Below are 107,051 nucleotides of genomic sequence, written 5' to 3' on the forward strand. Positions count from 1 at the left end.
AATCTGTGGGGGTACCCATGTGAAACAAGCGTGGAAGGTGGAGAGGGAAAATCTTTTATTTTGCGTAATTACCTCATAATTGTGTCTCTGACTGTCGGTGATTGCTTTGTTTATTAGAGGGAGAGGGGTAAATGAACTCCTGGTGGTTTGACTCATACTGTCTATATTTGTCATTAGGCATGTGTGCGCCTCATGCTCCTGTTTATTAAGGTACAGTAGACAACTGGTACATTAGCAAAGTGGTTAGAAAATGTACGTGCTCACAGCCTGACAGTGAGAGGTGACATTTGATCATCTGTTGTGCTGTCATTGTCTCATATCAACTCCAATCATGTCACACCTCCAGTTATTGTGTGAACTGAGATGATGCATTAAAAACAAAAAAAGAAAAAGTTTTTTGTTGTATTAAATCCACATTCACTTAGTGTGCAGCTATACTAATATTTTCATTTTTAAACGCCTACAATTTGACATTTGAGCCTATAGCTTCTACACTGTGACACTGTCTGTCAATGTCTGTCAAATCCTGTGAGATGTCACTCATTGACATCCTGGTTTGAAGCTCAATACAGTGACTCCCTCCATTTCACATCATATCTCCACATAGTGTTTTGGAAACTCTGAGGTTATGTTTTAATTTATGCAGGCGGAATCTTGGTCACATTTGGAGGGAAATTACAGGCTTTAATAAGCACTGTTATGCAGGTAAATTCTGCACTTTATTCTGCAACTATGCTGCCTATATCACTATTATCAGTTATACAGTGGTATAATATTCTGAGAGCTCATGTCACTGCACACAGTGAAAGCCAGTTACACTGAAAAGGACCTGGCATGTTGCACACTCTGCTGCTATGTATAGCAGTGCTGGTTTTTATTAGTTTTATTCTTATGGCTAAAGAAATAAAACATTTTCTTTTGCTGCACTGCATCAGAGCGTCACATGTTATGCAGCACATGCAGTGCTTTTATCACCCCACATATGTAGATTTCTACTTCTCTGTCTGGGCCCACAGGTTTGGTTAATTTGTTTTTTTTTTAGGAATGATTCATTGTGTCCCAGCAACATTCAACAATCAAAAATAATGGATGCACAGTGCAAGTGGAATAATAATAAAAAATAAGTCTTAGGATCCTTGTGAATTTCCAGCATTTTCACAACCTCTGGAAATTATCTGCTTGCAATTTAGTTTCCAGGTAACTACACCTACAATGGAGTTCTGTTGGGCTGCTCAGGCAATTTAACAAAGCATTACAAGGAGATGTGTGCTTTCAGTATGGATGGCTTACCTGGGAATGAGCCCTGGTATCAGTGCTCTGTCTGGGGAGGCTATAGGGTCTATAGCAAGCTCTCAAAAGGCTTGGCTCAGTTGCAAGCAGTGTTTTGTCTTGATATCTACATGTGCGCTGTGTCACCGCTCTGTTTCACACATTCTGATATGCTGAAAGTGAAAGTACCGAATGACCTTCAGCTGTCTTTCTCCCTGTCCGCTTCTTTTTCTGTTGTCTAAAAATAGAGCCGTACCCCCCCAATCATCAGCAGAGTTCTGCGACTGGCCCTGTGGGCACAGGCTTTGGCAAAAGGGTGCCAGAGATGAGCCTAATTAACTCATTGAGAGGGAGAGAGCAAAGGATGGTGGTGGTGGTGAGAAAAGGAGAGATAGAAACAGAGGTATGGGGGTGGGTGAATAATGACAGAGATGGAGAGGGTGAAAGATGGAGTGGTGCAAAAAAAGGAAGACGAGGAAGAAAAGGAGAGAAAGAGGAGTAGATAATGAGAAGGAGGGGTCAGAGGCAGAGAGAGAAGAGGCGATGCAAGGTCTCTGGGGCAAGGATATATAGTCATGAACAAGGCAGAAGGAGTGATGGAGAGGAGCACTAATTAGACACAAGTCCAAAGCTCCTTCTTACTTTACATGGTGGCAGAGGAGGAATGGAAGTGAGGAGGACTGTATATAGATGGGTCCAGCGGCTGCAGCACTAAGATATGAAAAGAAAATATGTAATCTCCAATATGGAGAGAGCAGGGCGAATGACGGCAATCTACCCAACTCAATTAGCCAGTGTCTATAAAACAAACTGCTCTTAATCGGCTCTGTCAGGCACTCGTAGGCAAATGAACTGGCTGATTCCTGCAGAAGGGGGGGGGGGTAGTGTGGGGTAAGAGATAACCGCAAAGATGAAGACACCCCAGCACTATTCCACCTCTCCTAGCACTTATCTGACGTCCTCTCAAGGTGCTCAAAAACAAGCTTTCTTCAATTTTTTGTCTCAGCATGTACAGTGTATTCCATTTCCGATACACCAATCTTATTTTACCTCATATATTATCCCTCTGTCACCCATTTTATTGCCCTGTCTACCTCCTTCATGCAGAGGCAAGCGGATACAGTGAATTACAATTTAGCCTTTTTATCTGCAACAATTTTGTATAATGATTTTTTTTCGTGCTTTAATAAAAATCACATATTCTATCAATCATTTACTGTAAGTGTAAGAATATGAATTGTTAATAGTATGTGTTTATACTCCCTTTTTATGAATAAGTACTCACTGTCACCACCCAGTTCACTTACTGTAAACACTATGGAAATTTGATGCATTTTGTCTTCCGGCTGTAAATGATATAAAAATTTACAAAACCATTTACAAAAAATAATTTTTGGTGAAATCCATAGACATATGTGGCTTTCTGAAAACTGCTCCAGGTGAATGATCTGATAACTTATTATTGCCCTGTGATAACCTTTTAGTTTGACTTAATTTTATCCTGAGCTGTGAAACACTTTGTAAAGTATGTTTCAAATGGGTGTTAGGCTAATCATTGCTAATCTGTCTAACCTTTAAAAACAATGATTAAAGTACCTTCTTAGTGTGTTCAATGTTAACGGTGCTTGCGTTAAGGTGGCAATCTAAGATTTTCATTTAAATGAAAGCCTGTAAAGTCACCTTTTATTGCCAAATGAGGTAATACAATGATGATTAAGCCAATGATCCAGTTGAAACTTAAAAATCCTCCCATTTAGAGTATTACACTGGACATTGTGCACGGATAGTTGTGGCTGAATGTTTTATTTTAAGACAATACAGCAGACTAAATGTTAGCATCAGCTGTAGGTTGACAAGTGACAGAAGCAATGCATCATAATAAAGTGTGGATGCTACAGACTTCAGCATCTCATTTAAAAATTGTTGGAGCAACCTTTGCTTTCTAGGGCCAGGCCTTCATAGAGTTTGTCCGTTGAAGGTGCAGTTTATGAACCAAGACACGGTAAGTGTCTTGGTAAGTGGAAGCAAAGCAAATTAACCTTAAATTAAATACATCACAACTTCGTTTTCTCTGAACGGTGAGAAGTTTTGACCACAAAGACACTCAAATCTGCATTTCTCATACTCGTATTAAATCTATCATGCATTGCTGATACTGTGCTTTAACTGTGTTACCACACAATGATATTATAACACTGGCCAACAAATTTGTGCTACCAGTTGTGCAGACTGAAGGCCAAATAGCTGTTTAAGGCTTTTCTGTAGAACAAATACAGTTAAGAACCTCATGCATTTGACAGGAAGGTCACAGTTCAATCCCCAGACCAGCAGGATAAATCTTTCTTGAGGGAGTAAAAGAGTAGTGCTTGCCCCTCCTTTATTACCACCCCGAGCTGCCCTTGAGCAAGGCTTTTGACCTTCAAAGGCTCCAGTACAAACTGTAAGCACACTGAATGTGCTTACAGAATGTAACCTTCATAAGTGAGAAAACATATTTGATTGCCAATTATTTTAAATCAACTTTTGTCTCATCTTGTTGTTTTATATTTGTTCATTCTTTGGTGAATACACGCGCCACATACCACCTCTGCCATATGTCCCCACACTCATCCTGACTGCCCCTGATGAGTGGCCTGGCCCGGGACGACTGTAATTACCAAACAGAGGGAGCAAGTGGTCTAATTAACACATTAACAAGCAGCAGCCAGCCGACAAGGGCCTACAGCACCACAAGCGAGGGTCTGACAACTTCATCCCCCCCATCTGTCACTTTGCGCACACAAAAGACATGCACTGTGTTCACCCCCTTCTGTGCAGAGGGGGTGAACACGAAGATGTTGATGGAGAGCAGGGAAGTTAAGGGTCTTTTCTTCATGAGGGCTGGTCGTACCCTCCTGATGATCCCCTGTCACTGTGCAGGGGCCCCTGCCAAGGCAGCACTATACATCACAGCTGGCACCAGCCAGGTGGTCTAACTTCCCGTGCCACGTCCACCCATGGTGTACTGTAACACAGGAAAGGCTGTGGTTGGGTTTTGATGAACACAGGCAAATTAATGTTTTTCCATTGAATTTTAATAACAGCTTGTGTCAAATGTTCATTCACACCCCAATGAGCAATGATCTAAGAAAGGAATTCTCCAACAAAGCTGTTGGCATTTAACAAGCTTTGGCACTTTTTATGTTAAATTGCTTAGCATGGCCTAGCATTTCTATCTGTAGTAGAAAATAGCCAAAAAAATCCTTCCAGGTGTTCAAGCACTCAACATCAATAAAGGATCAGAGCATTCAGATTATGTTAAGAGTCAATACCAGACAATGTAATGGAAGCGGCAGGCTGATCGAGGAGTCTGTAGCTGATGAGGACTGATTTTTTTTTTTGTCATCAAATATTGACCCAAATGGATCATCTGTGTGACAGTCAAAGGAACTTTGGACAATGACCAGAAAGATCTTATAACATTTTAATGAAGGGGCAGCACATTTTCTTAATGTAGATCCTAACTTTCACAATATGAGGAGTCAGTTGATGGGGTTTTTTTCTATGTAACATCTTTTGAGACATGAAACCCCAGGATAGACCCAATTCACAGGATGCTTATATCAAACCATCCCCACAAGTAGCTGGAGGAAGTTATTGAAGCACAGATAGACTAAACAGCTTCCAAAATTGATGAATAATAGTGCCAATAGCTGTAATCTGAAATGCATTTGCCTCTTTCAGCCTCTGTAAGCCCAGCATCTCCTACCATGCCTTGCCAGCTGTGTCACATCACAGCCTACTATGGGTTAACCAGCATTAACTAATGTTGTTGGCAGCAGATCCAGACAGCTCACTACCAAAGTCTCATTGCTGGCACGCTGCTACAAAGAGATGAATGCACTGAGACATGTTCAATTGGACACACATGCTCTGGATTTATACCAACAAGCGGCGCTCTGCACAGTAACTCAAGGCGGCTCCTTGGGATCTGTTTTTGGACTGCAGCTCAGACTTTAGGTCAGGGTTCATGTTGGTAGTCTAATGAGCAGGACATTACAGCAATCACAGATAATGGGCAACTTTCAGTGCATTTCTAATAACGCTTTTCTCTGAATGGCAGCTGGGGTGAAATCAGTGCAGATAACACAACTGACTGTGTGAACAGTTCTTGATTAAAATAGCCAAACTCCATTGCTTCCAATTGCCACAAGGTCCTGCCCCAAAGGAAAGAAAAAAGTAGTGCATCTTCCACAAAGGTTGGTGCTCTCGCACTGAATGCTTCATGTGTTTAATGGGATTTTCTGTCTACCCCTTCTCATGTCGCATTCTCCATCCACACTCCAGGGTGCTGCTCTTCTTCTGTTGTCAAGACAACCGCACATGGTTGCTCTGGTCTGTGTGTCCATTTGTCTGTCTGCTTACACCCGCCTGTCTATTTTTATTTCTATGGTACTTTTCAGACATCCGAGTACTTTGTCGACTGAGAGCTGCATTTGGTAGCAGCATCAGTGTGACTGATCACAGAAAGGCTGTGTGTTACTGATAAATTAGGGTGCTTTATGCTGATGCTTATATAAACAGAATCTATGAGCTTCTTTTGTTGCAAACGTAAACTCAAAGAGCATTCTTCCTGACCCTGTTGTTGTCTAATCAGCGACTTATTGTGTCTGTGCCTGAGTTCTCTGCAGCATCACACTGTCTCAGCAAACAGCACGCTCCCCTCCAGGCGGCACAGCAACGCTTCATATCAAATTGGTTTGATTTAGTCTCCGAAGGAATAGAAGGCGCCTCTTCCTCTGCCTTCAGCCTTCTGAAGTGTAGTGGATAGTCTTTTCACGCAGTACAGACCCAGCACTCTCCTCATTCATCAGCTGGTGTATTTGCATTTTCAATTAATTGCCAGCGTCACGCACGGCGACTCCGAAAGCAGCCACAGCTTTGTGTGTGACCCTTAATTGCAATCATTACGCAATGCAAGTAACCCGCCTTTGAGTGTTCAATTGTACACTGGGTTTAATTATGGGAACAGAGTTAAAAGCATTACTCAACAGTCTAATAGACCAGATATTGAAGCTGTTTTCTGTGAAATAGAATGAAATGATGGTCGGGCGCTGAACTGGTAATTACTCCTAGTTGTTGTTGCAGATTTGCATAGCTGCATCTTTTCAAAGAGGAAAGGAGCACATATAAAAACACTTTCTATACACTTAAAAGCAATTTTTTAACAATGTGGTAAAATAAATAAATGTTGATGGCTAAACTAATTCTTAGTTAGACAGCAAATAAATACTAAAAAAGTTGGAATCTTTAAATACAAATGTAATCTGGGCTTCATATCCATTCAGATGCACACACTCAGTCACATTTATTTATTTATATGCATGTGGACACATTCTCCCTCACAAATAGAGTTCACTTCTTGCATGCGAGCGGTTAGGAACAAAGAGGCAACGTGATGCAGAGGGATGAAAAAAAGCAATTATACTGCGCTGGGCTCTGTACCTGGGGTTAGAGCCTCGCCTCTGGAGTAAATAAGTCACTGTGAGTGTGTGTGCTCACGTCGCAGATCTAAGGAAGGCACACATACATGTACACATACACACATGTGTGCATATACTCCCAGGACACAAATTCAATCTTGCATCTTGCTACAAAATGTAGATCACACACATATATGCTTTCTCCTAGACACACACACATCCCCATCCTTCTTCCTGTCACACAGATAGCCCTTGCGCTCCAGTAATGAAGCTCTGTGTGTTGCATTCACACTTGGCCACTGAGCCAATAACACAAAGACTGCAGCAGAAACCCCCCCCCTGCTCTCTGAATCCTTATTTTTTTCTCTCTCCCACTCACTCTTTCCTTTTTTACTTACATTTTTTTTTTCCTCCCTCACTCCCACTTTCTAGAAGAACTGATAAGCAATCGTCCTGTCAGTGCCCCATAAGAAGCAAAGGGACAATTTGACTTGAAGAGGAGACAAAGAAAAAAGAAGATGGAATGACTGTGTTTGGAGGAAAAGAAAGACAGGGGGAATAGGCAGCGATTGTGTATTTGACAGTGTACAACTGGAGTCTCTGATATAAATCTTAATATCCTATTTAAGGCTTTTCTTCATCATGGACCCTGATTTATCAGTGGGGCTTCTCCTTCGATTTATCAAAATAAACTATGAGCTCACAGCCTCGGCCAGCAGGGCAAATTAAAGCAAACAGCAGACTGAGAAGGAGCTTGGTAGGGGGGGCACATTTTTTTTCAGCAAACAGCACCTCTCTCCATCTCCATCAGTGGCTCAATGAGGGCAGCTAGTGTGTATAAATGAGAAAGAGAGAGAGAGAGATGGGCAGGGGACATAGATCTAAGACGCCAGGGAGAGATTTGTGTAAAAGCTGGATAAATTTGTTTAGGGATCTCCAGTGTATCCGTTGTGAGGGAGTGAAACCTGAAATCCACTCAATTAGTTGTGTGTGATTGCAGATGAGTGTGTGTGTGTGTAGATAATACGTGTCTATTTTTCTCTTCTTGAGGCTACAGTGTACTATGTATCTCCTGCGTCTGGCATTCTTGGTCATGCACGGAGCTCCTGTCAGTACAGTATGTGTTGACGACACCTGAGTGTGCATATGATGATGTTTATTTACACATATTACACTAATATTGCACTAAACACCATGCATTGATTTCTGCTAACAGTCCCTTAGCAGAGATGTTATTTGTAGTTGATTTTGGTGAGATCATTTTTTTTTTTTTGCAGTCAATAAATTTGGTTGCATTTCTGTTTTGGATAATTAGAAAATTGCATGTAGGCACTGTTTAAGAAAATAATGAGGATGTCAAGTCCTCTAACACCTGCCCTGTTTATGCAATTAAAGGCACCATCAGAATGTTACCTCTTCCCAGAAGGAAGACAGTGATAATCATGGTATTGACCTCCTTCTGGAGGTTCATGCCGACTTCTACAAATTCTCCATGACCGCTGGACTGTCTGTAAATGTAGGAGGAGACTATGTTGATGAAAATAATGGCCAGGTTTTCCACATTTCATGCTGTCTGCTTTAGAAAAAAGTGTATTCATTACCCCTCATTGTAACATATGGTCATATTGTATGAAAATCACTTTTTTTAGGAAATTCTTTTTTGCCTGTTTTTTTTTCTTCAATTCTGGGTCCCTCAACTACATCAAAGACACACAACAATAATTTAAAAGCTTGTGTTTCCCTTGATTTCCCAATCAAGGACACTAGGTCAGAAGACATTAATAGTGTCTGATAATTTTGTGCAAAAGGTTTTAGGTTTATTTGCAAAAAAAAAAAAATGCAGGTTTTAGCTGTAAAATGTTGAAAAGTTGCTTGAGTTAAAAAACGTGCTGGAGGTTAAGGAAAGCTCACCCTCCTTACATCTACAAAAAACTAAACAACACACCTTTTAAGGTCAGTCAATACACTGTACCGCCAGGTATTTCCCCATGGGACCCTAGCTGTGTGTGTGCCTGTGTTTAGCAGGCGCATCATACAAACCCACCAACCCGGAAAGATTAAAAAAAGAGAGATCTTAGTTGAGATCATGCTTCTCTTCAGACAGAGAGAAGGCAGGTTCCATTTCAAATATTTAGAAAGTCTTTTATCATGTTGCTAATGTTATTCTTGTAGGATCAATCATCTGTAATTTCCCTCCTTTTGGGACAGTTGTGATTTTTATCAGCCATGATTTCCCTGCGGGTGACGCACAGCATCGACTTAACCCACCGGTCAATCAGCCGTGAGGTAACTGATCACCATCCAAAAGTGAAAGGGCTTGATGAGGTCGCCAACCTTGTCACCCTTCACCTTGCCCATGTGACCTTTTAGTCTGAACTGGCTGGACTCTGGCGTAAGGACGCCGGGTTAATCAATAGCAAAGGCAGCCTGCAATAAAACAAGGGCTCCCCAGGGACAAGTCCAAAACAAGCTATCAGTGTCCTGAATGTCCAGGCTGCCTGTCAGTCTCATGTTTTTTGTTCATGTACAGCATTTTTTTTTTGTTACAAGATTGTGTGTAGCATCTGGTGTACTTATGTATAGGAAATGATCATTGTTTGGGTTTAACAGAATCTTTCATAACATATAACACATGCAAAGTGTGTCCATCTGCAGCACAGTTCTTCTACTTCCTTCAGTTGGTGACCTTTGTTGTAGCATCTGCTTGCACTCTGCACTATCAGCTTATAAATGTGCGTATTGGAATTGGATACTGGAAAAGCTCTAACTTGAATGTTTAACTGTAAAACATTAAAAAACATAATTCCTTATACAGAGTAATGTTCTCAGGCAGCCCAAACAACATCAGCCAGAGAAGTTAGGGCAGCTGGTTTGATGGCTGAAAGGCACAATGAGGGCGAGCAAACCACTGACATTTACAGGAAAAGGCCAGCTGATACGTATTGGTGAGAAAAAGCTCCTAAACAATGTATATAAACCCAGAAGACCCCAAAATTGTCATTGTTGTCATTTGTAGCATGTAGTTAAAAAGACTCTGTTGAACATGTTATGGAAGCTTCTCTCATCTGCATCAAGCTTCTGGCATTTTTTTAAGGGTGACATGGATTTAATTGGACTTATTGACATGAGCGCCCAAATAAACCGCAGTTGTTTAATTGCCACTGTTTTCCTGAGGACTGTGACAGCTATAGGCACTGAGATGTCACTGTTCAGGGAGCAAACCGAGCTGGTAAAGTAAGTGGTAGATGTGCATGTGTGATTTGTGGTTTCTGTGGATTTGGGGATGCGCCACATGTTGTCTGCTCGTCTTTCCAGTGGCAAATCACACAAGACTATTTTACCTCCAGTCGCCCTTCTCCTATCAAATTACTGTTTCTAGGTAGATTTATTTTCAACCAGCCACTCTCTCCTTACATGTTTTGGTCACTGAGGAACCAGTTGAGCCCTTTTCATTTTTCTCCTCTCCTTCTGATCAAACCTGTGTCCATCTCATCCTTCTCCTACCATCTCTCCATTCATCTTTCTTTTATCTTTGTCTCATCGAGGTCTCCGGTGGGAGCAGAGAGGTGACAGGCGTGTGTCTGCCGGGCCCTGCTGTCTGCCTTTCTAATGAGGCTGAAACACAGGGGGTCAGCCTATTATGGAGATGAGCAGATCCAGGCAGGCCAAAAGGTGATGGACCTTGCTAATAGGGGCCCTCTCTCCGTTACTCCACCCAACCCTCCCACCTCTCGTGTCATCTTCCTTCCCTCTATCTATTTCTGAGTCTTTCACTCTGTCCTGCAACATCTAATGAAGGGCCCTGTATGCTAAACAGAAGCTGAGGCCTCCTGCTTGTGCTTCTCTTCCTCCTCATCCTTCCTCCTTCCCTCCCTTTATCTTTTCATCCTGAAAGTTGTTTGAAGTTTTTTTTTTCTTCCTCTGCTTGGTTCAATCATCCCTCTGAGCCCAGGGCCACCACTGTTTGTCTGCTCAGCCTCAGTGGGGTCTCTTTGTAGCCGGGCCCTGGACTGGAGCTTACTACTGCTTCCTCCAGTAGAGTTTGTGCCTCTGTATGTATGTGTGTACTGTATTTTTTAAATCATATGCAGCCCTCCTTTTGCCTCCTCCGTGGCCATGCCTTCTGTCAGCCAGGTAGGCTTTGAAATGCCGCCAGAACTTGGCTACAGAGGCATGACAAAAGACAGACACACTTTTTAAGATGGCAACACGCACACACACACACACACACACTCTCTCTCTCTCCTTTCCAGTTTTAAATTACCTCATACTCCTGCACCCCTCCTCTCCCCTCCTTTCGTTTTTTTTATTTTACTATGCAATCTCGTTTATTTCTCATGGGGGTGAGACAGTAAATTAACCCTGGGTAAATATGTATCTGTGACTGTTTAATATTGAGTTGTAGCCTTGATGAATTCATGGTGGTGTACTCAATAGTACCGGTGCAATGTGAAGCAGCAGGGTCACCCTCATTGGGTAGTGGCTCATTAAAAAATAAAACAGGGCTCAGAAACCTGCCTCGTTAGCGCTTTCCCTCAACATTTGATCTTCCCCAGGTCTTGGGAATCCATTCTATTTTACTGTTTGCCAGTCAAAATCTCAGTGGGTGCTTTCGGTTGCTAGGTCAAATGGAATGATTAAACAGGAAACGATTCATTGGTCAGATCAGGTGATATGCAGATTAGGGCTGCTGTGCTGTTCCAATGCCAGGCAAAGAGAAATACCACATGCTGGGAATATTCCAAAATGGTTGTTGCTAGGGGAACTTTGAGGAAGCTTTGATTTTTTTTAATGTAATACACCTGCATTACTTTTTAGCAGGCTTTGTGCATCACTTTGTGGTTGCCGGTGTGTGTGTTTTATTTTAAAACCTCAGATATTTCTGTAAAACATCATATTTACACATGCGTCTCATTAGACCAGGAACTATATGAGAATATCTGCTTCTAATAACAGTGACAAAAGGGGCGTTAGCACTTCTGAGGCCATTCAAGTGTCAAATGAAATCACACACACCTCAGCTAGTTCAAATATTTGAGACAACTTATTGAAATTTTATTAATAAAAAGCTCCAAGCTCCTGTAATTATCTGATTGCCAGTGCCTGAGGTTTCTGCCTCGAAGGGATATTTAGTGTCATAACTGAACTCACAGTGAGAGGTGGTCCCGATGATTAGCTCCTGTTAGAGTCAGGTCTCATCCACTTCTCTGTGTTATCCCTTAGCATTAGTCTAATGGCCCAGGAAACACAGATAATGACTCTCAGCACAGATTAGCATCTGTCACTGCTGCTGCTGGTGCAAGACGACGTACAAATACACACGCACACATCCCCATTGCAATGTGGACACTTGCTGATAGACTCTTTGCATTAGGCCATAATTCCACACACACATAGATGGACAAAAATGTTGAAAAGGAGGCTGCAAAGGAAATTACATGGTTTAGCAAAGAACCCTAGAGATGAACACAAATATTGTTTGTCTTGCTAATTTATAGTGAACCATATTCCCAATTTTTCTCATCTTCCGCTTTTGAACTTACACACATCCATCAACACTGAAACAGCCCTTCATCTCAACTCAAAGTAAATTTCCCAAGGATGCCAGCTGTATCTAAAGAGAAAAAAAGGGAAAACCAAAATACAGACTACAATCATTTGAACTGTGTGTGTCAAGCCCACTTATTTTATCACAAAAATTCTTAGCTGTGAATGTCAGCAGTTCAGTGAGTTGATATGCAGTAGTGAAAATGTAAAAAAAAGTAGTGTGTGGTTGTGTGTTTCGGTGCTTAGAGGAAGCCTAAGGCCTAGTCTGTGATGTGTTTGAAGAAGGAGCTGTGTGAGGGCTGTAATGCAAATGAGCCTGTGTGTGTGTCTAAACGTTCCTCTGCCACTGCATGCACTGAATGTTTACAACCATAGGGAATGTGCATGTATGCATGAATACCGGCCTCTGTGTGCAATCCCTCCTGCAGGGCAGTGGAGTGAGCTTGAGGGAGGAGGCCTTTCTGTGCTGTCTGAAGTCTCGCCGTCTATAAAGAGGCCTCTTCACGTGTGGAGCGCTGGTGATAGATAGTCCCTTATGCTGCAGCTGACATCCAATCTGGGATCAGCGATTATAAAGCCCTCACCTCTTGATGTGTCCCTCTGTAACCATTGGACCCCCTCTGCTCAAACACAGAAATCCCATTTTGTGTCACAGGGCAGTGAAATGAGGTTGTGTCTGGGTATGTCTGTATGTGTTCAGTCTGATGGAGTGTGTCTGCATGTGTGAGAGCCTACAGGCCAAATACATATCTGCCATTGTTAATAATTTAAAGGGTTATTCCTGTGTGTTTAAACCTGAGCCAAATTTTTACCATATTTTTACAAGGTTTGAAAGTCTGATATTGGTGCATTTGGGTGCTCTGTAAAGTGCTTTGTGCATGTCAGACAAAGCACGTGGCTCTGTAGAAATCCCATCGATGTCAGTCTGAGCCTGTCAAAGGTGGACAAAGGCCCCATGTACAATTTAGCTCTTAGTGTTCCCACTCAATGTTGGACCTATTCATTTAACCAAGGTGGATCCTAGTGCATTTAACCTAGCAACCCTCTAATAATTGGGTTGCTATTAGCTTCTAACGCTAATTTTTAGTCAATTTTAAAACATTTTCTAAACATTTGCATTTGGTGAAAGGCAAAGCAGTAACATTCAGCATATTAAGTATAAAAAGAGTAAGCTTGACAAACAGCAAAAGGGAAGATGGTGACTGCATTGCGTTAAACAAAACACATCAACTATCTAAGCTTAGTGTATTAAGCAAAACTCAGAAGCTATTGCTGAGCCATGCCAGCAGCAGGGTCAGTGTGTAAAGCACTCAACCACCTTTGTTGGATGAATTGTCCTGTTCTTCTCATTTCCCACCTCCAGCTTCTCAGTTACTAGCTGCAGGCTTATCATTGGCCACATCAGTAGCTGGCGTCAGTAATGATATATCCTGCGCTGACTTATCAGCAGACACAGTTTTTATTCATATTGTTCTGTTCCCTGCCCTCTCTGGCTTCACAGAAAGATATCTGCTGAGGTGAGAGGGTTTTTCCACACTGAACCTCTGCTCGGGTTTTACTCACTTCCTCTCTTTTCACTGCATCCCTCTGTCTCCATCTCTTTTTTTCTCCGCTCTTCTAACCTGACCTGTCCTGTAGCTTCTAGATACCTCATATGTATTTGATACCTCTGTGTGACAGAACCTGCTGCTGTGATCTAGACGTGATCAAGTCACATGCACACTTTGGGTTGGCATTCACCAGGGAACTGTCAGCCCAGCGTGGAACCTCCTTTGAGACAGCTACACAGAAACACATACTGGCAGCGTGATTAGACAGTGCCTGTGTGTCTGACTTTCCTGCTTCTTTTGTATGTGAGAATCAGAAGCCTGTATCAATTCATTTTTTCTTTTTTTCTTTTTTGCCTTGGCCTTGCAACACCAATCTCTGCAGATCCTGAGGGAGCCATGGCACACCTTTAATAAGCCTTCACTTACAAGGAACAAATACGGTAGCTACAGTATGAGCCAATATACAAGAACACCAGTTAAAACCTCACTCCTCTGTTTCTGCGCTGTCTCAGACCAGTCATTTATTACTCTCTATGTGCCAGTGTGTGCTGTGTGTCCACATCCAATGTTGTATTCCAGTGATGCACAGTAACAAAAATTTAAAATCTTCATACAAATATTTGTTCGGAACTGACAGTGGTATTATTTAAAGCTCTGTTTACAATTATAGGTGTGTTCCCACATTATCTTGACCATAGGTACTTGCTTGTTCTTAACATGTTTGGTCAATAACGTGACACATGGTTACCTTTGTGCTAACGGAACATATAGAGGTATTATGCAATTTCCCCATTGTGGGACTAATAAAGGTTTCTTAATCTTAATCTTATTGCCCACCATGCAACATTATGTTACATTTACATTAAGGGAACATATGATCATATTGGCCAATGTCATCTGAACACATTGGGACTTATACAGCTGCAAAAGTCTGAGTATGAAGACAGGTGGGGGACAGAGGATGGGTATCCTGCACGGTGGGCTTTCACTCAGGAGTCTGATGTTCAAGTCCCCTGACACAGAGAGCTGTTTTTTTTCCCGCTGTGGTTAACTTTTTGTTTTTGTTTTGCTTGAATATGGCAAAATGGCTAAGCTTAGACATCAAAAACAGGACAAGGAGTTAGGTTAAACACATTTTACGAAGAAAATCACTACTGTTGCCATTTTCAGCTGGCTCCGTGTCTGAATACAGCAATGAAGTAAAAATGAATGAAATTGGCCTCTTTAGATAGCTTGACAGTGTTGTTTTTTTAAATATGGTTTCACACACAAGAAACAGACTCAAGGATGCTAAAATTGTAAGGGAAGAACAAAAGGTGTGCCAGACAGAGAAAGAGAGAAGCATGGAGAGCCAGACTAAAAATGTTTCAAATCAGATATTACTTACTTTTAGTGTCTTTTTTTCGTTGTATCTTCAGCACAGCTTTTTGTGTATTCTGTGTTGCTCTGGAATGGTCTGATTGTGACTCCCTGAATTTCCAAGCTCCTTGTATCCTTCTATTTCATACTTGTCAAATGTGATTTTCCTTTGTGGGGCTCTGATTACCACATACCAGAAACAGACGTATCCGTGCTGCATAATACTCTACAAGCTCCAAAATATGTCCTGCCACAAAGCCGACATGATGGATAATGGGAGGACTTTATGTCATTTCAGCAGAGGCATAAAAATGGCTCTTAATACCACCGCCGCTTTTTCCATTAAAGAAACCTCTCCTTCCCCACTTTTCCTGTTTCATGTGGTATTTTGAAACTCACCTCAGAGGAAAATGCCAAGAAGACAAAAAAGTCAAAGGCAGGATATTGTATGCTTAAGCAGCTGGCGATAATGATGGTGCATTGAGTCACTAATGGATTTTCGAAATAGCTTTTGTCTGCGAAGAAACAGCTTGACCCCTCTTTCGTTGTGCCTTTTATCAGCAAAAGTGTGTGGCACATTCTTTCACATTTCCTCATGTGTGACTACACTATCTGTGTCATTACAGTGATTTCACCAAGAATCCAGAGGGAAAAAAATCATTTAAATTTTATTCTTTTGTACAGACCTGAAAGGAACATTTCTTTAATTAAAACATGCTTTTAAACAAAATACATGAATTGACAAATCCTCTGTGTTAAAAGAATCACCCCTCTCGTTATTTAAAATTGAACACACAAACATGGTGTAAACCGGATTGAAACGCAAATCTTGAAAACTAGATATAACCTCAGATTCTCCTCCTGTCTCTTCTTCCTGTCTTTATTTTTATTTTAATTTAAGCATCTTATCATCTCTTCACTGGGCTGCAGTAGCTTTGATGAACTGTTCATTTAGGAACAAAGACAAGTGCAGAAGTTGCGGGAGCTGTTCACCAAAAATCTGTAAAAAAGCACTGAGTCACTCACGCAAACATCCCATCCTTATGTTTTTTGATGAGACCCGGGACAATAGCATTGATTATTAAAATTGGACACTGACAGCGAAGAGCTCACAAGCATCTCACAGTCTGAATTAAATGCATTCTCTTCGTCTATCACTTATCAGTCCTATCCGCCTCATCACCGTCTCAAGAGCTGTGTTTACCCTTCTTTTATCCAATGATGATCAAAGACAAGAAGACCAGTTAGAACAAATGGGTAGTAGGCTGTACTGTGTAAATGTGTGTGTGTGAAGAAATGAAACATAGGTTGTGTAAAAAAGCATTTTACCTTTTTTTAACTATTAAACCACATAAACATAGGCAGTATTAGCAAATATTGTATTTGTTACAAACAACCAGACTTCACACAATGCCCTGTGCGCTGTCACATCATTACTTTGATGAGACACGCATGCTTTTAATGTCGGACGACCTGTTGGTTTTGTCCCCTGCGATGATTCCTGCCTTCTTTAATTAAAGCCTCACTTCTAATTGGTGTCACACACCCGGTGTTTATGTGAGTAATCAAAGTAAAGAGTTAAAATACAACCACTGTATGATTCTATGAATAATTTTGAACATTTTGTTTAAAGATCAAACATTTAAAACTGATTAACCTTTATGTCTTAATGGCTCCAATGAATATACATTTTACACAAATGTTTTTTTGTTTTGGTCGATATTTGTATGCAGAAGTTTCTCTAATGTTTTTTTAATGTATTTTCTTATTTAAGTACTGTAATATTACACATTTACACTAAAGCATATTGTTATGAAAGGCTGGGATTACTCTTCCTTGCAGATGAAGACACAGATATGCACTTATTCAGGTCTGTCTGGACACTGCCTAGAGAAGGGTTTCCATACCTGCAGAGTCAATAAACATTTGAAGAAACATATTCTTTTCTTCATTTCCTAAAGTCTGGAAAGCTTTCCTTGCACATTTGCTTGTCATTTATTCTTTAAAAGACAGATAGTACTCATGCACTTCTGCTTCTACATTTACACATCCATATACAGTCTAATTTACATTTTTGTAAATTGTAGATTTGTCTGTCAAATGTGAAACTTCTCTGCCACAAATTCCAGGAACAACCATGTGTCCGTACATCCACAGATTCATGTGTCAGTTTGCACAAGAGACTATAATTCCAGCCTTCAAAATCTCTTCAGTACACTCTAATGAATGCCATACTGTGGAGGGGCTCTAAAATATTGACAGCATATTATTTTTACATTTCTGTTTTTTTTTTGTATCTTCTTTGTCGCGCATAAAATTGGGCAGTTATTGACGTATGATTCATACATAAGGTGATTCATCACTAATGCTCTTTAACAAAGATTTAAGGACACATGATAATCTTGAAATTACTGTTGACGTGAAGCATTACAAATCCATTTAAATCAAAGATCAGAAAAAGTAAACTTTCTCCATGCCACTTGGTTTAAATTTAAAACTTAAAATTCATTTCTCTTCCGCACAGAGGCACCGAACAAACAACATCCTCCTTCACCCCAGTGTGGTTGTGAAAGACACATGGTAGCAGCTACTCTTCATTCAATCTAATAAAAAGGTAAATCAAGTGATTTTTACAGCACATATAATATCTGTTGCTTCTGATTGTCACAATAGTATGCAGTAATCCTAAATAACTGACTTTTGCCAACAGTGTGATGTTCAAACAGACCAGACCAGTGTGTGTGCATGTGTGTGTGTGAGTGATGATATGGGTTTACAGGCACCAAAGTCCTCTCAGGTCTATGGTCTGTGAAATTGGGCTTTTCCATAAGGACCTTATCATCACACCACCTCATCATCTGTGTAAACAATCACACACACAAATAAATGCCCATGTGCAGATGCACACACAATCTGCACAGAGAGGCGTCCTCCATATTGTCACCGTCTCTCCTGTAATCACGTACTAATTTTAAGGCCATCACTGCAGTGATAAAAAGACACCCGGCGCAGGAAGGGAGTCTCCCTAATACGCTTTTGCCACAGCTGGGTTTCGTCATCTTCCCACATACCTCCCCTACTGTACCTGCTGCCTGTCCTCACCCCCCCTCGGGCCCGGCTAGATACATCCACACTAATTGGATTAGCCATGACAGCAATGCACTACTGGGTCTCAGTAACACAAACACACAATAATAAATTGCGCGGGAGAGAATTAGAGCTTCCACTATCATTTACAAGATTAAAGGAGATTATGAGTGGCAGATTTAAGTAAGTGTGAGTGCCCCCTTGACGAGAGGAGGAGACGGTTTCTGACCTCAGAGCTGTGGACCGGCACCATGCCTGGACAGCAAGACGCAGTAATTAGCCTGCAGACTAAGTAGCACACCAGCAGACAGGCTAATAATAGTGTCATTGCTATTAATAATGAGAGTGATAACGGTGCTCGTAATTATGACAGTCATAATCATAATGATGTAAATCATGTTCCGCACTTTAATCGTGTGTGTTCGGAATAACATGAAGGTGATAGATTCATTTGAAAGTGTGTTTATGATTTAATGTCATTAGAGCCCTGTGTGTATCCATTGGATTATCATTTATGTAACACTGCTTTGTTGTGGGTGTTGGTGTCATCTGGCTGCCTATCTATAGCTCATTGTTACACATGTTTATATAAAAACACTTTCTTTCCTGTGCTGCACTCATTATTTTTTTTTCAAATACACACATGCATGAAGCCCCAGATTGATTTTCAGCCCAAAAATATAAAAGCAAAAAAAAATGAGTCCACATGTACATGGAAACCACATGACAGCTTCACACTAATTGCAACCCCTCGTCGAGTTCTCATCAACTCGATCCATCTCGATTCCATCAACCCTCCGTTCCACCATCCTTCCTCTGAGGTTAGTGAACATCATGTTCCCGGCTCCACCACATTATTTTGTTCACATCCAGCTAATTCTTTCTGGTGCCAGCCGACCTTTTCTGGGTGCCTCTCCTCCTCGCTTCCCCTTGACCTTTTTGCTGGTCGCTGTGTCTGCTTTGTCCTTTTGTTTCGCCCCTAGGTAATATCTCACATTCGTGCTGGGTGATTTATTTACTGCCTTCCTTGAGCACAACGCACACACACACATGCACATTCAAAAACCCATCACTAGCGCCTTTGCATCTTTTTTTTCCTTCTATTTCTCATGAAAAACCACACGCATGCTTTTTAAGGTGAGTGGAAAGAGGAAACTTTTTGTGTGTGTGGCAAAGAGAACAGCACAGGCTGATCATTGTGAGTGTAAAATCCACCACTTTCAGAATATTATTTCAACTTTCTCTGTACCCTAGAATGATTCTGCACCATACAATATGACTGAAATTGTCTGTTGTCTGATTTGTCACTAAATAAGTCACTCCACCAATTTCACCTCCTTCAACTCCATTTCCCCTATCTAATCTGGTGATTCGTGCCTCTGTTTTGACTGACTGTCAGTCAGCCTAAGTAGTGCATGACTGAGGTTTATTGTAGCAGATTTGGAAACCTCTATTCATATTTGCCGGAGGCATTTTCCTCTGCTGCTCTGTGTTGAGCTGAATTCATTACCAGGCACAGCCTTTAGTACATTTCTGCTGTAGGTGGCAGCATCTCTCATACCGTAGCTGCTGCTCTGCCAAAGTTGAAGTTTTGCCTTGGGGGTACAGTTCAGTGTAAGACTTTCTGTACTTTGATTTCTGAGAAGAGATTTTTGCTCTGCTGTTGACCTAGACCTTCAGTGCTCGATATCAGACATCTCACATTAAACACCAGCCCTCCATCAAGAGACCGGCTGCCAAAACAAATCTCTAAATCTCCTGATGATTTGAAAACATACACTTTATGTAAATTGGCCAAATGTTTTGTTAAAACCTTGGCTTTACCACTAGTTTTAGTGTCTGTTTAGTTTAGCATCTACTTAAGAAAACACATACGCCAGTGGTTTTTGAATGTTCTTCCATTCTTTTGTGATTCCTCGCCACAGGATATTGTTGTATGCATGATTTTTGTGTCAGCACTGAAGTCTCAAGGACTAATCACATTGTGATAACAGTAAGGGTGGAGGATTTTTTTTTTTTTCAGTTTTTGGGGACTTTTTTCCACCTCTTCCAACATGCAATCAAATACTGTAAACACTCAGAGTCTTGGGCCCACCATTCCCTATTGGGGACAGTGGGGATGTCATTATTAACTCATTATTGCATTATTCAGTGTAAAGGAAATAACCGATGAACCACCTACCTCCAGGTTGTTGAACCACTGATTTAAATTATTTGACCCCGCAAGACATTATTATTCATTGACAGGACAGACAGGATTGACTATTGGATTTCTTCTGTTACAGTCAGCAGAGAATCTCTTTAAAAAAGCAGCATATTCTTTTTTATTTATTTTGAGCTAAATGCTAATTTGCTCCATAATGGCTTATAATTTGCCTACTCACAAAACAGAAACAAGATTTTTTTTTAATAATTGTCTCAGGCACTGTGGCCAAGCAGAATGTCTGCATTATCAGTACTACAATACCCATAAGCCCTGGGGTTTACACTGTCAGCCAACCAATTAACTCCAAATGGGCCTGTCAGCCAATTATGCTGAAATAATGATACTTTGGAATCCCCCAGCCACTAGCACACACATGAGCATAAACACACACCTACACACACACACACACACAAACACACAAGTATACACACACACACAGAAATACTACTTTACTTCATCAACAAGCCACCTACTTCCATGTGTGTGTAGCATGTGCATGTGTGTGATGATGATGAAATAGCCATCTGCCACAGGCAGGCGTGTGTGAATCCCAAATGAAGATGAGTGGCTGGCTTCAAACAGCAGCAGCCTGTAAATTGTAAATGAACAGGGGGCATTTCTGCCTTTGGGCAAAACAATCTATACCTACTTACCAGCTCATCATACCTTTTGAATAAGAAACAGCAGGTCAATTACTCCATTTTCTTCTGTTTAATTTCACCCCGGTTCTACTTCTATTCCACATACCTCTTTCTCCCTTTTCTTTGAAGATGATACTATTGGAAATGGGTCAAGAGAGAGCAATGTCAGCTGTTTGCAGATATTTGTAGAGTATGTGCATAGTGTGTGTGTGTGTGTGTGTGGTAGAGACACAGCACGGCACTAAGAGAAAGAGATTTACATTGTCTTTGATGTGAGTGAGAGCAGTGCTGTGTTCATTAAGGTGCTCTCGGTTTTGAGCTCTCATGATCAAATGATAACAGTCCAACCTTAATAGCTGATGGCAATTTAAGCTCCTCCTGACAATTTGTGCCTATTAGGGGCACTGCATAAAACCGAAGAAACGCAACTGAAGCCAAATTGAACATTTTTCTCCATTACAAATGAAACATTAATATCAATAGTATCGTTCACTTGAAGATATTGGTTACTGCTTTCTTCTTATGTAAAAGGATTTAGTGGAAGAACCTAGTGTAATGCCGCTACCGTAATAAAAATAACTACAAATGATTAGTCAGTAATTGTTTTGGGTAAAATCCACATTAGAACTGATATTTGTAGACGATAGATAGCCTAAATACTGGATAGCATCCTTCTCATGCAGAAGGTTTGAAGTGAAACTTTAAAATTCATCCTTTTGCTCCTCAGGAAATCATTAGCACTGACAGCAGCTATGGATTTCAGTTAACAATGTAGGCAACAATCCATATGCATGCAGAATCCTTTCATCCAAAAGGAGTTCGGAAGAGAAGACACATATTAAAATGCAAAACATAACAGAGGATCAGAGAATGTTTATAGTCTACCACATGTATATGAGACTGCAGATGTTTGTGTGAGATTGTACAGCCAGAGTATGACAGCAAAGGTGGGATGTCTCCCTTCAGAGTTTATCAGTGTCAATCACAGTCAGGCTGCCCAAGAAGGTGTCGTAACTGCGTGCATTGTGCGTTTGTGTCCCTCTATACAGTATGTGACGGTTGCTATATGAGGGCTTGTGCACACAGTTTATTTGTGTGTGTATTCACAGCAGGCTGTGTATGCATCTCCGTGTTTATGTGTGTGGATGTTTGCTTGCACGTATGCATGGGTGTAGACATGTCCCACATGAGACCTCTCAGACACAAAGAGGATAATATATGTATAGAAGGGCCTCTGTGTCCCAGTCTTATGGAAATACAGTCTAGCTCACTGTCTCTATGCGTCCTGGTAATGCCTGCTGCTAAACCCCAAATGGACCATTATGTGTCTGCAGAGTGGGAGGTCAAGAGACCTCCGATGGAAATTGGAATGGGGGAAGGGACACATTAATTCCAACTAGGCTGCATGATGCTCGTTCAGATAGGATATGCCCGCTCTGCGAGGCACATAAAAACATGCATACACTTCAGATATGTGTACATCCACCTAAAAAGCTAAATATGCACACACACTCACACAGTGGACCAGCACCATGCAGGATATGTATGCATGATTTACATGTATAACTGTGTTATAAACACATCCTTATCTCGGGCTCCAAAGCTCATGATGGACCTAAGTTGGTCTCATAATCTGCACTGGCCACATGCTTGGGAGATCAATGCAGTGATTAGACCAGAATGGTTCTAACACCGCCCCACACCCCCGACATCTCTACTCTCTCTCCTGCGCGACCTTATCTCCCAGGCTTAATCAAATTGCCAGTTAGATGTAGAGGCTGGTGCTGAAGGTTGTGGATGGGAGACAGGCTTGGAGACAGGGAAAGAGATAGAGGGAGAGAGAGGAATAATGAACACAACCATGCAGCTCCACTCTGTCTCAGAAAAGGGAAAGGTGTTATAATAGATGTGGACAGACGTTCTCTGTCAGCAGCCAGCGCTGAATCCAGTCTCTCGTCTCCTGCATTAACACTCTCTTGCCATCCTTCCCCTCTCCTCCCCTCCTCTTTCGAGAGTCCTCTGTAACCTTTTGCTATCTCTGTCCATCAACCTCTCTCTCTCTCCCTCTCTCTCCTCGTCCTTTTCTCTCCATCTTTCACTGCCTTCCTTCTGAATTTGTTGTCTTCCCACCTATTTTTTTTTTCTTTTCCTCTTTCTGCATTCCTGCTCTTTCTTTTTACACCAGTCTCTCACTCAGATCTACATATCTTCAGCTGTAATTGACATTTTCTATTTGCCAGCCTCTTTTCCTGTCGGCTGCCAGCCAGCGTCACCAAGGCAACTGCGATAGGTCCCTGTGCCTGGTGAGAGAGAAAAATGAGGAAAGAGGGGGAGAGGTGGGGGGAGGTTAGGTGTGCCTCTGATCTGGCTCTCTCTCACTCTCTCTCTCTCTCACACACACACACATATACACACACAGCACTCCTTTGACCCGACAGGACCCTCAGCAGCCCACTTAGGGAATAGTTAATAAGCAAAAAATAATCATGAAGGTACTGTTCAATAAGGGCATTTAAGCTAATTTAAGGAATTAATGAGCATTTTATGATCCCCCAGGGCAGAAAGGGTTGGCTAGAACGGTCATGTGCTCTATGTACACACATATAATCCTTCAATATGTTACGTCCATATGGATTATAATACAGAGAGCTATTAAACATAATAGGCATTTCATTTTGGTAACACAAGAGCAATGTAGCTGATTGATGTATATGCTGCAGACAGATGGTGCATCATCCTGTTTATCTGTGATCTGTTTCATGCTGTGGTTTCTATTCTTCTTGTCACTCTGATGTTTCACTCTCGTATTCTCTCCGTGTGTGTATATATGTGTATGTATATGTGCCTGTAAAGTAGTCGATGTCCTCATTATGTTAATTTGTGACTTTAATTACTTCCAACTTTGTCAGCCAACTAACCAGGCAATGCTTCAGTCCCCTTGAGTTTCTCCACTCACGCTTCCAGCTCGTTCACTTTAAGAAGCGATTCTGCAGTTTGATTTCACAGTAGCGTAGATGAACAACTTTCACTTACAGTCATATTTTATGTATGTTGTTTTATTCATGAGATTCAGCTGTTGAGCCTGCTTTTCATTTTTCATGGTTTTAGCGTGATATTTTCACTATAAATGCCTAATATTATGGGTTGCTGGAGTGCAACGGAATTAAAAAGGAAGCTGTTGGTGACAAAGTGGTGAAAATGTCATTGTTTTGCCTTAGTGACAGAATTGTTCATTTACAGTACACCAAATTTCCTCCATTTCTTTTTCTTTTCCTAATGATCTGCTAGACATTAATGCATCCTGATTTCGAGGTTACTTTTGAATGTGAAGGCAGACAAAGAGATGAAAATCAATGTGATCAGTGTGCTACATTTGCTTTTCTTTCTTCTTGTGAGCTTTTATGTGTAACACTGATGCCTACCACCTCACGGTGTGACCAAATAATGAGAGGCATAACGATCACTGTCCTCCGTCAATCAATAGTTGTATTCTACTTATTATTTAGTTCTCTCTTTGTTCTGTGCTTACTGGACTCTTTCAGCCACCATGCGAAGCTTGTGACCTTGGTTGATGTTGGTTTGTAAATCAAAAGCTTTCCAGTTCAGGTCCCTTTTTACACTACAACAGGCCAGGACAATATTTGCATTTCTACTGATGCTGCACACATCTAAAGCTGTTTTCACACAGTTGCTTATCCATACATAAACAGGAAGCTGTATGCGAGAATACAAATGTCTGCATTAAACAGACATTAAATCAATTATCTACATTAAATAAGACCTGGCCCTTGCAGCTCACGACTCTGGTGCAAACTCATGTAATCTGATTGAGCCATGAGTGAATGAATTAGAATTTTCGCCACGGTAAATTGATGATGTTTGCGGCACAGTGAGAGACACTCTGTCAATTACAGCTGTGTTACAGTTTGGGGGGGATTCTCAGGCTATCCTCCTTCAGTATTACATGTTTTAAATATACAACCTCCACAATTCGCTGGTGTACATTTTACAGACGCTGCCAACCCTGTCTGTCAGGAGGGGCAAAATATAACTGAGACTAACTGAGAAACATTGTCATCTACATTTGTTGATAAAAGTCCTGTCTGCCACTAAGTGTCCTTCCCTGATGCATCATACCCTTGTTACATGAATTACCTGAATTTCCCCTGGGGGATCAATAAAGTATCTATCTATCTATCTATCTGACCTTAGCAGCTGCATTTTATCATGTAACTTCAGACTGTGTGTGGAGGAAAATTATTATTTAAACAATTTAACAAATTCCCAAGCCCAGTGGAGCACCATGGTTCTTGGAACAGTGCTAAAACATGTGCCCTTTTTCTTATGAAACGTCATACACTGTTACAGCCCCTTTGTGTTACAATGGAGAGGTGGGAGCTGAGACGTCAGATAATAATCAGAAGGACTTGAAGCATTGGTTGTAAACTGCAACGATGGCTATATTGAAGGCTGGAGCGATTTCCATCAGCAACAGGCTTTTATATGACAACCAGCAGCGATTCTAGCAATGATTATTGCAGAACATATAAGACATGACTGGACGCTCCTATAAAACAACGTGCAAAAGCATGTTCATACATACACAATCCGGTCTTGATCAGATATGTCTCACACATGTTCCGCCTGTTTTGTCATTAAAAATGCATCTATTTGGTAAGCATGCAAAGCAGTTTTATAAATAGGCTGTTGGCATGGCAAAGGCACAGCTGAGATCTTATCCTCAGATTTATGTAACAAGAGGCTCAGTCAACAGCTCTAGGGCTGTCATTTTTTTTTTAACTGTGGGGCATCATAAAAGGCTCCTGCAGGCAAATTGTTCCATAATGCCTTCTTTGACTGTAAACCTGTTTCTACACATGCTAACACTTACCGTCCTGGATTAGTCTTTGTCCCTTAATGAGCAGCTAAATCATTTCAATTAAAGTGTCACCTGTCAGTCAGACAGCTCCAGGTAATGCTTCTTAACGTTGAACCAATATCAGAGATCCCAAACCAAACTGCCAGTGGAATTCTTTTCAATCATCTCTGCAGTGCGTGGTTGAACCCTGGGACCCAGACAATCCCCTTAGCTTCCACACACACACACACACACACACACACACACACACACCTCCTGTACTGTTTTACCTCCACCACCTCCTCCTCCCCTCTCCTTCTCGCCTGTCTCCTCTCTTTAATTAGCTCCAGATTAAATTAAAAGCTATATGCTGGTGTTAATTGATTTATCTTGAGACAGGGTCTATAATTACAGGTTCTCAATGGAGAGATATGTGCTGCAGCATTAGAGGCTTTTACTCACTTCATTGTCAGGCTCCGTGTGTGTGTGTGTGTGTGTGTGTTTGTGTGTGTGTATGCGTTGCCTGTGTTTGTGCGTGATCACCACTGTAAGCATAATAAGCATTGTTTGAGCCAGTCAGAGGTTAGCGAGCAGGCACCACTCAATGAGCAAGGGAATAAAAGATGATGCAAATAGATGTCGTCTCACCATAATGAAACACAATTACAGCTTTATTAGAAGATGTAATTGCTTTGTTAGAGCATCTCAATTTGTCCTTGTTGTGCGCCGTTTACTCCTGCCATTATACAATGCACACGCTCATCCATACTTGACCTGCTATGTATTATGTGACACCCCCCCTTCAGTTATTATTCTGCAAGCATGGAGTGTTGTCTTTATTGTCTTTGTGGAGAGAAGTGAGCTTTCACTGGTAATGGGTGGTTTGCTGTGAAATTCATTGACTGAGCCTCAAGGCTTTTGGCTGTATTGGTATTCTGTGGCATAAACACATACAGACATACACACTCAAGCTCAAATATACAGATGCTTTACTCACAAAACCTTATAAATAATAATAATAATGCGCAGACTTTTTATACCGTACCACCTCTCACCCAGTTCAACTAAATGGGAGCGAAAATTAACCTGCCACATTTTCCCTCTGTTTTTCCTCCCAGTCTGCTGTATGCATCCCAATCAGGGCCAGTAGAGTGCCAAGAGCTGTCTGTCCGTCAGCTGTAACACCATAGGCTGGTCGACTGGCTGGCATCATGCCCGGAGGTGTGAAATGAGCCCACTGGGGGCTGTAGTCTGGCTTGAGCACTAGTCAAACTGCTCAGGACATCATAAGAGAAGGCAAGCGAGAGCGATGAGGTTGAGGTGGTGAGGCGGCGGTAAAAACGGATGAAGCAGATGAGGGGAAAGAGAACAAAGGGGTGTGGAAGAAAGAAAAAAATATGGAGAGGCAACTCATGTGGAGAGTAATAGTAAGGAAGAAAGATGGATAGAGTGTGTGAGAGAGAGAGAGAGAGGGATGGAGAGACATGGCTCATCTGCTTCTGCTTTCTGGCTGCTGCAAGATTGCAGGATTTCCTAGATCAGCCAACTGTGGAAGTGAATTTTTCCACTGCTTGTCTCCTCTCACTCCCTCTCTTCCTCCTCCTCCCCCCTCTCTTGGACCTTTCTCTCACTCCCTCATCTTCTTTATGCCTCTGTTCTCTTCCCTGTCACTGAGCGATGGATTAAATTCCTATTTCCTTTCTGATGCTGTTATGATATCAGATTATACTCCCTTATCCCCTGCCTGTGGTACCTGTCTGTCTTCTTATACCTACATGCTCTTTCATTTTGTCACTATTTTCCCAGTTTTTACAGCTAAAGCCTGTTGAAAATGAAAAGAAATTGTGTTTTGGAAAGGGTGGTGACCTTTTGTCTGATTTTGCAATCCCAGTTCTGACAAATAAACATATCGGAACAATGTCAGGTGTTTCAATACATGGCATATAGGTTATTTATAACACACAATCAACACAACAAGGCACTCAACTAACATCATTCAACAATGTTCCTACCAAAATAGAAGTGAATGCCCCATTTTTCATGACATTACTCTTGGCTATAACGTGTGAAGCATTTATTCAATTTTTGTAATAATAAGAAGTGGTGATCTTAAATGTCTGTTGCTTTGTTGCATGTGCAGCCTGGAGTGTCCTCACACTTTTTTACATTTAAAATAAGCATTATTTAGGTATTTTAGGAGGACAAGCTCTATGAAGCAAAGTAACTTTCATCGTCAGGTTTATCAATGACAGGAAAGGGTCTGTGGCCGGGTTAATAACATTTCCTATTATGTAGTACATTACACTCATGCCCCTGCCAAACAAGTTCGCACACTGCTGATTACTCCTTTCAGCTCCAGGTAAATGTGTTTGCAGTAAAACAGCGGTGTTAAGTCTGCTACCTGTGGTAAACCTTTCTGTGCTTCTACAGAAAGAACTGCATTTTATGTCAACCACCAAAGGCTGGTTTGCCAGAGCTAAAGAGATGAGGCGGGGAGCAGCTAATAAAAATAATAATAATAAAGTGGATTATGGTTAATGAAATAGGTGAAACTGTTGTAGATTCATTATCACGGTGCGAACCATGGCCTATATACCTAGGGGATATTTCAAGTCAATTAATGTATTTGCAATTATCACTCGGGCTATACACTGTCTGTCAACACTGCTGAACTGGATAGTAAAGGTTAATATCTGTCATAAACATAAATTCTCCTCAGAAGTCATTAAAATGTCTGATCATATTCTACTTTATTGTTCTAAACGCTCCCATAATGTGTGTGTGCAGCAGTCAATTTGAGTGTGTTCACACTAAAATCCACAAAATGAAGAAATTGAGATTGTTGTTGGTCATTTTAGTCTTTGAAAAAAGAGAAAGAGAAATCCATCTTAATATATTTAAAAATATTTAAAATGTGAAATATACATACACACACTGTATGCGACATTAAGTTACAACATCGTTGGGGAGTTCATGTCTGTTTGGGAAATACAGATCTTCTCAGTGGTTGGTAATTATAGGTTTTGCATTATTACTGTCCTCACTGCCATTCTGCTTGAAACCCATTAGTAAAGCTCCTTTGAAAGTGCAGCTTGGACAATAAAAGCATCTCAAAACTCGAGTTTTGCGAGTACTTCAGATATGACTGAGTGTTTTTCTGAAAGCTGAAGTAGCCTATACAAAGAATCATCAGTAAATAACAGTAAGTTCAATTTCTGCTGCCCACACATCTGAGGTCAGCAGCTCACTGTTCAGGACAGGAGGAGTATCAAAAAAGTGACGACTGGAGATGGGAGAAATTGCATCATTAAATTTGTTTAATGTTGTGAAAGGGTCTAGTTTATCACCCATGCAGCTTCCCAGGGAGATGTCTTGAACACAGTTAAAGCTACTAACCAACCCTCAACCTCCAATTGTGGACTTGAATGTCCAGTTTATATCATGTTAACAAAGCAGCACTATGTGTTGTTTTTGGAGAAGGTGAAAATCAGACATCCATATGTGAGGATTTGCTGGACATGCTATGTCCCCCCCCCCCCAGAGAGGCTGTTAACTGTATATGAGCAATAATGTGCTACATCTATCAATGAAAAAGCTCATTTCTACCTATAATAAGAGAGTGCTTATAAAATGAAGGGCTGGGTACATCACATATCTGGCAATTTGTCAAAAACCAAAGCCAGATCTTTATCAGTTTGCCAGCCTTCCTCCATCCATCCATCCATCCATCTCTCCTTCTGGTCGAATGGACAGCAGATTAGGCTCGCTTCCACTGCAGTATGCTATACCCCATCCTGCACTAAGTGACCTATGATTAATTGCACATTATTAACTTAACTAAGATTGTTCTCCAGATACATAAGGCGTCGATAATGTCTGATTCCTCTTTAATAGGCCACTTCTGACAGTATTCATAATGTGCCATTTGCCCTGATCTCTCCCTAATGTATTCTCGCTTTGTGAAAATTCCACTAATTTAGGGGTGGGGGAAATGGGCCAAAGGGAGCAGCAGATCAGGAATGGGATGATTCTCCCATCGGTTAGTTAGCACACAGGCACAGACTGCTGCCTTTTGGGATGGAGGAAAAAAGTAAAGTTTGTTCATGTGTGAAATCCTCATTCTGGTGTTTTTCTGAAAGGAAATAGAGAGAGATCAAGAACCTTTTGGATCTACTGGATACAGTCTCCACAAACAGTTAACTGCTGGTGCTGCATTTCTCTATTGTACTGTAGGGATTCTCTAAGTAACCACTTATCTTAATGTTGTAGTTTTATGACAATCATATAAGTTGTTGAGCAGATCTTCTACAGTTCTGTTGTAATTGCTTTATTTTGAAAACCCACACTTTCCACTCTTCCAACACACATACACACACACCGTATCTCCAAATTGATGTGTTTACTTCTGTCACACACACTCCAGTGAATAACTCATGGCCAACTTCTGCTTTTGTTAATCTTCCTCTCCCCAATCTGCTGTCTTCCCTAAATCCCTTCATTCTATATCTCCAAATGAGGTGTCCACACAAGACTGAGTTCACCTCAGTCCAGCAGCACAACCAGGCACATGCACCCAAACGAAACACACACTTTCCAGTCTATCCACCAGCAACTCTCTAATTCCCCTTGTCTGTCAGGTGTGTTTGAGTGTGTGTATGTGTGTCTGTGTGTGTTTCTGTTTGATTTTGTGTTGTGAAAAGCAGCAGGGTTTATCTTCTGTCTCTGTGTGATGTGGTGCAAACAAAAGCATGGTCCACATGGCCCCTGCCTGCACTGCAGCAGGACTGTAAACACTGTGCCACTACAAAGAGAAAAGCCTTGCCACCTCCCTGCCTGTGTAAATCCCACTGCTTTCACCAATTAACACCAGGAACGAAAACTCGCTGCCTGTGTGCTGTCTGCTGGTGTTTAGAAAAAGAGGGTAAGAGAGAGAGAGAGAGAGAAAACATATTACTTAGTGGTATAGACACTGTGGTACAATATGTGCGAGCTGATGTTTATGAGTGTTTAGATAGCTATAACCACAGCAGGAGGTGATGGTAATAATACCGTGTTGACATTAGCCCAGGTGGGAATATGTCAGTGTTACATCGCCACCACCTAATTGCCACTTCTATTGTTGTGTAATTAATGCTTAATTGGGAAGCTTGCTTCAATCAGCAGTGGGGTCGTTAAGAGGGGTGTCACATCGCTATAAACAAATGTTACCTCTACGAATGCAAATTGAGCTGTTTTTTTTCTCCTGTGCCCTCTTTCTGTCCTTGTGCCGCCAAGCATAAGGAGTGAGCACACTGTGGCATCCATCTTGAGGTGTATAAGATTGAGTGGGGACAAGGGTTCTCTGCTGCTGGGTTGTGATTTTGTCTCTTTGTCTCTTTTTTACTTCTTGGGTAGATCTGATGTGGTTTATTATGTTATTTAGGTTGTTATTTGAAAATGGATCCCCTGAGCTACTGTGCTGTCACAATCCAACCTATGGAAGGAGGGGCAAGGAGGGGATGGATAGGGATGGGGGGGTCTTTAGAGAAGGGGTTGTGTGTATGTTTATAGGAGAGGGGGAGGAGATGTAGAGTGAAGAAGAGAGCATGTACTGTGCAGCTGGAAGAGGCAGAGATGAGGGTAGGCGTGAAATTGGCACTGCACCGTCCAGCACCCACAACCCCCAACCCCCACCCCCCTGTCTCAAGCTACTGCTTGCTTGCCCCCTCCACTCTGTTCCAAAGAGGGCAGTCTCCAGGTCTCCAGGAGTATGTGTGCATGTGTGTAGATGTGTGTCTGTACTCTAGGAAGATACCTATTCCTCTGGACTGTATATATATATTGTGTATATATATTGTGTATATATATATATATATATATATATATATATATATATATATATATATATATATATATATATATATATAGAGAGAGAGAGAGAGAGAGAGAGAGAGAGAGAGAGAGAGAGAGAGAGAGATATCTACCGAATATTGTATATTAAATCTATGTATAATTTAGGACAAGACCATTTGAGGAAACGCCTAAAGCCATAGCAGCACCCTAGTTGTTGCCAATTTCTGCTCAATTTTGCCCATATTTTGAATAATCAGGAGTTATCCAGAGTTATGCACTGCCAACATGGTGACAGTCAGAACTTGTGACATCACAGGAGATTCAGTCAAAGCTTTAACGTCAGAAAGAGGACCAAAGCGACAATGCCATCATCATTGCTGTCAAAACGGCAGAGCTCCCTGCCTTACGGGGGAAAGGAGAGTTTATGCGTGCCAGATCAAGTTGCTGCCATCTTTGGTTACAAACCTAGAAAGCAGTCTTTCGGAATCTTTTTAAAGTTGTCCTTTAACATGTGTTGTCAAATCTGCTTACTATAAGACACTGGAGGACCCATTGAGCTGAGTCTGTTGTGAATTACTGCATCAACACATTCCAGGGAGATTCTTCTTCGACTGTTGTTTCATTCTGCTGTGATCTTGTCACCAATCCTGCCAGTGCTCTTCTGTGCGCTGGTGGCGACATCTTTGCAGGATGACGGTCATCTGCTAGGCTCTGTCTGCCATGTTTGAATTCATCAGCCCACTTCTTCACAGAGCATAAGAAGGTGTCCTTGGGTGAAAAGCCCTTGGGACTCGTATATCCGATGACTGCACAAAGCCAAGTGTTGTCTATTTTCTGAAAATGGCCTCACTTGCGATTTTTGAAGGTCTGAAACAGGAATACTACAATTTAGTGACTTTCTATATAATCTGAGTTGAACTGCATGTTCATGTATTGAGAGCTGTATAATTCGTTTTTGCTCTTACATCAGTCAACACATGCGCGTGTTAATCCTCCCTCCTTGCCCCTTCCTGTGGAGTGGCCATAACTCACCTAAATTGTATTAGGAAGCTAGTGCAGAGACGTAGAGTGCATGGTGAAATGTAGTTCAGACCATGAGAGAGCAGTAATGAGAGTGAGGTCTAGGTACTGGAAAGAGGAAAACGATCGACCTGTTGGCCCCTGAAAATGCACATTATGCATTTAAGGTTGACACACATACACATACACGTGCCCGCCAAGCACAACCATGGACATAGATTAATTCAGACAAGAGCGCATTAAAGGTGGCACTCAAAACAAAAGCACCTTGTCTCTCAAAGTCGAACACACGCCTGTCCATTTCACACACATTTTGAGTTGTTCTTGACTGCACATGTGCATGAAGGAGTTCTTCTCTTTTATTCAACCTTTCCTGGGCTGTTTGTTTACGCACAAGACCTTCAGACATCCCAGTCTGGTATATGGAACTGGAAGAGCATGATGAAAATGCTAATCATAATTCTTGCCCCTTACATGCATTTATACTGCCAATATGATTTCAGACATACACACAGCACAGCCCTACCTAACCGTATCTGCACACACCTCCACCTTTTCCCTCTTGGACAGCCTTGTTAATCAGTGTCAGTAAATCAGAGGTGTGGTGTGTGTGAAGGTGGGTGGTGGCGGGGGGCATAATAAGCTCATCTAGCCAGTGAGAAGATTTTCTCTGCTGCTGTGTTGACTGTCGTCTCAGGTAATTAAAGCAACGGCTACAACTGTGCTGTCCAGTCTCCTGTGAGTCTTCTATTGTCACTCCATTAGCAACTAACCTGGACAACCTGACATGCACCAAAGAAAGCCAGTATGAAGCTAATAAACTGTGGTGGGAGTCTATTTATCTAAGCAAGTCCAGTGGAGGAGGATAAAAAGGGATGAAATAGAGGAAACCCCTGGTGAAGAACTTTGATGAAAGTAGATTAAAAGAAAAAAGCACACTCTGCACACCATTAAAGATATCATTAGTGGACTATTTGGATAGTTTATAGGTTAACAATGAAGCTGTGTTAGTCAAGTTTAATATTATTATTGAATCAATTTAAGTAAAAGTTGCCACCTTCCACTTATACTAATAATATTATTGCAATCTACAGGAAATCAAAAAACTCAATTTTTCTTTATTTATTGTGGGTTTTCTGATGTTGCCCAATTGAAGAGGAAAATGTCCTTGTATATGAAAGGATTGTCTTCAAAATCACACTTGGAAACTCTGTCTCACCAGCCATGGTTTGGACCAATAGTAGTGCGCCGCAACACAGACCATTTAATTTTGATCATGTGTGTATCATGCATATATACTAAATGTCTGTATACACACAATTTAGTATGTTTGTGTGTTTGAAAAGAGGGCCATTATTATTCAGTTTTTCCCAACAGACTAAGGCACAGCAAATAATGATAGCATGACTCCATGTAGTTCGTCACATCATTTTCATTCTCTATCTGTTATTCTCTGCACTTTCTAACACGTGCAGGTGTCTTGGTGCAGTTTCGTTATAGGAAGACCAACTAACTTGGTTGACTTTTGAAGAAAACATGACCCCTGCAGCAAAGCAACACCAAAAACAAGAAGAGAAATGGTACTTGCCGTCTTGACACTCCACAGTCACTGGGTTTTAGGATATTTTTTTATATACTGTATTTGTTTTAGGCATTTGGAACCACCATTTGCTCCCAGTCACAGGCAGTGTTGTGAGCATCAGTTGGTTTCCACATCTCTCGGTTGCTAAAAGGAGTCCATGTTTGCTGATTGTCAGCAAGGTTAGGAGTCAGAAAATTAATCAAGCTCTGTCTTGTCATCTGCTGACAATTCCTAATGAATTTCTAATTGTTGATCTGCCTTACAAATCCAGTTGATTCAATTAAGGCCTGGCGACTTAATGAACTTTTAAGTGTTGCACATGGCAGAATAATTATAATGTGCAGTCCTTATAGTGCATATTTTCATATCTAATGTAAGGTGCATTAATGGTATTCTGAAGATCCTGGCTGTCTCATTTTGCACGCAACAATGCATATTGTGTATAGGTGTGTATGCACTTCATAAAGTGGATGCATGTCTGATGTAATGGAGGCAAGTTATAGGACATAATGTATATCTGCCCTCCAGTTTTTCAGTGTGCTTCCATCAGACGAAGACTAGTAAATGAGATGTTTTGACTTCTGCTGCCTTCAACAGCCTAAGAAAAGGAACAAACCTCTCCTTTGTTATCACTTCCTCCTCCTCTTTCATCCCTCCCTCAGTGGTCAAAAGATGGAAGGATATTCCAGCCAGGTCCTACTTAACATCTTCAATTTGTCTTTTGCGGCACTTCCCCGTCCTCCCTCCTCCCCTCCTTTCCTTTCCTTCTACTTCCACAACCACTACCCGGCTGTCTCCCTCCCATTGCATGTTTTCTTCATTCCATCTATCTTTCTATCCCTCCATGTCAATCGCCCCTTTTCCGCCTTCTCCCTGTCTCTCTCCCCCTCTCTCTCCCCCTCTCTCTCTCCCTCTCTCAAGGTGATGGAGGCGGGTGTGTGTGGGTCTCAGAGAGCACGCCTCAGGGATTATACAGCCCGCTCGCATGAAAGATTCATGATGCTCAGGAGTGTGTGTGTGTGTGTGTGTGTATGTATGTGTGGCACTCACGTTCAGGCACTGACTGGAAAAAAGACAGGGAAAAAAAGGAAGGGGGGGGTACAGAGTGTGAGACAAATTGATGGTGCACAGCAGGGCTAACTCTCCAGGCTGCGATTATACTACTGGCTTCTTTGCACACACTTTTAGACACCATCTTGGTCAGATGTACCTAACCGAAGTGACCAATGATAGCAAACAAAAACAAAAAAAGGATACTGTCAAGGGAGAAGCCATACTTGTAAATTGTCAATCAAGCAAAGTGAAAGCGAATGCTTTGGAGCTCTATAGGCTTTTATAGACGTGTGAACTGGAGGGTAAAACAAACTAAACCAACAAAGAGACAGAATTCTATGACTGATCTAAGAGTCTCATTCCTTGGTGGCAGCCATGTTGACAGTAGTCATTCAAGTCAGAAATGCTGCAAAACCTTTTCACTGAATAACTAAAACATTGAACTTCATTAAATAAGAGCTTTGTAACAAATTATGTTTTAGGGCACAAACTGTATCACCCCTTGTATAATTTGGATACAACCTTATTTTACTTCCTGGATTAGGTGTTGGATACTCAGAACCAAGCCATAGAGTCATGTAATGCATGTTTTATCAGACTGGTCAGTGACAATATGCAGCAGTCTTGCAGTGCACACACACACACACACACACACACAAATGCAAATAAAAATACCAATATAAATTCAATCTTTCTTTTCATAGCACTGTGTAGGCGTTCAGACTGAAAATAGCACTGTGGTATAAATCACAAGTGGTTTGTCTGTGTGGGCGTATTGCTACAGGTAATGCTGAGCTGCAGTCCAGAGGGTTATAATGCTATGAAACAATAACTGTCTACCTGGAAAATCCAGCTGCCAGAGCTCCTGTGCACCTTGCCAACCCATTGGTGTCACTGAAGTAAATGAGGAGGCTATTTTTTTGAATCAGTAATGTTGGTGTGGACACAGCACAGATCATTCAGACATTCATGGTCTGTGTTCTGTGCACTGTTCACTTTCCTTTTAGTGTAGTGACACTTGGCATAGAAAGAAGTACATGAGGTAGGCAAGTTAAATGTCAACACAACTGACCAGAGAGTACAACTATAGCAAATAATAATGTGTTGCCTGGAACGGTAACAAAAAACTGTACAGCTGATGGACCAAAGTATTACTTTGCTCCTGTCCTCATGTCCTCTCTCTCTCTCTCTTGCTCTCTCTGTATGTATGTGACTCCCTTCTTGTCAGGTTCATGCCAGGAAAGACCGTCTGGCACAATAAGTAGCATTTGCTATGAGGTTCTCTGCCAGAGGAAGTGTGTCATTGCCAAGTGTCTGCTGGTGTAGGACAACTCTATTCATGTGCCTTCACCTTGGCAGTGTGTCTGTGAACAGAGGGCGGGAGGAAGACTGGTTCTGTGTGTCTGAGATGTGTATGTGTTTATATAAACCTCATTCAGTGCCATAATGGCCCTTTGCAGGCCCGTTCTGCCTTTTTCCTCTGTCCAGGATCTTCAAACACATTGCATTATTGCTGCTTTTGATTGCATTTAAGATTAGAGAGAGCGCTGGTGTCGAGTGCAAAAACATCAGATAGAGAGAAAGAGAAATGGTGGCAGAGAGGAAGAGATGGATGAGGGTGAAAATGTGAGAAGAGAAGAAGGGCAGATCAAGGGGAGTGAAATGAAAAGATGGACAGACAGCAAGGGAGGATGAGAGAAAGCTTAACTGAGGGACAGAGAGAGAAAAGTAGAAACAGGAAAGAGCAGAGGGAACTCTGGAGAAGCATATTATAGGACCGTTACCCCCCTCCGGTGTAGCAGCGAATGGGAGAGGCTGAGTACCCACTATTCCAGTGACCTTGGAGGTCAGTTGGAGGAAAGCAGCATTAATCAAACTGACGCCCAGGCTCAGGCGGATGATAGCAGGCACGAATGCTCACAACAACCCCCTCCTTACACTCACACCCCAGCTTCCCCTCCAACCTCCCTCACATACACATCCACCTCCCTCCACATCTATTTGCATTCTCCCTCTTATTCGCTTCTTTATTTTCTTCTCTTTACATTGCTTTTCTCTTTCCCTTCCTTCCCCCCAACCATCATCCATCTCTCTCCTTTCTGCTCTTGTATGCCCTAAACTCCCTCTGGATCTTCAACCACACACAGTGAATTAACCCATCACCACCCTGTATTAATGGACTTCTAAATATCAGCTCTTTCCTGTAGATATGCCACCAACATTTACATGGGATCTGAGATTGAGTTAGTTGCCTTCTGGCTACTCGTAGACGTATAGATATCAATTTGCCTGTGCTGCTCACTGTGGCATTCATGTAAATGACGAATGGGGAATCAAACAAAGATATTTTCTTCTGTGTACATTTGAAAAATAGCATGCAATGCCACTACTTTTACTGGCCTATTCATGTGGCCTTTATTGTGACCTTTTTTTTCTAGAGGTAAATACACAGACAATCATTTGTGCAGCATTGACCTATAAGTACAGAAGCATTTGTTTTGTTTTTTTTTTCTCGCCAAGTGCATATCATTTTTAGTGTTATGCAGTCACTGCAGCCCATCATACAGCCATAGCAGGCCTGAATATATCATATTCCAGGCCAGCATTTCCAGCCAACCAGTAAAATGTGAAGTCAGCAAGCAAGTGGGTACATGTGTTGGTTCTGTGTGTCAATCAGTGCAAACCAATCGATACACCCAGGTGTGTTAGAGACTGCATGTGTCTGTGTGTCTGTGTATAGATTGAGTAGTTGTAGGGGGATGGTAATAGGAGGCTGGGTTAATCTGTGACCGCTTGTCTGTGCTGATGATAGTATTGATCTGATGAAGATCATCTGAAGGTCAGGATGTCTTTGTTTGGGGGGGCTCCTTGATAGTGATACACTGCCTGTCCTTTCACTGCTGCATCTATATACTCACACTATACTTATAACTATACTATACTATACACTTATAAGCGAGTACATAGAAAAATGACATGAAAGTCTGTATGAATATGAGTGTGACGAGATAAGTGGAAGAGTTCATATGCAGCATTATTATAATCAGTTGGGGAGGATTCAGGCTGAGAATCACACAATATGATGTTAGCGATTTTTGATTGACACTTGCACTAGCTTCCCCTTTCTCTGGGTCATTATCATCAATTCAGAACGATGACACAGAAACTAGGCTTGTTAGCACTTAATTATTCATTTGAATCCATAAAAGCAATCAATTAAGCTTAAGTGTGCAATAAATCTGATTAACCAGTCAGTTCCCAAAACACCATAAAATCCACGCAGGTCTTATACGCTGGTAATGAGTTTGCAAGGGAGGGGGAAGGGGCTAATAAGTAAAGGTTGCTCACCCACAAACACATGCACACACAGAGTACACAAATTGCTATTGCGGTTGATGCATTTTTTTTGGGGGGGGGGGGGGGTGATAATTTGACTTATTAGCTATTGGGGATAAAAGATAAGCAGGGCTTAATGTATGCTAATATGAAGGTCTGCAGCTTCTAACAAAATAAAGCAAGGTCATCAAAAAAGGTGCATGTGTAATTAAAAGATGAATTCATTACAAAAACAATGACTCAGTTCAGAATCACTCATTAACAAGATAAGGCTTTTGAAATGAAAATAGAAGCGTTAATGTGTTTACAATGAGTGCTACTAAATTCAACCTTGAGATGCTGCAAATGCAGTCTGTGTGCATTTGATTGGGCAAATCTGCCGGCCTCTTTTCCGCCACCACTGTATCATTCCTCATTATTCTCTGACATACTCGCTTGCTGACGCTCTCCCTCCCACTATCCCAGCCTTCTATCCCAGCCTTCATCTATCCCTCTCTGCCTCCCTCCTTCTTTTCGCTGGCCTTTACCTGCTCGCATGTCTCAGGGGAAATTACCACAGCCCAGAAACGCTGTCCTACTGCACTGCAATGCTCTGCTTTGCCTTCCTCCACCCATACAGAACACACATATATACACAGACATGAACTCACACACAAGCATGCAAGCACAGCCGTGCACACACAAACATTCCTGCATGCAACCCCTTTCCCCACCCCTAACATTCCCCCTGCACCAGCCCCTGTATACTCTTCTAACTATTGTGCTTCACCGGTAATATATTATGTGACACACAGGAAATACATTTCATGTTGTTGTCTGGACTACATTTATGTGCAGACATTGTGTGTTTTTGTGAATACGTGGCTATGTTTATACCTATTTTAGTGTAGGGGAGTGCGAGTGTGTGTATATTTTTTCCTACTTAATGACGTTTATGTGTCAGACCTCCGCTCAGGGTAATTCCCTCTTTAGTCTTAATGAAAGTTAATGAAAAGGATCCCTCCTCCTCCTCGTCTGGTCTAGCGTGCCTTTAGCTACTTGCAGTCTGCCTTATCTTTCATTCCAATGCTGCAGACCTTGGAGATGAGCAATGAGCAACTCAGCAGGGTTTTACCACTCTACACTGTTATTTAATGGGTTCAATCACATTCTTAATCAGAGTGAGAAAAACTCACAATGAATGTTTCAGCTCAGCCACACAGCTACTATTACTTTTTTTGCCTTGAAGTAGCAGAAGTAGGAGAGTCACAGTGGCACATTCTTCTTTTTATGTGCAGTTAGGAGATGGCTTCTTCCTCTGTCAGAATTATCATCATGACGGTCCTTTTTGCATATGTCAAGTCATGCCTTTGGAAATGTCACTTTGAGCGAAGCAGCAGTAGCTCGCTGTCTGCATTTTGATTACTCACATGCATAAAGTCCAGACTTTGGAGGAGGATTGTGTATTCATAATCAATACCAAAATACTGACACCCCCCCCAACTCATCCGTCATTCTGTATCACACAGCAAAGTATTAATGTCTTCTTCTAGAAGGCAGAGCCTAGGGAATAAGGATTTAAAGGCAGGCTCTGCTTTTGGACTCGGTGCTGTCATGAAATATTAAGTTTCCACTCACATCATGTTTCTTTGGTTAATTCCACAAGATTTAATGTTAAGATAATACATCTAGAAAGGTGTGTGTCTTTTAGAGTAAGACAAAAATATATTGTAAGCACTAAAGATTGATGTTATGATTTTGTAAATTTGCCTGCTCTGTCATAAACTATGAACCATCTTTTGACTTCAGAAGATAGCTAGATATAACTTGTTGGGATCCTGTTTATGTAATTTGTCTGACGTGTCTGCGTTTTATTTATGTGTATGGTTATTAATGCTTCAAGCAGGAGATACTTTTTCTTCATGGGAAACATATTTAAATGATAAAATATACCCACAGAGCACATGCACTGAAACTGCATGTAGTCATGTTACATGTTAGCGTATACGTGCATTTGCATTGTGAAGAATCAGACGTCTGGTGTGTGCACGTGCATACTTGTATGAATATGTGCACGTGTGTGTGGCTAGCTTGAAATTAAAACCTTATGCGGAACACAGCTCATGATTGGACTGGAATTAAAACAAAAGGCAGAGGAGCACGCAGAGGAGAGGAGGAAAAAGAGAGTGGCGAGAGCGAGAGGAAGGAGTGAGTGATTGCCTCCACTGCGGCCGTACAGCTTGTGTCTGGGCTGTTTCTTATCAGAATGTCAGGCGGACCTTTCCCCATTGACTCGCTTCTGTCAGCAGTCTGCCTAAATGTGAAAGCAATTAGGGAAATTGGTGGAGTCAAAGAAACATCTCAAAGACACCTATAAGAAAAGCCCTGATGAGCTTGGAGGGTGGATGTGTAAAGGCAAGGACGTGTACAGACACACACTCCCCTAAATGAATATATACACACACACCTGAGTAGTTCCCAGCTTTGATGACTAGCATCACTGCTGTTCAAGTCTCAGTTGTCCTTTGTGTTTCTACATCCCTCTTTGATAACTCTAAATGCGGTTTAAGCTATAAGTAATGTGTTTCAGTTTGCTTGATGCAATACTTCACTGAGCTGATGCTTCACAGTACACACATTCAATTAACTCAGACACAAAATGTTTATTGTGAACATAACTTACTTAGATGGCACACACAAACAGCAAATTCCTGCATTTTCAGTTTAATAGCCTAAGCTGCAGTGAGCTACACATCCCTTAAAGCATTTCTGAAGGCATTCCCCTCTGCTCTCACCTCTTTTAACCCTGAGTATGGAACATCTGCTTTCTCCATTCAGTTGGAGCTTGCTGTTTTAATAGCTCTGGGCATATTGCCTTGAAAACAGAAAAAAAAACTTTTGGCTCGGGCCCCTGGCTTTCTCATTAGTAGTCTCTCTTAGCAATGTATAGCAGCCTTCTCACTGGTCAGCCTTCCCCTTTGTGGAACAGAGTCTTAACCTGTTCCCACCGCACAGTGTGTGTGTGTGTGCATGTGTGGTTGTTTGTGCGGAAGCAGTCTATTTCCATGTGAAAGGAGTGCAGAGAATGGACAGGGGCCACGTTTTCTTTCTCTGAGACGGCTGCAGACGCGGTTCAGGGTGCACAAGGGCGACCTCATCCATCATGTCGTGAATAGCTTGGAATTATCGCCCCATGTTACTGGGCATCATGTGATCAAGAGATTGTTGACAAAGGTCATCTTGGGTAGAGAAATTTAGGGTTGGCCCTTTAAGAGGCATTTCACTCTGTTAAAAAAAGTTCATGATGCAAGTTCTAATTGCTTGAGGACTTTGAAGACTCCTATCTATGTGCTGTCGTGGGACAGGTCACATGACGTGTGGTATAATATTAACAGTATAGGCCTACCTTAGTGAGCAGTAAAGTGATGTGTATTTAAGTATGTTTAAATGTTCTGCTAATTTACTTCTACCATCAACTTCTAAACTACTATGGGTCTTATTTTGACGATGGGTGTTTGTGCACTTCACGTACAGTATGTAGATATTGTTAAGGATATTAACTCTTCTTTATGTTTTGGTTTTGTTTTGGTTTCCACTCACTGCCTTGTTAAACATAAGGTTATTTAGCTGCATCATTTATAAAGCTTTTCCACTGAAAATTCATCAAATCAATGAGAATGAATCAAAACAGTGAAGCTGCACCCTGAAACCACAACAGTTAGTTGAAAGGTGCTCAGCAATGAGGATGGAGACTTGAAAGTTTGTTGATTGTTTTTTAAGCATGTAGTACTGATTAGAGCATATTTAAGATGAAGTGGTTTTGCATTTATTTCACCACTGCTTAGAGCAAAAGGCCCAATTACAGAACATTAACAACGGACATGTTTTTCTTGCTATGCACAGCAAAATGCATTCAAAATTGCATCTTCACAACAGCGTCACGTTTGTTTCTGTTTCAAGCAATCGGTGTTTGCCACACGCGTCAGCAATTACCCTGGAAATATGAGCTGCCTGCATCCATCCTTTTTTTCCCCACCTCCGCCTGTTCAGCCTCTGTGGAGGTTTGTGGACTGGAGGAGGGCGGGCCAGAGGGCGGCGGGCGGAGCATGCGTCTGGTGTTTTGGTTGGTCGTGAGTGACGTATCCGGAGCCACTTCCTGGTCTGGCTGCTCGCTGGGAGGAGGAGAGGGAGACTGCGGTGTTGTTAGTTTGAACAAAATGGCTGCGAGACCACTGTCAACGAGAGCTCTCTGAACGTCTACCATGAGTGTCCGCTCCGCTGTCTGGATCAAAACAGAATGTATTTCCCCGGAGTCGTTACTCACTTTGCATTCGCGGTAGCCAGCCTGTCGCTAGTCGTCCAACCGGCGACCTAAACAAAAAAACAATTCTTTTGCACTTTAAACAAGTTGGCTGGCTGGCTGGCTGACGGCCGTCGGCTTGCTCCGCCAGAACTCATCGGCGATTTTTTTTAACGAAAGCTGCCTGATTTCTCTGGTTTGCAAAACCTCACATCGGTCGACGACTTACGACGCCAACCAGCTAACGTTAGCTTACATAATTTAGCTGCTTTTAAAAGTCATTTTATTTGTGTTCGCTTTTTTGTTTTGTTATTAGTGGTGCTTCGCCCCCTTCCCCGCCCCCATTTTTATCGTGACGTTTTAACAAACAGTTTTTTGGCATTTAATTTTTTTTTACAGCATTTTTATTTTTGCTCAAAGCATAAAATTACCGTTCTTGCTGTGTGTATATATTTGGCTGAGTAGCCGTTGTTTACCTCGGTAACTTGTCACCAAGCTGCTTCAGCAGCAGTCGGCTTATCGATACCAAGTCTGACTTTAATTGCGACTAAATCTCTGCTCCATCTCTTTACGGGTAACTTTTGAAAAGACATCTGAGAATGCTTTTCTGTGTATTTTTTTCTGCCATGCATCGACTCTTACCTGAAAGCTGCCAAAGCTGTGATTAAAGCAAGGTAAGTTATAACAGCTGCAATAAGTCTTTTTTTAATAGATTAATTGATGAATATAGTGTTGTTGGTCAGCATTTGAAAATCAATATGGGAACGTGATCACAAATGATATGTACATCGAAATAGATAAGGCCAAATATACACAGTTAGTGAAACAGAGCCGCATCTTTAAAACGTCTCTTTACATTTGTCTTATTTGTAAAGCTTTGATTCCTATAGATTGATGTAGATCTTTAGGAATACAACAGAAATGCTTATTTGATCAGTGGTGTTCTCCCATGTGCTGCTTTCCAATAGTCAGCATGAGGCAAACGACTAATTACAGTATGTTTATTTTTTTAAGGAGCTTGAAAATGTTGGGAACTTTTGTGTTATATCATAGCTCTTTCATGATTGGCTGAATTGACTGGAACACACTGTACATGTGAGTGTGTAATGTGGGGGTTTCTTGAATTGAGTGAATTGCCTTGGCTTCTTCACATTTTCTGTAGCTATTTGAAGGTAATGATGCATTCATTTTATGTTCATAGGTTGATTGGTGACAGTTTAGACTAATGGCAGCATACCTGTGTATTTTTGCTTGTTTTGTGCCTGCTCCATGTAGTTACTGTTCAAGGCATAGTCCTAGATTTAATCCCAGTTTTCTCTGCTCTTTAGTCTGCAGTTCACCCTGTAGCTGTATCATATCGCTTATCTTGTACACTATTGTACATTCCACTACACTAATTCCAAGTACATTATTAAACATAGCCATCCTGTCTCTCTCCCTCTCTCCCTCCACCCCCCCTCCGGCTCAATGAGAAAGCCCGGGATTCTGATTGAACTGTCGCCTTCCATTGCATCCCCCTTCCTGCATCCTGTCCCCAGGCACTGGAGTATAGCTTTTAATATCTCCTCCGCATGTCTTAATTGAAGTACATAATTTCCTGTTCAATTTCAAAACCCTTTCCCCCCCACTCTGACATCTCTGTCACCACTGTCTTATCGCTATCGTCACAGACCACTGAGGTGATGAAATGAAAAATGTGCACGACCAGCAGTGGCACACATTGGTAGTTGAATGGAAAGCATTTATTTGTGTGTGTATGGAGAATACAGATGTGCATTGATTCTTCATACTCATCATACTCATTTATGTGTATGTCTGTGCTGTGTCTTGGAATGTGGCATTGCAAATGTAAGTTTGTCTCAGCTGGTAACTACACACATGGAGCGCCTCTCAAGCTCTAAAACCTGACAGTTGGTTAATACCCTGCAGTTGTTAATAAGGTCTTGAGCTGACTCCTAGGTGCCCAGCTGACAAACACAAACATATATCTGTGCTCTTGGGGTCAGGAGGGTCCCTTCTTCCATACGTGTGTACATCTATCTGAGAAGTTAGCCAATATGCTGTAAGGAGTAGGAACTGGAACCACAGCAAGTGGCTTATCTGGACTGTAAGGGACGAAAACAAGCTTTAAATTTACTAAAATGTTCAGTTTAATAAGTCGTATAACATGATGTTCATTAAAGTTTTAATGGATGCATAAATCTTAATTATAGACTATCAGTATTATCAGCTGCACAAAACCTTCAATCTCAGTATTCGTAATTTTCCCTCCAATGCAGTATAACCCAAATTCAGAAATTTTGTGGCTTACAGTGGCCTAGGCTCAATCAATTATATTACTACTTTTGCCATTTTGGCAGCACGCTAACAGGAAACCCATAACCCATTTTGGCTCCGGATCTAACTAGGCTTTAGGCAGTTGGCATCCAGACATTGTTTTGATTAGGGTGAATGTAACAAAGCCATGAGGACAAACCCTGGCAGTAACTCCATCTACAGGCCCTTATCACTGAAGGAGAAGGATCATTTATTTACAAGGAAACCCAAGGCTTGCTTCCCCTTGTCTGACCCTTAACAGACAAAATGTGAATACTAGTGCAGTCCTCAGGTTGCTATCATTAGCCTAATTTCCACTACAGGATTGTATGTAACTAAAACAGACCTGTTTATCCTATATCACTGCATTCCCATTACACTTTAGCTTTTTCTAGTTTGATTGCTGTATGTATACTTGCTGTATAGTAGTTAGTCCATTTGGCCACAAAAAAGGCCATTTTAAATAAAGAAAAAGTTCTAGCTGTCTCTCTTCAGATATTCTGTGTTGGTAAATCCCTTTGAGGTCTTATGTGTGGCTTGTGTTGTGTATCTCTTTTCTCCGTCATTGACCTTAGCCCAAGCCTGACCGTGGTAGTCACTGAGCCTGTGATTATGAGGCTTTTCAAACAACTGGCACAGTCCTGATAGATAACGCGCTTAACATCGCCGCAGGGTGCTGCACCAGTAGGGGAGAGTTGACAGTAGAATCAGCTGGATTCAGTGGGAGACTGCCAAAACCCATTACCCTCTTCCTCTGCTCTATGTATTGCTATTTTGAAGTCAGGGGGGAGGCAGGATACATTTGCCAGGCACTTGTGTTTTGTTATGGCCATTGGAATAAATGAGGAGTATCTTGGATGGCTGCTTGTAGTAGAAATAGTTGTTGTATCCTTGCATGGATGACACCCAGAAAAAAGCATTTGACAGTTGTTTTTTTTTTTATTTCACTAGTAGTGATGTACCAGGTTGGTCAAATCTTGTACTATGCTGATTGAAGAAAGAAAAATGGTATACGATTAAATACATAACATATTGGAGAAGGTTTTAAATTACAGTTGAAGATTTGTATATTGGGCCAATATTAGATACCTGTATAGCCAGTAGTTTCATATACAAGGTCAAGGGGGGAGTTCAGTCTGTGTAACCCCCTCCTCTTTGTCCAACTTGTGTGCCAATGGAGGGGGCAGGGGCTTAGGGGGCCCACCAGGGGTAAGCCATGCTGTGATGAGGCAGGGGGATGGGGGAAGCAAGGCTGAACCCAGCAAGCTGCTGCCTGTGAGTCTTGGCAGGGGTCCAAGGGAATGTTCAATGTGCTAAGAATTGGTGGGGGCCTCCGTACCTCCCTCTGCTGCATGACGGCTAATTGGAGAGATGTGGAGAAGGAGATGAGAATCACATGGAAACTGACAGCAGGACTTCGAACTTACAATGTTCCCTTTTTCCTTCTGCAAATCAACATAAGACAGTCTTACTTATTATGTAACAGTACTTAGGCCCTGCAGCACTTTCAAAGCTCTCTGTTAAGGCTATGTAAATAGCACTGGTATGCACTGCCTGCTCCTACTCTGGGGCCATAGCTTAAGCTGGTAAGCTCCAGTCAATTGTTTATTGTGTGGACTTATCACTGTAATATAAACTTCAGTACAGTTGATAAAGTTCAAGTGTTTACTTTTCCTGTGTACTTTAATTGTTAGAATACCTTTTAAGCTAAATAAACATAAATGCTATGAATCAACAGAAGATTTGTGCTGATGAAAACAAAACTGTGTTTAATTCACCTTTCATTAAGAAGAATCAGATTGTGCAAGCTGTTAGCCATGCTGCATCTGCTTCATAATTTTTTTGTCACTAAACTAGCTGCTTGTATTAAGTTATTTGGAGCATGGATCTCAGAATGGACAACTTTTCTCATTAGTTAATTTAACAAATAAAACTAGCCAATTTTTACTAACAAGATACAAAGAATATTTTCTTTCCATGTAAATGTAAATGTTTTCTGTTTCTAAATATTAGACAGGTTTGACTGTTTTTTTTTTTTTGCTTAAGTTAATTAAATGTATGTGGATATAATATTGTTTACCATACCCTGCATAGTTTTAACCCTTTTGCACCACCCTCAATAGTTGACAAACGCCTGTCAAAGGCATACCCAAATTAAACTACAAGCTGTTTGTGAGCCCTTAGGAGTATGTGCAAAAGCTTGGTCTCATTGTGAAGGTAACACTCTGAAATTTTTATTTTAGCTGTGTGATTTACTGCAATTGCAAATGGTTAACAGTGAGAGAAGTCTAAACACAGAGAAATAAAAAGATTTTGTAGCTCGCCTAAATTTTTTTTGTAAAAAAAGGCTGCTTGACAACTGGAGCATGGTGATGTTGATTAGATGACAATATAGTGACACAGGCTGAAGTCTTACCTATTCCCAGTTAAAAGTAGATAGTAATTGGACAAGAAATGACCATTTGGGACAGGTTTTTCTGTAGGTATTCCCAGGCGCTCTCCAAAAAGTGCCATTTGGAGTCTCCAAATGGACACTTTGGCACCAAAGTGCATAACTCTGGAATGCTTCAACATACAGACATCAATGAGAGCTCTAATGAAAGGTGCCACTTAGAGGAACCTCATTCCATATTCAGATTCACTATTAGTATGATTGAAATAATGTTAGTGAAGCAAAAACCCATTGAATGCTCATTATTCTACTGAAACTGAAATTGTGCATCAAAAGAAAAGACTCAGAACAAGAGATATGGTCAAAAACAACACCTTTATCTAAACAAATACCCAAACTACTTACAGCAAACTGTTTACATGTTTACAATTCCACAGGTTTCACAGCCACATGTTGTTCTCAGTATGCCACTGTTACAGTCACGGGCTGCTACAAAGCACAGCTAGAAAGCTTGATGGGTGTCTTACTGTCACCAGAGATGTAGACTGGCTTGTGATGTTGTACACTGGGAGTAGGTGGCTGCTCTGGCTCTGGTGCTTGGCTCCCACTCTGTATCTGAATCAGTTTGCCTAAAATGCAAAAAATAAGGTTTTCATTCACAGAACAACTGTATCTGCATTCATTGTTCACCTCACAAATCAATAGTAAAAGTGCACACCACACAGGTAAACAAAATAGAACAGTGTTTGCCTAAAATGCAAAAAATATATATAAAACAAAATAACTATAGACATATGTATGTCTGTATGTATATATCAGATATTCATTCACAGAACAACTGTATCTGTATTCATTGTTCACCTCACACATCAGTCCTCCACAACTACTTGTAGAGGAATAGTAAAAGCGCACACCTCCCCCATACACGTGTAAACAAAACAAAGGACACAACACTGTATTCACTAATTCTTCGAAATGTCTACATTCTGTTTATAAAACTGCAACATGTATAAAAGTTACACTTACTTGTCAAGGACTATATCTCCTCCTTCAATGAACATATCTTCTTCCACCGAGTCAACACATAACACATAACTTTCTGCGTCCGACACGTCCTCGTCAGAAAAGTTGCTTTTCCTTATTGTAAACTCATCGATAACTTCTTCAATGGTGTAATTCTTCTTTTCTGTGTGTTTCGTCATCTCTCTGGTCGCTAGAAACACCAAAATATGTAGCTATACGCTCACTCTCACTGTTACGCACGTACGCACGGACAGCCGGCATCCATTGTTCATGTTTACGCTTAGGTGTGTAGCCCACCCTCCTTCCACAACCCCTTCATGTGGGACATCCCCGTGACGGAAATCTTATTGGCTATACGTCCATTGCATCAGATTCAGCGTCAAATATAATGGGCTGAAAATACAAGCGTAAGAGTGGGGGGAGGTGCTTCGCTCCATATAGTCGCTCATTGGATTCTTTTGGCTAGGGACAGGCCCTCGATCCTTTTGTATGGTCAAACGAGCTGTCAATCAATAGAGTAGGGAAGTGGCTTTCCAACGAGGTGTAGGTTGTCAACAAAGAGCACAAAATGGCTGCGCCCAGACGGAGATATTGCAGTGAAACATGAACCGTCCCGTCCTCGGGCCGCGTGTATACAAAAGGTTAAGCCAAGTTGATTAACAGATTAATCCCTGATTTAAAGCAATAACATTCTTTTACGAATTTAGTATTTGCTAACGTATATTTTTACCTCGCAGTTGAATAAATTGTGCAAGGGTATGTCACAGATGTGGCTGATGACCATTTAGGTGTCTCTTACCTGTTAGCCAGTCAGCATCAGCTACCTTCTGTGACTATTGCATAAATGATACGTAAATGTATATATGTATATATGTAAATGTATACGTAAATGTAATAGATTTATATAAATAAGCACAAAGCATTCAGCTTTTCAGCTTCACCTTGAACTCACCAATCTTAAGCTGTGGTGAAGGCAAGGAGCAGGCCTGCTTGGTCTAGTGCATTGTGCTGTTTTTCTATTTAATGAGCTGCCACTGTGTTAAAGTTTCATAACTTGGCAGAGGCAGCAGCCAAGACACTGAGAGCTAATTTTCTGGAGACAAACCTCAAAGCTGTTATTTTTAGCTCAGCTCAGACACTCTTACTATGTGTGTGTTTTTTTTAGTTTTTCTCCATCTTGCAGCCCCCAGTGATGTATGCTCTCCACCCACCTGTTCACATCAATGAAGTATACTTCTGCTGCAATTGATTGAAAAGGTCCAATCTAGCAACAGTCAAATTTTGATATTTCGACCTGCTGTAAAACTTGTGTGTACAGAATGCTTTCACACTAAGCGGCCTCTAAGACTAGGGACAAGGGATAGAAAAAAAACACTCCAACATTGTTATTACTGCTTATCAACGTTGGAATTTACAGCCTTGTTTTTCCCAAACCATGTGGGTAGAGTAAACACAAATGCACACACACCTTTGTCTGAAGTGGTTCAGGTCTGTTGTAGCTTCAAAGGTACTGTATTAAGGAATTATTCCCCAGGTAAAGGCAACCCAAAATGTTCCATGTTACAAAGCTCAACAGTCGTGTGGCTTCTGTAATGCCACAGGAATGGGTGGCTGGCTGAATGGTAATGGTGGTTGAGAGTAGATTTACCACATTGCATGGTCACAGCCTGACCATATTCTTATTTTTGCTGTGAGAGGGAAGCCCTTTCCTCTTCCTACTCCTTCGAGAGTGTTGTGTCTGCAGCTGGCCTGACAGCTATTGAGAACACACGAAGCTCCATGTTTTTATTGCTGTTTTTTTCCTGTTGTAGTTCTCACTTTTTCCTCCTTTGTCTAGCTTAGTTTTCAAGGTAGCACAGCTCATTTTATTCAGCTTTTATTTTCATTTCTATCACCCTTGCTTATTTTTTTTCTCCATCACTCCTTTTTTTCCCTCTCTGCATCTCTAGACACTAGCGATCAAGGTGCATGGGTATTCCTCCCCCTCAACCCCCATCTTCCCAGCTTCCTGTCTCTTGTCTGCCAGTGCTTCATGCAGTTCTGTTCCCAGCTACTGCATTTCTCCTGTGAGGATTCTTTCTGTATTTTCCCTCTTCCAGCCTAGTCTTTTCCCTTTCTCTCTGTGCCCTGTCTGGTTCTCCTGCGGCTGTCGTTCTTAATTGGTATTGCTCTGCGTCTGCTTTCATCCACCGCCTGCACCCTCCTTCCTCCTCCTACCTCCCTCTCCTTTGCATCCCTTGTGGAAGAAGACAGGCATCAGACAGACTGCTTCCCTGTGTGTGTGTGTTCAGATATTTTAATGCTGATTTTTTTTTTTTTTAGTATTTGTGAGTTTCTAGCCTCTTCATTCCTCTACAGTGTGTTCCTGTTGTCATGTCTCCTTCTCTGAAGCATAGCCATATATCCCTAAGTAAGGAACTGTTCTGTTTAAGATAGGGAGGAGGGTATGATACCTTACACTTTTTCAGTGGATACACGTTGCTGGTATATTTTCTTTTCAGCTCTTAAGTAAAGCCACTGTGTAGATTTAGGAGTTAGGTCAGATTCACAAAATTGGGAAAATGCATTGTATTTCCTGTAGAATGGGTTCATTAGGGTGAATAGAATTGTGATATATTTGGTTCAAGATGCCTATTTGACACCATTTGTATGAAGGAGATTAGTGAGTATATGTATTTATTTGGGTTTATTCTTGGTACTAATCAAAACTGTACCCAAAGAAACATCTGGCCCATTGGCAGTGATTGCCGTAAAGCATATTATGACATTATTCGATTATTATTCCTTTGGTTAAAAGAGATGCTTGAATGACATTCATGTCTAGATCACCGATATTAAAACAGGATATCACTGTCAGTGAGGGTACACCTCATGCTGGACAACATCACAGAGACAAACCAGGGTCACTGCTGAGGAATTGCTTGTGTCAGCACTATGCTGAGGGAGAGGCAGACAGACAGGGAGAGGCAGGTAAAGTTATATGTGGGGGCATAAGAGGTCATAAAGGAAGCTAACTTTGGCATTGACTACCAAAGACAACTGTCCAATCTCATATTTCACATATAGCATTTTTACCAGACTGCAAGGCTGGTTTCTAACTTTCACATAAGCAACAATAAAAATACCAGCTCTGTGTTGTTGTAATGGTGCAGCCTTGACCTAATTTCCCCAACAGCACCCATCACCTGAACTGCATAAATACATGCATACAGTTTATTTTTTGGGTGGCTTGTTTCTAAAGTGGATGTTTGTGACATCTGAGTGTTGTGTGTATGTTGATATTATGGATGGAGGGAGACTTAAATGGCTCAAATGTGAAAGAGAATGAATGTGAATTAAGCCTCAGCACATACAGTATATTCCCTGCACTTCATGTACTTATCTACACATATTGAACTCCTAATTATTACCTGAGGGCAGCCTTCCTATATCTGCTGAGAGCACAATGACACACACACTCAGTGTGAAAAACAGTGTGTGTGTGTGTGTGTGTGTGTGTGAATATAAACGAGAGAGAGAGAGAGCAATGAAGGAGTATCAGAGAATAAGGGAGTGAATGTCCAAATAGAGTAACAGTAAAGTATAATTTAGGGCATAATCAGCCATCCTGTACTGTTGCAATCCCCACTGTTTTGGCAGTTTTTACAAGGGTTTATTTGTCTAAAACCCAATTGACAACAGTGTCCATGCTCTTTCCTCTCTGGCCATCTGTTAGTATCTCTAACCCTGATCTAATTTCTTTTCCTTCTTGCCATAAGAGATATTACTGCACCATCAGACTGATTCTTGGAGGCTTCTCCAGTTTTCTTTGATTGACAGCTCCCTGCTGCTGCTAGTGGGCAGCATAGTGGGAGGCGGGCTTCCCATTGATCATCTATTATAAGTGTTGTGATTCATTCATATATTCAGATTTGGATTCATATCCAGGCCCAGTAAAGGCAGGTTTTGTGTTTTATGTACTTGCCAGGGACAGTGCACATTAATCATCATTAAAGCTTCAGCTGATGTCATGATATTCTTTATTAATCTGTCAGTAGATTAATAAAGCTTTGGTCTTTAATGATGAAGGTCTTGAGAACCAAGATGTCATTCGTTAGTTGAGATGCTCAACTGACAAGTGTTGTACTCTTTGTATGCATGTGCGGTTTTCAGGGAGCAAACATATTGTAATCTTAAGTTTTTCAGTATTGCAGAGTTCAGCTATTGTGTGTATGCATGCTGGCCAGCAAATGGGAATAGGCCATTGCTTTAGATTAACATAGAGGTGATGGATTTATATGTGAACATTTTAGATTGTAGTACCATTGATTTGATATAAAATAGTGTTGTATTAGTGATTATTGTCTATTGCACTTAGTCAAGACTAACACACACAGAATCCCTGTGCCCAGGTTAGGGTTGGGCGATATTGCCAAAAAAATTAATCACGATTAATTGTGGCATTTAGCCGATAACGATTAATTTGAAGATTAATTGATGACAATTGCACTTACATGTTTTTGACTCTAAATCACCAAATTGTTCTAAAATGATACTGCCAAATCATCAGTCAAGTTAACTACTTCATTCTAACGGGTTAAGCTGGTAAGTAGTGATTAGGCACAAACCAGCCATGTTTGAAATATGTATTGATAACAGATGCACAATGCACAAACTGTTTCAAAATAATAATGAAGCAAACATTTAAAGTAACTTTGTCCTTCAAATGTTCTTATCTTATCTTAAGTCACAAAGCAGTGCATATCAACATTAAAATTAAACAGGACAAATAAGTTCAGAAAAGTCACATCAGTGATTATTAAAATTAAAAAAAAAAATCTGTCTGTGCAAATGAACCTGTGACTGGAATATGTCCCACACTAGTGCATGTTTTCACTCATACTGTAGAGCAGCAGCAGAAAAAACATTACAAACAAACCGGACAATTCCACATTTAAATGTATGTGTGTGCAAATCAACCTGCCTTACGTTCTTCCAGTGCTTAGTTTGGTCGTAAGGAGCACAATGGCTAAAGTAGGGCTGGGCGATATGGCAAAAATTTTATATCACAATTCTTTAATGATAAAATCACGATCTCGATTTTATCACGATTTGTTTTTACATTGACACTAATTTGCATGTTTCCGTGTAAATGACTTAAGGTAGCCTTAAGGTAGTCACTTCTCAAAAACTGTCAGTAGATTTTAAAGGCAAACAACAACTCTGATAACGTGCACTCAGTATTAGTTTTCAATAAACATGAACATTTAAATAACAATTACAGAACAAAATAAAGTTTTATTTCAAATAGGTTAAAAAGAAGACTAATGTAGTTCTGTAAAGTATTATTCAACAGTCATTTAAACAGACTGAAGTGTGCCTCCTAAGGCTAAACAATAAATACAGTATTGAGACTTAAGTAACTCTTAAAGTTCAATGTGATTTAGACCAAATGATCAAACTTTAATGGGAATCATATCTAAGGACAAACGGAGCTGTTGCTGTCACCTCTGTCCACCGTTTACTAGAGTCCTCATATGGAGCCTCTTTATCAAATGCCTACGTTATTGTTTTGGTGACGTCATTAGCTGTTGCCTCTGTCTGCATCTGATGTACACACGCGGCCCTCCCACTGCACACACACACACACACAGGTGTAGAAGAGCTGCTGACGGCACAACAGCAGCGAACCTGAATATAACGAGCTGGTAATGTTCAGAGAGGTGGGCGCGTACGCGCTCGTACCATTATAATACATTCGTATACACGCGGCCCTTCCACTGCGACACACGTCGCGCACACACAGACACCGGCAGAAACAGCACCGAACATAAAGGTGGAGTTCGTTTTAGGGACCAGTTCCTCTGTTCTCTTTTCGTTTTCAGCAGTAGCTTCCTAACAGCTTCCTAACAACCTCTGTTACGAACGTGCTGCTCCGCATCATTTAAGTGAATACCACTACCTTCCACCATTATTGTTATTGTGGGCTCATGTGTGCGCTTGAGGGTGATGGTGAGAGTACGTCTCGCAACTAATCGCCGTAATCGATAAGTGGCAAATATTAATCGGTGACAGTTTTTCTGACGATTAATTGCACACAATACGATTTTGCACAAGCCTAGCCCAGGTCATGCCTCTAATAGTTTCCAGGAGTTGTCACTGAAGCTGAGGAAATGGGGCTAAAATGAAGTGCTTAGTTTCCTCTGCTTGGGCGAGCCATATATATAGTTTGACTCACATCCACTGGAAACAGATCTTTGTAAAAAGTGTCTTGTGTGTTGTTCCGTCAGTCAGTTGGTCTTTAAGTTGTCTTTTTTTCAGTCTGCCTTTATTGCTGTCCTTCTTCCCCTCTTGTCATTTCTCTCCTTTTTTCATTTCTCCTTTTCTTTTTATAGCTATCTAGTTACCCCTTTCCTATTGTCTCCTTTTTGTGTTTCTGATCACAAAGGAAGCTGCTCCTCTGATGTGCCTACCATGATTTGTGTGTGAAGTGATGCTTGTGGATGGAAAGGTTTTTCCAGTGCGCGTTGGCTCTAACTTACACTTTCAGAGTGAAAGTTAATATGTAGTGTGTGTGCTTATGAAAAGTACTGTACATTTGTGCACTGAATCTGAATAACCCTTTGCATTCTCCTTGATGTTTCACTTCTTTGTCTTTTCATTTTTTTGTTTGACAGTGGAGAGAAGCTAGCAACAGAAGAAAGAGAACCATTTGATGGAAGAAAACAAAAAGAAAAAACAAGAAGAAAAGACCAAGAAGGACATCACTCAGAAAAAGGTACATGAACCTGTCCTTCTCACACAAAAACAAGACACAGCCTCACACACACACAGTTTACATTAAACCATTAAAAGATAAAAAAAATTAGCTTCAGCTGATTTGGTTCAAAAGTAAGCAGCACAAGTTTAAAATGCCCTTTCACTCTTACTACTCATGTACAACATGTTTTTATCATAACACTCTCACAGTTGATTGTTTTTTCTGTTGCTAAGTCTATTGTTCTATCCTCCTTTGCAGGCTGCTGATCAGAAACCCAAAGGTGAGCGTCATGATCAAGTAAATTGCTCTCATTTGCTGCCTTGTCTAAACTACATTCAGACCACAGATATACATTCTTTGTCTCTGATTAACACATGCTAAACCACAGAGGCATTCTCACAATTTATTCATGCATTATACACAGACTGCATTTAGCAGTCTTGTACACAGATGGACACACGTTTTGCACATGCATGCACAATTGTGCCGTTTGACTCTGTTTGTTGGACATACAGACATGTGCACATACACATCAGCTGCAAATACAGTGGAGTGTAATGCAGACTGACGCTCAGTATGCCCACAGCACCGGGCAGTGAAGCGTGAGGGTACCCAGACAGCTCACTGAGTGTGGTGTGGCTATATAGATGGGGGATGGGATAAAGAAAGGAGAGGATGAGTGGAATAAAAGGAAGGAATGGAGGTCAGTTTAAATGCAGTGTATAGCTGAAAGAACAGTGTCGTCATGCGCCCTTAGTGCTCTATTGCGGTATTTATATAGATTTTCTTTACATATTGCTAAAAAATTAGCTATAGTTTTATACTGAACAGCCAACAAAACACCAGGTGTTGCTGCTGCCATAGTTCGTTTTTCAAATTGAATTGTGTATTGTTGGGTTATTAAAAAAAGGTGTAGAAACTATATTCAAAGACAGAAAAACTTTTAAACAAGGTGACTGCCTTTAAATCTGCCCAGTGTGGCTGTTGGTGCCTGTTTTCCCCCAGTTTGAACAGCCGCTTGGCCATCTGGGTGTAACTGCGGCACTTTAACAAAGGTCAGCAAAGCTTGACTTGGACTCTGACCTGCTTATTTAATTACCGTCACTGTGTTCACTGCACTGTCCATGAGCTTGGCCTATTAACTAAGTTTCAAGGCTTTGCACAAAGCCAAATGCTTCTGATTTAAATAAGCATTTGATGCCAGTGTTCTTGCCTTTGAGTGATATGATAGAATACATTTCTAAGAGTAAAGAAAACACTCCACTAGACTTAGAATTCAATACATTTGTGTGATGACTGCATGCATTGTACTCTGACAAGGAGTGCTTGTCACAAATGTTAAAAATGAACAAGCACATTTTGTATTCAGTCATTCACACATGTAACCTGAGTTTAACAGCTACAGTTAGTCTGTTTGCCAATGAAGAGACTTAATAATGTGATTTAAATGGCTTGTGTTCTGCATGTTTTATCTTGTGTCTAAACTTGTACTAGTGACCATTGTGCAGCCTGTTTTAGAACAGTGACAGAGATTTGTAAACCTAATCCTGATATTTTATGGGAATGAAAGTAATTGGAGCTGTCATATTCATGAGCTTGATATCTGACCTGTGTTACTACAATCTTCTTCTGATTTTTCATGGTTTGTTCTAACTTTAGGTATTAGAAGACACATCAAGCTCGTTTCTACATATTTATCGTTGTATTTTAAAACTCAGAGTCAACAAAATGCTTTTTACTAGCCCAGTACTTTCTCTGCTACACTGTATCATTTGTAAAGTAGACTGTATAAAGCGTTGCTGCCAGGAGCAGAAAATGTTGAGGGTCATGAGGAAATATTGGAAGGCACTGCTTAGAAGAGAGGCCCATGCACAGGGCAGGGCTAAGAAGGAAAGGGTGGGAGTAGGGAAGAAAAAGGAAGTGCTGCAAGCTGTTTTGGGGCCAGATAAAAGCAAAAATGAAGGAAGAAAGTAATGAAGCAGTGAGCACTTCAGACGAGTGTCAAAAATGACCATCAAGAGTCAATGATGGCACTAATACAGCAGAGGACTAATGATATGGGAATTTATTTTATGGTATGTTTAATGAGAGATAGAGGGGAAAAGCAATACTCAATGAGAATGTGTCTGTGTGAATGTCGTGGCTTCTCATGCAGACAAAAAGATAGGGAAAGTACGGGAAAGGGGGCCTGTTTGAAGGCTAATCGTTCAGCAAGACTTCTGTGAGTTTGCCCATAACCTCCCAGCTGCAATATCATTTTAAAGGAAGGTGGCATCAACTGGAATGAGATGGGTTTTCATGCGTGACACTAAATAATGGAGGTGTGTGTATATGCAGGAAAGAAGAAAATCAGTATGCGGTAGTGATTTGTGTCTTTCCATCCATATCAGTGCATTCTGCCTTCCTTATACACTTTCAGAAATTCATAGTCACATACACATGCACACCACCTCCCCCATCTTCATAGTCTTTTTCTGCTTTCCTCTCGGCAGGCCTCCTTGGTCCCAGGCATTTCAATTTGTTTGCGGTAATCGATCTCAGCCTGGCGCGTTCATATGTATGAAAATGAGATAAAGCTTCGTCGCACTGGAATTAACTTCTCTGCCCCCTATTAGGCATGGAGCTTCACCAAATGCAAGGTTCCAGGAGGCAGTGTCCCATTGCCCCAGCCCACTTCCCCCTCTCACACACACACACACACATAAGCTGGACCTCTGATTCAGGGCCCTCCCACCCTCCCTCCTGGTCCCCATTACCTCAGAGGGATGCTGATTATTCACCCCCAGCACACGTGCAGCTTCATCCCAATCGCTGCCACCTCTGCAATCACAATCAGTCAGTTTGACTGCTACACATAGCTAACAACCTTGACAAAAGCATGCACATGCTACAAGCATGCACACACACACACACACAGGAGTATATATACAGTGTATATACCTAACTGTCAAACTGCAGATGTGTGTTCCTTGATTCCCAGTGTCATTAAAACACAGGATCACTCCTTCCTGCAATGTCTGTAAATGCTAAATGCTTACATTGTGAAATGTAAAAACAGCTAGGACAAAAATGTGCCATGTGGTTTTTGGCATTCACACACACATGCAAATTTTATTGAAGCTCTAAGAAAGTATGGCCCAGGAAGGAAGTCAGAAAACAAAAAGTACAGGTCGCTGCATGCAGGCACAGAAATCCAGAGTAATACTACAGTACGTCTGTTGCATTCCCCCAACCTGATAATCAGAAATCTCAGTTTTTGCTGCTCTTGTACGTTTTCACTGTTGAAAGGGTAGAGAATTATTGCAATCTTTGCCCCCCCTTGCCCTTCACTTTCTTCCGCATCCATGCTGTTACTTGCACCTGTTTCATTTTTTCCTTTATGCTTTACTCCATTTACTTGGTGTCACCATGGCAAAAACACCATTATATTGTTCAAGTTGGCGGGAGATGCACATAAATACAAGTGTGTCCTGTAATTTCAATGCAATTTCACATACTATTAATTGCATCAACACTTTTAAAATGGAATTTCATGAATTGCAATCTGATTAGAGGCTAATTTACTTTAGTGTTCATTGCGCCTTTTTCAGTTAACTACATTTATAAACACTCAATGAATTAATAGTGAATTGCTACGTCCTGTGGATTTATGACTGCCGAGCATAATTGTTTTCCCCCTACCCCCTATGTGCTCACCCCGCATGCATGTCAAGTGCAAGTCAAGACCATTGGCAGAGATGAGGGAAACAAGAGGGCCCGCTTAAACTTAAACAATGCTGTCCTCTGTGCATTGATGTTGTATGATCACTCACAAGGTGCTGACACGAGTGCCTGTTCGGTGCCTCTTGCACCATCCCCCATCATCCCCTTCTCCCCCTACAGTGAGCTGCATCATGTATTACGCAGATTAATAAGATGTAGCTTAGATGAGTGACAGTTCAGCCTGTGTTTTGAGGATAATCTGTTTGTATATACAGTGTATGTTTCTGTAAGGCTGATTGCTGAATGGCTACATATGGTTAGCCACTTACACCTATTATTGTCAAATAACAACAAAAAGTAGAAAAGGGCATGCTATTCTATCAGCTGAAGTTGGCTGAGGTGAAACTTTTTCTATTGTTTGGTTACAGTGTAAGGCTATACTGCAAAAAAAATAAAGTTATATTTGGGAACCTGAATGAGTGAGAGGTTCCTGAAACTCTAGTAACCCTATGGCCCAGTGGTGTGGTTCATGTGGTGAGATCTTCTGTGTGTAATCCAGGATACCTTGAATGTTATGTGGCTATGAAAATCGGAAGGAATGTGTCCTCAGGCAGTTGTTACCCTCAGGCACTGACCTGGAAGAGACGTGTAGTGTTGTGTTGTTAAAGGGTTAAAAAGCAAAAGGGTTTATTTGGCCCACATGGTCACAATCCTAACAGACAGCTGAGCAGAAGAACCAAGAATTGAAGGAGAAGTAAAAAAAAAATGAATACAAATGGGAGAGAGGGCAGAAGAGGCGTGGTAGGGGATGGGGTCACAAGAGGCACATGGAGGTGCATTAGGCAACTGTCTCTATAGCAACAGCCCATTGTAAAGATGGGTGAGGGGTGAGAAAATTTGCCTTTATTTTGTGTGTATATTAGGGAGTTTCTGTTTTTCTCTACCCATACTGACAGATGGGGCCTTCTTATAGATACACCCACTTGACCACTTGAGTTATATTTTAGAAATAGTCTCATACAGCTCACTTTACGATTTATTACCATCTGTTTTTTATTAGTGTTTACAGCATTATCAATACACTGAATTTAGCAATGTATTACTATTGGGTTAAATGCCTCATTGATAGGTTTGTTTAATCAATGAATACTTTCAGGTGAATGAGAAAAGGCATTAATTAAGATAATTGGAAGCAGTGCAGTTATCATGTTTTTGTACAGCGTTGCTTGGTTAGAGAATTTGGAGAAGGAAATGAAAGCTCTTGTTTTCAAATGCATATGTGCTTCTGCATGCATTGTTGTGATCTTATGTCTTGGAGAAATTGATTGGATCCGGTTTCACTCCTTTTGCATTGATCCACCTCTACCTTTCTACTCTCATAACTATAAACCTATGAAAACTAACATGTATTATTTTTGGTTTTTAGCTATGAAGAAGTTTTAAAACATTTAGTGTTTTCTTTACATTGTCTACTCCTCAGCTGTTAGTGGATTAAGAAATGCACCATTGTGTAGGGCATATAAGCCTATGTGTTGTGTCCGTCCCTCCCCCCACTATAAACATGGCTGCATAATAAAGTGGCTCTGCAGACAATAGACAGAGGAGATGTTGGAACCTGCACTGCCTGGCACTAGAGTCAGGGAACCAATCGGGTCTTTACAATAACTGATACCCCATCTCCTTTCCAATTGTGCCCTCTTCATGCATTTTCAATTCTATGTCTGGTTCATTCATGGTTTTCCTTTTCTGAAGTATAATATGCGCAGTTGCTATTCTTATTTTTAGACCACGGCTTTCACTTGTGTTCTCTTACTCCGTGTAATTAACCATTTAGTATAAAGAAAGGCTATAATTAAAACTTTGGTGCTAGGTGGCTGAGAGTGCTTCAGCTGGAGGGTTTAATGGAATGTACAGTGCTCTTGATACAGATGCTTACTTAATTATCTCTCATTTTCAGGTTCAGTTAGATGCACCGTGGGCCACAATCAGATCAGATAAAAGCCTAAATTTGGCATTGCGATTCTATTTGCTCATTTATTGCTGTTGCCTCAACAGTATTTACTGAAGACAGTGAAGATGGTAAAATGAATGCTCTGGCAGCAGTCAGGATTATTTGCCTAATCATTTCTTACCAGTGCAATATATAAAAGTTAGCTGTGTATAAGGAATTTGGATAGATGGCTCAGGAAGCTGAGAAATCTTGTTGTGAGTTTTTAATGTTATCAGCATGTCTGTCAACTTTTCTCATTTAATATTTAATCATGTACACATCTAAATAATTTCTCCACTCCCCCTCAGTTCTTCAAAAGCACCTTTGCATCCGTCATGGATTAAGAATCTCTCCCCTTTCAAAAGAATGATGTGTCTCATTAAATGTATTTATGTCTGTGCAGGGCAGAGAGGAGCAATGTCTCTTACATAGACAGTTTTTCTCACCCCTTACTCGTTCAGACTGCCACTTTTGCTGTTTCATTTTTATGCGTATGTGCACACATACACACATCGCTTCCTCTCTCAGGAGAATGTTAATTCTCATTCTCAGTTCTGACATACTTATTAAATACAGTTTACACAGAGGGTACACATTACCCGGATGGATTGTTAATGCATTACCGGTACTCTTTTTACAAATGATTATTCAAGGTTTTTTTACAGGTTTGATTGTCTATTGTATGGAAATAGTTAAGAGCTTGTGTTGGAGAAATTATGTAAATGTGGTCACCTAAAGCATAAGGGAGGTGCAGCCTGTATACATCTTTGGTACTATAACAAACCAGCCAGGGACTATATTAAGAGGTTGTGTATACAGCAGGCTTGAGCTTAAAGAATTGTGTCAATCTGTATCTGTCTTCATCTGGTCACAGTACCACAATAACTACATACAGTACATGGGTCTTTCTGATCAGGTTATGCTTGTTCCTCAGACGTCCCTCTGGCTCAGGAATGTTTCTTTAGTGCATCTATGAATTGCGCAGATTTGACAGATAACAGATTGAAAGGGGATGGCTTTGGTTGTGCAACTGTGAATGGCCTGAAACCAAGTAAATTTAAGAAAGCCCAGCCTCCAAGTTTATATATAGACAGTGAGAAACGATTGCAAAAACTGCATCTTGGTAGCTCCTGGGTCATAGGAAAATGCTGTCTGAAATCCATGTCCAGCTGTAAATAGTACTTAATTGCATTGTTTGAACAGGTACTGATATCTTAAAAATCAGTGACTGTAGTGATGTAGCAGAAAAAAATTAAACAAAAAAGACTTAGAAGGGGACATTACCATACAAATACATACAAAGAAACACTGCAATTGATTTAAAAATAAGATTCAACTAAATAGTATTGAAAGTACAAAGGTAGATAAGATGGAGGTGAAAGATTTGAAGCAAGGAGATGGAGGACTAGAAACAAGGAAATGTCAAGGTGAAGAGACAGAAACAAGATGGGGAAAAGGAGACAGAAAGACAAGTGATGAGGGATCAAGATGTATAAAGGCCCAGAAGGAGAACAGCTAGTGGAGAAAGAAAGGCAGGTGTAGAAAAAATGAAATGGAGAAATGGCTGTGAGGGTTATGGAGCAACCTGCTGATAGAAAGATGGGGCTAAAAAAGAGCGAAAGCAAAGGGGGCAGGGTGGTGTAGTGTAGTCACCATTCAGCTCTCTGACTGGCTGAGGCAGTGTCAGGCGGGCTGAGCTGAATTTAATCAGGGATGTGCGTCACAGGCTGCAGTTCCAAGCCAACAGCAAGCCAGATACTGCTAGAGGGGGGAGCCTTTCTGCCTTTCTTTCTGTGGTTGTTCACAGAAAGCGAACAAAACTCCATTGGTAGGGAAACTACAGAAAATGCATTTTAAGCTTTTCTGTCCATGTGGAAATGTGTGTCGATAATAACTAATATAGATGTTTAAGTTGTAAGTTGAAGTAGCCTTGGCTACTGCTAATGTGAATGTACTGTTTCTGTGCTTTAGCAGGTAGTAGTCTGAGAGGATCTCCATTTTTAGCCATGATTTGAGACAAGCACTTGGCAGGCACCGTGAATGCCTATGCGCTCTGAATTTATTTTAACCTATAGTGTGGTAGCATTGGCCTCTGTGCATGTCACTGTGAGGTTAATTGTTAGCACTGCAGGTGAACTGCATAGGATTGCTGTTGGAATAATTCCACATCCCATACTGGTCAGATTGAAGCTTTAATTAACAGATTATTTCTATCCCATTTATTTCCCACTTTGCAAAGCACCCACCCTCTCATTGCTTTCTTCATCTGCACATCTGAAAAAAACTTTTTCTATCTTCTACTACCTCATATGAGAGCAGTCTCAGCTGTTGTTGAGAATAGTCGCATCTCTGTAGGGACTATAGAAAACAACATCAACTATTTATCATGCATTTACTCATGGACCAAGACACTAATTGACAGCAGCTCTTTGGTCACTAGCTATTGGCAGTCAGTATAAAAGCAGCTATTTCTGCGCAGGGAACTCTCGGTTAATTTACTGCTATTCCTGCCTACCTCTCCACTCAAACCTATGTGTGCATACAGCCACAGACTCACACCAATATGCTTCTCTGGAAAAAAAATATTAAGGTGTTTTTTTTAGTGTAGCAGCACCCTGGAGAGGAAACTCTGGCTAGCCAATCTGTTTGGTTGCTAGCTATCCAGGTCCTGCTAATAATAACACCTTACAGGCTAACACTCAATTAGATGGCTGGCTGGTCACTGTAACCACAGGGAAGGGGTCAGACTGAGGCCAAACCAGCAGGGAAAGGTGTGTGAGTGTGTATGTGGGAAAAGAGCAAGGGAAGAGAGAGCATAATGAGGAGGAAAGAAGGTGTCTCTATGTGTTTGTGTGTGTTGCTGTTCAGTCAGCAGAAAAAATATGACCTTTTCATGGCGTGCATCTGGGCCAGTAACATATGTTCAACAACAGAATGCATGAGGCAGTTAACTTAAAGCAATAGTCCACACAAGCAGTGCATGGAGAAATAGATGCAGTGAAAGCTTCCAAACACCTGCAGAGCACTATTCATAAAAGACAATTCACTGTCCAGTGACAAAATGTAATTTATAGTGTGTACATGTTTTTGGAGGTAAAACATGTTGCTAGCATCTTCCTCAACCTATACTAATATATGTTAACTTCATGACATAGCCTTATATTGTCCTGTATCGAAGACATAAAACAACTAGCTATTATTTCCTATATCCTTTGTACCAAGTCAGTGCTGTCCCACACAAATATAACTCATGGTTTATAAAGGACTGATAGTAAGTTAACCCAGACATTAATACCTTGCTACCTGCATGTGTCTTTCTGTGTGTGGATGCTTGTGTGCCCGTGTATTGTATCTGTCCAGTGCCAGAGCCTGATCCCACTAAGCCCAGTCCCGGCCCATCCCACCTCCACCCCGCCAGCCCCACGCTGCTCCTCTCCTCTTCTTCTGGCAATGGCAAGCGTGCCCCCTGCAATAGCCAGCTCCCGACTCAGACTCCCTCTCAACAGCAGTGCCAGTTGTCCTCTGCCAGTGCTCGCTACCCGCCCAGAGAGGTGCCCCCGCGCTTCCGTCAGCAGGAGCAAAAGCAGCTACTGAAGAGAGGCCAGCCACTGCCTGCAGGAGCCTTCAGCGCTCTCACTCTCTTCTCCTCCTCTTCCTCCTCCTCTTCACTCTCATCATCTTACTCTTCTTCTTCTACAACTACCAGCAGCACTACCCCAAACTCTGCCACGTCCAGTGCGGGCAAACACCACCCAGGTTTGTGTCAGCATAGTAAAAACATTGCCCTGGAATGGATTTCTGAGCTTTTGTTTTCTTCTAATCTTAACATCATAAAAATGTTGTTAAATTTAGTCACTTTTTTGCATGTTGGCTGACTCGCAGCTTTGTAGGTAGAATAAATAATCATGATTGTAATTATAGTTTAACAGCAAACATTATCTTTCTGTCAGTGGAAAATATTGGAAGGATACTGCACCTAACTCTGTGTAGTTAGGCTGACAGAATTCAAACATAACAATTAAGTCCCCCAAGATTTGAGTTGACTGCTTCCTTGCTCTTCCCTTTTCCTTTCAAAGGTATTCTGACAGAGTTCTCATGGCTGTTTCCAAAGTATGTCTGAGGCATATCAGTGTGCAGGGCTAGATTGTGGTGTTTTAAAAACACTGGCAGTAATAATGCAAATCCAAGAGTTTGGTCTGAGTGAAAAGAGAATGGATATGTTGTTTTATCCGTTGCATGCACTTTTCCCCAATTCACTGCAACACTCAGACCTCTGTAGCCAGCAGAAGGTTTTTAATGAACCTCCCCCCTTGGCCTCTAACTGAACCTGCCTTAAAGTGATTTGTGTGCACTTGTATGCAAGTAATTTACAGCTAAATAATGGTGAGACAAGACAATAAGACAATCATTTTTATAGTAGTTAGGACATTTTCCTTTTTATGTGTTTACTCCCGTGTTACTACAGTATCTGTAGTGCGTATCTGTGGCATTCTGAACATGTGTTTGTGAAGGACATACCTGTCTGTGAAGTAATCACAAACATCTGCCAAATGTACACAGACACCAAAGCTTTAGTATCTCACATGCTCTTGACATAGATAGTATAGAGACGTAGATGTCAGAATATCTCTCTAACACATCATGCAATATTTTTATGATAAGCTATTTGAGCAAGAGCTAGCATGAGCATCTGCTTGCATCCTTGTAGACTTCCTTTCTTTGTTTTGATCAATGCTGCTTTGCTGCTGGGTGCCGCCATTCATTATTGACTCAACATTTACTGTGAGAACACTGGGCACTCGGTAAAAGGATCTGCAGCAGCTGTGATGCTACAGAAGCAACTGGCCTCTGTGCTCTGTTGTTCTGTATACATATCAAACATATGATTATGGTCCATGTAGATGTAGGATAAAATCCTCCCAATATATTATACTAATATGCTCCCTCTGTGCTGAACTATTTAATGCAGGGCTTTCTCATCTGTGGGCCAGGATCTAAATTTGGCCGCAGGCTTAGTTCACTGAAGAGAAGCAATATGGCTAAGCCTTTAGAATTAAAAGAATATGTCTATCCTTTGGGCTCCACACTAGTTAGGATCCCCTGGTTGAGTGTATTAACCTATAATGTCTTCATTATTGTCCTAGTTCAGCAGTTGTTGTCCTGGTTGGCCTTTGCCTCTTTCTGGTTTTCCCAGGGGCCTCCGAGTACAACACAGCTTGTGGCAGAGTAGCCATTGGCAAGGTTTCCACCTCCTTTCCACTCTTGTTCTTGTCCCGAGGGCTTCCAGTCCACAGTCTGTTCTTTTCTGTCTGCTCAGCTAATAGCCTCAAGCCAGCGCCCCCGTTGTTGCATGATTCTAGCATACATAATTTAGAGAGTGGACATTGCAGTTAAATGCAGCACTTCAGGCCTGAATTCCCTACTTTATTCTTTACTGTCTTTGTAGTAGATTAATTGTTAAATACCTTGCTCTGTCAGATGGATCATGTAGGCACTCGTTAAATTACAGTTCAAGAGATAAATAATTGTGTGTCAGATTTGAGAATTCATGCCATTCCCATATGATGATAAATATGGACCCATGGTTTTCTTTCCTATTTATGTATGTTTAGGATGAACCTTGTTGTGAGGACAGACAGTTTTGACCTCTAGTGAGGTTACTGAGGCCCTAAGGGATGTGTTGATGTGGCGGTTCACTTTTTTATATGTAAACACAAACACATGTATATAGATGTATTGACTGTGCAGCATTGAGAACACAGTAGTCTGACCTAGTTGTGTCCTCTCAGATCTGTGTTTCCCTTGCAGGCCAGCTGGCTCAGAGTTTAAAGGGTACAGTCACACATACACATACTTTACAAGCATTCACTGTTAATTAGTATGGTAGTACGTCCGACTTTGGTTAAATGCATTTCCTCTAAAGAAAACGAGAAGCTAAGAGGTAAATAAGGCAAATGTGGATTAAGTGTGTATATGTGCATATATAATTGAATAACATTCCTATAGGCTGTCACACAACACCCTTTTCACCGAACCTAAATCCCCCCCCCCCCGATTCAAGGGCATGTATTCACACACCACACCCCGACATAACCTCTGCTCTCCCCACTCCATTTAATTGTCCTACCAGACACAGACCCCCTGTCCCATTCCCATCCCTCTATTGAACCCATCTCTCCAGCTGACTCTGGACCATTAAGTAGTCCGGAGCAGCCAGCAGCCATCCAGACAGGCTCCCCAGTAGCAGGTGCTGGAGCGGGGGTCTCTTAAGACTGTGGGAACTGCAGCTGAACAGCTGTTTGCTGGTCACCCAGACAGAGCATGTAGCCAGAAGGCACTCTGTCGGGTGCTGTTAAAACACTTGGCCCTTTCATTTGGCCCCTTTTGATTTGCAGGTAGAGTGGGCTGAATTTTAAATAAGTCTTAAGTTTAAGTCTTAGTGTAGGTGTTGCTTTTTGTAAAATAAACTATGGCGTTTATATAAGGGGTATTTTGTTTAAAAAGCCTAATTTTGTAATTTAATTTTTGTAAGAGATTATCTTCTCCAAGTACCATCTTATAAAAATGCAGGTTTGTTTATTCAAACATGGTACCATTAAGATAAGGTAAAAAAACTACTCATTAGATCTGAGTTACTTGTATGTTTTAAAGTCATAAAATAAGACTACTTGTCTAATGAAGCAAAGGAGGTATAGATTGCCCTATGTACTCAAGCTGTGACACACACTCGCACATACAAGTGAGAGAACCCCCTAGTGGCTTCATTAATCCAGCCTCTGTCAGGGAAACCAGAGAAGTCACCATGGTCTCGCTCTCCTATTTTCTCTCTTTTCTTGGCAGAGGTAAACAGACATGAATGATGAGATTTTTAAACCCCCAGCGACCATTCCCTCAGTCTTTCTTTTTCTCCCTGCTTCCGGAAAAACAAGTACAAGCTGTCCTTGATGTGAGTGGGTGTAAAGCTCTTCTCAAAGAGAGATGGAGAGGGTCTATTTGGGGACAAAAGACTAATAAACGTCCCCTCTTGCTTTAGTTCTGGTTTTATGTCATCCCACACATTGTAGTGAGATATCAAGCTTAGTGTGTGGCTCGGAATCAAATTAAAGATGTCGGTTTGTTGCCGCACTATTTCTCTCAGACTGTTCGTCCTTTCTCTACTCTTTTCCCTTGCCACTGCATGTACCAACCCCTCCCCCCAGACCTTCCTCCATTTCTCCCTACTACCCTCTCTTTTTCTGTCACCCTGCCCTTCATTTCATTCGGAGGGGAGGGGAGGGGCGGGGAGGCATTTAATTCTTGGCTAAATGCCCATTTCTATGATGGCAGCTAGTCTCATTATCAGGAGTTCATCTCTTATTTCTTCTTCAGCTGTACTGATATCACACAGCTTCACTGTATTGTTGCTGTTGTTTTATGACAACCATTGCTGGCATACTCGTCTTGAGGAGTTGTTTTGTCATCATTTAACTGTCGTCCAGTAGTTTCTATAGTTCTTTGCTGAAAGCAGGATTGCATCTGCATGCATTGACTTGCACATACATACATGGAAAATGCCCATTTGGTAGCATAAGGAGCCACAGAGAGGTCCATTGTTTTTATTTTTGACCTTTTAATTCACAAAGCATAATCAGGGACTGCCCTCCTAATTGCAACCCGAATGAAAGCAGCAACGTATTATTGACACATGATTGCAAATGGTGGATGGAAATAATTGTCCTCCTGTCTTTGTTTTTCACGTTGTTGTTTTTTTTTAATAACCCTCCCTTAAATCAATCATTTGCCAAGAAATCCACAAGACTTTTTTGGAATGTCTGGGAAGGGAGTCAAAAGGGGAACAATTGAGGCATGTTGAAGTGAAAGGAAAAAGAGGCTGGTTTGCATTAGTCCACACATGCGTACATGTTGGTATTCAAGGATACAACGACAGTGTTAAAATCTTCAAGCCAATAGTCATGTGGAAAAAATTTTACATTTGAGCTGATTATGGCCTTTTGTTGTTGTTTATATATACAACAGTTTACACAAATGTATACATAGCTTATAGCTTAAACTGTAGTCATTTAGTAGCTGTAGTGCCTTTGTAAAGGTTTGTGGTTTAACTGAGTAGCTTACTGCAGACATACTAAGAGGATGTCTGCTGTTTCCCATTCTTGCATAGATCTGTGTAAGCACTCTGCAAATGAAGCTGGTGCATCTCTCCGCAGGTATTTTTCCACTCTCCCTCTCCCTGACTGACCCCTTTTCTCTACCACAGGCAACAGTCTCCTTTTTTATGGAAGGTTTTTGTTTGAAATTTCCCTCATTTGTAGTCTGTGACAGGAATGTGAAAAGATCACAGCCTACCAGACTTTGATTAACTTGTCGCGTAACCTATTTTTTACATGCTTTAAGAAACAAAATGTAGACATGAGTGAGGAAGCTCTACTGGGTAGGTTGGGGTTGTCTGAACTGAAATTTCCCCTGGCTACAGCCGTGGAGCTCTTGGATAGAGTCCAAGTTCGAGGAAAATGGCGCTGCTCTTTGCTCGGCAAGCAAACGTTGACAGAGCAGAGAAAGAATAACATCAGTGGCTTTTAATGATGGCATCATGTTTTTCTCTCTGTGTTTAGAAAACAAACACCTACAAGCCAATAAGAGCGTGCAGTAGTAAATAAAAAGACCCAACTGTTTGGAGTTTATTTTTTCTTTACAGTTTAATGGGTGGAGCACCTTACTAGTATTCTCAAAGCTTACAGGAACACATAACAACATAATTAAAATATTGAATTGTTCTCATTTTTGTGCCCTAACTACTTTTGTACATTTGTGGCTCATCCCTCATTTTGAATTGACATGCGAGTGAATTTCTTGACATTTTTAAAATTACTTTTGTGGTCTCCCTTGCTTTTGTTGCTTGCTATTCCATTTGGCATTGGTCTTGATTCAGAAATGAATCTATTGTCAGAGGATAGAAAACTCATGGAATTTCTACATCTAAATCTGTCTTGTTTTTCAGTGAGAACTGCTTCTAACTTTGCTTTAAAAGAAAGGCACACTTTAAGCGGATGTGAGGGATCACTGTAGTCGCAGTGTTTTGTTTTTTGCTTTTCCTGTTTTCAGCTGATTGCAAACTAGTGTTAGCGTGAACGTGTGGTGTTGCCATCAGTCTGACAACCCTATGTGATAAGGCTGCCTGGGGAGTGGAGATAACTGTGGTGGAGTAGAAATTTCATTCACAGCCACTCTGTGGAATGTTGCACAGTATCTTAAAGCTCCATATCTGCCTGCATTTCTGTATGAGTCCATACACCTCCAACACATGGACTTTCCCTCATTTGAGAGGACTTTTTGACCACTAGGTTTTTATCTTATTCTGGATAACTGCTAGCTGTTATGGAAATCCTGACAACAATCTATTACCATGCTAAGCAAATATTTTAAGTTTATAATTGAATGCTAGTGAGACAAATGTAGCATTGGCTATATAATGCCTATGCAACATTTGGGAGCACTTTATATACAAAACCATTAGGTTATTAGGTATTTACATTTTCATTAGCAACGTTTGCATACATAGTACCATAAATGACCTAACATATTGCTTTATTGATGAAACATACAGTTTTTAGAAAATGAAGAATAGATCATAGACTATTATTTTCATTTGCATATTAATCACATTTTTTTAGAGAGATACTGGATGAGTATAACCCTTCATATGCTCGGTTGTCCTGTGTGTTGTGGTATTCATAGCAGGATTTCTTATTGGGTTTTCAGCCAATTGCTTGAGGCTGGCCTAGTGGTTAGGGTGTTGTGCATGCTGAATCAATAGCCGCCCTCCTCTCACCCAATAGCATTAATAAGATCATTGATTAACTGCCTCACACTGATTGATTACCCCTTTACAGCATCGACTCAGTCTATTATTAGTTTTGCATCTGATGGGAAGCTTTTGTGCCTAGTGAATATTCTTGTGTGCAATATAATGCTGATCATGGAATTGTTGGAAAAGCTCTGTTTTGGTATTGTGACTCGTACATGATGCCACCTATAAATAGTAGGACAAAATGTACATAAGGTATTGTATACTGCATATATAAAAATCCAGATTGGAGATGTACAGAACCTAATGCATTGACTAGGCATGTAGTGTGAGGCCAGTAGGCACATATAATTATTCACACAAGCTTGGAAGAAGTGTTTTGTGCTTTCGTAGTGCAGTGCAGTTGGAGGAGGAGTAGGCCTGGTGAAGCATAGGGAGTGATGGATGAGAGGCCGTCCTGGTTTCAATTCAATAAATGAGCGGCGTTCCACTTGGGCTTCCCTTCACAGCCCCAGCCAGCAAAGCCACGATAGAGACAGATGAGCCTCTCAATACTGGGTGTTAGAGGGGTGCAGAGGGGAGAGAGGGAGAAATTAAAGGGTGAGGGAAGAGGTGATAGGAAACATGGACAGAGAGAGAAATCAGGCAAGGGGTGTTTAATGACTGATAAGGAGTCCACACAGTGAGGAGGAAATGGGGGGCAAAAGACTGTATGGAAAGAGGGAACAAGCTGGGAGCAGAATACAATGATAGGTTGAAGGAAAAAGAACGATGGATTAAAAAAAGCAAAGGCTCCATCTCTGTTTGGCTGACTGCACAGGGGCAAGGATATATGGATATGCCATAACTGATATGACATGGAGCACGCTTGACTGTGCGTTCTTATTAGGCATTGGATTGTTAAATGTGCAAGTATGACCATCTCATCCTGCCAGGTCTGATAGCTAGCATTAACCAACCAAGAAGATAAAATTGACTGGGGAAACTAAGCCTGACTGTGAACCAAGGTGTATTACATGAAGTTCCTTGGTCAAAACTAATTTTTTCGCTCCACACCCCACTGCTCTTTTTCCTTACTCTTTTGTATTCGTATAAAGTAACTGTATATTTATCTGTCTCATCTCTTCCCACTTTTTTCTTCCTGTTTTTTTCCTAGACATATCCCACCCGAGTGGCCCTGGTACCCAGTATGAAACCTCTCACTGGGGAGCCCCTGTACCAGTTGATAGACCCTGCAGTGCCGACAGCTGGGACAAAGTGATTATTGACGGAAGTGACACAGAAGTTTGGCCCTCCATAAGCCGCAGTAGTGACCCCTGCCACCCAGCAACACCAGAATGCCCCTTGGGCTTAGCCAACTCTAACATAGACACTAGTGCTGTCACTACTACCAGCAGGAGTAGTTTTCTGAGTATGGCCACAGGTGCTGCCGGCCAACAGGCCCACTACGCCTCCCTTAAAGCTAACAATAACATGATGACAGGTCCTGGGTCAACCAACACATTAGCAGGTAATAGAGGCTGGGGCACAGATGGGAAGCAAGAGAGTATGAATGGTGGCCGAGTTGGGGCGCCAAATAACTGGGGCTCTCCCAACTTTAACTTGAATCTTAATCCAAATGCCAACCCATCAGCCTGGCCTGTTCTGGGCCATGAGGGTGGTGGAGGTGGTGGCATGGGCCCCAGTGGGGTGTCTAACTCTTCATCCCTCCCCCCAGGCATAAATGGCAATGGAAACATGGGGAGTGGGAGCATGGGAGGTGCAGATAATGGTGGGGGAGGCTGGGTTGGAATGATTAGTAATGAAAATGATCAGCAGCACCCTTCAGCCAAGACAAACTTGTCCTTCAATATGGAGCCTGGTAACCTTAACACTGATGGACCAAACCACACTAAACAACATCAAGCTCAGGAGCCTATGAGCCCAATCCATGGCTTGACTGGCTGGGGAGGCCAGTCACCCACTGAATCATCCAAGCTCAATGGGGACACCACAGGCAGCTCTGTGTGGGGTAGTGGAGAAACCAAGGCAGCTGACTCCCCTAAGGACTCAGGCTGGGATTCAACTCCCTCTGGAGGCCTTTCTGCCTGGGGCCGCCAAGGCAGTGGTGGTGGAAGTAGTGGAAGTGGTGGTTGGGGTGACTGGGGGAAATCCTCTGGTGGCGGAGAGGCAACTAAAGGTTGGGAGTCAATCGATGCTAGGAGTTCTGGCTCAGGCCAAGAGCAGCAACTTGGCTCATGGGGCCAGCAGACTGGCACAGCCCCAGCAAGTGAGGATAGTGGAGACAGCAGTGAAGGTCGATCCCATCGCAGAGATAGATCTTCCAGCATGGAATTCACCCCTCTGCTACCCCGGCAGGACCTGGACCCCAGAGTGCTGAGTAACACAGGTTGGGGACAGACCCCCATCCGACAGCACACTGTTTGGGAAATGGAAGAAGCTAACTCTGATGATGCAAAGAGCAATAGCAGCTCAGACACCATAGGAGGCTCCAGCTCTAATAGTGGACCCTCATCAACCAATGGAGGTACCATTAACCTGAACATAGGTCCTAGTCAGAGACCTGGGTCTGGAGGGAAAAGTGATAGTGAAGGATCAACATCCTCTGGCTGGGGAGCCCCTCCACCACAGCCAATTCAGTCTGGATCGGGATGGGGGGAACCTGCACAGTCACATAGCAAAGCTCCAAATGGCACGACTAGTGGCTGGGGAGATCCTTTACCCACCAATGGCACTAAAACTGGGGGCACATCCTGGGGTACTGAGGACAAGTCGCCTACCTGGGAGGATGGCATGATGAAAAGCCCACCTACAAGTTGGGGAGAGGGCCCCAAAAGTTCCCATGGTTGGGGCAACAGCAATGGGGGCTCTAATGGCTCCAGCACAGGCGAATGGGGAGAACCAGATGTCAAAAACAATGGGTCCTCTAGCAACATGTGGGATGGAGAGAGAGGTAATGGATGGAAGGAAAGCCCTAGAGGAGGAGGAGGGGGAGGAGGAGGTTGGGGTAAACCTGCTCCTGCTGTGAGTAACAGCAGCTGGGGGGAAACTTCACGTACCAATGGCTCTGTGCAGGGAGGCTGGGGCTCTTCCAAACCCCAGGAAAGCAGCAGCAGCAGCAGCAATGGCAGTGGAGGAGGTGGCAGTATTGGTTCTTGGGGTGGTCCTGGTTCTGTGAAGCAGAACAGCTTTGGCTGGGGAATGGTCAACAAACAGGACCAGGGCCAGGGCATGGAGCCCACAGGCTGGGAAGAACCCTCTCCTCCCTCTATTCGCCGAAAGATGGAGATCGATGATGGAACGTCCACATGGGGTGATCCCAACACCCATAACAAGACTGTCAACATGTGGGATCGTAATAATCCTAATGGTAACCCAGGCAACAGTGGTCCACCTCCCAGTAAGAATGGTGGAATGATTATGCCCAACAATAACAACAACAATCACTCTGTCGGCCCCGGAAACAACAATCATCATCACCCTCACCACATGCACCATCATCCCCATCATGGCCAGCCCCCAAGTCACCTGCAACACCATGGAAACAATAATGGGTCACCAAACAACAGCGCCTCACATCCAAGTGCAGGACCACAGGGTAGACCGTCCCTCGCCAACCCAGGTAATTAAAGACCTTTAAAAAAAAAAAAAAAAAAAATCATGCTACTTTACTTAAGAGGTACAGAATTTTAAAATTAGGGGTTGTTCGCAACTTGTGGCCTATGAAGTGACAAAATAACAGGAAAAAATACTTTTGCATCAAATAGTTTTTACTTTTTTTGCTTCTGAAGTACCATGAATGCACAGATACTTCAAGCAGTTTGCACTTCAGCTTGTTCCAATAGCACTTTGTAAGGACAAAGGCTGTGTTCATAGTCAAGAAAGAGCTTTCATTAGAATGAGCCTACTGACCTCTGCTGGTTACAATTTGCATTGCATCTACCCAGGATGGTCACAATACATACTCATGCTGAACGATTACAATGAACAGTCAGGAGTGTTGAAAAGCCTGCTATGCAAATAACATTGATTATTGAAGAGATGTTGTAATATTGGGTAAAAGATTTTCAAGATTTATGTATACATTTAAAGGTAGATTTTCAGGCCCCACAGAGAAATTATGTCACTAATGATAAAAATTGTACCGACAATTTCTAAGTAATTTATCTTTGTCTTCTAGGTTGGGGAGAGCTTCCCAGTGTTCAGCCCAAGTCAGAGCCTGCTTGGGGAGAGCCAGCAGCTCCAACATCAGCTGTAGACAATGGTACATCTGCCTGGGGGAAGCCCCCAGGTGGGGTAGGAGGATGGGGTGAAGGTGGCCACGAGCCCTCCGGCCCCTATGGCAGGGCCAATGGGCCACCAGCTTCTGCACCTTGCAAACCAGGTAACACTCAGACAATATTTAGAAAATCTAATTCTACAGTACACAATGCAGGACTACGTATTCAATCATAGTTTATTGATTAAACCCATCTATCTCAAGTGTGTGCTACTACCAGACACTGGAAACTGCACTGCTGTTAGATTATAAAGTGTGACTAGATTATAACGGTCTGTCTGACCTTTTTTTTAGTTTTAGTTCTGCAGTAAACCTTCAAAACACTTCTGAGGGTTTACGTTTGTGCTATTAGTGTTGCTGATATTGAAGCAATTCCAAGCATCAGTAGGTCTTGGTTATTTGTACTGTAAAGGCTGTTCCATACACCGCGAGAACAGAGAACTCGTTCCACGGGTGGTAAGAGATAAAAAAAAATTATTTTCGGCATGGAGGTACCATACTCCGCGAGACGTTTGTGTGCATAACTCCTCATACGGCTCTCCTATGCAGCGCACGTCACACACAAAAGGTTGACAATACAGTTGTATTGTAAATTGTGCGCACAGTCGTGGTTACTTGGCCTAATGAGCTGATAATGTTCAGGGAAGAGGGTGTATACCATGACAATAGATAGAAGATCAGTGTGGCTGACTGTAGCAGACCTCTGGTCTGTGTGAGTTTTATTCTGTGAACGTGTGGATGACTGTCTGCAATAATACGTCCCGTCTCCCGGTGTTTAATGTGCGTGAGCCACTGTAACGCCATGATCAATACTGGGATTAGTTTTTATTGCCACCTTTTGGACAGACGCTCTCCTCTGTGCACCGTGTTTCTCCTTCCAGGAGCTGTTTGACAGCTGCTCATCTAAACTGCCCATTGTCGCTGTACATCCTCCTTCTGTCTGTGTGTTCTGCACCTGAAGTAGGGGTGGACAAATCGATCTAAATATCGATAGTATCAATACCAACGTTAGGATCAGTAATTACTCGATACTAGCGTGATGAGATCAATATTTCTGTGGAAGTTTCTCTTAACACCTTCAGCAACTTTACTCGTATTTACTCGCGGTGCAAACAGCGCTCCTCTCTCTGCTCAGTGCGCAGGCGCACTGCGCCCCTCCCCCTCCTCCTCCGCTCTGCCGGAGCAGACGGAGCTCCTGATTGGCTGTAAAGTGCAGCTAGCGTCCTGGAGACAGCAGAGAGAAGGAGAAGCGCTGTTATTTCACAGCGACAGACGAAGAAGAAACTGCTACTTGTGAGGTGTGCAGAAAAATGACATGCCACTGTGGAAACACAACTAATTTACACAAACATAAAGCAGCAGAGCCCAAAGACCTCGAGCTGCAGAGTAAACAAAGGAGGAAGAGGCAGATCCCCAAACACGAACCAGAGACAGAGTTGACTGACAGAGGCTTTACTGCAAAAACACTCATGAATATCCAGGAAATGATTTAAAGAAGTGAAAGTTTAGACTGAGTAATCTGCCGCATGAATTAATGGTCTTTCTGAGTGCAGTGATAAGATGTGATTTTAGCAGAAAGACTGAAATGTCATCATATCACCAGCTGAAATAAATCTTTTTTTTCTCAAATTACAAAATATTATTAATAATATAATTATATAAGTTTATATAATGATATGTATTTCAGTATAGTTAGTATAATTATTATTACCTGTAGAAGGACCTTTATTCTTCATATTTAGGCTACATGCATTTAGGTGTTACTTTTATCAAATTATCTTCATTATGTTATTTAACCTACATGATTCATAAAGAGCCATGGCTGTCACAAGGAGCATCGCTGACATGATTGTGAAATTATAACTTCATACAAGTTATACAGTTTTGCACTTTTGTTTGCAGCTTGATTTACTTAACAAATGTTTATTGTGTATTATTATTCTGCTAATCATGGTCAACTAATTAAAGGCAAAAAGAAGGCAAAAAGAAGGCAAACAATTAATCATTGTATGATCATGAAATTTCCAAAGTAAAAGTATTGGTATCGGTATTGGTATCGGAGATACTGGCCCTGTATTTACTTTTAAATTTTAATTTTCAGTATCGCCCACCCCTAACCTGAAGAAGCTCTTGCGCTTCTCCACGTTCATAATGCCCACAATAAATTCCGACCAATCACAGCATGGTTGACGCACAGCCTTGAGAGAAAAAAGTTCTGCCCGGGCCATGTGTGTGCACAATGGGCGGTCCGAGATAAAAAATGATGTCATTTTGTGGCCGTAACGTCTGCAGGGGGGAGGAAGTTCCCGCGTTCTCTGTTCTCATGGAGTATGGATCCAGCTTTAGTGTAAACCTTTAGCCAAAAGAGCAGAATGTCTAGGGGCAACAGTGGCACCAGGTGGTCAGATTTCACATTACCTGCTGGATACACTGAAAATGTTATTATAACCATAAGAAACATTTTATGTTCTTCAGATGTTCCATATAAACTAAAATGCCGAAAAAATACGTTTAATGTTATGTCACATCATTCTGCCTTTGTTGTCTCTTTGTCAGGCCCCAAACCTATGCAAGATGGCTGGGGAAATGGAGGAGAGGAAATGGGCATGTCCACTAGCCAATGGGACGTTGAGGATGGGGACGTATGGAACAGCCCCACCTCACAGGAGAGCAACTCTTCTTGCAATTCCTGGGGCAACGGACCCAAGAAGTGTCCAACCAAGGTCAGAGAAGGCAGAGTAAAAAGACCCTGGAAATAACAGCAGCATTGATAAAATTAAATAAAGTATATTTTTACTTGTGTTCTCAGGGGAAGATGGTACACAAGCCTGATGAGGCCTGGATCATGAACCGTCTCATCAAGCAGCTCACTGACATGGGCTTTCCGGTATAAATACCGTGAATTTATTGCAATTTTTGTGGATTAAACTCCATGAAGTGTGTCTGAATTTTATTTTACCTGTGTGTTACAGAGAGACCCTGCTGAGGAGGCTTTGAAGAGCAACAATATGAACCTCGACCAAGCCATGAGTAAGTTCAGCTGTTTATTCACAAATAAGCAGCTTTTTTGTATTCAACTCTGGTGTTATGTCTCCTCTACTGGGGTCCACTTTCTTTAAATGTAGCTGTTTTTTTTAATATGGTTGTTGTTATTTATTTATTTATGCACTTTATTTAGATATGATAATAATAACCTTTGCTGTTCTCCTTTCTGCTTCCAGCCGCCCTATTAGAGAAGAAGACAGACCTGGACAAGCGTGGCATGGGATTATCTGATTACAGCAATGGCATGAACAAGCCTCTCGTGTGTCGGCCCTCTGCACTCTCCAAAGACTCCTCCGATCGCAACACCTTCCTTGACAAGGTGAAAAAATTTGCTTAAAAGTTGCAAGCATTTAGACTTATTCCAAACTTGTGTTGAAATGTATTTGCCAGATTAAAATGCTGGCTTTGTTTTTCTGATGTGATCAAATTACCTTTTTTTTATGTTTTTTACTTCTCCCCTATTTCCTCTGTAACCTTTTGTTTTGTCCTGGTCCAGGATGGTGTCCTGTCAGATGATGCCCCCCCATCACCATTTTTGCCTTCCCCCAGCCTGAAGCTCCCCCTGGCCAACAGTAGCCTTCCTGGGCAGGGTCTGGGACAGGGCAACCCGGGGCTGGCCATGCAAAACTTGAACAACAGACAGGTAGCATAGTGGTTGCTTTTCCTCTTTTTTATTTGAGTTTGACATCGAAAGAAAAGCATTAATATGGAACCGTAGTTCTGCACAAATTAAGACTAAATGTATAAACAGACATAAGTGTCTGTGTTTGTGCAGCTGCTTTATTGACATCAGAGTATGCAGACACTTTTAGAACTTATAGTTATCACATTGCAGACGCACAGCCAGTCATCTGTAGTAACTTTGTGCAGGATTTACATTGAATTATACAGTAAAAGCAAAAACAGATAAGCTGAATTTTTTTACCCACTTACTCTCCTAAATCTCCTTTTCTCTTGCTTACATATATGTGTATGACCTTGCCTGAATTACTGTGCTATCAAATATCACCCCCAGAGGCAGCCATGGCCCAGAAAAAATACATCTAAACTATGTCCTTGAAATCCGGATAAAGGCACAATAAGCGGGCCGACTAGAAAGACCTTTCCACCACCATGAAATTAAAAATGTGGATGATTATTCTTTTACAGCTTAATTGTTTTAGCCAATTTGGTGCTAAAAATTGGTGCACATTCAGTAGTATGCAGCCGGACCTTGAGGGTAAATATAAAAAAAAATGTAAATAACAGTTTGAGCTTGGAATATTATTGACCTTTAGTAGGTTTTTGAGTGCACCTAAGTAAGTTCTCTTTTTCATACAATTTCAAATGTGCTCACTTGAAAGAACCCATCACATTTGTACAGACTAGACAGCCTAATGCTCAATTCTGGACCACACGCTTTGAATAGTGCTTGGCTTTTTTGTAATAAAATAGTATGGAATGGTTTGTGTAATTGCTTTTGATTAGTTCATTGTACCACTGTGGCCTCTGCTCATAGATACCCAGTGGAATGTTTGGCAGTAGTGGAGCAGCACAAAACCGGGCCATGCAGCAGCAGCCTCCTCAGCCACCAGTGCCATCTCTCAGCTCCTCCCAGCCTAGTCTACGTGCTCAAGTGCCTCAGTTTCTCTCCCCTCAGGTAGTTGTACTGTGCATGTTGAACTGGGTTATTATCATTTCTGTTATATACTACAAAAAGTTCTCTGACTGTACAAAAAATGTTTAAATAGTTTGAAGCATACAAAGATTGGTTTTGATAGCTTTTTTTTTTTTTACACTTTCCAATTTGTGTAAAATCTCAACAATATGCATGACACAGTCTTTGCTCTTGGCTTGACTCCTTTGTGTCTCCTCATCTCTCTCCTTGCACACATGTAGTAATGACTAGTTTTGTCTTGCCAGAAGGTGCTCTTGTTGTGATTTGCAGTGACTAACTTGTCGGGTCTCTTTTCTTCCTCCCCATTTTTCCATTACCTCCAGGTCCAAGCACAGCTCTTACAGTTTGCAGCAAAAAACATTGGTCTGAATCCTGCACTTTTAACCTCACCAATAAACCCTCAACAAATGACCCTGTTGTACCAACTTCAGCAACTGCAAATGGTGCGTCGCTGTGTCACTGTTGATTTTATTTGCTGTACAGCTCATGTTTAGAGGGCTGAGGCAGTGTAATGTGGACTCTTTTAGGCTCTAATCTCTGTATAAGAAAATTAAAACAAAGCACACAACACAAACATAAGATATTTTGTGCAAATGTTTAATGTTATGTCTGATACTACAATGCAATAAAAATTGAAGCTGAATTAGGTTATACAAATGATTAATCAGAAACATTATCTCCTTTGTATTGTTGTCATTTTCCTATTGTATTGAATATTTGGTTCACTTGATTTCAGGCATACCAGCGTTTACAAATCCAGCAGCAGATGATGCAGGCGCAACGCAATGTTTCCGGCCCCATTAGACAACAAGAGCAGCAAGTAAGTCAACTAAATGCTCATTAAAACCATATAAAGTGTGATTGTGGAGGTCATTTATTTTATGTGTGTGACCACAGTTGACCACTGACGTGAAATCACATGACACAACTTCAGTTTTTTCTCTCAAGATATTTTTATTGTCACATGAGCGTGCAACACACATTGCTACAACAGGAGTTGCTCAAGCATTTAGATATGTCTATGGGAATTTGTCACTTCTCATTAAGCATGAGCTTGTGCCTTTTTTTTTTTACAAAACAAGAAACCTTCTTCTCCTTTTTTACAATTTTATTTGTCAGATAGCAGCGGTCTGCCATAAAGTAAAGCCTGTTAAACCTTAATTAATTTTTGTCTTTTGTTTTTCACCTTATGTTTTATCTATTGCTTTCTAATCTCAACCTTCCTCCCTTGTCATTTCTCCATCTATTTCTTTGTCACCAAATATTTTTGTTTTCCTTCCCTCATTGTCTATTCTCTTGTGACAAATCTTGTCTTCTTTTTCAGGTTGCACGTACAATCACCAACATGCAGCAGCAGATTCAGCAGCACCAGCGTCAACTGTACCAGGCGCTGCTGATGAAGCAGCAGCAACTTCCCTCTCATTCCTCCTCTTCGTCCTCTTCCTCTTCCTCCGCTGGCCTGCATCCTCCTGGTGGTCCTGTTGGAGGTCCATGTTCCGGCAAATCAGCCCTGGACCCCTTCACAGGCCAACACCAGGCTCCAAGCCTTGCCGACACACTGCACACCAAAGAGCCGCCGTCTTCGCCCAACGCCTACAGCACCTACCCTCTCTGTGAGTCTGGGATAAGAACACCAGCTAGTTGACACTAATTTTGGCTGGTTACAGCCATGACAATACCCACCCTGTCATGCAAACATGAGTGTGGCACTTCATCATACAGTTTGTGAGCGTAACATTGACTGTATATAAACCAAAGGTTCTTGTCTTTCAGCTGGACTGAATCCAAACATGAATGTAAACTGCATGGAGGTTGGGGGTCTGTCCCTGAAGGAGCCCCCTCAGCCCCAATCCCGCCTATCCCAATGGACACACTCCAACTCCATGGACAACCTCTCTGGTAACTCTTCAAACTTGGAGAACAACCTCAATAAGCACGGTACGTTGGGGCATGCACACATGAACAGACCATTCAAGTAAATGATGTGATGCTCTCATGTGCTGTCAAACAGGATTTAAATCACACACTACACAACCTGACACGTTTTGGCCAAAGTGTTTCCTTTTTGCTGTTGTTTTTTTTTGTTTGTTTGTTTTTACACATTGCAAGCTCATTTTCAACTTAGAGTTGCAGCATAACACCCTTCTTTGCTGTGAAACTGCCCCACTAAAGAACTGTCACACACAGCTCGCATTTTTTGAGCCCCATCTTTTTAGTCTGTAAACAAGGATATAATAGGTCCATGAATATAAATAGAACTACAGATATATTTTATTTGGTTCAATTTAGTACAGCTAAAGTAGGTTTTCTTACACTTCTTTAAAAAAAAACAACTTTCCATTTTAACATGATATGATCTGCATTTCCCAGCATACTTACTTATCTTTCTATTCAAGCTTGTACTTAGATTAGAAACTGTCAGCCACAAACACATCTTACACCCATGTTGTTAAAAACTGCACATATACAGATATATGTGTTATATTTATCTACCAAATTCACAGAGCCTCTTATTTTATCTTCGTAGGTGCCATATCTGCTGCCTCTACCCTGGTCCCCCCTGGGAAGCCTCCACAGCTGGAGGACTCATACAGCCCTTACAATCTAATCTCCAGCTCCGAGTCCCCCACCAGCCCCCTGGTACCCCCTGACAGCTGGGGCCAGGGCAAGAGCGCCAATGAGAAGCTCTCCAATGGGACCAACATTAACTGGCCCCCAGGTGAGGATGACATCCAAACAATTAAAAAAAAGTATAACTAGAAGTCCAATCGGCTAAAGTACAGGTAGCAGGTCTTCTCAGTGGGAGAATAAAAAACTTTGCTACTAACATTAGTACTGGGGGTGGGCTGTTTAAGTATCCCAGTATGACCTGACAAGCCAACACATCCTTTAATTACAGTCAGTAGGGACTTTTGATGCCACTTGAAGTTATTTAAAGCTCTTATTTTGTGTGTTTTTGTGACTTTATTCAGTCCAATGTTTCTCTGCCTCAGAATTCTGCCCCGGTGTGCCATGGAAGGGCCTCCAGAACATTGACCCAGAGAATGACCCCAATATGACCCCTGGCAGCGTCCCAAGTGGTCCCACCATCAACACTAACATCCACGACGTCAACCGATACCTGCTACGTGACAGGAACGGAGGTATTAAACGAAGAAAGGTCACAAATATCACTTTTACACAGCCAGGAACCCTAAACACAAAGGCACCACTTACACAAGCTTTTCCCATGTGGAATTCCTGACACCTACCAAACTGTTTTAGGTATAGCCTACCCAACCCCTGACCTTTGTTTATTAGTCTTTCCTTAGCTTGTTACTGCATACCAGAAGACAATAAGTCAATGTCTTTTAGACCAACAACTGGGTGCCTCGCCCAGCAAGGCAAGGCATTAGCACACACCCCTGTGTCTGTTTTTTAAGGCATGAAATCATGAATCATACTTTCTTGATGGATGTCACTATATAATAAAACTATTTCTTGTGCTTCCTTTGCTAGTTTGCAATTGTAGTCCAGGCTCTTTAAAGCCCTTTTTTAGGGATGAAAATCCAGTTCACCGCATCACTACTAATACATTAAGACCGCTGGTGTTAATAAGAAGAGAAGTTTCCTAAACATAATATTCTACTCACAGAATCTACATCTACCATCTACAATCTTTCTTTAGCTTCTGTATTTTCTCTCTCCATGTGCAGGTAAACTGCCTGACATGAAGTCCACCTGGTCCCCAGGGCCCATCTCTCAGAGCCAAGGCTCTCTGTCCCACGAGCTGTGGAAGGTACCGCAGGGTCCACGCAACACCACAGCTCCATCCCGGCCCCCGCCAGGCCTCACCAACACCAAGCCCTCCTCCACATGGGGTGGCAATTCATTGGGCCTGGCCCAAGGCTGGAGCGGCTCTTACTCCTCTGGTGAGTTTCTGGTTCCTTTCTTATTGTTATATAAGTCCAGTGGCTCATAAACAAACAAATATCAGCTTCGTGCATAAGCATTTTTCTGAATTTGTTACACTAATGACAGTTTAACGTCTGTATAAATCAGGACATTTCTGCATGTTTTTATCAAAGCACACATATTCTTCTCTTGATGATGCCTCCCACACCTTGCAAACATAACTTGAAGAAGGTGTGGTGCCATTCACAACTGAAACCACGCATTCGCTCTTTAAATCTTGACTGAACACACCCTACTAAACTGACATTTTGAGGTTTACCGGCTCTACGAAAGGCCTCATGTGACCTCATGATCTTGTTTTGACACAGTGTTTCTATATTCATGCACCTGAGGAATGAGCACTGACAAGAATTATGCATGGTAGGAGATAGCGATCGGTGGAAGGTGTCACATTTGTCCTCAGTTGTTGAACTTCTGCCCTCAATTCGAGAAATTCTGAGCCCTCTAGAAGAAAATCACAATAACTAAAAACACAGAATTTATCAGGAAATAACTTGTATATGGTATTTATATATTTCCTATTAGACATGCCTTAATTTTGACATGTATTACAGAGAAAATGTTAACATTGTGTTTTACTGGGTGTCTATGTGTGTTGCAGAGGGAACTACATGGAGTACTGACAGCTCCAACAGGACCAGCAGCTGGCTGGTACTGAGGAATCTCACCCCACAAGTGTGTATTCTCTTTAGCTAATTTCTTGATTGGTTGTCCTATCAGAATAGCCGATATGGAAATATACATAATTCAGTGTTATGAACATGTGTAAGAACATATTCATGTTATTTATGGATTTTTAGATGTAAGAAAATGAAAGTAAAATAAAAAGAAAGAAGCCTAATTATAAAAAAAATGATAAACTTTTATTTTAATTGATTTATTTATTTTTTTTTATTTTCTGTTGTCCTACAGATTGATGGGTCAACTCTGCGGACCCTGTGCATGCAGCACGGCCCCCTGATCACATTCCATCTCAACCTGACCCAGGGCAATGCTGTGGTGCGCTACAGCTCCAAGGATGAGGCTGCCAAAGCCCAAAAGTCCCTGCACATGTAAGTCAGCAGAGCCTCTCAGCCACAGTGTCCTTAGAAAAGACATTTTCTTCATCATAGCTGTTTTTTTTCTTTATTTTAAATACTAAGAGAAATGGTGGAGATAGGGGAATCCATTTTTTTTTTGTTCTTCTTGAGTGTTTTCTTCTGCTTTTTACGTATGAGCAGACATAATGTAAAATTACTGATTCAGCACAGTCATATGACAGACGAGGTGGGCAGTCATGTTGTAGTCAGCTGTATAGTGATCTAAGAGTGGTTATTGTAGTAGATCATAGTGAGAAGACACCAGCAATTCTACAGACCGTATTATTTCTATGAGTGTTGTAAGAGTCTAGTTTTTGTTCAGCTAATAGTGGTAAGGAGTGTTGCTAGTTGTCATAGAGACAAAAGACCTGTGACCCACTTGTCAGTCTCACGAAATGTGGTCAAGGCAGCCCACAATAAACCATAATTGTAAGACTAAGCCTTAAACAAACAATGGCAAGTGTTTGTGAAGGAACACTTTCAGAACATTAAAACCAACTTTTACTGTTGACTGTAAATCCTGTATCTTGTCTTGTAAGGTGTGTGCTTGGAAACACCACAATCCTGGCAGAGTTTGCCGGTGAGGAAGAGGTGAACCGCTTCTTTGCACAAGGCCAGTCACTAGGGGCAAACACAACGAGCTGGCAGGCCAACCCGGGAACCAATCAAAACCGGATGGGCGGGGCTACGCAGTCCCACACTATTGGGCAGTGGAGCAGTGGCGCTGGTGGAGGCAAGGCCAGCGGCGGCGACTTGCTGTGGGGCGGTGTTCCCCAGTACTCCAGCCTGTGGGGACCGCCTAGTGGAGATGACGCTCGAGTGATAGGGAGCCCCACACCTATTAACACCCTGCTTCCTGGAGATCTGCTGAGTGGGGAGTCCATGTAGGATGTTGCCACGATACACTAACCACCCAACCTGACACCATGTCACATAAGCCATTGGTGGAGGGTGGTGGGAGAAAAAAAAAAACAAAAACAAACAAAAAAAATGAATATGAACAGGAGCAAAACCCAAGCAAATCATGTTGCGATAATCAGTATCAATTTTAACTGTTTTGAACTGTGAATTGTGAACCAGAAGGCTGAGGTCCCCACCACACAGACTGCAGGCCCCAGTCCTTCTGGTTTACTGTGGTCCTTTTTTTGGTTTAGTTTACCTTTTTTGAAAGAAAAAAAATAACCGTTTTCTCCTTTTGGTATTTTTGCATCAGATGAAAGAAACTGAAATGAGACACAACACAAAGAACCCTTTTAAGTGTTTTGAGTTTTTCCATAAGTATACATAACATTCTGTGTGAAGTGTTTTAGGAGAAGCAATCAAAGCTGCCATCTGAGACTTTCCTTTTCCCTCCAAAAGAAAAAAAAAATCATCCCAAAATAAGACTTAAAACAACCATTCCCAGCATATCCATGGCCAATGATGTTGTTCAAAGACCTTTACTAGTTATGTTAATGTTCGTTTTTCAGCACTAATATTAGCCTTAAGTGCTCTCTGGCCCAGGTCCTTCCCAAGCCGCCTTTTTTAGTTTGTTTTGTAACTGAAGAAATAGCTCAAATCTTGCACAGTTTCACCTCTGAGCCAGGAAGTGGTACAGGACATGACTGGTGAGCAGCTCTGTCACTGGGCAGTTAGAAGGCCTGGCTGCAACTGGCCCTACCAATCATCTGCGTCATTGATTCAATTTGTCTCAAAGGGATTGACACGTTCAATTTTGTGTTTTTGTTATTGTTGTTTTTGAAGATCCAAGCAAAGTTTTTAGCTTATATGTCTTTTACAGAATATAAACTGAGTGTGCGCGTTTCCATATGAATTTGTTTGTCCGGTGGCACCTAATCATTGACAAGCCCAGATCGTTCAAGACACCTTGAACTTTGGAACCCAGTCACCTTCTGGTGCTTTGTTGAATTTTTCGGTTTGTCACGAAACCCTGCAGCCTCCGTGGGCAGCCAATTTTTCGGAGGAGAAATCTCAATTTTTCTTTGATGTGACAAGTTACATTGTGCAATATACACCCCGACGTTTCTTCCGTCCATACTCAATGTCCACCGGAGCTGTGTTCTCTTTTTTTGTTTTTGTTGTTATTGCTTTTTTCTTTGCTTTTTTTGCTGATTTCAGCAAAGTACTTTGGAACTTCAAAAACCTTACCCCTGTTCAAAACTTGGATTTCCTCCAGGCCACTGATCCCTCTGTAATGTTGGGAGAACTCTGCAAAGAGGAAGAAGCAGCTGTTGAACTGTGCATGCAGCAAAATGTACTAAAGGAGTGACGCTGGTTACACAGCATTGCACACTTCCTCTCTGCACGCCACAGCCACACCCAACAGAGACTGCAGCCACAGTGGGATTGGATGGTCCTGGGTATCTGGCACAATACCAAATAAGAGGGGTTTCTCCTAATGCAGTAGACCTACGAGTGTTCCTTGCGTTTGGTACTGTACAAACAGAAGAGACTAAGACTTTTATAAATTCAAAGGGTTTTATCATAGCACTTATGAAGAGCAAATCGCTTCAACTGCAATCCAATAAATCAAAAAAAAGGAGCAGCAAAAACATTGAAAACAACAAAAAAATCCTGCTCTTTTATTTACTGTGTCTGTTCCATGGAAATGTGTCTGGCGTTGTTCCTCTGGTACCAGGATGAAGGGAAACAAAACTGAAATGTACCATTGGACTTTGGGGAAAAACTTCAGTCTGATTTTTCCTGCTTTGAACTATATCAAAGTAATTATCACTGTTACTCCAAAATCGTTCAGCCTTGTTCTGTTTGGAGGCACTGGACTTACAATGTCAGCTGTCTCTGACGCCGGTCAGTCGGTGGGGTGGGATGGGGGAGTGTCCACTGAGTGCCTCTTTGCTGTGGCCCCACAGCACAGCACTTCCTCCTGGGCTCCATTTGACCCTCCCTTAGTCTGGCAAGTAAATAACTAAAAAAAAACAGCTCCTCCAAGACTGGCCAGTCACAGCATCTCCAACAGTGTTGTGGGGGGGGGGGGGGAGGCAGGAGCCCACCACCATTGGACCCTGCTGTTGTCCATTGCCCTCTCCCCCATCTCTCAGTTCTTTGACACAAAGATCACTTTAGCTGGAAGATGTAATAGTCATATTTCTGGAATTTTTGCCAGTGTACTTTGTATTTTTTGGAAAAGATCTTTTTTTCTTCAATGTCTAATATTGTTATTTTTGTCTACATGCAGTGGTCTACAAAATACTGGCTGCTGAACTAGCCCTTCACTGTTCATATGCAGAAACACTTTGGTCAGAGGTGCCTCTGTATGTTCATCCTGTGTATTGAATGCAAAATGAGGATCAATACTACAGACCATTATTGATTGTCTATTTGTTTATAACTGATCATGCTTTTTTGTGTTTGACAGTATTCTGTAGTACTTCCAGGTAGTATCTTGAGATGTGTAAAAAAAAAAAAATATGGTGTCTCGGACAGGGGGGTGTTTGTCGCTCCAAGCTGCTCTGCCTGCCCGCAGGCTGTCCCCCCTTACCCTTTGCCTAGCTGCTACGCTATAACCTCCACTCCTCCACCTTCTCCTCCACCTCAACCAGACCCAGTAGCCCTCCCCTGACCAGGCACCAACAGGCCCTCGTATCTGTTTCTATGCAAAAAGACTACAGGCTCGGGCCTTTTACAAGCATGCCAAATGCAACTTGGGAATAAGCACTCCTCCCAGAGCTCGGCACACCCTAAACTATTGTCCCCCATGTGCTGCTGTCAGCACCTCAACACGGCCGCAGTTTCTGTAACGTCAGGCTAAGCTGCCAGAACACTGTCATTGTATTAATGTTAGAACACTTTATCAAAGGGTCGGCCTTTCTCTCTGCGCTGAAGACATTTCTGTCCAGCTTGACTCAGGGTAGGGGAGTTGATGATACCAAGTATGAGATGCAGCTCTCCGTGTCTGTCCTTTCTACTGTGAGAGCAAAGTCTTAAATTTAAGGCCATCCGTGCAACAGTGTGTAACAGACCTCATGCCTCGAAATTGAATCCTTATTGAAAGGGGAAAGGCTTGTATTAAATCCTTTTTCCCCAAAAGGTGGCCTATTGATACTGTTTGGGGGGGACCTTAATGCATGTAAGATTGCCAACATATTGTGCCAATATAAATTTGCTGTGTCATACTGTATCTTTATGAAGAGCGCTTCTGTTCCCTGTTTGGAGGAGCTTTGTAAACCTTTGCAGAGGGTGCAGGGGGGGGACAGGAGGGATCAAACAGAAGGGCGGCAGCATCACACCCGTAAATGACTGAGATTCTTTTTTCTTTTTTTTTTTTTAATGCTTTTGAGGGGAATGCCCCATGCTAAGGAGAAAATCTTTACTCAGTTGGGGGTTCCAGTTTGCTACAGTGCACAGTTGATGATGGGTAATCCCGGGTACATATTTTTTTAAAACCAAAAATGAAATCGCATTTTAACGTCATTTTTATGAAGTTTGACATAAAAATCTTAAAAATGCTTAAAAAATCTAAATGAAAAAAAAGATCTATAATATGTTAAAGCTCTGCACTTCTAGCTGAAACGTCTCCGGTCTTCGGCCTCTGCTACCAACATCTAAAGGAGTAGAGGAAAAGACGGCCGGGGTGCCTTTTTTTGTGGATGCTGTATTTATCTCGTTTTTATGTTTGTGTCCCGCTCAAAGCGGGCCCACTGAACTGTACATTTCCACAGACCCAGATGGCTTGGACCCACTGTATCAGCCTCACTCTCTCAGTCTGCATCAGCAGGAAGAGGGAGGCACATTTCAAGAGGTACAAAGTCTTAAAAAAAAAGATTTTTGAAAAAAAAAAAAAAGAAAACGGGAAAAGGCTACCTTTCAGGACTTACAGTCCTGCAGCACACAAGCAAAAATCACTATTGCCTGTTTCTGTAACTGCCTTGATCCAAGCTCAGACAGACCCAATAGCCGAGGACCTCCCAGCATCCTGTACTAACTGGAGAACCCTGACAGTGAAGGGGGTTTCCCATGCTGCACCAGCATCGAGAGGCTCTCCTCTCTACAGCTCTGTTCTAGATAACAGTATACCGTATATGTATACACTACAGATATATACTATATACTGTGAGCACGGTGTGTGGTATCACCTCTTCAGACTTCTTGGATCGTAAACCTCTGAAACGTTTTTCATTTGTCTTTGTTGTCTTGGTTTAATACAACTGAAAACGAGCAATATGTATTTTTTCCCCGCAAATAAGTGATACAAAGGAAAGAATTTGGGGTCGGGTGTAAACTGATACTTGATTGATCGAAAGCTGCGTCTTTCTTATATGGAGTTGGATTATGCACGTTCTGGTTTTTTTGATGACATATTGCAGTACTCTGAAGTGCTTGTACTGTATATATGCGTGTGTGTGTACTTGTTTGTTAATTAGCCTGTCTAAAAGCCCAACCTGGTTTTAATGCATATTTTTACCCAGAGAAAAAAAAATCACAAACATATCAAAAACAAAACGAAATATTTGAACAGAAATACTTGAATCATGGAGCGCCAATAACATAATGTGAAGTCACTAATTTTTTTGTTTTGTTTTGTTTTTCTCTCCATCTGACAGGTACACTTAGGGGCTTTTAGATTATATCAAATATGTATTGCATTAAGTTACAAATACAGAATCTTTGGAAAAAAAGTCATCTTAGATGTGTGCTTGAAAGTCAGATGTTTGTATGAATGTGTGCTCAAGAAACTGTGTGTGTGTACAGGGCACACGGCCTGCTGTTATGTTCCACTCAGTATGTTATATTTTGTGTCTTTAATTTTTGTTGTTCTGTCAAAAAAAAAGAAAAAACAAAACAAAAAAAAACATCTGATTATTCTGAGACATCTTCTAACGTTGCACTGAGTGTCTTCTACCCCTCACTCAGCTAATCGTAGGTAAACGAGTCTAAGTACGGAGGGGCGATGGTGACAATTCATGTGTACATGTTTACTCAAGGACTTTTTTTTCATTCTATCTGTAAAAAGTTTATCTACCTTATAGTGGCTTTTATTGTGGAATAATCCCATACAAGGATTATCTTTGAGTATTGCACCATTTTGTTCCAATTATACAGGAAAAAAATGTAGAAAAAAAATTAAAAGAAAATTAAAAAAAAAAAAATTTAAAAATTTTAAAAAAGGGGGAAAAAAATAATGAACTGTGGCCATAGATAGCTGTAGAAGGACTAGTAATCCCGATGTTAACTTCATGGAGAAATTGAAAGGGATATAAAATGTGGGAGGTGAGTTTGTTACAAGACTCATTTCAGAGGTGCCTATCTTTTCTGTTTTTGTTTTTTTGCAAAAAGCCACCTGTCGTTTACAAACATTTCATTTGTCTGAAGTTCAAGAAAATAGGAATTTATAACAGGAATGTTTAAAAAAAAAAGGACAAATTTCATCTTCCATCAAATGTGGACATGAAAATCTTGCAAAATGAAGATTTATGCTACTTTCAGAACTCTGGGATTGATCAGTGTTGTGTCATATTTCAATTTTGAATTTTTTTTTCTCTCGGTGTCGATAAGACTATCTCTATGTATTAAGTTGTGATTTGATGTTTTTTCTGTAATACTGCGATGCAGTTTTGCTCACTATCTTGCACACTCATAAAAAAAAAAAGAGATGTGGATTTTGTCTCAGGAAGGCCAGGGTTCCAGATACCAACTCCATCGTTTAAAAAAAAAAAAAAGAAAGAAAAAAAAAAAGAAGCAACTAAAAACTATCAAACTCCAAGTAAGCACTGAAATTTATGAGTTTAACAGATTATAGAGAGTACCATTGTTCCTTGAAAACAAAACAAAAAAAATGTTCGTAGCAAGTTACATATTTACCAAATAAGACTGAGAATCAACTTTGAGAAAAGTGGAGCGCTTTACATGTGAAATCTAAGTAGAAATTGCTTTACATTTAAACAATGATCAATGGTTTTGATTGTCAAAAAGACAGTGACAGAAAATGCATTTGTATGTTTTGACTTTGTTTCCATCCTGTAGTTCAGGAGCATCGTGCAAGAACGTTTGTGTTTTTGTTTGTTTGTATGTTTTTACTTTTGTTTTGAAAATCATCTCTCCTGTCTGTTCATGCATCTGTGTTCAGTCGATGAGAGATTTCTTAACATGTAACAGGTGGTTTTTGGGAGGCAGGTTGTGAAGTGGAGGAATATAACGCTGGTTTTTAAAAGGATCATGATCTATGCACAAGTGGGAGGGAAGAGTCCGAACCGCCGCTGTACCGCTGCTGTTTGTCGACTCAGACTCTGGGGTTCAGGGTTTGATGTAGGGTTGATTCAACTTTTTTTTTTTTTTTTTTTTTTTAATGTGTGTGTGCGTTTGTCTTTTCCTCAAATTTCTTCCACTTCCCCTCCCCCCCACCATCTTTATCTAATGTTTAGCAAAACTTTACATTGCGTCATCATGCTGTGTAATCCTTAACCAATGAGCGCTTATCCTTCTGCTAAAGCACTGTGGGTTGTACTGAAAAAAAAGCCCATGGCTTTTAAAGGCTGTCTGTTTTTTTGTAAAGGGGAGGATGGGTGGGGGTGGGACAGTGTGTGTGAGTGTGTGAGTGTGTGTTGGGGTGGGGGGGTACTTTGCCTTTGCCTTTCTCTTTACTTTGGGAAAAAAAAACATTAAGGAAAAATGTCTGTAACTGAAATACAAAGTCGTGGCTTTTAATGTTGTTCTTTTTTTTTTCTCCTCATAGAATGTGATTGTTAAAGACATGCACCGGAAAAAAAATGTTTCCATGAATTATGGAGCTTCTTTCGGACTATATTAATAAATACAAATTTTCTTGGCTGTTACTGGGCGTCTTGTCCTTTCTTTAAATGACATATGTTGTTCAGAAAACATGAACTTTCAAAAACACAATGCTTTAATGAACAGAAGAATTCATTTGTTTGGGTGAGACACAATAAAACAATATAAACATGCAACTGTTGTTGGTTTCCATAGCACACTGATGCATCCATTCACTGTCAAACATGTAATAAAACTTAAAAAGGAAACTAAAATACAAAAAGCAACATCAGGGGAATACTGTGAGATCTAAAATGCTACTAGGAGTACAGACAGTTTGAGGCAGCTGAGTTGAGAAGTTTGGTTTAGTTTGGTGAGAACATTTCATTTCGGACTTTCACTCCTGGGACTTTCGTAATGGTTTTCTAAACATGGTTTCTTCACTGGGCAGTTTCTGTACTCAGAGGGCTCCATTTCCTCCAGATGTAGAGGGGCCAGTTTTCGGTTGAGAGGCTGCACCCCGGACATCTCCTCATAGATCGGGGCTTGTGTGTGTGACTTGTTAATGCGGTGGGCGTTGCCCTGAAAGTCATCGAGACAGAAACAAAAAACAAATCAGTTAACATGCACTCAGTTTCCTGTGTTAAAATCAAAGCCATCATCTGACAGGAGTGCATCCTGATAACACATCTGAGCAGTGTGGGCTGAGACCTGTTTTTTAATCGCACACATGTAGTAGCTGGTACAAAGGTGAAACAAATCACAAAAATTAAAAGAAAAATGGAAGAGATATTTCACAACGCTCCTCCGTGAACCTGAAGAAAAACACACTGACAGCAAACAGTTGTGAAACCAGAGTGGTTTTGTGGTGAGCTGCAGAGGAAATCTCTCTCACACAATCCTAACACACAGGTGCTGTTGGTGGTAACACACCAGCTACAGCTTCACTAACTCAACTATTCCTTAAGTCTAAAGTTTATATACTCACTTTATAAATCACCACAAGCACAATGAGCAGGAGGAGCAGTACGACCACGGCTGCAGACAGCGCGTACAGCAGGGTGGAGTAGCCCGAGCAGCCGCACTGATCGCCTGAGGAGAAGCAGAGGACAACACTGAAACAACAACACACATCTCCAGCTGACCTGCTCCACCACTGCATGTCTCCATCATATCTCAAATACTGTGAAATAAGCCATGGAAAGATAGTCCAAGTATGGCAGTGTTCAGTGGAGTGGCACAAACCACAGACTTCCTTCCTTCTTTTAGGTCACATTTTGAATAATTGGTTCTTTTCAAAAGGAAGCAGTTACTGTAGAAAGTCTGAGCCGCTGTGAAGGTCAGCACAACAACACAAACATGCGAACAATCCCAATTTAAAATTTACTCAAGTAGAAAAAGTTGTAAAATTTTAAATACTGATCATGAGGGTGTTGGTTTTAATTCCACCTGTTTGATAGAGGGGCTGTTTTCACCTGTGGAATAATACACATTTATCCTAAAGAGAACAGCACATGTGCAATAACTAATAACTACCAAAATGTTCTAGATAATAAGGCTGATCAAGAACCTGCTATCTGTTACAGCCTGCACAGAAAATTAACTCTTAAGTCACTAAAGACTTTGTCATCAAATATTTACCCACTACACACACCTGCACAGCCCTTAGAGAGTAAAAGCAGCAAAATAACATACAGTTATTGGTTTTCAGGAGATTTGTTGATTAAAAATGCGGCCCTCATGTTTATCATTAAAATAAATGTATTCTGCTATCAGGAGGAAGGTTCTCCCTTAAGGGCCGGGCCCTGCTCAGGGTTTCTTCATGTTAAAAGGGACTTTTTCCTTACCACTTAAGGGGGTCAGGCAATTCTGATTGTAAAAAGCGCAGTAAAAATAAAATTGAACCTAATAAAAATCAATATTTAAATATGAGTAAGATATCAGATTAAAAAGGCACACAAGAACCTCATTACTGTTGTGTAATATGGATATATAGTCTGTTATTGAGGTCTTGTTGTTTGCAGTTATCTGTTGCACACACACAGGAAAAAAGGAAACGCTGCTGTTGCACAACGGACACATTTCATGTCTTTCAGTGTCCTTACACAGTCTCAGAGTGTTACTGATATCACACAGCACAGCAGCTGTGTTAGTACTTTAGTCACTGTGACAACAACACAAATGAGTGGGGAAGCGGAGGACACAAAAAGGCCAGTGAGCTGACGTCACCCCGGTGATCAGCTCCCACTGTGACGTGACCCACCTTGCACAGACACAAAGAACACTCGTCTCCCTAGACCGGTGCTGCTGCTGTCGGACCGGCCTCGCAGGAGCAGCTGGCAGCTGTACAGGCCGCTGTCGTCCGGCTGCAGCTGCTGCAGGGTCAGGTTGAAGGTGATGCCTCTGGGTCCGGGCGCAGAGGACAGATGGACCCTCTCAACGGGGAACTGAGAATCCACACTGCTGCTGCTGCTGTGGTGCTGCTTTGAGTGGTACAACACCTCCACAGGTGCCTTGCCCCTCTGCCGCTTCAGACTCACTCCCTCCACGGCCAAGCCTTCCCCGTGTGGGGGGTGGCAGGGGAGCACAGCTGCACCCCCAGCACAGGTCTCTACCAGCTGCATGTCCACCAAGGCTGAGGCATCTCCAGGGGGGGAGGAAAGGGAATAAAACTTTCACTTCCAACATGACTCCAGGTAGTTATTTTAAAGCAGAATGAAATGTACTTGCAACAAGGGAATGTATGGCCGAGTGACATGAGGAAAGGAGGGAGGCTCTGTGGACGTTTTAACATGTCTGAAACACTACTGAGAGACGGTGGCATCACATCATTATAATACACAAACAGAGCTGGTTCACATCCACCTCCAGCATCCTCCATCCTCTTTATGACTGCAAGATACCAGAGCCAAACTGCACTTATTCATAACTACTGACAGATACCATAATACAGTAACACTTCCTGTGGATCAGTGTGAAGTGTAATGGAAAGGTTAACATCCTGCAGGCAGCAAATAGTTAAATATGTGGGCTACAAATGAAGAAAGAAAAAAAACACTCACCAGGACCAACAAAGAGGAAGGATGCCGTCTCTCCTGGTATCTTTATGTCTTCAGAGGCTTGATTATCCACAACGAACTCACAGTAGTAGCGGTCTGTGTCGCTCGCCCTCAGCTTGGAGATGGTCACATTCAGAGAGTGACTGCTCGGGTCTCCACTGACGCTGATGCGATCCTTGTAAGCACTGTTGTTGATGTTGAACTGGCTCTTAGTGTACATGAACAGCACCTCGCCGGGCTGCAACCAGCTGCGTTTTACATAGACACCGAAAGGCGAAGAGTTCCTCTGTGCTGCCACACAGGGAAGGACCACAGACTCTCCCTCCTGATGCTCAAAGAAGTCAAGGTCACAGTGAACTGGACAGAAACAAAAAACAAACACAAATTCATATTTATCTAAAAAATAATTATATTAAATGTAAAAAACAGTGGAACGTGTATGTAAATATTACAAATTAACAATAAAATAGACATCCTGCAATAACTGTTTAGATATCTGCACTTTTTTTTCAAACATTATTTTATTATTTTTATACCAAAACACATAAAATGCAAAACGTAGTAATTTTAACAACTAAATTATATAACTAAAAAAAATGTTTTGTCACATTTTTACCTGTCAGATATTTCCATAAATGTTCTTTAAACATATGTTTTAGAAAGTGACTAAATTCAGTTTTAATTCAAATTAAATCTTCCACACTCACCACACCCAGTCTGTGTGATGACCACAGTCCACAGGAGGGCCAGGTACAGGCTCATCATCTTCATCTTCAAACACCTTCAACACAATAGGGAAGATCCTGAGAGGAGTCCAGTGATGTGAACCATGACCACACAGATGCAACCGTTCAAAACTGAATAAGAAATTTGGTTGACAGTAAATGAAACCAAGAGGAACTCCATGAGGCTCCACCTTCAAACCTCAAGACGGAAGCACATGGTAACCAGCTCACAGCACACATGATGGATCAGCTCCTTCCTCAGCAGCACAGTGATGAAAAAATGTCATCATCACAGCGACGGAACAAAAAACTGACTACAGGTCTAAGTCTTTGTTCTCCAGGAACAACAAACTGAGTGATATCACAGTGGACAGACTGAGGGGTCTAAACAGACAGAAATATATGAAATATGTTATCATTGTATTTTGCCAGAAGTAACAAGAAGAATTTACAGAATCGAACATAGTTGAAAACATAAGTATTTGGCCTTTAAAACTCTTTTGCTCTTTCTTCAGTGAACTGCAGCTCTGTGGGGTTGAGATCAGGTCACTGAGTTCTGAGTTCTTCACAGCTCTTTGGTAGCTGTCTCTGTATGTTTTGGGTCATCTTCCATCTACCAGTCCAGTATTCTATACATTTTACTCCAGAAGTCATCCGGGTCACATCATCACACATCATATTAAACACCAGCCTATCGGTGTGATCAGCTGAAAGTGTGTCATTTCAGAACTGGGAAAACCCTGATCTGCCTGTCTGTTCTTAGGTGCGATCAGTTCCCATTTACATTCATAATGCCACCTCTAGACTGTAGACTTTGACAATGACTCACCTGCCTCCTCCAAAACGTGGCTGGAGGCTGTGAGTCATTGGCTGTTTTTCAGCTTGACAGTCAACCTTTTCCTTTTATGAATGTTCTAGACTGATTTACACTCACAGTGTTTCGGCTGCTGCTCTGATGGGTTTGTTTTGTTTTTTCCTCAGCCCTATGATGGCCTTCTTGCCCTTCTTCTCTTGCATAGACACTTCTTTAGACCTTCCTGTGAACACCTATCAAATGCAAATCTCACAGAACCACTTCCAGGACCTTTATCTGCTTGATTAATCATGAAGCAATGAGGGGACAGGCCACACATACATTATAAATATATAAACCACCAAAAACATGTGAGTGTGTGTGTGTGTGTGTATAAAAATATAATTCCTGAATGGTTAATGCCACACTTTGGCCAAACCCCCTGAATAATTCCAGATTTTACTCACATCTGGAGAGTGTTATTTCTGATTCTAAATGATGTGCAGAGGCCAAATGCCAAAAACTCTCATCGTTCTCATCATCTTCACACACTCACAGTTCAGTGAAGAGAAAAAAAAAACTCAAAAAGATCAGTGAATTATTTTCCACTGTGGGGCTGCAACACAACGTAAATGCAGATGTGATATGTTGGTTAATTTTAGCCACTTCTCAAATGTGCCTAAAATGGCCATGTTTACAGTCTGCTTGTGCACCTACACTGTGTTCCAGCAGGAAACCACAAGCTTAAGCTTTCAAGGTGGGTTTCACTAACAGCTAGGTGTTAGGACTTAAAAAAAACTAAACAAAACAAAACACAAACTGTGTTACAGTAAGACAGATGCAGCTTGTGTGTCTTTTCCCCTGCTTCTATTGGTCAATGACCCTTTGTCTGTGGCTGAATGCGAATGCTCTCTGATGAGCCACAATGCTTTCTTATCTGCCTGTTTTTGTTCTGCAATCAGTAAAGCACATCTGCTTTCAACACTGGTGCTACTAACCACAAATGAAATGCATGACTTTACTTGGAAACAACACAGCACACCACAGCACACACACACACACACACACACACACACACACACACAACCTTCATGTCCTGTGACCTTTACACTGTTTTGACATGAGAACTTGTAGCACAACATGTAGCTGTACTTCCTACAATGCTCTAAGTATCATAGCTGCAATAGTGGCTCTGACAGAATATTCTCCTTAACTTTATGCTGTCTAAGTTTTTCAACATTGACACTGTACCAGAAAGTCTGAAGGACCGTAAAGTTCCCCACACATGCCAGTAGGTGGTGCCAAATACACAAGTTTGTAGGCAGAAAAGACTTGGTTGCAGGAAATGGGGTGAAAAAAAAGAAAAGAAAGTGGCAGCAAAATAATTCAGTTAATTTTATTTAATAAAAAACACTCCTAACAGTGTGGTCTGTCAGTTTCATTCAAATCAAATCAAGACACACATAGTGATTAAAACATGGAAAGAACAGTTGAACAAAGCATCACAAGATAAAACCTTACAATACCATGTAAGTTGGTTCACCTAAAATAAAAATAAAATAAAAATGGTTTTATGATTCTGCCCTTACAGTTTCAGCATGGTTAATAGTAAATATGTGTAAATATAAAACTACACTGAACTCATTTTGAAACCACATTTTGCTCTGTGACAGATGATGTGCTGAGTTAGAAAACAATGGAATTTACAAAACCAATCAATTACCCCTTTACAAACATAAAAGGGAGAACTGTTGAGAACTGCACTGTTAGATAAAAGACCACATGAAAAACCAACATACTACTTCTGCTACTTACCGCATCAGTTAATCTCATAGACAGAACAAGAGCATACCAACTCACATTTGACATTTACAGTTACTCAATGCTCCAATATCACTGTATATTCATCAGGTAACACTGTATAAACACACCAGGTGTTTCATCATCCAGGTGTACAGGACAGACCCACACTATAATGAACATCAGGTACTTACTGGGTTTTAACTGACCTGTCATGCCAGCTGACTGGGTTTTAAGGCTGAAAAGCCGATATGGATGGGCTACAGACAACAAAAACAAATACAGAGCAGTAAGTGATATGAGCAGAGGTTGCACTTGCACCACACTACTATATTAATCTATGTGTGCCATGTGTCTGTTTTTAAAATCAGGTTTGATCTTTAGAGATTGTGTAGTAATCTCAGATGCTGGATTTACAGCATGACACCAATGATTGTGAAAAACTGAAAGGCTGAAAAACAAAACCACCCAGCAACAGAAACTACACTGCAGTGAACACCAAGCCAGGAGTGTGTTTACTTGAAAGTATGATTCCTCTCATTGTGGCTTGAATGTTATCGGTAAACTGTCAGTGAGATTGAGGTTGTGTTAAACTCATGGCTCTTTGTAGAAATTGTAATTAAAAAACTGCATGTTAGACTATAAGGTAGAAAGTAGGTGCTAGCAAATAAGATGTTAAATCAGTCAGCTTTATATTTTAACAATAAAAAGAACAGAGTGACTGCATTGCTGGATTTGTTTTGTTTTACCTTCATTGAGTATTTTTAAAGGAGATGACACATGACAGACACTGACATGGCATTCATGCATGTTTGATAATATAAGGTTAATGAATTGAAGGTTAATTTAGTTTCCCTTTCCCTGTGGTCCAACGGTACCACTATCTACATTTCCCTTTTAACCAGCAGTTACTTCCATCATATCTTGGGTAACATGCAATGTTTAAAAACAAGTTGGCCAACATCTTGGTTTATTTTTTCAAGTTTCAATCATTTTTTATTCATTTACTGAACTGATGAGAAACATTAATTTAAATAAAAAAAGTATTAAGTATAAGTATTTAACAGACACTAGAAGTGGACTGAACAATAAATAGATGGTGGCAAACTTTGTGTATAAATAACCAATACATCTCCATCCCTACACAGAGCCCTAAGATGTGAATAAATACAACACCAGTACAAACCTTCATGACTCACCTCACGTCAGGACAAACCAGCATTGGATTTCAAGATGGATTTTATTACAACAGATTGATTAAACATTACAAAGGATACATACAAGTAAACGTCTTACCGGGAAATATTAAAAACAAACCTGAAAAAAATAATAAAGCTAGAGACTCATGAGTCATGTGACTGAAGCGTACTACTAAAGTGGAAATCATCTTCACTGAGACCCTCACCAACCAAAGTTGGGGACGAACGTCCAACAGCACCTAAGCGTGCTGTGAGGGCCTCAATCAGTCTACTGAAGAAATAAAACATAAAATAATTCAAATGTTTACAAGAGAAACTTGCCTTTGTAAGGGGTTGGTACGTTCATGTAACTCCAGCAGCTTCAAAAGAAATCTGAATCATTTTAACACACTTCACTTCTATGAACCTGAGTGAAACCTAAGGGAAAAATATATCCTCACATGTAATCAAATATCAACAAAACTGTTAGAAACATATGTGGTGTTTGGCTGTGTTCCAATAAAGGTGTTACATTAAATGTCCATGTGTTCTACCAAACAATGTTTGTCTTCACCACCACTGGCTTTACTGCTCTTTGCTGGCAGCTAGGTTTGAAAAAGCACAAGGGTGAGAGAAAGGTGTTAACCTCAAACCTAATGTGGTGGGTGCTTTGTTGCTTCAGTAGCGTCCGGCCGGAGACATGACAGGTGGCCTCATACCCATGGGTGGCCCACCCTGGTATGGTGGCACCATTGGAGGACCCTGCCCATATGGAGGCATCCCACCAGGTATGTAGCTTGGCATGCCCTGAGGAGGGGCACCATACTGACCTAAAGGAAAAAACACACATGCAAAGTGGATGTTATAACGCTACATTTTTAACACTTTAAAGCTACAGCTACATTAAAAGTCCAGACTTCATAGGACTGCTATACAAATTATAAAATGAGTCTATACTGTCTATGTGTTTCACATAATTTAGAAGAGTGTTATGATTTAACTGACTTCCTAACAACATTTTCTTACCATGTATGGGATGCCTCATGCCCGGCTGCTGTGGTGGCAAGCCTTGCTGTGGAGGCATTATGCTTCCCACGGCTGCCACCGAGGCAGCAGCCGCATGGGCCTGACCAGGCCTGGGTATAAGACGCTGGTAACGGGGCAACTGGGCCTTCATCTCTTCCTGTTGGCAGGGACAACACACAAAACAAACATTCAGACTAAAGAAACAATGGTGTGCCCCTTACAGAACAAAAAAACACTCACAAAAATGGGTACCAATGGTGGTGTGCCCTTATTTTAGACTGAGCCTAACCACAAACAAGAAACTACCAAGTAGTGCAATGGACAATCTGAAAGCTCCAATTTGCCAAATATTCCAATGAATATACTGTCATGATTAAAATATTGACACTCTGAACTAGACTGGTGATCAAATACTGTACCAGCCTATTATTGTCTATCACTAAACCTTCTATGATATATATGTATATATCAACCATTACTTACTGTGAAAAGGGCAAAAAAGAAAGCTCAAGCAACTTACCAGCGAGATATCCTCATCAGGGTGGATCAACTTACTAGTTGCACTCGTGGTGGTGAGGGTGGCAGGCTTACTGGTCACTGTGGCTGGGGGTTTGGCCACAGTGGTGCTAGAGGGGTTAGAAGAAGAAGAAGTGGAAGAGGAAACAGAGGACTGGGTATAGGCAGGGAATGTTGCTTTGGGAGGGTCGGAGGCAGTGGCTGTGCTGTGGGAGTTTGATACTGCAGCTCCTGACACGTTCTGCTGGGCCTGTGCAAAGACATATTACAAGGTAACTGACTGGTAGGAGAAGTCACAACCTGTGCTGTCTCACCTTCAACATGCAAAATAAAAAATATATCACAAAGCAATAAGACTATACATAACATACAGTATTATGTGAAAAGACCATGATCAGTTACACCGTGTACTGCTTGAACTCTTAAAAAGTCTCAACAAAGCAGCTGTGGACATCTTAATTTGAGAACTTCTACATTTACTTGCTGTCATATTTAGTATAAATGAGCTCAATGCTGCGGTTTTTCAGACATTCAGAAACCTGAGTTTATTCTTTACTGCTGCAACATACCAATTAAAAGCACAAGTAGTTATTGCACAAGACATGCTGTAGAGGTTTGGAGGGGTGGATAATGCTAACTAAAGAGTCTTATCAATTCGCATTTATGCCTTTTTACGTTAATTAAACAAAGCGCATGCACAGTAATGAAGCTCACAGACAAAACGTATGCCAGTGTTTGTCAGGGAAAACTCTTCCTCCGACTCCAATGCTATGGCCACGTGCTTGATTTGATGCACTAGTAGGCTTACAAGGCAAACACTGTTAGTAAACAGTCTAGTTCACTTTGTAATTTACAGCGAGAGTTAATAAAAACGCAACATGCAGCTGCCATAGCCCACATCAAAGTCCTGTCTGTGAGCATACTTGTGGCATGTTAGGAATAGGAGGCTGGGAGGAGGCAGACTGAAGGTCTGCGAGTGGACAGGAAACGGCTGCTGTGCTGCTGTGAACACCAGAGCCCATCTGCAGCATGGTGGAAAGGAGATCACAGCATTGACATGTCACATGTCCACACAATCTCTCCAAACTTATTATGAGTTTATTAAGAGTACTACACTATGGTGGGGCCAATTTAGAAACAGACAGGGTTAGAAAAAGAGCACAAAAGACCAGAAACCAAAAGAAAGAAAACCAAAGAATGTTCCTGAATGCTGTGCCTAGCCACACAAAAGTGGGCAAATAACTGAATAGAGAAGAGTTTACCACTTCAGGTTAGAATGTAAAGAAAGTCTATGCCACTGCACATGTATGATGCCCACCTGTGCTGCACTTGGAAAGAGGGGTTTGGTGACAGCGGGCTGGGCCGCTGGTAGTGCTGGTCGACTGGGTATTGGTCCTGCTGCAGGGGCCGGGGCCATGTGTGGGATCCCTGGCCTTGGAGCCATGTGAGGTGGCAGCCCTAAAGGATCAACCAGCCATCATAAATATTTTTTTACATAAACACAGACAAGTGTTCAGGAGCTATTTTGCCAAAACAATTTCTGAATTAAACAATAATTTTGAGACAACACTGCCCAATGTGCAGCTTTTTAAACCGCAACTCACCTGGTGGAACTCCGGGCATACCTGGCATCATGGGAGGCATCATCCCACCCATAGGCATCATGCTGCAAAGGAAAATTAAATATGATATATAAATCACTAGTATATATGGATTTATTAACAAAATGCAAAAACAATACTAAAAAACTATGTTCCAGCTAACTCACCCTGGTGGCATTCCATGCATTGCAGGAGGCATGCCGTGCATCATGGGAGGGACACCTGGCATCATGGGAGGCATTCCTGTAACAAATATTCAGAAGACAATATAAATATTAGTGGCAGTTTTGTGCCATTTTGCCAACTGCCATAATCTCCATCAATCCAGCTTCAATTAACTCAATTAAGGCTGGTTTCCAAAATGCACCATATAAAACCAAATCCTTACCTTGATATCCTGCAGGAGGCATCCCGGGTGCGCCGGCCATGGGTGGCATCCCAGGTTGAGCCATTGATGCAGCATAGCCTGCCTGGGGTTGTACAGCAGCAACCTGCTGGGCTGATGGTCCTGCTTCATCATCATCATCATCCTCATCAGAATCATCTTGATTGTTCTTCTTCTTTTGACTCTCTAAAAAAAGAGAGGCAATGCTTGCTTAAGGGGAAGGTGATGCTTTAGTAAAACAGCAATTAATCCATTAAAATTTGTAATACACACAGGAGAAAAACCTAATGCTTTAGATTCTTACTACGTAACAGCACAAATTAAGAATATTACACCTAGTTATCCGCATAGATAAATCACCATAGCTTCCCTAAAATTTCCTTACAGACATTAAAAGTACAAAAACTAACCTTGTGACTTCTGTTCTAATGTCCGTCTTCTTTCCTGCATATCCTTCTCTGGAATTCCCTCCATGCCATAGATCTCCAGCTCAATGTCTGTCCTCCCAGGAATTGCATTTGGGACACTGTCAATTGTCTCTTTGTGCACCTAAAACCCATGCAAAATAAGAAATGCAAAACTGTAACAAAACACAGCGCAGGCAAATCATCTACTTCCTGTTTTGATAAAAAAAGGTCATCATTACCTGCATACAGTGGATAGCCAAGCCCGGGCCAGTGTACAACTTTTTGTGGCAAATGTGACATTTAAAATGCTTTGCCTTTTGGTGCTGAATGAGGATCTTTTCATCATCGAAGTCTCGATTACAGTACCTTGAGGAAGTAGTTAAGGGCTGTCCACAATTCCAACAAGCTTAAGGATATCAGAAAAACCAGCACAACAACACTCACTCAGTCTGTTACCGACAAAAACCAGGAAGCGCAACACACAATAGATTACACAACGTTTCGGACTAATCAGCTCCAAAGGTTGAATCATCAGCGTTACCCTGAACCGTCGTGCTAGCTTTCCGCTAGCTTACTGTTCTTTCGGCAGCACCATAAACTCAGAGCAACATGCTGCTATATAAATGAAGTCGACGGGAAGAGTGATAAACATCAAATAAACACTCGAAAACAACCATCTTAGCGAGTATCAAACCCGCAATAACCAAATCCTTAAGCTAACGTTAGCTTACAGAGCGATAAACTCACGCCAGCTGAGGCCTCCCTTTTGTTAAGCTAACGTGTAGCCTCCGAGGCTCTACGATAAAACGTCACCCGGTTAAAAAGGATACCAGCACCATGGCTTCATTTGCTTCTTCTTTTTCCGCCCCATCTTAAGAAATACTGAAAATGAGGTATCACAACGCTAAATGCTAGTAATATTATCTGTTTGACAACAGCATGCTGTAGTCCCCTCACAAGGCCGAAAATGGCGCTCCGCTGCAGGAAGTTGTAGTGTACACCGCCGCAGCGCGCAAACACCAGGGAGACGTTAGGCCCCGCCCCCACGGCTACAAACCCTTTGATATAAAGGATAAAACTAAGAGACATTTCCGAGGTTTAATAACTATTTTATTGTTAAAACGCCTTTCATTTCAAATAGTTTACAACATTTTAAATAAAAAATAAAAAAACAGCCAGTTAAAATACATCTCAGTTGTTTATATGATATGACTAATATGATTAGTATTCATATTTAGGCTACATGCAGATAGCTGATAGACATAATCATCTTAATTATTTTGTTATTTCTTTAAGGGCTTTGTGGGCAAAAAGCAAAGTACAGTATATATAGTAGGCATAGGCATAGTAATATGCCCGTTAGGAGCTTTTTTTTCAATGCATAAAGATCTCCACTCACCCTTGGAAAGATCAGCAAAGGTTTTGAATGAGAGTCAGTAGTAGTTTCCACATTATTTGCACCATTGACTTTTATTTGTGTAAAATCTTTGTCCTGTGTCACGACCTGGTGTTTGTTTATGGTTTGGTCTTACTTGTTTTGGGTTTTTAGTTTAATCTGTGTTTAGTTATAGTTATTTTTTCCTGTAGTTCTGGTGTTTTGTTTCCCTGGGTTTTTGTTTAGTTCTTGCCTAGTCTTGTCTTTTCTTGTGCTTCCTGTTTTACTTTGGTAGTCCTGTCCCGCCTGTGTATTGTCTTGAGTTTTGCTTCCTTGTGTTCTCCCTCCTCCTCCTCCCGGTAATTACCTAATCCTCCCTCATGTGTCACACCTGTAGTCTTTGTCCTCCCTGCACTTGGTGCTAGTTCATCTCGTCGTTCAAGGAGTTTGTGTGTCTCAGGGGATGTGTCCACGCTTTTGCCAGCCTTGACCTCACGATCCTCCAGGTTACTTTGTCTTGCCTTGTTTTTGAACCCTGCCTAGATTCCTCGCTAAGTATCCTAGTTTTTGCTTTTCTGAGTTTTACCACGTCAAGTGTGATTTTGTGTTTTGCACTTTGGACTTTGCCCTCCTGGCACAAAATAAAGACCTTTTGACTTTAAACCGCTCTGCGTTCTGCACCTGTGTCCACTCACCTGCACAAACCCTGACATCCTGTGTATTATTCACAGCTAATAAAGGCAAAATGACAAAGATCATTCAATGATAATGAAATTTTAAATAAAAAGTATTGGTATCAATATCAGTATCAGTATCAGCAATACTGTATTTGTTTGGTATCGGATTAATACAAATATTTTTAGTAAGTGATACGCCACACGCCTGTCACTTAAAGCAGTAACACCCATAATTCTGCACAGTTTTAAGTCAGAATAAATTGTGAGTTATAAAATAACGACTCAATGCTTTGATGACATAAACGTGTTATTTTAAATAAAGTATTGCTGATTCTGATTCTAAAATAAACTTTACCGAATGAACTCCATTTTAATCCACCATGGGGCTTTAGAACACGGAGTCATTAAGGTGAATGGTGAAAACTTCAAATTAACGGAAAAAATTGTGGTGAACAGAAAGGCTTACACTTACAAATAGAACAGCCTTTATTAAAACTACTAAATCAAAACAAGATGGTGGATGGCAACCAACCCAGGTGTGCCAAACAAATAAATAAAAGAATAAATTACAAGAAAAAAAAATCACCTACATTCACTTCTTTTCCAAGAGTTTAAATCGAGGCAACTGGACTCAAGGATTGTTTCCAGCCCATCAGTGATTTGAGGACAAATCTGTCAGTCAAGCCAACCCCACCCACTTATGTTCAAAACAATTATTTACAGAT

General features: G+C 41.4%; 3 protein-coding genes across 7 annotated transcripts; 1 reads left to right on the forward strand and 2 right to left on the reverse strand.

Moving 5' to 3' along the window:
- The first annotated feature begins 42,974 nt into the window (after nucleotides 1–42,974).
- Nucleotides 42,975–91,815, forward strand: tnrc6c2 (trinucleotide repeat containing adaptor 6C2). 2 transcript variants are annotated; one of them, XM_028418126.1, is made up of 22 exons: nucleotides 42,975–43,755; nucleotides 55,469–55,569; nucleotides 55,810–55,831; nucleotides 64,604–64,999; nucleotides 72,202–74,667; nucleotides 75,226–75,429; nucleotides 77,881–78,047; nucleotides 78,134–78,211; nucleotides 78,297–78,354; nucleotides 78,546–78,688; nucleotides 78,866–79,012; nucleotides 79,868–80,008; nucleotides 80,350–80,469; nucleotides 80,763–80,846; nucleotides 81,351–81,639; nucleotides 81,800–81,964; nucleotides 82,554–82,745; nucleotides 83,020–83,169; nucleotides 83,722–83,937; nucleotides 84,582–84,655; nucleotides 84,893–85,032; nucleotides 85,599–91,815. In XM_028418126.1, the coding sequence occupies exons 2-22, from the start codon at nucleotides 55,507–55,509 to the stop codon at nucleotides 85,945–85,947; spliced, it is 5,664 nt and encodes a 1,887-aa protein (XP_028273927.1). In that variant the 5' UTR covers nucleotides 42,975–43,755; nucleotides 55,469–55,506; the 3' UTR covers nucleotides 85,948–91,815. The 2 variants fall into 2 exon arrangements, with proteins under 2 accessions (XP_028273927.1, XP_028273936.1); XM_028418135.1 differs by lacking the exon at nucleotides 64,604–64,999.
- A 1,082-nt stretch (nucleotides 91,816–92,897) lies between these two features.
- Nucleotides 92,898–100,234, reverse strand: cd7al (cd7 antigen-like). Of its 3 annotated transcripts, none has more exons than XM_028399697.1 (6): nucleotides 99,371–100,234; nucleotides 96,551–96,624; nucleotides 95,847–96,200; nucleotides 95,048–95,428; nucleotides 93,773–93,876; nucleotides 92,898–93,366 (listed from the first exon to the last, which is right to left on the reverse strand). In XM_028399697.1, exons 2-6 carry the CDS (start codon nucleotides 96,612–96,614, stop codon nucleotides 93,169–93,171), a joined length of 1,101 nt encoding a protein of 366 aa, XP_028255498.1. In that variant the 5' UTR covers nucleotides 96,615–96,624; nucleotides 99,371–100,234; the 3' UTR covers nucleotides 92,898–93,168. The 3 variants fall into 3 exon arrangements, with proteins under 3 accessions (XP_028255498.1, XP_028255505.1, XP_028255488.1); XM_028399704.1 differs by having other exon boundaries at nucleotides 99,356–100,234; XM_028399687.1 differs by lacking the exon at nucleotides 99,371–100,234 and adding an exon at nucleotides 96,768–96,823.
- Nucleotides 100,235–100,382: 148 nt separating this feature from the next.
- znf207b (zinc finger protein 207, b) lies at nucleotides 100,383–105,267 on the reverse strand. 2 transcript variants are annotated; one of them, XM_028399673.1, is made up of 11 exons: nucleotides 105,105–105,267; nucleotides 104,514–104,640; nucleotides 104,278–104,416; nucleotides 103,871–104,053; nucleotides 103,650–103,725; nucleotides 103,486–103,547; nucleotides 103,200–103,339; nucleotides 102,805–102,903; nucleotides 101,886–102,131; nucleotides 101,366–101,522; nucleotides 100,383–101,169 (listed from the first exon to the last, which is right to left on the reverse strand). In XM_028399673.1, the coding sequence occupies exons 1-11, from the start codon at nucleotides 105,143–105,145 to the stop codon at nucleotides 101,018–101,020; spliced, it is 1,422 nt and encodes a 473-aa protein (XP_028255474.1). In that variant the 5' UTR covers nucleotides 105,146–105,267; the 3' UTR covers nucleotides 100,383–101,017. The 2 variants fall into 2 exon arrangements, with proteins under 2 accessions (XP_028255474.1, XP_028255465.1); XM_028399664.1 differs by lacking the exon at nucleotides 102,805–102,903 and having other exon boundaries at nucleotides 105,105–105,145.
- Nucleotides 105,268–107,051: the final 1,784 nt, after the last annotated feature.

Source organism: Parambassis ranga, chromosome 1 (assembly GCF_900634625.1).
Source record: "Parambassis ranga chromosome 1, fParRan2.1, whole genome shotgun sequence".
Classification (NCBI taxonomy): Eukaryota; Metazoa; Chordata; class Actinopteri; family Ambassidae; genus Parambassis; species Parambassis ranga.

Coding starts and splice junctions, on each gene's coding strand:
- cd7al (XM_028399687.1), bottom strand. CDS start 96,808: ATGTGTGCTGTGAGCTGGTTACCATGTGCTTCCGTCTTGAG. Junction 95,429..95,846: donor CTTCCTCTTTGTTGGTCCTG/GTGAGTGTTTTT, acceptor CCCCCCCTGGAG/ATGCCTCAGCCTTGGTGGAC. Junction 93,877..95,047: donor GTTCTTTGTGTCTGTGCAAG/GTGGGTCACGTC, acceptor GCTTCTCCTCAG/GCGATCAGTGCGGCTGCTCG.
- znf207b (XM_028399673.1), bottom strand. CDS start 105,145: ATGGGGCGGAAAAAGAAGAAGCAAATGAAGCCATGGTGCTG. Junction 104,054..104,277: donor ATTAGAACAGAAGTCACAAG/GTTAGTTTTTGT, acceptor CTCTTTTTTTAG/AGAGTCAAAAGAAGAAGAAC. Junction 103,726..103,870: donor GCCTCCTGCAGGATATCAAG/GTAAGGATTTGG, acceptor TATTTGTTACAG/GAATGCCTCCCATGATGCCA.
- tnrc6c2 (XM_028418126.1), top strand. CDS start 55,507: ATGGAAGAAAACAAAAAGAAAAAACAAGAAGAAAAGACCAAGAAGGAC. Junction 55,832..64,603: donor TGCTGATCAGAAACCCAAAG/GTGAGCGTCATG, acceptor GTATCTGTCCAG/TGCCAGAGCCTGATCCCACT. Junction 83,938..84,581: donor GAGCGGCTCTTACTCCTCTG/GTGAGTTTCTGG, acceptor TGTGTGTTGCAG/AGGGAACTACATGGAGTACT.